Raw genomic sequence first — 144179 nt, 5'->3', positions numbered from 1 at the left:
CTGTGTGACAACATTTGCAGGGAGTGGTATTAAGCATCAAGCAGTGACAGTGGCCTGAGGGGTCAGGGAAGCTAGAAGTTGCCATAGATCTCTTCTCTGGGCTGAGCTGCCATTCCACGGGGCCTTCCCAGGATGGGCCTCTCTCAGGAGAGCATCTGTAACGCACTCTGATGCAAGTCTGAGGCTGTCTAACTTCCCTTGGCACATGGATATTGGTCTTCCCCTAAAGTACAGACTGTTCAAGGGAGATGATCCAGTTCCTTCTTTGGAATATGAAGGATGGGTGAGGTGGCAGCTAACAAGTAGGACTCTGCTGATTTCTTCCAGATCTATAGGAAGGGCTCATGGCTATAGGAGACAAGGAAAAGAGGAAGATGGAAGGAGACAGAAAGACATGAAGCCAGGGAGAGGGGGAGTGAAGGGATGGGGCAGCATGGGGAAGAATAAGGAAGGGGAAGTTGGCAGGAGGAGAGAACAAAGAGGAAAAGGTAGAGAAGAAAGAGAAGCAGAGTTAAAGGGAAGGAGACAGAAAGAAAGCAAGATGAGAGAAAGGCAGAGAAATAGTATAAGAAAATAGACAGAGGCCTGGGCACTCACTTTGGGAGGTGTCAGTTGCCAATGACAACCATGTCTGCACCTCTCCCTAGGGGCAGTGCCTGCCCACCAGCATATGACAGCAAACTCTTCTAGGAGGAGTGGAATGCAGTCTGTAACTTGTAGACTCATGACTCATAGCCTGAGAATCCAATCAAACTCATAAGGTCCCAAATAAGAGGACTTGACTGCATGTGACTAAGCCCTGGAGACTGGTTGTTGTTTAGTCACTAAGTTGTGTCCAACTCTTTTGTGACCCCATGGACTGTTGCTTGCTAGGCTCCTCTGTTCACGGGATTTCCAGGCAAGAATCCTGGAGTGGGTGATCTTCCCCAGGGGATCTTCCTGACCCAGGGATCAAACCCGTGTCTCCTGCATTTATAGGTAGATTCTTTACCACTGAGCCACCTGGGAAGCCCCCTGGAGGCTGGTAGAGCTATAATATTTGGGTCCATTGGAATAAGGCTGGATGGGGACAGTTTGGAGGATACTGCTTCAGTTGTAAGGCTGGCCCCTGGCAAGGCTTAGGGAAGGATCCAAAGCCCAAAGAAGGTGATGGTGGCATTTAAGTCATCCTGGTTTGCTTGGAGAGATAGAGCTCCAAGGGTCCTGGGAATTCTGGCTCAGAGAGGTAACAAGAGCCAAACAGGTGACCACCGAGTGAGGGGCAGGTCGAGAGTCCCAGAGAAAAAGGCTGTGCTCTACTCTGAGCGCTCTGGCTCAAAAGGCCACTTCCCTCCAGTCCTCAGCTCCCTACCCTGCTGTACTTTTCTTTTGAACAATTCTCTCTCCCAACCAATAAGTGAAAGATCTGTAGTTTGAACCCAGAGCTATCTGAGGCCAAAGTTCATAATCTATTTGTTGGACAGAGTGGTGCCCTGTGATGAGGAAATCAGGGAACAGAAAGGTAAACAATGGGGAGGATGAGATGAAGGGTCAGCACTGTGATTGTGCCTTGTGCCAGGTGGATGGAGAGAATGAATACTCAGCACTAAGGTTATGATGGTGAGATGGAGAAGTTCAGTGGGAACCAGATCCAACGTTTCAATGCACACAAATCCGTAAACTACAGTGAGAAGCCTGATTGCAAAGAAACCGGGGGAGCACACACTTGGCCTTTTTCCAGGATAGAGGCTCATCATTGTTGAGTTCAATTTATCCCCTCTTCAGTGTAGGATTCCTGCTCCTGACTCCACTGCATCCCAATGCCCATTTTCAGCTAGCTACCTGCCAGGAGCAACTCCCAGAAGCTTGCTTCTTTAGGCTTGGGGACTTCATCCTGCAGATCTGGTCAGAACTCACGTTGCCTTTTCAGAGAACCAATCTTCTGTTTCCATGGAAACATGTTCTCTAAGGGGTGGAGTTGGAGGACTAAGGGCCTGGTAGGTGCTGGAGGCCTGGAAAGAAACTTGTGGCTCTTCCTCGGTTTGTTCAGCGTGCTCCCCTGATTCCACAAGATAAATTAAACACCGCTTCACGCTAATGGTTCTAGTCTGGAGGCATTGTGAGTACTCCAGTAGCCTGGGACCTAGTCAAGACTGAGAGGTAATAAAAGCTGTCTTCTTCAGGAAGATTCTGTGAGTGAGCCAGCTTTACTTGACCTCTTCCATTAAGTGACACTGCAAGCTCTTCATGGAGAACCCAGGAACTGTCCTTGATGAGGCTGTCCTGTTAGCAGACTGTAGAAGTGGTTTGGGGAAAAAAGTCTAAGCTTCAAACAGACCTGCATTCTACTCTCATTCCAGCCATTGAGCATCTGAGTGCCTTCAAAAATGCCTTCTTAGGACATCAGTTTTCATATTTCTAAAGTGGGTGTGGTAGCAGCCCAACATACTCCATGACACTTACTACTGCTGATTATTCACAATTCTTTTAATATCTTGGTTTGCAGAAGTTCTCTGAGCATTTGTACAGGTTTGTTCTTAGAAAGGCACTGGGAAGTTCACCGTGACAGAATATTTTTGATCTTAAAGTGACAGAGACACAATTTGAATTAGCTTTCTTACTGAGCGTCTCCAGCAAAATCCTCTTTGGAAAATGGAAATCTCCTAAGAAAATGCCATTTTGTGTGAAAGCTTCTTTCTTTGGTCCCAATTTGTTCCTTAAAGTAATTGTATTCTGTAGGCATACGGTGACTACTCAAGTCTTAAATATGAACTGACATTTATTGAGGGATCATCAGGGTATTGTTTTTATAATTGTGGGAAGGGATAGGGTACAACTGGTCCCCAGGTCAACTGGAACCAGATATTTTCATGTTGCCAGGGTCCTCTCCTTGTTCCTTCACTTATTTCTTTATTTTCTCCTACTACAGACTGGCTTCTTCCCAATCATTAGAAATTCAGTTGGTTACTATCACCAAATTACCTGCCATTCTTTGGTGACCTGTATCTGTCAGTTTCAGTTTGAACATTTTGACCAATAACTACTAATGGTCAATGGCTCATCCATGGACCACTTAATTATGACCATGAAGTCAGGGTTATATATCTTGCATGGTTGAAAACACAGGGATCCTACCTCTGTATTTACAGGCTATTTCCACAGATAGAATGTGATTGACATTATCCCAACTGGTGTTAATTCTAGACCTTCACTAAATATTCCCACTCTGATATCCTTGCTAGCCCTGGATGTGAAAAGAATTCCATTTTACATTAAACAGAATGAAAAGGCAGGTCCTTAGAGAGGGAATCCAGGAACATTTAGAGAGACATGTCCTAAGGTTTACATATTTCAGGAGAACCTGATCCTTATCTTCTAACTTTTGGCCACTTTCACATCATCAAATGATTATTTCTTTTGGTCAGAAAAGAATTCAGTGGAACCTCTGGAATTTCCTCGTCATCCTTACATCCTCCTTGAAGAACTCTCCTTACTCATGACGAGGAAGGGGCAGCAGTACAGGTTATGTGATTTCATTATATTGCCAGTGGTGCTTGGTTCAGGGGTGATCTCTGCACTGGAGTTCAGCTAAACAGAATCTTGCTTCCAGTGTATTAGCTAAAGCTATATTGGTTCATAACAGAACCCAAGCAAGCTTAATTAACTGTCTCCTCTTACCTTTACACAAAAAGACTACTGAACAACAAAGGGCACCCAGATTTTGTGGACATTTCCTATCAAACAGGGTCTTTCTATCCTTTTGAACCATGAGCCATAGTAAGAACTACATTTTATGTTTTCCCTAGAAGGCATGCATATACAACTAAAACAAAGATTTTGTGAAACAGTATTTTTACTATCTGCAAAGGTACTACAACATTTTCTCATATCATTTACTTTATTCTGTTTAAATTGTTGTCAAAAGTGCTAGTCATCACTCACTAATTTTTCCCATGATCTAGTATCGGTTTGGAGAAGGCAATGGCACCCCACTCCAGTACTCTTGCCTGGAAAATCCCATGGGTGGAGGAGCCTGGTAGGCTGCAGACCCATGGGGTCGCTAGGAGTCGGACACGACTGAGCGACTTCACTTTCACTTTTCTCTTTCATGCACTGGAGAAGGAAATGGCAACCCACTCCGGTATTCTTGCCTGGAGAATCCCAGGGACGGCGGAGCCTGGTGGGCTGCCGTCTATGGGGTCGCACAGAGTCGGACACGACTGAAGTGACTCAGCAGCAGCAGCAGCAGTAATCAGTTATATTCCACAGTTTGAAAAACAATCCTAGTCTAGAGTATTTTGTTGGACATCATTCAGTGTGAGCTCTCAATTGTTGATCTTAATTTACATTCCAGAATTCTCCAGAAAGAATATGTGTTTAGCTTTTTGAGGGGCCTGGAGTCTTCCCTTTTCCTAATCAACAATAAGTGGATTGTAAACATGACTGTTGGTGCCTGTGTCTGTAGATCATGGGGCACGTTCAAATTCTGGAAGCTGGGCAAACACATCAGGTGGTGTCTACTACAAGTGCACACTGGGAACTGAGACAGATAGCATAACCAGTCAGATGGTGATGGGGACCTTAGCCTACAGGTACAGCTGGGACTGGAATTGAAACCATGGCAATACAAACAGACACATATGCAAGAGAACTTCATGAAAGAACAGAGATGTTCAACACATAGGAAGGGAAAAGAGGACAACCACAGGACTTTTCAGGCTTCGCTGGAGGTTAGGCTGTATTAACTGGAGTCGAACTCTGAGATTTTCCCAGAGAAGTTACCCAGGATGTTGTGTCCTGATCATCTCTCTGTATGCTTGTGGAATTTTGAATTATGCCATAGCCTGGAGCAGAGAAGGCAATGGCACCCCACTCCAGTACTCTTGCCTGGGAAATCCCGTGGATGGAGGAGCGGTAGGCTACAGTCCATGTGGTCGCTAAAAATAGGACACGACTGAGCGACTTCACTTTCACTTTTCCCTTTCATGCACTAGAGAAGGAAATGGCAACCCACTCCAGTATTCTTGCCTGGAGAATCCCAGGGACAGCAGAGCCTGGTGGGCTGCCATCTATGGGGTCGCACAGACATGACTGAAGCGACTTAGCAGCAGTAGCAGCATAGCCTGGAGTGTGTGTGTGTGCGTGCTAAGTGGCTTCAGTCATGTCTGACTCTTTGTGACCCTATGGACTGTAGCCCACCAGGCTCCTCTGTCCATGGGATTCTCCAGGCAAGAATACTGGAGTGGTTTGCCATGCCCTCCTCCAAGGGATCTTCCCAAATCAGGGATCAGACCTGTGTCTCTTACTTCTCCAGCATTCGCAGGCAGATTCTTTACCACTAGTGCCACCTGGGAAGCCCATAGACTGGAGAGGGGAGCTGAAATCATTCTTATTATTATGTTGGAAAATTTCTCTAATTTTAACCAAGTTTCCATTAAGTGGAAGTAAGGGACTCTGTGTCTATGAAGGACAGACTGTGGGATTGTGCAGTTGTTGTGACCTTGGCTTACTGATGTTCAGGGTCATTCTTCCAACAGCTACATCTGTACCCAGTAGTGGTGGCCAAGTATGGTCAGAAGACAGTTAGATACCATAGTATCATGATCCCTGGAATGAATAAACCAAAATGTTCCAAATATCTTTAGTGGTGGTGGTGAAGGCAGGGGTGGAAGACATTGTTGGCATGGTTTGGGACTGAAACTGGAGTGGCATATGCATACAATGGAGTTTATTCACCAATAAATGGAATAAACTGTCTTGCCATGCAAAAACATGGGTGGATCTTAAGTGCATATTGATTAAGTGGAAAGGTTACATACTGTATGAATCCATTAATGTGGCATTCTGAAAAAGGTAAAGCTATAGCAGAATTTTAGGGGAGAGTTGGTCAAAGTGTATGGTTCTCAATTTGGTGAACTTTTACAATGTGAGATCATTTAAAAAATATTAGTGACATACTCGTGCTTAACAAAGAAAAGCATGAGAACTAATATTGGGATTGGGTAAGGGTTTGCATTTCTCTTAAATTCGACACCAATCTATGATTTAGTTATCATTAACATCTCCATAGGCACTCAAGTTAAGAGAGGCTTTGAGGCTCAAGGTGCTTTCTAGTCACTGATGGCTGAGCATCTTCCAGAGAGCTCTCTTGTGCCAAGTGTAGAAGAGCAAGAAGCCCTTTGGTTCTCTGTTCCCCTGCTCTCTCTCCTCTGAGAGTATCTTACCACTTTGGTAGGGCAACTGCATGACATTTGATATTACCTTGAAAACCTTGATTTCTTTTAAATGATCGTGACATGCTTTTGATCTTCGTTGTTTTAGCCTAAAATGTTTAGCCAATTAGGAAATGCTTCTTTCTCTGTCTCTTAAATTGTTATTTATTTTCATTTTGTTTTAGCTTACTGTATTCCTTTCATCATTAAGTACCTTGCTTATGAATGTATAGTTGCCACTGTTACTATTTGTCTCTTACCACTTTGTATTAATTCCTTTATCCTAGGTTATTATGCAGTTATTTTTGCTGTCATTATTCAATGAAGTCCATATAGTACTGTCGATACCAGCTCATAGATACAATAGATGACAATTATCAAGCTGCTTTTGTTCCCAAACTCAGTCTCCAAATGAAGAATAATCAAAATGCTTACCTCAGCCCTCTCTCCTAAACTTTACCTAAATAGAACTGTAGTTATCTAGGAAGTGGTTCATGTGTCCTTGAAACTCACCCTTCTTGGTTCTACAATGGTTATTGATATTTACAACTTCTCTCTTTCGGTCTTTGGCTCATGAGTCCCACGAACCCCTAGGGAGATTTATTTGATGATACCTCTGGGTGCTCCAAGTAGGGAGCAATCAATCTTGGATTCATTTCCAACCATCACTTTTCTTAACTGGGACAAATATACTCAACCCTTGTACGGAGCAAGCTAGGAGTACAGTGCTTCTTTTCCCAATATTTGAAAGAGATTTGCACTTTTTAAATGATTTTTGTTGCTGTTGTTGTTCAATTGCTTAGTCATGTCTGACTCTTTGTGACCCCGTGTACTGCAGCATGCCAGACTTCCCTGTACTTCACTATCTCCCAAATTTTACTCAAATTCATGTCCATTGAGTGGGTGATGCTATCCAACCATCTCATCCTCTGTCACCCCCTTCTCTGATTGCCTTCGATCTTTCCCAGCATCAGGGTCTTTTCCAATGAGTTTGCTCTTTGCATCAGGTAGCCAAAGTATTGGAGCTTCAGCTTCAACATTAGTCCTTCCAATGAATATTCAGGGTTGATTTCCTTTAGGACTGACTGGTTTGATCTCCTTACAGACCAAGAGACTCTTATAAGTCTACTCTAGCATCACAATTCAGAAGCATCAATTCTTTAGCACTCATCCTTTATTTTTACTCATTTCAAATATAGCCTCTTCTCACTAGGTTTTGAGTATAAGTGTAAGAGAGGCTGAGTCAACAGAGAGCTGAAGAGCAGCTACTTTGTGGAACTCAGTATCTTACCTCCACTTTAGTATCGCTCAGGGTCTTGTAATCCTTATATATATCAGGCTCTCTAGGATTCTGAGAGGATCCCACACATAGGATTCCTGGTTGGATATGCCCTGATATTATTCTAATATATACTACACACATCTAGGATGTGCACACACACATCACAGATACACACACACGTAGATATACATATATGAAAACTTCTCTTTCCATTGACTTAAATCTGATTTTTAAAAATACAGATAAATGGGTGGATTTTATTCTCACACTATTAAAACTCTGCTGGAAGCATATTAGAAAGAGGTCAGCTGGAAGAGTAGTCCATACTTGAGCAAAGAAGCCCACACACCTGTGTCCTCAAATTGAGCTGGGTGTAGCTGTCACAAATATTCTGAATGGATCTTCAGTGCCATGGAGTGCTAACCAGAGGATGTATTTTACACACATGCATATATATTTATGTATATTGTATATAATATATTATTATACATTCAGATTTTATATGAATATATAATTATATATTCATATATTAATATATATCAGTTCAGTTCAGTTCAGCTGCTCAGTCGTGTCCAACTCTTTGCGACCCCATGAATTGCAGCACGCCAGGCCTCCCTGTCCATCACCAACTCCCGGAGTTTACCCAAACCCATGTCCATCGAGTCAGTGATGCCATCCAACCATCTCATCCTCTGTCGTCCCCTTCTCCTCCTGCCCTATATATAAAACATCTGAATTTATGAACAAGTGCTGTTGTTTCAGATTCTATATTATCCTATACTTTCATGAGAATGGTTTAATAAAAAATGTGTGATCCCTGTCTTACCCCATCAGTGCATTATTCATTGGCAAAGGTGGCTGCCTAACTAACTGGATGAGAGTGGGGTTCTGTTTAGGAAAGAACTTCCAAGATGATGCTCATGGCTTAAGTTTCTAAAGCACCCATGTGGCCTTAATATTCCTGATAATAGCTGCTGGAAGGTTTATGAAATATTTATACTTTCATAATTCACACTTCTGCTTCCAGAATTACCTTGGCATAAAGATTGTGCCAAATAAAAGAACCTTTTGTTAGTCCTATAGTTAATAAGAATTTGGTAAATTTACATTATATAACAGAAGTTTTTTTTAGATGAAACTTTTCTTTCTCTTTACCAAAGTTATGGATGCTCATTACAGGAAATGGGGAAACACAGAAAGAATCACATGTAAAATAATCATATCACCAAGAAATGGTATGATTATTATTTGGAAATATTTTTATTATTTTAAAGTGTGAAGACACTGTCACTGGACATCCTGGGTGATCCTAGGGAAGTTGCTTAACCTTTCTAAGTCTTAGTTTCCTCCGCTTAAAAATGGGAATAATTGTAACCTAATTGAAATAATAAAGTTGTTGTAAACCTTGAATGGATCAGTATATGTAAAACATAACAATGTTTGTCATGCAGCAAATGCTCAGTAAGTGTTAGTTGTTAACATTATTATCATTGTTGTTCTTATAATGGCTCTTATTATTTCTTTGTAGTTTTAATATTTTTTTCTATATATGCTTTCTTACACACTGGGTTTATGCTGTCAATATGATTTTGTATACTGCTTATTCAGAACCATTAAAACATAAACATTGCCCAAAGTTATTGCATATTCTTTGTAGACATAATTAAAAATAGTGAAATAACGTTCTACTTAGATGCAAAACCTTAATTTACTTAACTATCGTTGGATATTTATGTTGTTCATAATTTTTCAGTATTACAAATAATGAGACAAGACATCTGTGCATAAGTTTTTGTGCATGTGCTTAAGCTTATTTCTTTGAAGCAAAGTTACCAGTTCATATACATCATGTAAAATTATTTTCTAACAGGGTTGTGACAAGTTATATTCCCAAGAGCTGTGTGCAATTGGGCATATTTCACTGTACCCTTGTCAACATTTGAAATTCTTAAGTTTATTTCTATATTTTATAGATGAGACTATGCTAATTTACGTGATACATATTTTAAGGAGCCTACTATGTGCCAGCCAGTGTACTAGGTTCTGAGAAAAAGTGAGGACATGACAGAGTCCTCATTTCTCATAGAATTTATACTCTGGGACAAATGTATGCAGGAAGCAAGCTATAACTCTGTTACTTAAGCATGTGTATGATGTGTGCTGTAAAGGAGAAGTAAATGCCACTGTGAGGGTTAAGGAGGAAAACTGATGTAGTCTGGAGTAGTTAGGAAGGCCTTTCTGAAAGAGTTATACTTCATCTGATACACAAAAATAAGTAAGAGCACCCAGGCCAAGGGCAGGTGCAGGGAAGGACATTCCAGGCAGAGGGAATGAGATGTGAGAGGACAGGGAGCATGGCTTGCTGAGACATGCGAGGAGACGTCTGTTGTGCTGGGGTGGTGAGAGTTGAGAGGCAGCCAGGAAATAGCCTGGGATGAAGAGGCAATGACGGCTAAGGCCTTATTCTAAGAACTGTGGGAACAAGGTGGCTTAATTTTTAGCAGGGAAGTAACATTTTCACATTAGTGTTTCAAGGAGACCAGTTTAGCTAGACTATGTAGAGAATGGTTTGGAGAAGTGGCTTCCTGGGTAGTTCAAATGAAAAAAGAATGAGCCTGCAATGCAGGAGATCTGGGTTTGATCCTTGGATCAGGAAGATCCCCTGGAGAAGAGCATGGCAACTCACTCCAGTATTCTTGCCTGGAGAATCCCATGGACAGCGGAGCCTATTGGGCTACAGTCCATGGGGTCACAAAGAGTCGGACACAACTGAGTTTGGAGAGAGGAGAGAGAGAAGACTCTTGAGTTTTGTCAATGGAGGGACCATGATAGCTTGAGATAAAGTGGTTGCAGATACAGAGAGAAGTTTTGCCCAGAGTCTTGTTTGGAAGGAAAGAGAAGTTTGGGAGTTTAGAGGTTTTTAAAAGGAATGATGGACTACGGAATCTAAGTTGAATGTGGAGGAGGAAGGTAGAGAGTGAGAGGAGCAGGTGGAGAAGGTGAAGAGGTCAATGGATTGAATGCCATGATGGAGACAAAACAAAGGTCCCTGAGGACTGCTGAACAGTGGAAAGGAGATTCTAGACTTTTCATTAAAGACCTTGGAGGAGGGGTCGTTATAGGAAAACCAGGATATATCTGAGGATTTTGTGGATGGAAATGGATTGCTGAAGAGTGTTCTGAAGAAATAAGGAGGTTGAGGAAGAAAAAGCACAGTTTTTGATAAGCAGAACATTCTTGTGGAGCCTCAGGTGTGATAGATGTTAGGAACTGAGCTGGAGAAGGTGCAGAGGATCTGATGTCTTTGGGGTGAGCAAATGGAAGGAGATGATGATGAAAAAAAAGAGAGAGATGTTTCTGCTGCCAGATATGTGGAGCCTCATTATTTCCATTTGTACATTTTAAAAGGATAAAATATGTACATTTTGAAGGTTATCCTGGCTCCATGAGTTCACACTTCTTATCCGCATTTTGTTAGCTTCTTGTGACTACTGAGATTGACTTTTCCCCATCTACTGGAGTCTTAGTGTTTCTACTTACTCTTGAATAAGCAATTAATATGTTAGGATTATTAAACTTTTCTCTGCTATTTGTTACAGTTTTTTTTCTAAATTTACTTTTTAATTGTGGATACAGAGGAGTTTTATTAACACACAAATTAAAGTTAGATATAGAACTTGTAAGCTTTTAAGCAGCACATATATATTTTTTCCTTTGCTATTTCTTTCATTAATTTGAAATTTAAAGCATTCTCCCAGAGCGAAATATTTGATTAAAATTGATTATGTTAATTTTTATTATACATTTTAGGGCTACTGTGACATTTAGTATGTTACTTTTTTGTTACTCCAAAGTTTCTCTTATATTCAGTGGTAGGTGGTTTTCTGTAATTTTCTTTCTAAATAGCCACCCTTGAGGAATTAGCTTTCCTATTGATTCTAAGCTACAATATGACATCAATCAAATCACAAATTTAACAATATGGTCTCCTGAGCTGACACCCGTGGCTCCAACACACCACTGCCTCTTCTGATTCATTACTCCCTATTTAGAGAATTTCACCTTTGTTTAATTTGCCTTGGTGAACTTTGGAATTATTTCATCAAGTTACCCTCAAAACTAGTCAGGTTTATGATGAGAATAAAATTAAATTCATGAATTAATCAGATAATTTAAAATTAAGTAGTATATATTATGCTTCTCTATCCCAAGAATATTTAAAAATGTGTGCAATATTTTATAGTTTTTTCCCATATAATTTTCCACATTTCTCTTTCTATGGTATTTATAATGTCATTCCCTGCACTTTTATTGTTTATGTAGTTTCATGAAACTAGTTAGTCCTAGATACATGGAATATATAGATTTGTCTTGTGTAAAGTTACTTTGCAGGACCAGTGCTAACAATCTCATATGGAAGTTGCTAGTTGATCATAAAGCCAACTCAGCTTTCACAGCCTACATATTTAAAAAAACCTTTTTGTTAAATTATAGTTGATTTACAATGTTGTGTTAGTTTCAGTTGTAGAGCAAAGTGATTCAATTATACATATATATATATATATTCTTTTTCAGATTCTTTTCCATTATACATTACTACAAGGTATAGTAGGATCTTCTTTATCTATTTTGTATATAGTACTATGTATCTATTAATCTCAAGCTCCTAATTAATCTGTCTCCTCTCCTCTGTCCTTACCTTTCCCCTTTGGTAACCATAAGTTTTTTTTTATGTCTGAAATTGTTTCACTTTTAATACACTGCAACAGTACTTTCATAATTCAGTTTTTCTACTCGATGGATAATTCCACTGTAAAATTCTCAGATTTCTGCTTAACATTCTAAAAAAATATTCTGGAAAAATATATTCAATTTGATTATAAACCAATTGACTCCACATTTCAGGGTAAAGTCAATTATTTGTTTTTTTATCAAGTTTTTTATTGAAGTATGATTGATATACAATGTTGTGTTAATTCCTGTTGTACAGCAAAGAGATTCAGCTATGCATATATATATAAGTACAATCTTTTAAAATTATTTTCCATTATTTTTATCATAGGGTATTGAATATAGTAGTACTCTGTGCTATATAGTAAGACCTTGTTGTTTATGCATTATATATATAAAATCTTACATCTACTACCTCCCACTTCCTCCCTCCCCCAACCCACTCCCCCTTGGCAACCACCAGTCCATTTTCTATGACCATGTTTCTGTTTCATAGATAGGTTCATTTGTGTCATATTTTAGATTCCACATATAAGTGATGTCGTGTGTTATTTGTCTTTCTCTTTCTGACTTACTTCACTTAGTACAGTAGTATCTACTTGCATCCATGTTGTTGCAAATGGCATTATTTCATTCTTTTTTATGGCAGAGTAGTATTCCATTGTGTGTGTGTATATATATATATACAGATCTTCTTTAATCATTCATCTGCCAGTGGACATTTAGGTTGTATCCTTGTCTTGGCTATTGTGACTAGTCTGGATATATGCCCACAAGTGGGATAGCTGAATCATAACGTAATTCTATTTTTAGTTTTCTAAAGAACTCCATACTGTTTTCCACAGTAGATTCACCAGCTTACATTCCCACTAACAGTGTAGGAGGGTACCTTTTTCTCCACACCCAGCATGTGTTATTTGTAGACTTTTAATTATGACCATTCTGACTGGTATGGTGTCATACCTCATTGTAGGTTTTTTTTAATTATGAAATATTTTAATTAAAAACAAACATGAACTATATTAAATTGTATAATATTATACAATCTGTGCCAAAGTTTTAATTGAATTTTGACTTGCATTTCCCTAGTGATGTTCAGCATCTTTTCATTTACTTGTTGGCCATCTATATTTCTTCTTTGGAGAAATGTCCTTTTAAGTCTTCTGCCCATTTTTTGATTTGGTTGTTTGTCTTTTTGTTGAGTTGTATGAGCTGTTTATATGTTTTGAAAATTAAGCCCTTGTCAGTTGCCTCATTTGAAAATATTTTGTCCTATTCTGTAGGTTGTATTTTGTTTTGTTTATGGTTTATAAGTTTGATTAGGTCCCATTTGTTTTTGCTTTCATTTCTATTGCCTTGGAATAATAAGAAAGCATGGGTACAATTTGTGTCAGAGAATGTTTTGTCTATGATTCCTTCTAGGAGTTTTACAGGGTTGTGTCTTATGTTTAACTCTTTAAGCCATTTTGAATTTATTTTTGTGTATGGTAAGAGAGTGTATTTTAACTACATTGATTTACTTGTGGCTGTCCAACTTTCTCAACACCATTTGCTGAAGAGATTGCTTTTTTCCCATGTATATTCTTACTTTCTTTGTCAAAGATCAATTGGTTGTAGTTGTGTGGGTTCACAGAATGTATGTTTTTAAGTTGTTTTCAAAAACTCATTTAAGACAAATACCACATTGCAAAAGTATTACAGAGAATCCTTGTGTACCCTTCACTCAGGTACCCACAAAGATAATATCTATCATAACCATGGTACATTATCAAAATCAGGAAATTTGTATTGGTGCACCTCAACTATAATCTTTATTTGGGTTTACAACCAATATTTCTTTAAATCATTAAATAGAAGAGAAGAGAATGGGCTAAGAATATATGAGTACACCATGGGTAATAAGGGTATGTAACTTTATGAAAGTAAAATGTCAGGGCTATGATCAGAAAGTTTTTAAAAATATTTTGCTAGACTCTGTTATCAGGTATAATAATCTTTTTTGGTGTTTGAAAATATTTGCACATAGGCATCTCTGCTCTGTTTCAAAGGCACAACCCCTCAGGAGGAGAGTATGACCCTTCCTGGCTGCACGCCTCTGCATCATTTTCCATGCTTCACAATTTAGTTATTTAGATACCAGGTTTCAGTTGGACAATATCTTAAGTTCCAAATATTTTACACACTGGGTAACTAGGATAATTATTTCTGAACATATTAACTTCAGAATTGGAAGGTCTATGAGATAATTTGGATGGAGAGAGTTAGGTGACTGGCCAAAATCAGACAGGTCGTTCTGATTCTGACATGCATATTTTGGCATATAACAGTGTTTTGATTGAACAAACACTTCTGCTTACAGTGTGTGCAAACTTGAGGGTAAATCATCTTTAATTTTTCCCCCTGTGACTTCTAGTAGGGAAGCTATTTGTACATTTGAAACAATGACATTCTTTTATAAAGGTTATGATGGTGGAATTTACAGACGTTACAGGAGGTTTTCACAGTAGGGGGCCTGGACATCTGGACAGATCAGTGGTGGTCTCACAGGCAAGTGAATGACTCATGACCTGAGTCTTGCAGACTGTCCAGGAGTGCTCAGGTGGATCAGACATGGAAGGCATACAAACTGAAGTGAGAGCTCAGAGAAATGAGAGATGGTAGCCTTGGGGACATAAGAGGGTGCTGAGAATTTTCTTCTCTTTACCAATGCATTTTAGTGGGGGGGGGGGATTTATACAAATAGTGAAAAAAAAATAACAGTAAAATGTAAAAAGACGTCAGAAGAGAGAATGGGCTGAGATTGTAGTGCTGCCTTTTGGGCATTCCAAACAGAGCTCGTCATTTCCACTTGCCTAGAACAAAATCAAATTCACTGATGGAGAGGACTCATACACCTTGGAAATCTTACAAATGAATCGTCTAATTGTCATCAAATACTTAACTGGGAGCTTTCCAGGTAGAGCTCTAGTCCTCATGACAGAATATCCCAGCCCTGGCATTAGTACGCCACTGTACTTGCATTCACTCCACTGCCTCAGTCTGTTGTTTCACAGCCAGAATAAATGAGTAGTAATCACCCAGGGCACAGGGATTGTTGGAGATTCGGCATACAATGAAAGCAGAACAAACCCCATACCACAGGCATACCCACAGCTCAGACCCATAGGCATCTCTGAGGCCCGGGGAGACAGGGAGCTATTCCAGCCCTTGGCAAGGGCCATGAGTTAATAAATAAAGTTATTCACCATTTAATCCCACACCACCTGCATTCCCATGAACACTTCAGGTAGTAAAAGGAGCTTGCTTGGGGACTGTTGTGGGAGAAGTCCCGATGATGGCATATGCTTCTCCCAATTTGCACAGTGAGGTCCCCCAGCCCTCTTATAACTATGCCTCTGCATACCCCAGAGCTTATGGCATGTAGACCTAGTGATTTGGCTACTGACACAGCAGGTTGCAACCAGATACTTCCTGGGTGTGACTGATCACTCAGAGAGATCACTTTTCTTCACCTCCTCTTAGAAACCCTGTTCAAGCTTGTGATTTAGAATTTTTAAATACTGAGGACAATAATTCCAGTGAATATTGTCTTCCCAAAATCACTTGAGGAGAGGTTAAAAATCCACTCTACGCACACTATAACGTTCTTTTTTGGGACTATCTTTGAGGAATACTATAGAGTTTTCTTGCCGATGCTGGTGGTAGGTCAAGGATTTGGAAGAGGAGTACAGAGCTGGAGCTGAGCAACCACGCCCCCCACCATGCCCCTTGCACTGAAGATCTCTATCGCTGACCCTGAGTCACCAGAACTTAGCTCCTCACCCTCCTGGAGACTAGAGACCTTACCTCTTGTGCTCTTGATTCTTCTCCCTCTGCCTTATCCTATGCCAAAGTTCTGGTATGAAGGGGAAATTCCCCACCATAGGACCTGAGGCTGCAGAAGGGTACCTTGGAACATATAGGCTAGTACCAATAGGAATCTGACTATCCAGAGTCCGGGAGAAGGAATAATTGGCCCTAATCAGAGAAACTGAAGGGATCTGTGAGTCCCCTCATCTCTACTCACTAATTTGCTCTTGGATTTTGCCACCCAGTCTTAGGTTTCTATTGTATCATTTTCCTCTCCAAGGCTCAGCCACCTACTCAGGGCCAGGCTTGCTTCTTTTTTCCCTCCTGACTGCAGAATCTCTATCTAGTTTTAGGATCTCTCTGACAATGATCCAGACATCTTGTTTATGGTGTAAACATGGAAGCCTGAAATCTGCAAACCTCAGGCTTTTGAAATCCAAAAGCCTCTGAACTGCTTTTATGGCATGCTGATTTTCTCAAGAAAGCAATGCCACTGCTGACTGGAAGGGTTTGGGAAGTGCAAGGGGTACAAAAAACTGGGGAGATGATATCTCAGAATACCATCCCACAGCTCCTATACTATGGAAAGTAAACTTCTCTGTACTTGGACGCTACTGTTATCTTGAAGATTCTTATACTAACACATAAAAAGAGACATAAATATTGAAATAAAATAAAATAAACTGATTATTTGCTGGTCACATGAGTACCTAGAAAATCTAAAATAATCAATTTAGCAACTATTATTTTCATACTTCAAAATATAAAAGAGTGGCATTATAAAGAATTCACAAAACAGTAGTTTCCTTTTTTATTACTCCAACTACCATTGGTAAGAAGAAGTGAAATTAAACAAATTCTATTCCTAGTAATAGAAAATAAGATGGATCTATGTTGATGATTTCAGGGACTTTAATTCATTTTTTAAATGTTAATTACTATATGGCACATACAGTATTATCCATATTTTTCTAAGAGGAACCTTGAGTGTCAAAAGCCACTTTGCTGCTAAGTTGCTGTGCTACCAGATCTTGGAATCAGTAAAGCAGCAGAACCTGATAGATGCCTAGATTCTAAAAACAAATAAATGAACAACCCCCTCCCCCCACAACACATCTCTGTAAAATGGAACATAATAAAATTGAGAGAACAAAAGGACTAGGACTATCTGTTTAGAAAATGTCTATATCAAATCTGACAGGTTAAGGATAAAAGATAAAGAGTATAAAGAGCTTATTTTTCAAATGCATAAGCACTCTTAAGAACACTGTAGTTTAGTGTGTAAAGAACAAACAAAAGTGCATATGTGATTAAAGAGAAATGATTGAAAAGTGCACATCATTTTTAGTATTCCAAAAATTGCTAATGTACAAAGCCTGTAGAAATCATTTTGCAGCTATTAAAGAAGCAAAATGAAAATTTATGGTAATAGAACTTGAAGCTGGCCAGTGTATGATCCTGCTGGCACGATTATTCATTGCTGGTGGAGTTTGAAGTGGAAAGAACTCTTTTGAATGGCATTGCAGACATATTTAGTAAGGGCCATAAAAGTATTCATGTGTCTTGACCCAATAATTTCAGACCCTGTGCATTTATTCTAAGGACCTATTTGCCAGGAAAAGACTCCACATTTGCACAGATAGGTTTGTTGCAATGGAGAGAGGCATAGAAGTCCAGTATATACACTGAGAAACCGGATGCCCTTGCAGCCTTCCATTCAGCTACCTGGTGACCTTGGGCCAGTGATGTGATTTTCTTGTGCCTCAGTTTCTTCAGGCAGATAATAGTATGGCAGCCTAAATTGTGGGTTGTTGTGAGGATCAAATGAGTTAAATGTGGAGCACTTAGAAAATGTCTGGCATGTCACCGGCACTCTGTTGTATAAACTGTAATTATGGCAAAAATTTAACAAAAGAAATCAGCTTAACTACCCCACATTAGGAGAGTTGTTTAAAAACTATATTGCCCTTGCATGATGCCATTTTATATAACCACGAAGACGGTATTTTGAAGACTCTGAAACTGGAAAACAAGCTTATAATGGAATATTCAGTAAAATAAAGGATGAAAAATTCTTGAGTTCGCTGCAATCAAAACCACAAAGAATGTCTGAAGGAGGAAAGAAGAAAATTGTTTTGTAAGAGTGGTTGAATGATGGGTGGTTTGCAATGCATTTTAAAAAATCTTATATTGCCTTTCTTAATTAAAAAAATAAAGCAATATGTAACAAAATGGTTCCTTTAAACATTGCCTTTGGCTTTGACTGCTCTGGTGTGCAAAATCAAGCACACCTAGAATGAGGCTGTTCAGAAAACATCAGGAAGATGCAGGTGACAGGCTAAGTACTGGCAACAACAGCGGCAGCAAAAGCCATGTGCTGCCCTGCACCCTGGAAGTTCTGCATTTTTCACCATGGGAGGTCACATGACCCCTCTTGCCAGATCACCTCCCTTTTAGTCAAAGTGAAATTTTTTTTAATCTTTTTAAAAATTTATGGTTTTAATGTCTTTTTAAAAAAATAGGTTTATTGAAGTGTAATTGATATACAAAAAATTCCTCATATTTAATGTATATGAGTCCAGACATATGTGTACACCTCTGACACCACTGCCACAATCAAGGTTAAAACCATATCCATTGCCTGCAAGAGTTTCCTCCTGTACCCCTTACCCCCACTTTAAAATTATTGTGGTAAGAATGATAAGGGAGAATGGGGAATTGTTGTTCAACATGTATAAAGTTTCAGTTAGACAAGATCAACAAGTTCTAGAAATCTGCTCTATGACATACTGCTTACAGTTAACAACACTGGATTATACAGTATAAAGTTGTTAAGAGGGGAAACACTTTATTTTTCATTGAAAAGATCTTAAGGATCTTGGAAACTGCTGTTATTGAAGATTTACAGTCAAAAATCAAAATATTCCTTCTTGAGGAAGAGGTGGGCAATGAGGTGATTGAATTTTGGAGATCTGGCCTGACATTGTCTAGGCATGGGGGTAGGGGTGCAAGTGGTGAAATTGCACCAGAATGAAGGCTGAAACTGTAGGACTAGTTTATGAGAATAATTAAGGTGAAGATATTCTAGAATAGTTGTCAAAATGCTGGTATTTTAGATAGTAATGGTCTATTACTGATCTGTTACTTCCCTTATGTGTGGAATCAGGACAATAAAGGTGCCTTACTCTATGAGTTTTATGGGACGAGAAAAATAATGGAAATGATGTCAGTATCTGACATCTAGTAAATATTCAATAAATGTTCTCGCTTCTGATGTATGTGGACTGCAAGGAAGTTAGGTATGCAGGAGCATAATAGAAAGCAGGAAATTGCTCGCTGTCATCAGCAGTAAAATTAACCTTACAAAAGTGGCCATTTCTTCCCCAGCTCCTCCCTTTTGATGACATTCCTGTGGTTCTCAGCTCATCAGTTCATGCAGCATCACTAATTCTCAGAAAAGGATGTTTGTCACTGAGGCTAATGAGGTGACACACAGTGAAGGGGACTCAGTGGCTGGTTTCCCAGTTGGGGGCAGAACCTAGTGTGTCTCACTTCTCAGAGTGTCTTTTCTGACTCCAGATAAGGCTGTTGCCAGTAAGGCTAATGACCTTGGTGCTATTGAATGTCAGAATGTATCCTTCACAAGTCAGGAAGTCTCTTCCATTAAAATCACAGTATCCAGAATGCTGGGGTCCATTTGACCAGATTAAGATGGCTTTTGTTAATATTTCTTAGCACCGATAATAGTGGCAAATACACTCTAAGATGCTTGGCTGACAATGAAAAGATCTATGTAAAAGTACTACAATGTGGTTTCCAATCCTGGAGTTCCTCGGTCACAGATTGAAATTGGAAATCTACTGAATACTGAATAAAATTGATGAGGCAAAGAAAATATGTGAGAAATATGCAGAGTGGGAGCCCGTTGGTGAGACTTTGACCCTAGACGCAGAGAGCAAAGTGGGGCCAGGTTTCAGGTCACGCTAGTTTTTTCTTTCATCACTGAGATGACCCCCACCTCCCCACCACAAAGAAATATGCTGCAGAGGAGGGCCTTGTATTTATTGCTTGATATGTTAGGGACAAGATTTGTGGCCTCAATAAGATCGATTGAATTAGTTCCCTTACTCATTTAATAAATATGTGCATCAGCTATGAACCAGTGCTCCGGGGATATAGTAACAACAAAGACCAACCTGTGCTATCATAACAAAAGCATTTTATTTGGAGGGACAAATAATTAACAGGCCAACAAATTCATATATAATATCATTTTGGGTAGATAAGACTATAAGGGCAAAAGAAAGCTGGATAAGAGGGAGAGTGACAGGTCATAAGAAGGCTATTTCAGATGGAGTGTTTGGGGAACCCTCTGAGGTTATCACATTTTCACAAAGGGTTACATGAAAGCAGGAAGTGAGATATGAGATTGAGGTGAATCACAACAAAAAGTCAAGTTGGCTCTACCTTCCAAATATATCCAGAATCCAGACATTTTTTTGCCACCTAACTCTCTGGACCAAGTAACAATTATTGTCTTGTGAATTACCCACTGGCCGTCATACTGATCTCCCTTCTTGACCCTCCCCCTGGACTAACATAATCTATTCTCAACATAGTAGCCTGGGTATGTCTTTAAAACTCTAAGTCATATAATTTCATTTTGGTGCTGAAAATCCTAAATAGCTCTGCATTTCTTTCAATGTCAAATTCCAAATTCTTATTAAGGCCCACAAGACCTGACATGAGCTGTATTTGTTTCCTGTGGATCTGTAGACAGGAATGACTGCCCTGCATGATGCAGGAATGAGCACTTTCCTCCACTGTTGTCCTAAACCTGGAGAAACTGAGGTTTCTGTTAAGGCTTTCCAGTTGTCTGGGCTTGTTGTTGACTCTGGACTTGTTGTTGACTCTGGACAGGAGACTGACTTTGACTCTGACTTTGAGGAGGCTGGAAACAGTGGAGACTGTAACAAGAGCTTGGTCTAAGAGGGATACTTGTCTTTCAGTCTCCCTACTGGAAAATGATGAGAGAATTTGGTAAATGGCAAAGGGTGAAACCCAGTGTATTATTAAAAATATAACTACCATATGAGCTCATAATTTAACTTCTGGGTATTTATCCAAAGGAAACCAAAACACTAACTCAAAAAGGTATCTGCACCCTCATTTCATAAAAGCATTATTTACAATAGCCAAGACACAGCAATAAACTAAGTGTTCACCACCAGATGAGTAGATAAAGAAGTTGTGGAGACATATATAATGTGGATTATTGCATGAATGCTCAGTCGCTCAGTCATGTCTGATTCTTTGTGACCCCATAGATGATAGCCCACCAGGCTCCTCTGTCCATGGAATTTTCCAGGCAAGAATATTGGAGTGGGTTGCCATTTCCTACTCCAGGGGACCATCCTGACCCAGGGATTGAACCTCTGTCTCCTGCATTGGCAGGTGGATTCTTTACCACTGTGCCACCTGTAAAGCCCAATATGGATTATTACTCACCATAGAAAAGGGAAAGTACTACTATTTGTGGCAATGTGGATAGACTTTGATGGCATTATGCTAAGTAAAATAAGTGAGACAGAGAAAGACAACTATTGTATGATTGTTCTTCTATTGTGGAATCTGAAACAAAAACAAACCAAAAAACCTCCATCAAATTCATAGAAAAAAAGATCAGATTTGTGATTATCAGAGGTAGGGGTTGGGAGGAGGGCAAATCAGAGCAAGGTAATCAAAAGGTACAAACTTCCAATTATAAGGTACAGTCCTTGGAATATAATGTACAACACGATGACTGTACTTAAAAACTGCTCTATGATGTATAGGAAAATTAAGAGAGAAGATCCTAAGAGTTCTCATCACAAGAAGAGATTGTATTTTCTTTTTTAAAAATTGTATCTAAATGAGATAATGAATGTTAATTAAACTTGTGGTAGTAATCATTTCACAGTATATGTACATCAAACCATCATGCTGTACACCATAAATATACAGTGATGTATATCAGTATTTCTTAGTAAAACTGGGAAAAATCCTCAAAAGACCAACCCCCAAATCTAGTGATCTAGTCAGTGTAGCTAAAACACGCAGTCCTCAGTATTAATATTTTAAAACAATAGATGTTTATTTGGGGATCATGAAAAATCTAAGGACTGGTGATGTGTTCATTGTAGTCATCCTTTAGTATTTGTGGAGTGTTGGTTCCAGGACCTCCTGTGGATACCAAAATCATCTCTAGATTATTTATAGTGCTGAGTACAATGTAAATGTTACATAAATAGTTGCTGGGGTGTGGCACATTCAAATATTGCCTTTTGGAACTTCCTGTATTTTTTTTCCATTGTTTTCTATCTGCAGTTTGTTGAATCTGTGGATGTGGAACCCGCAGATATGGAGGGCCAGCTGTATGCTCGTCCTGACATCTGCTAGAGGCCAGAGATTCTCTCCATCTGTGGTGTGAGGAAGAAACAGGGAAAATGTAGAGGGTAGCAAAGAATAGTTTGGGGACTTGGCCTGAAAGGAACATACTTTACTCTCTATACATACCCCTGGCCAGAGCTGGTCATATGCTTCACCTAGATACAAAAGGGTATGGAAATGTGGTTTGCCTATATTCCTGGGAAGAGAAAGTTTCCATGAAGATCTGGTTATGTTCTACCATACCTGGGAGAGCTGGATCTTGAAACATGAGTTGGGTGTAATTCTAGGCAGAGAAAATGACCTAATAGGGCAGGGTTCATATAGGCACCAATGAAATCAAGGCATACTGGGGGATTTGAAAGGTATTCTTTTTGACTTGAGAATAGTGCTTTGTGGGAGAAAGTAGCAGGTTAGTATTTGAGAGGTGGCAGAGGTTACACCATCTGGGGCCTTCTGTGCCATGCTAGGCTGTTTGGAGTTTGTCCTATAATAAAAGAGGAGAGGCCATTGAACGACTTTAAATAAAGGATTGTCACATTTAGAGGGACATTTTGGAAAGTCATTCTGGAGTGGAGGACAAAACGTGAGGCAAGGACACTAGTCACGAGATGATTTTTTTCTAGTAATAATTCCCTACCTCAAGGATTCTCAAACTGAACTCATACCAGGGGCTGTATCCTACAACCTGACTCAGTATACATATACTTATGTACGCACATGTATATATATACATGCAAGAAGTTCATGACATTTTATATATTTGTCTGTTTCATTTAAACAAGTGGTGGCTGCCATCTATTGAATTGAATAGTCTGTCCTTTAATGGGTTACAATTGCATTTTGAAAACTACTGCTTTATTTCACTGAAAGACACCACTTTTCCAGGCTCAAATCTAGGTGTCATGGGAGACACTTCAGTCACCTGTACTACCCTCCACAGCCCATCAGTCACATTATTTCTGGTCTACTTCTAAATACCCCTCACCCAATTTCCACTGTTAGTATTGTTTAGATAAGTGATTTGCAACACAGGGCCAAGGGATCCCTGAGGCTCTCTAAGATCCTTTTATGGGGTCCACAGGGTCAAAAACACTTTCACATTTTTATAACAACACTCAGATGTTATTTTTCTTTCTCATTTTTAATCCTTTCACAGGTATACAGTGAAATTTTCCAGAGGTTACCTAATGAGTGTTGGCATCGATTGTTCTAATGCTTAATCTTTTCAGTTTTAATTTCCAGTATGTTAAACATTAATAGATGTGACCTTCCTAATTAAAAATTCAATAAGTTTTAAGATTGCAATGGGGTCTTGAGACCAAGGAGCTTAAGAATCCTTGGTTTAGATCTCTGATTCTGTATCTCATTACCATTATAAATTACAGGATACGGTGGCCTAGGGCATTCCTCAACAAACACTTTTCCTGGATTATTTGGTCTTCCACCTCAGCAGTAGAATTTCCTTTCTCACTATTCAGAGCAGTGTCTGAAATGTGGTTTCCAGAGCTCCAGTGTTAACTCTGCCCTTGATCCTCAGCCTCTTGGACCAACTTTAGAATATAGGCACTTTATTTTTTATGCCTCTGAACGTTGGAGTGCCCTACTGCTTAGCCACTGGACCCTGTGACATGATAGGAAATATATATTTGGTCTCTGCCCAGGCAATACAGAGCTCCTAAAATCATTTTAATTTCCTGAGTAATACAGATAATAAGAGCTTCTTACACAGCACGTCTGAATCCCATGCAATTTCCTGGTTGATGGGGGAATCTTTTGCTCCAGTCAGGAATCTTGGTAGGCTCCTGGATGGCTTCATGGTGGGGATGGGTCATTAGAAGTACCAAAACTTTCTAAAACTTTCAGCTCCACCTCCATCCTTTAAGGGAAGAGAGAGGCTAGAGATAGAGTTAGTCATTGATCGTGCCTGCAGGATGAAAACTCCATAAGTATTCTTGAACTCTGAGGTATAGAGAGCTTCTGTATTGGTGAATGCATTTATGTGTCAGCATGGTGGCACATCCCAACTCTAGGGGGACAGAAGCTTCTGTGCTCAAGATCCTTCCAAATCTCTTCATCTGGCTTTTCATTTGCATTCATTATAATAGTCTTTGTAATAAACAAGTAATGTAAGTAAAATGTTTCCCTGAGCTCTGTAAGCCATTATAGCAGATTATCAAGTCTGAGGAGATGGTTATAGGAACTCTTGATCTATAGCAAGTGAGACCGAAGTGTGGATACCACGGGCACCCAATGCTTGTGACCAGCATCTGCATTGCAGGCAGTCTTGGGGGACTGAGACCTTAACTTATGGGATTTGCACTAACTCTGGGTAGTCAGTCTTACATTTTAGGATATCCAGTTGATGTCTACAGAGAATTGGAGAATTGCTTGGTGTGAAAAATCCAAACATTTGGTGTCAGAAGAATGAGAAGAACAGGTTTTTTTTAGACATCTTCGCTATTCTATGTGTACTCATGACCTAGTCATCTTATCTCATCCTCTGGCTTTAAACACTATTTGTATGCATGCGTGCTCATTCATGTCTGACTGTTTGCAACCCCATGGACTGTAGCCAGCCAGGCTCGTCTATCCATGGAATTCCCCAGGCAAGAATACTAGAGTGGGTTGCCATTTCCTTCCCCAGGGGGAAACACTATTTACAGTCGGACAGTCAATACATTTTAGTCTTAAATTCTGATCCCTCTTCTGAACTCCAGATTTGAATGTTGTGTCTAGCTACCTATTGCTCATCTTTGATATCTAACATGTAACTCAAAATTAACATTTCCAAAATTTGGCTTCTGATCTCTTCCATAGCTTCTTCCTCCTCAAACTTCTTCATCTCAGTGAAAAACAATTCCATTCTTGAAGGTCCTCAGGCCCAAATCCTTGAATTTTGCATTGACTCATCTCCTTGCTATTATATCCAACTCATTGCCAAATTTTGCCGGCTTATTCCATCAATGCAACAACATTTCCCATGGCATTTACTTACCTCAACTAGTGCCACCTTCCTCTTTTGTCCGAGCTTTTTAAGAGTCAGCTGATGGATTTCCTAGTTTTTAACTTTGCTTCTTGACATTTGAATCTCCGTGCAGCTGATAGGTGTCTCTGTAGAATTTTCTGGGAAAACGTTATCCTATTTTTAGTGGTCTGTAATTCTGAAAAGACTTCTCCAGGGCCACCTCCACTTTCCTTTGGAAGCCTGGACCTCCAGGTTCTGTGCGGGATAAATTTACACTGAGCACTCATTTCCAGGTAGACTGGTTCCTGCTACTTCTTCAAGCACCTGATTTCAACCCTACCAAATATTTCTTATTAAAGCCACATTATAGGAATGATGCACATCTTGGAGGAGTCTAGGCACTTGGTGCTAGGTATCCTTATTTTTTATTTCAGGATAACCTTGGCAGGATCAGTCAGTCGTGCCTAGTAAGTCAACTTCATAGTGAAAGGGTTCGGATCTCTGGAATGGAGATTGGCTCCAAAACTCAAAAGAATTCATGTGATTCTAGTACAGGGACCTCTAGTCTACCTAGAAATTAGCCATGTGCTCCATCACCTGAACTTCTTCATCTGATTTGGAGCCAAGAGGCCTCTCCAGTTTTGTTTGTCTATGAGGCTAAATGAGTGGTTCTCAATATATGGGGATATGTCTAATTAGACTAAGAGGCAGATGAGGCAGTAAATCAGAACTCATTAGTGAGGCCACATAAATAAGACTCATCTTAAAAATGGTGAGAAAGAAAAGGAGAAAGGCATGTCAGTAATTCTGTAAGAGATGGGTGACCAAGTAGAACACTGAGATGGGATGTCAAACACAGGGAGAAGGGTGGGATAAGACAGGGACCTAGATGAACAAGAAAGAAATGAAGGCACAAGCCTCAAAATAATAGCCCAGGTACAAATTAGGATGGTGTCAGCATCCAGAGTGACTTAAATGTAAAACCCTCAAACTCTTTAATAATCTATCTAATTACAATTTCAGAGTACAGGTAGATGGGAACCAGGGCTTGCAGCTGCCAGCTTCCTTGTTTTAGATGTCAGTCTAAAGCAGGCAGCCTGGAGAACAGGAGCCAAGAAAGAAAATGCCTCTTATTCTCTTGCTCCATGTCAGGTCCGATGTTCAGTGCTGCACAAGCATTTTCTTATTGATTCTTTAAAAGCCTGTTAGGGAGGAATTATTATCCCTATTTTAAAGGTGGGGAAATTGAGATTCAGTGACATCAATCAAATCATTTAGAGCCTGTGAACCGTAGATTCAGGGTTTACACCACCCATTTCTGACTCCACAGTCCATGCTCCTCATGGTAGTACTCCAGTCTCAAGCTCCAGTCTTGAGGCTAGAGGAGCAATCCATATCTAAGTAATCAGACAGTGATCAGCTTGAGGGTAGAGATGAGCTGCTTTCATCTGTGTGCCATTAGCATCTGGCACACTACCTTGCAGATGTTAAGTGCAAATGCATAAAACTAAACTGGACTAATCTCAAGTTATCTTTCAAATAATTAATGAAACACACATGAGAGTAATTTGAGCTTCTGATGACTTTAGAATGGTTAATAGAGGTTGTTATACACATTTTTATCAGTGAAATTTTTTTTCAATGAACCTTGACTTTCCACTATTATCCTGCATCTGATGCTTCATATATCTTAAACCTTCAGCCCCTTAGCAATACAACTCAAATAGACAGGCTTACTTTCTGATCTTGGAAAATCACCAGCCTTGTTTTCACTATAACTAATATTTCCTTAAGCATCAAAGTCCATTGTCATGGCAACTACTCCATAGAAACATGCCCTTCCTGCCAGGCTCTGTGTCCTTAAAGGCACAGCAGGACTTGAAGACAGGCCGTGGTTGGATGTGGGAAAGCTCCATCTTTGTTACATGAGCCAGAGTTCATTGGTGCCAGAGCCTATACCTGCATTTTAATGTTGGAAGGTCATCCACAAGGCATTCCTCCCCTATCTTAGAGGAAAAGAAGCAGTCCAATGGAATCTCAGCGTTAAAGACGATGCTTCATGTTGTTAAAAAGCACATAAGTGATCCACACAAAATATAGTGTTTGAGCCTCAACTCAAGGGTAAATGGAAACCACATAACTATGTATTTCATTGGGTTTCTGTGGGGATGTGTAGTCCCATGCCCTGTGCCATCTGTGAGAAACTATTGAATTGTGATTTCTGCTTTGGGCTCTGAAGATAGCCAAGGACTTTGTACTAATGTCTGAGTGCCCAGGACATCTGGGATGCCCTCTGGAATGGCAAAAGTGAGGAGGCCTTCAGACCATCTTCCCCACCACAGTCATATTCATCCATGGAAGACTGATATCTCTTTCTTCCCCAGAAGAATTTGAGGGTAACTTGGTTTCTTTCCTTGAGGTCTCTACATTGTTTTCCTAACCCACAGACTATCCTTTATGCAAAAACAAGGTCTTTTTCTCCAAAAGCCAAGTCTCTATACTTGTGGTTCTCAAAGTATGGCCCCTGGATCAACAGCATCAACAGTATGTGGAAATTTGTTAGACATTGAGATTTTCAGTTCCCATCCCAGATCTACTGAATCAGTGAGCTGTGTGTTACCAAGTGTGTGCTCAGTTGCTCAGTTGTGTCCAACTCTTTGTGATCGTTAGTGGACTGTAGCCCACCAGGCTCCTCTGTCTGTGGGATTTCCCAGGCAAAGACAGTGGAGTGGTTTGCCATTTCCTTCTCCGGGGCAATCTTCATGACCGAGGGATTAAACCTGCATCTCCTGCATTGGCAGGCAGATTCTTTACCACTGTGCCTGTGTTTTACCAAGCCCTCCAGGTAATTCTGGAGAGGGAAATGGCAAACCACTCCAGTATTATTGCCTGGAGAATCCCATGGACAAAGGAGCCTGGCAGGCTACAGTCCATGGGGTCGCAAAGAGTCAGACACGACTGAGCGACTTCCACTCACTCCAGGTAATTCTAATGCACCTTAAGATTTGAAAACCACTATTTTGAGCTCTGAAAGAAGCTTAGTTTGATGTATAGGGGACTTGACAATAAAGAGGGAGGCTGACAGTTTATTTTTGCATCAAATATCTTTTCACCCAGTTTCATCAGATCTAGGGTTCAAACTTTCTTCAGTGGTCCAGAGTGTGCAGACTGACCGTCGCCCTTGATACTCCGTCATTTTTATGATTCTTTGAGAAATATCTTCTTATCACTATAGATGAACTCTGATATCTCCCTGCTTTATTGACAGGCCCTTGATGGAAGCTAAAGATAAGGAACCAGTCTTTGATACAGGATGTGGAAAATTAGTCTAGACATGGGGGCAGGAGTCAAAGCAACCACATAGAGCTGAGGAGGAAAAATGGTCCAGTTTGGGTTGGAGTGAATTTCTTTGCTGGAAGACAGAGGGTGAATGCACATTTTGGGTCAGTGTAAGGTTGGCTCTGAAGTAGGTAGCTGCTCCCACCCAGGATCGGGAGAAGTAATGCTGCTAGTGCTGAGTGGTCTGGGCTCCTGAAGCAGAGAGATCCATGGCCAATGGGCATGGGAAGAAGCATTCCCAACAATGCAGACTCAGGGAGGGCAGCAAGGAAGTTGGACAGAAGTGGCTGTCACAGGAGGTTGTAGGCAGCAACTGCAGGGGTGAAAGTGATGAGGCGGGCAGTGAGTAGTGGCACTTATAATCAGGTAGGACTGAGTTTGCCTTGGCTGCTTCTGCTGAAGGCTGTCTCAAGGAGCATCCACCAAGCCTCTTGCCTCCTTAATTGCTCTGTTAGGGGTAGGAGTGGGATGAGTGGGGTCAGGGGAATGGGATGTCTCTCTGTGGAGGAAAGAAAGGAGATATCAGTATCCCAGCAGACACAATGGATGCACTAGTACTCAAGTGAGGCAGATGAACTATTCATTCCATCAACATGAATTCCATACTGACATGTCCTCAGCAGTATGTCTTTCCAGGGCCCGGGAACCAAGGGTTTAGAATTTCTCTTTGTCATTCTAATGTGCCTTTCTCTTTCCCCCACTCTCTCCTGACTCACGAGTCAGGTCTTGTTAGTGTTTGTAGATTGTTGTACTATGAGCTACTGCATGTTGAGCTGAGGTTTCCGTAGAAACGAATAGAGACCTTGCTTTCTGAGGCTTGCTGAGAGTATTTCTGGCAATTTATCAGGAGTGGCAGTATGTTCTTTTGGGCAAGGTATTTGCACTCCTTGGAGGAAAAACATAATAAACAAAACATTATCCTAGAACAGAACTGTTCCATTTTAGTTTCCTGTCTTTTGTTTTTTTCCCCTCTCTATTATGTGTGGCTCTGCCAACTCACCTCCAAGTGCTTCTTGGGCATCTCCAGCTGAAATTCTTTAGATTCTAGTTTTTCTCCATCCAATTCTGGTGCTGTCTAACCTCCTCTGACCACCATCCAGAGGGTGTGTAAGAAGGAAGAGGTGGGATGAAGTGTATCATTGAGGGCATTCATTACAACCAAGCCAGGGAATGGAAGGCCGTGGGATCAAATAAGGCAGTTGTGCTTTTGAAAATGTATTAGTTTGAGGTCAAAGTTGCAAATGCGATGCATGCTACAAAACCTTGGGGGAAGTCTGAATTCTGCTCAGAATATCTAGGCGGTGGTCATGATTGCGATGTGAAAATAACTGGATTTGAGAAGCAAAGGGGAGCTCAAAAGGTAATCAAAATTCCATAATGACTGTGTTGAAAGGACTTAAAGAGGGGAAACTAAATTAGAATTGGGATCAGCAATAGCATTATAAGCATGAGTTAATAGGGACAGGTCTGAAGTCAGCAGATATTCCAAACTGCTTTGGCCTTTACGCACAACCCCTTTGTCTCTATGGATAGACTTTGAACAGCGGACATTTTATTATGCACGGATGGTGCCATGTGATGATAATCCATAACCTCTTTCATTTTTAGATTCATTTATGGTTTCTATTGTGACACAAGCAGAGCTAGATAGAGCTGAGATTCTTTCCCATCCCTTTATTTAACGTGTGGGGTTTATGCAAGCTTACTGTTTGTTTAAATCTCTAATGTGTGGATGCTGGGTGTTGTGAAGGATATGTCTAGATCTGAGTACTACCCTTGGCAGGAGCACCCAGATACATGAAGAATTCATCATGTGAATTTTTTTTCTAGAATGGATGGGCTGCTTCCTTAGGTTACAAGGGACTCCAGGAGGTTATTATCATTTCACAAAACCCCTCCTCAGGACCCCATTTCACAATCAGAGGTGAGTGTTGCTTTTTTTTTTCCTTTCTCCATTCATCTCATCTGATTATGACCCTGCTCCATATTGTGAAATGTGTATCATTTTGGGGGTGTAAGGAAGTAAGCCATGATGAGATTTTAAAAAAGATCATACAATGTGAAGATGCAACTTAATTATAATTCGTGAAAACAGTTTTTCATGTAGGCTTGAAATGTCTCCATTGCCTCATTGACTCTAGCTGTGTTTTCAGAGGTACCATACGATCAGTGAAACTATCCACAAATATGGGAACCAATAAATTTGGTGTCCTCCTTAGGTTATCCTAGGGACTCCTGGACCCACAGCTAATTCAGAGTCTGCATGTTAGTGATGCTGCAACAAAGATGACAATAAAGAGAGGCTAACTTTATATGCATTCCATTTTCCCAAGACAATGGTGAGCATGGTGATTTTAATACCAGGATACATCTTCTTTGTCTAACCATAGAGGTGGGTATATGTCCTGTGCCCTTAAATCTGAACGGCTTGTGACTGCTTCAACCAAGAGGGTATGGCAGAAGGCATTCTGTGTGACTTCCAAGGTTAGTTCATGAAGGCCATTCAGCTTCTGCCTTATTTTCTGTAATATTCACTCTTGGGATTCTGAGCTCCAGGTAATAATTCCAACTACCTAACTACAGGGAGGCCTGGCGTGCTGCAGTCCATGGGGTTGCAAGGAGTGAGACATGACTGGGCAAGTGAACAACAATCCTTAGACTGCTGTGAGGGAGGGCTTACATGTAGGTGCTCTATTTGAACCAACTTTCCAGACTGATGAGTGAAGAGTCTCTAGGTGATACCAGCTCAGCTGTTTGAATCAGCCTCACCCAGTAGAGTCTTTGAGCTGGGGCCCCAGACCTTGTGGAGCAGAGACAAGCAGGCCATCCCTGCTCTGCCTGATCCAGATATCTGACCCATAGAATCTGAGGGCATAACAAGATCATTTTTGTCTCAGGCCACTAAGTTTTAGGGTAGGCTGTTGTGCAGTAGTAGGTCATTAGAACGGTGGATTTTGCTGAAGTTTGTACAACATGAATAGTTGTACGGTGTTATTAATAATATACAGTACAATTCTTGTTCCATATTTGGGAGAGTATCTCAGAGTAAGTTACTTGGAGTGGATGTTGACTAATAAATGATTTAATCATGGGTAACCATGTCTTCACTGAGAGGCAAGCACACATTGCTGAGGGATTATATTCCCAAGGAATTATCAGGTAGGGAACCAGTCACCAGAATAGTAACTAGCCATCTGGTCTGTCCCTGGGAGAACCATGTACCTACTAACATTAATAACCTTCTTGGAGATCATCAAGTCCCACTGTGCCCCTCATGTTGACAGGATTACTTGGTATATTAGTGTCCCTTAGGAGAAGACAGAAGACTGCACGTTATTAAGGAGGTTTAAATTAGTTATGTAAGTTGTAACAGTGTCTATGACTACTGTAGGGCTAGAAAACCTGGTCCCAAATATTTGGTGACTTAATGCAAAAGCATACATTTAGCTCACATGTCTAGGTCTAGGGACATTAAAGAGAAGTAGTGAGGACTCCAGAACTGCACTAGTAGCTTGAAGAGGAGCTCCAGCAGGGCTGGAATTTAGGTGTACGGGAGGTTGCCATGCTTCCAGTGTTCAGACTTATGGTGGGAGACCTTGTGTCAGTGCTCCAACCACCAAGACAGAGCAGTACAGCTGCTGGATGGCACCACTGAGAGTGGCCAGAGCCAGGAGTGCAAAACGATGCTGGAAGGTGGAGCCATAGCTGTCTGCTCCTGTAATCAGAAATGGAAGCTGGAAGAGTCTTTTCTTCCCTCTACCTACTTTCTAATCTCCTGCCACTGCCTCCCATTGGCCAAAGCTAAGAGGAAGATAATTTGCAAAGGATTTAGGGGAATGTAGTCTGCAGGTTCCCAGTTCTAGACTCACAGAATAGGTGAGGGATACTATTAGAGCTGAGGAACAATAGGTACCTAATTGATACAGCTGGAAATCTTGATCCCTAGAATCTTCAAGAAAAGCCTTCAAAATACTGTCCATGTACCACAGTAAATTAGGACCCCTCTTTTGGTTGAAAATGAAAAGAATCTGAACCCAAACTAACTTAAGCAGGAAGTAAAATCTTGGCTTATAAACAAAGAATCAAAAAATAGCTAGATTTAGGTATAGGATTAAATGATGTCATCAGGATCTGTCCTCTATCTTTTACTGCTTTTCTTTGATTTCCATTCTTAGGCAGTATCTCCTGGTATGGTGCCAAGATTTCTCCCAACAGTTTTAGAAGAGTAACTTTATTTTTGTATTGGCAATTTAGTTGATTTACAATATTGTGTTAGTTTTAGGTGTGCAGCAAAGTGATTCAGATATAAATTTCAGATTATTTTCCATTATAGGTTGTTACAAGATATTAAATATAGTTCCTTGTGCTATATAGTATGCCCTTGTTACTTATCTATTTTATGTATAATAGTTTGTATCTGTTAATCCCATACTCCTAATTATCCCTCCTCTGTTCCCTTTCCCCTATTATAGTAATTTTATAGCTGTAAAAATAACAAAATAGGGGTTCCTCCTCTTCCTTTCAGCTACTTCTCTCAACGTCCATGGGTCACCTCTGATTGGTTCTAGTATAATCAGGTTCTTCTAGGTTCAGCTACAAAACCTGGCTAGAGTTCATGGCAATAAATCCAATTTGGACTCAATTCAAATGTACCTTATTTGCTTTACCTCCAAAGCATCCTGTAAGTGAGGCAAAAATCATATATGATGAGAATGAGGATGCAAGGGTGTGGATACGGCTCGCTGGTGACCTTGTTTTGCTTATAGGCAAACTTAAAGTTTTAGCAACCTCTATGGAAGAGATGTTCACAAGGTCAGAAGACCACATGTCTTTTACTCATCCAGCCACTTCAACACCCAGAAAAGACTTTTACTATGATCCAAGGCAATAACTATGTTATTCAGCAAGCAATGATCCAAGCATAATTTTAAAATCCTCAAATTCTTGCTATACTAGCACTAAGCAACCCTTCTCTGTAGTAAACGACAGAGCTTAGGGAGTTTCTATTTATATCTACTTACGGTCTTTCCATGGTTACCTCTGGCGGTGGTTAATCACACCATCTCCACCTCTGACTCTGGTATCCTAATTGTATGGATTAGGGCCACATACCCATCCTTGGACCTGAAGTGAGGTGAGCCTAAGCCAATATATATTCAAAGACAAGGGGAAGGATGATTTCACAAAGGAAAATTCTAGGCACTCCTCAGAAGAAGAGAAGCTGGGTGCTTGAGAAGCAGAAGCAATATATGGCTATTAGAATGGTTTCCTTTTATTCAGGGTGCAGGAGATCTTGAGCATAAGTCTCCGTCCACCTTCAACAACTCAGGTTCTAGGAAAGGACAGGCCCTCAATACTCTCTCACTCTGGCTTTTGTTTCTCAACAGCCAGCACCGCCCATTCTTTTTCAGCTGCCATATACTTTTTAAGGATCATTGTCAATACACCTGTGAATGCCATGCCTACATCTCTGGTTATTGTTCCTCCAAACTTGGCAGCTGTTCACTCTTCTTAAGCATGTACTGTCTTAGTGATGCTGTTCTGACTGTAAGGAGGTTGATTTCTTTTCTAGCAGGGTTCTGAATTCCTTCCAAATCCTATGTTTTCCAAGGTGCAATTCATTCTGTTTGTCTGCAGTTGGGGAGTTCCCTCTAGCCAAGAATTACTTTTTGTTTAATCATCGTTTCCAAATGTTTTTTCTACAACTGCTATAATGAACTGACAGATGGGTGCCTGATCTTCAGGAGATATAATGAAGATTTATTTTCTAAACTGTCAGAACAAGCCAAGGTTATCATACAAAAAAACAAACACACTGCAGATTGCACTCAATTCCACCAAAAATGTCAATTTCACTGGATATGACTTTTCCCTCTGAATCATGTTGATAATACAGATATACTTTCAGAGCTTATATCATCATGTTGATTACCTTGCTGATAAACACTAATTTTTGAGAAGACCAGAGCTTTCATGAATTCCATAAATCTTATCACATCAAGGATAACATTTTAAAAATCTTGACTCAGAATGGATGATGATTCTGGTCATTTGATTATTCTGTGTCCTTCAGAGAAGTGATCTTGGGCAACTTGAAGAAGAATGCCCACATGTACAAATCATCAATGAACACTGACTAAGCTTAGGTACAGTTTATACTTGCCCACAGGCAATGAACTTTGGGGAACAGAAATATTACTAAGCAATATCACACTAAGATGAACAAATAGAACTGCCACAAAGAATTTCCAGTTTTCTAAAATCCAACACAACCTGTTACCCTTGCTAGTAAATAACATCTGAACCACTTGACTTGCTAAAGGGGTTCATTCTCTTACTCATATTTCAGTTTCCACCCCTGGTCCTCTGTTGAAGGATTGTTGCTTAGGAATTTGCTCATAAGTTGAATCCACCTATATTCCTATATTTTGATTCTTTCTCCTTTTAAAAAGCAGTAACAGGCAAATATAATGCAAATTAGTATCACAAAATAATTGGCCTCTCTTTTTCTGAAATCTACACAGAAGCTGCAATGTCACAACTTGGTGGCCAGCAATTCACACTGAATGCTCTAGTGGGTGAATTGGCTCTGTACCCAGAATGAACGATGCAAGCAAACCATAAAAAAATAAAATGTACTAAACCACCAACTGACATTATGGAAATAAGACAGTGGCTGGCCAAAACCCACAGTGTATCAATTAGTGGATCTTAGTATTTGGCAGTAAGAACTCTTGGTTCTGGAAACAGAATGCTACATGTTTTATACAGTTACATAATAAATATTTCCCTTGTATTCAAAGAAGGCAAACACCTGCAGTATGTATTGGAAAACTCAGATTATGGTATTAAAGTTGGCTTCAACTCAGTTTGAAGCTTCCATCAGTTATGCTTAGTCAACGCAATGACTGCAATAATCACCTAATGGGTTGGCCCATTTCCTTTTCTCTCAGTTCTCCCTAGAAATTTCAAGAGCATAGTTTTTTCCCCCATCTTGTGGAAGGAAAGATAAGTAATCTTAATTGCCTGATAATTTCAAATGAGATTTTGCAAGATGGTTGAATTTCGGTGTGGTCCTCAGGAAGATGTGGGCAAAAGCTTTTGAATCTGTCAGTTCTCCCAGAATTGAGAGCTTCAGAGAAGGAAGTTCACACGAGCTAGGCTCAGAAGCTAGACCCTGTGGAATCCTGGAGATAATATGTGCTTGGATCAGCCAGATAAGGATCAAAATTCTGGCTTTGCTGTTTATTAGTTCATTGACTTTGGGAATATACCTTGTCCTTTGTGAATTTCAGTTTCCTCTTTTGGAAAATTAAGAGATTACTTGAAGAAGAAAAATTATTGTAAGAATAAAGAATAACAGATGTAAGTAACCTAGTCTTCTGCTTGGCATACAAAGTGTATGTGCTCAGTCGTGTCTGACTCTTTTTTGATCCCATGGACAGTAGCTCACCAGGCTCCTCTGTCCATGGGATTTTCTTGGCAAGAATACTGAAGTGATTTGTCATTTCTTTCTCCAGGAGATCTTCCCGACCCAGGGATTGAACCAGGGTCTCCTGCATTACAGGCAGATTTTTTACCACTGTTGTACAGTAGGTGACCTTAAATAGTGTTCACTCACAGTAGTGGTAAACTTGTGTTTACCAGTGGCTGGTTGTCTGCTCAGCAAGTAAACATGGTACTCCAGAGAGGCATTTTTTTGTCCATAAATTGAGGATAAAGATTCTGGATACTCCTTGATATGCATCAGGGAGAGTTTTGTTTTATTATTATTTTTAAATTGAATACACCATGACTTTCATCCTTGACTACTTTGAAAACAGGCAGATTATCTTATTCTCCATTTGGCCTTTAGGAAATTACTGTATCTTCCTGAGTCTCATTTCCTCTGTTGTAGAATGAACATGGTCTTCCTTGTTTTCTATGAGTGCTGTATAGATTAAAGATGATAATATGCATAAGACACTTTGCATAGTACCTGGACCTTTGTAAAATAAGTCTGATGACTCACAAATAAATCAATATTTGCTCCTTCTCTTCCTTCACTTTCAAGGGTGAGTTTTCTTGATATTTGCTCCAAACCCCAGGGAAAACCCTATGTGGGCATACACACTCTCTCCTAAGTGACCAGGTCACTGTCTTTTCACAGAACTGCCCACTTGCCCTGCTAATACGTTTCAAGGAAGAGAAATAAGACTGAAAATTAAGTCAGGGATGTTTTTACCACCCAAATTTCCAACATCCGTTGGATCATAGAAAAAGCAAGAGAGTTCCAGGAAAACATCTACTTCTGCTTTATTGACTATGCCAAAGCCTTTGACTGTGTAGCTCACAACAAACTGTGGAAAATTCTTCAAGAGATGGGCATACCAGATGACCTTACCTGCCTTCTGAGAAATCTGTATGCAGATCAAGAAGCAACAGTTAGAACCAGATATGGAACAACAGAATGGTTCCAAATTGGGAAAGGAGTATGTCAAGGCTGTATATTGTCACCTTGCTTATTTAACTTATATGCAGAGTATATCATGAAAAATGCTGGACTGGATGAAATACAAGCTGGAATCAAGATTGCCAGGAGAAATATCAATAACCTCAGACATACAGATGATACCACCCTTATGGCAGAAAGCGAAGAACTAAAGAGCCTCTTGATGAAAGTAAAAGAGGAGAGTGAAAAAGTTGGCTTAAAGCTCAGCATTCAAAAAACTAAGATCATGGCATCTGGTCCCATCACTTCATGGCAAATAGATGGGGAAACAATGAAAACAGTGAGAGACTTTATTTTCTTGGGTTCCAAAATCACTGCAGATGGTGACTGCAGCCATGAAATCAAAAGACACTTGCTCCTTGGAAGAAAAGCTATGACCAACCTAGACAGCTTATTATAAAGCAGAGACATGACTTTGCTGACAAAGGTCAGTCTTGTCATATCTATGGTTTTTCCAGTAGTCATGTATCAATGTGAGAGTTGGACTATAAAGAAAGCTGAGTGCCGAAGAATTGATGCTTTTGAACTGTGGTTTTGGATAAGAGTCTTGAGAATTGCTGGGACTGCAAGGAGATCAAACCAGCCAATCCTAAAGGAAATCAGTCCTGAATATTCATTGGAAAGACTGATGCTGAAGCTGAAACTGCAATACTTTGGCCACCTGATGTGAAGAATGGACTCATTAGAAAAGACCCTGATGCTGGGAAAAGTTGAAGGCAGGAGGAGAAGGGGATGACAGAGGATGAGATGGTTGGATGGCATCACCGACTTGATAGACATGAGTCTGAGCAAGCTCTGGGAGTTGGTGATGGACAGGGAAGCCTGGTGTGCTGCAGTCCATGGGGGTCGCAAAGAGTCGGACATGACTGAGCAACTGAAGTGAACTAGCATTTTTAGTTGATGATACATTCCTTGACTTGGTTTTGATAAGAGCCAGAGAATTTTATTAATTTTTTTAGCCAGAGAAAACACTCTACATCCTTAAGGGTAAGAAATGGGGGAGATGGGAAAAAAAAGTAGAATTCAGTGTTAACTCTGGTGTATCAGTTGTAGGCTTTGTAGTCCATGCTACAAATTTGCAAGGCACCTTAGAGTTCACTCTTGTATTCATTTTCTATTGCTACTGTAACATATTGCCACAAATTTGTAACAGTTAGTTGAGTTAGTTTCTGGAGACTGTAGGGAAGAATCTGTGTCCTTGTGGGTCTTTGTCTATGGCTCAGTGGGTAAAGAATCTGCCTTCAATCCAGGAGACACAGGAGATGTGAGTTCCATCACTGGGCTGAAAGATCCCCTGGAGAAGGAAATAGCAACCCACTCCAGTATTCTTGTTTGATAAATCCCACGAAAGAGGATCCTGGTGGGCTATAGTCCAAAGGATCGCAAAGCATCAGACATGACTCACCACACTAACACACACACACAGTGTGTCCTCCTTCATTTGGGTTGTTGGCAGAATTCAGTACTTTGCAGTTGCAGGATCCAAGCCCTATTTTCTTACTGCTTGTAAACTGAGGGCCATCCTCACCCAGAGGGTACTGTACTCCTTGCCTGTGGCCTGCTTCCTCCTTCTCAAAAGTCAGCACCTCTTTCTCACATAGCTACTTTCTGACTCTCCCTCTTTCTTCCTTCCTTTAACATCTCTGAGGTCTTGGGAGATTAGATTTGGCACACCCAGATCAGACAGGATAATCTTTTTTTTATATCAAGTTCCTTTCCATAATCATAGACAAAGTCCCTTTGCCCTGTAAGGTGACATATTCACAGGTTCCAGGCATTAGGGCATGGATGTCTTTGAGGCTCCATGATTCTACTGAGCACATATCTGGACAGACCTGGACAGGTAGGAGGAAAAAATGAAAATAAATCTGAGATTTATTGATTTCACTACAAGTGACTTGAGTGTTCATGGCAAAAGAAACCACAACTAATGAATCAGTACATGTAACAGATTAAGATTTTTAAAACAGAAAAGAAAAAAAACAAAACAAAACAGATTTTCTAGGTTGTAGTTACAGGTCCTGCTAACTGCAGTTTAAATTGCACTTTAACGAATTCTTGACAGATTGGTAAATTACAACCTACACATCCTTAATTAATTTTGTCATATCTCCAATTCTTTCAGATTGCCTTAGTTCTTTTCCTTACATATTTTGCTAGTGGCTCTGGGTTTGGTTGGTCTCCCAAGAAAACTGAGGCAAATCAGAAAGAAAGTCAGACACACACACATGTGTGTGTGTGTGTGTGTGTGTGTGTGCGTGTGTGCGTGTGACAGAGAGAGAGATTTATGCTCTGCTCTTTGGCTAAATTTATAAATGCACAGAAGATAGAATGGATTATGTTAACATAGAAGAATTACATGGGGCAGTAATTTGGGCTAATATCCAAATAATAATGAGTAACAATAAGAAAGAATACTAAGGGGCTATAGGTTAAGTGGCAATTAGAATCCAAAATTCAAAAACTTACTCTTATGAGCATTTGTCAAGTGAAAATGGGCTTAACAAAGGCTTCTATGGGACAGGCTAGGAGACCAAAACAGGCTGACTGGGAGAGGTTAACACTCAAAGAGCTTTTCCCATGCACATTAGTAGCTTTATAAAAATATTGGTACTGGGGTCCCCACGGCAGAGATTCCAATTTAATTGATCTGAGGGGTTTTGTTGTTGTTGTTTGTTTTTACAACTTCACAGGTGATTCTGATATTCAATCAGGGTTGAGAATCATTGCATCCAATTAACAGCCATGACACTGGTGACACATGACACGATTCTAAAAATCCTCATGACTGGGCATCACAACAGAGGGCTGTCTGTACATATATAGGTATAATCTGAATCACTTTGCTGTATACCTGGAACAACACAGCACTGTTAATCAACTATAACATAAAATAAAAAGTTAAAAAAAAAACCCAAAACACAGAGGGCTCTCAAGGGCAGGGATACAGCATCAGAGGTAACTGAGACTGGGGTTCCAGGGTGCAGCTATCTCCAGACTGAGTCCTTCTGTATTCCCACATCTCTTCTTTCTTGCCTGTCCAGTCAGATGGAGATGGAAGTTCATGACTTTGGCCAAAGGATCAGTGTTGGTTTCTCCACCCAAGGAGCCTGGTACTGGAGTTCCCCTCATTCATTTCTAGAAGGAAAAATGCTCCCCTTCCTTCTTTCTCACTGCAATTCAGACTACTCTAAGTGTATCATTATATGAATAAGTATAAATGGGGAGAAAAACTCTAAATATGGTAGTGGTAAAGGTGATTCCCAAGTGCCTTGCTTCTTTCCCTTTCAGGGATCCAATTTGGCTTCCCACTGGGAAGTCGTCCCATTTAAGTCATGTAGTCCCTCCAGGGTCTGAAGCTCTTTCATCCCTTTTCTTTACCACATGGTCACTCTGTGGCACTGTTTCTTCTTGCTCCAGTTGTAGGTGCTAACCCTTGCCCCCAGATTTGGAGAGAAATTGGTTTCTCATGATTTACTAATGTGACCATCAGTGATGTTGCACATCTCTTCTAGAGCTGCTGCCGGGGCAGATGGTAATGAGACCCTTTTAAAAAAACAACAGTCTTCATATTGTAATTCTCTTGTTTCTTTTCTTATTTCAGGTGTTTCATCTTTCTTCCTTGTTATCTATAGAACTTGGTCACAAGTTCTGTTGGCTTTAAGAGCAGAGTAGACATGGAACCCTGTATATCCAACATGCAGGTTCAGCTCCTCTGCTTGAGCTAGGTGGGATGTTTCTATTCTGATACCCTTTCTCTTCTGTAGGTTACACAGTAGGAGATAACCTTTGAGATGGAAAAACTTTTGTTCCCTGTGGTGCTCCCAACAGTCTACAGTCTACACCCCATAGCCTTAACAGGTGAAAGACAAATTCCATGCATTTCATCACTCAAGGAGTTAAGGGGAGGGCCTACCAGAGGTGCATTCAAGCTGGGAAGTGTGGATATCACAAGTAGGCAATGCTCTGTTTCCAGCAGCAGAGTCTGAAAAAAGTTAGGTGACAGTGATCCTGGAAATTAGAACATTTCCATATAATTCATTGTCTTCTGAGTGTCTCTCAAGTGACACTTAATAGTAACAAACTTTGGATGATGAGTACCCTGAATCCCCATCTTAGATCTATGGCCAGGATGAGATTCAGATACCCATGACAGTATTTGCATCTGGCATTTCTTTTCTTTACTGAATGAATTCATTTTTCCAAGCTTCAGTGCCATGTGCAAGGAGGCAATGAAGACTACAGTCTCAATAATCTCTGATTACAGTATCTTTTGAATTTCAGCCCTTATTGACAACACTTCACTTATAGGCACCACATTTCTGCAAAGCACTGGCAATATCAGCTTACTTTAGCTATAGTTTTGCTTCACTATTTTCTTAGAATAGGCATTTTTACCTCAATATTAAAAATACCTGTCTGGGTGAAGAAAAATTGGATCAGTGTTCAGTCTGTTTTACAGAGCACCATTTTCTGGTGGAAAAAGTTGATTTGTTTCCCAGTTTTTGGCTGTACTCAGGTCTCTGACTCAAACAACAAGTGGTGGAGAAGGCACTCCTTTTCTTTCTTCAGTTTTTTTTAAAATGCAGTATTGTCTTACTTTTTTTTAAAAATTAGTTTATTTTCTATTTTTTAACTTTACAATGTTGTATTTGTTTTGCCATACATTGACATGAATCCACCATGGGAGTACATGTTTTCCCCTTCCAGAACCCCCCTTCCACCTCCCTCCCCATCCCATCCCTCCGGGTCATCCCAGTGCACCAGCCCCGAGCACCCTGTATCATGCATTGAACCTGGACTAGTGATTCGTTTCACATATGATAATTTACATGCTTCCATGCCATCAAATGCCATAAAATACAATATTGTCTTACTTTTATTTATTTATTTTTAAAAATTTTACTGGAGTATCATTACTTTACAGTATTACTGTTAGTTTCTGCTGTACAATGAAATGAATTAGCCATACATATACATATATCCCCTCTTTTTTGGACTTCCTTCCCATTTAGGTCACCATAGAGCACTGAGTAGAGTTCCCCATGCTATACAGCAGGTTCTCATTCAGTTCAGTCTCTCAGTCATGTCCGACTCTTTGCGACCCCATGAACTGCAGGACGCCAGGCCTCCCTGTCCATCACCAACTCCCGGAGTCCATCCAAACCCATGTCCATCGAGTCGGTGATGCCATCCAACCATCTCATCGTCTTCGTCCCCTTCTCCTCCTGCCCCCAATCCTACCCAGCATTAGGGTCTTTTCTAATGAGTCAACTCTTCGCATGAGGTGGCCAAAGTATTGGAGTTTCAGCTTCAACATCAGTCCTTCCAATGAACACACAGGACTGATCTCCTTTAGGATGGATTGATTGGATCTCCTTGCAGTCCAAGGGACTCTCAAGAGTCTTCTCCAATACCACAGTTCAAAAGCATCAATTCTGCGGCGCTCAGCTTTCTTCACCGTCCAACTCTCACATCCATACATGACTACTGGAAAAACCATAGTCTTGACTAGATGGACCTTTGTTGGCAAAGTAATGTCTCTGCTTTTAAATATGCTGTCTAGGTTGGCCATAACCTTCCTTCCAAGGAGTAAGCGTCTTTTAATTTTATGGCTGCAATCACCATCAGCAGTGATTTTGGAGCCCCCCAAAATAAAGTGTGACACTGTTTCCACTGTTTCCCCATCTATTTCCCATGGAGTGATGGGACCAGATGCCATGATCTTAGTTTTCTGAATGATGAGCTTTAAGCCAACTTTTTCACTCTCCTCTTTCACTTTCATCAAGAGGCTCTTTAGTTCTTCTTCACTTTCTGCCATAAGGGTGGTGTCATCCGCATATCTGAGGTTATTGATATTTCTCCCCGCAACTTGATTCCAGCTTGTGTTTCTTCCAGCCCAGCGTTTCTCATGATGTACTCTGCATATAAGTTAAATAAGCAGGGTGACAATATATAACCTTGATGTACTCCTTTTTCTATTTGGAAGCAGTCTGTTGTTCCATGTCCAGTTCTAACTGTTGCTTCCTGACCTGCATACAGGTTTCTCAAGAGACAGGTCAGATGGTCTGGTAGTCCTATCTCTTTCAGAATTTTCCACAGTTTATTGTGATCCACACAGTCAAAGGCTTTCGGCATAGTCAATAAAGCAGAAATAGATGTTTTTCTGGAACTCTCTTGCTTTTTCGATGATCCAGCGGATATTGGCAATTTGATCTCTGGTTCCTCTGCCATTTCAAAAACCAGCTTGAACATCTGGAAGTTCACGGTTCATGTATTGCTGAAGCCTGGCTTGGAGAATTTTGAGCATTACTTTACTTGCATGTGAGATGAGTGCAATTGTGCAATAGTTTGAGCATTCTTTGGCATTGCCTTTCTTTGGGATTGGAACGAAAACTGACCTTTTCCAGTCCTGTGGCCACTGTTGAGGTTCTCATTAGTGATCTATTTTATTCACAGTGGTGTATATATGTCACTCCCAATCCATCCCACCCTCTCCCCCTCCCTCTTTTGTATTTAATAACATTAAAGTGGAGCTTCTTTTGATGAAAACCTTAGTAGGATTTTCCTAAGTCAGCTTTATCTACATCAAAATTAAAGACTAGTTTTCTCTAAGTGTGCCTGACTTCATTCACCATGTTATATTTTCATGTTTTCCCTGTATCCTCATCTGTATGTTAGTGAGAGGTTGGAAGAAATTGTATCTGGAGTTGCTGTCAGCCATCATTTTTAACCAAAAGTCTTCAAAACTTCTTATCATTTCTCCTTATTTTAAGCCACCTGGCTTAGATTTTTCTCACCCATACCCTTCCTCTTGCTTCTGACTTTTGCATGGTGGAAATATTGTAATTCTTGTGCTTTGTGTGAACATGATTATTGCTGTCTGGAATGCTTCCCTGCTTAGGAAGGTGCCTGTGTGTGCCAAGTCACTTCAGTCGTGTCTGACCTTTGTGACCCCATGTGACCGCCAGGCTCCTCTGTACATGGGATTCTCCAGGCATGAATACTGGAGTGAGTTGCGTTGCCCTCCTCCAAGGGATCTTCCCAACTCAGAGGTCAGACCCACGTCTCTTAAGTCTCCTGCATTAGGCAGGTGGGTTCTTTACAACTAGAGCTACCTGGGAAGCTTAGGAAGGTAATCATGGCAAACAGTCAATTTCTCTCAAAAACGAAATAAAACAAAGAATCCTCAGGATGTTCTTTTACCACAAAAATTCATTCTTCATCCTTCAGCTATTCTGAGGACTGTAATGATACTGAAGGATGACATATGCATCTTTATCTGCCTCCCATGTGTCCCAGGGATCACCTGGAAAGATGGTCTTTAGGAGGGCAAAAATTGTCCAGGATCTTCCCACATCCCTCACAGATAGAGATGTTACTTGTTTCCTTACATAGCTACTGATGAAAGGGTAGGACCCAGTTTACAAGCTTTAGACATTTAGGTAGAGAAAACTCTGGGTAGAATGGGACTGAAGAGTAGCTACCTCTATCTGTTAAAAAAAAAAAATTAGTCTTTATTAAATTTGTAACAATACTGCTCCTGTTTTATGTTTTGATTTTTGGCCCTGGGGCATGTGGGATCTTAGGTTTCCCCCGACTAGGTATTAAACCTGCACCACCTGCAATGGAAGGTAGGGTCTTAATCACTGGACCACCAGGGAAGTCCCCTTATCTCTATTTAGACAATGAAGAATAAAAGCATTCCAGGTGAGGTGACATGATAGGATCTATATGGATGGAGATTGCTTCGCACAAGACACATGGGAGGATGAGGAAGAAAGTATGAGGAGGGAGGGGGGAGGGGAAAGGGCTACCATGAGGAAGAGAGTAGGGTGTAAGGCTAGGACAGGGCAGAGTGGTGGGGAGGGTGAAGTGAGTGTGTGAAGAAGACTGGGGATGAGAAGAGAATGTGTGTGGAGGGAGAAGGAGGATGTGACAGTAGTACAGAAGAGGTAAGGATGGGGCAGTGGAGACAGGAGTGCTGGGGACAGACAGAGAGCAGCTGGTATGGATGAGGGATGGATGCGAGACCTGAAATGGGCTTTCAGGTTAGAGAGGTGGAGGTGTAAGAACAGTGAGCCTGGGGAGAAAGTGACTTGTGAATGGAACAGACCGTTCACATGGCTTCGAAAATAAAGCTTCCTAAATGAAGGACTTAATCAACGTTCAAACAACACTGGTGGGGGAGGGGGGGAGAGATATTGATAGCTTAAAAAAATGAAATTTTAATTATACTGCTAGTAACAAACTATGGTGAAAAATAGATGGTTTCCTCCCTGAACCTTGGCACAGCTAACTCCCAGTTTGGAAATTCTGAGGGTAAAGTAGGCTTCTAGGGAAGATTGTTGCCTCTGTGCCAGTAGAGGTAGTCCAGGCAGAGGTGAGCAGCTGTCTGGCCAGGATGCCCTAGGAATAGTGAGTGATTATCCCTCTGAGAGCCCTTTGTGAGATGTTATAGAATAGACTCACAAGACCTCGAGGGTCAGGACTGAGTGGGGCAGTTATCTTCAGGGGCATTCTGCTCTCTGCAGTCCATCTAGACCAAAGTGGAGCCCCTTTTCAGGTAACTCACAGTCAAAAGATAAGCTACTTTCCCACCCCAACCTGACATTCAGAGAAGATCAGATTGGCCCTGACCCCTGGGATACCCTGGAGAATTCCTTGGACAGAGGAGCCTGAGGGGCTACAGTCCATGGGGTCACAAAGAGTCAGACATGACTGAGTGACTAACAGTTTCATTTTCATGGGATACTTCTTTCTCTAATCTGAAGATAACCCAGTTGAAGACTTCTGTCTGGGACCTGAGGCAAGTTCTTTGCTCCTACCAGGGCCTTCATGGTTGCCCAAACAGATGGCTAAATCCTTCAGAATTGAAGAGTCATTCACTCTTGCACTGAGAAAGACGGATAACCCAAATGCTAGGTGCTGTTCTCAGAAAGGCTACCCTTTATTATGCTACTATCCACGCCTAAGCCCAAACCTGCCCCACCCTACCAATCTGTCATGCTTAGAACACAGCAGGCTACAAAAGAATCTACATAAGATCCACTTCTGTCTCTGCTTGCTAAAACAAAAATAAGTCTTGAGAAAGGCTCAGAGTCATATTTCACATAAGTCTCTTAGTAAATTAATTATAGGCAGCTATAATTCATCATATTTTCAATTAACAATTAATTATGTGCAAGAAAGACAAATGTTTCATTGAGACCAAGAAACAACATGTATCATTCGTAGTGTGGCATTTTCTCCCCGCACCATAGGGACGGGATTTGTGGGCTACAGATGACATGAACCAGTCTTGCTCTGAAAAATGCAAATTCACCTGGACCTGCTATGAAAATAATTTCCTTAAGTTGGAAAGGCTTGAAGTCTGACACTCAGAGAATTTAGTACTTGGGCAAGCTCCTTCTTCACCCTAGGGAAGGCCCTACATGGAGGATATGTGTGGATGTGTGTGAGAGAGAGCTCAGAATGAAAGGACCCCTCCCTCAGTCTATGAAGGTCTGGGAAGAAGCCAGTGAGAGGGCGGTAGAAGCAACAGACTCCCTTGCTTCCCCATCAATGTCCCATCTCTGCTAAAGTGGGCTTATTACCAAATTTGGGCACTCTCTGCTTGCTGCACAATAGGCCAGTGATCCAAGAGATGAAGTGTTAAGGCAGGGAATACAACTTTATTCAGAAAGCCAGCTGATTGAGAAGATAGCAGACTAACATCTCAAAATAACCATCTTGTTGGGGTCTGGATGTCAGGTTCCTTTATGGATCAGAGATGAGAGGAGTGAGGAAGCAAAGTAAAAAGGCTATATAATCTTGCAAGTATCTCCTAAAATGGCGAGCCTCAGGCAGGTGAATGTGTTAATTTCTTCTTCCTGCCATCTACAGGTGGAGTGAGTTCTGAACAAAGGCACTTGAGCTTAGCAGTCAGCCAGAGAGGATTCCCTGAGACAGGCCATTATGTGTGATTATAATAACAACAGTGGCTAAAGAAACTGATCTAGCATGGAAGAGTCAGAAATTGACTCTTCCCTATTACAGGCTCTGCAATATGGCAGTGACGCCTGAGTACTGACAGTTTCTCTTCATTGCGGATGTCTCCTGGATCCCTGAAATCCATGACCCCTTTTCTCATTACTGGCAGAGGTCCTCTTTCCCAGCCTTGTAGGACTTACCCCATCCTTGCTCCAAGTATCAGTTTGAGCACCTTGAGTCAATAGATATCTCCCACCTTTGAGGGATGGGTTCAGGAAACTCAAAGGGGGCCAGTAAACCTCATGGGACACTTGCTGGAAAATAAACTCTTTCCTCTCTACTGCATTTGTATGTTGATAAAGAATGTTACTAATGCTACTACTACTGCTACAAGTATTAATAGTATTATTAATAACAATAATAATAGCACTAATTCTTTTTGGGCTCTTACTCAATGGTGAACACAGTTTTAAGTGCTTTATGTATATTCACTCATTTAATACTTAAAACTCTAAGAGGATATATTATGATTATTGTCTCCATTTACAGAAGAAAAAGTTAAAGCCAGAGCTTTTTACCTGCCAAGGTCACAGGTTAGTAGAAACTAGGGCTAGGATTTAAATTGAGTCCTTGTAATTATGTGAAACTTGTAACTGCTAAAGCCATGAGGGGAAGTGTAAACTACTGAGAGCTTTAGACTTGAAGATAAGGACTTGAAGGGGACATAGATCCTGAGGAAGCAGAGGGAATATGTTGGGAGACGTCCTGGAGCCAGAAAAATGTCTGGCCTTTTAAATCATGTAAATCAATACATTTTCTCTGTACTTAAGCCCTTTTGGAATGAATCTTCTCTTCCGTTCAATTGAAAAAATCAAATGTGGAGTTTGGCACCAGGAAGCCGGAGTTGAAAGTGTCAAGCACTGATGTGGAGTTGGCTGAATTGACATATTGAGAAGGGCAGTGGGTGGAAAACTTTCTATTTCTGGCAGAGGGATTAGCACATCTTGTTTTGCAGTAATGAATTAACTGGTTGAATTGTCCTGTATTGGCTTTTGAGATTCAGACCACTCATCTTTCAAAAGTATAGCAGTAGGGATCTTGGGGAAAAAAATCAAGATGTTGAGGTTGACCACTTCTCCCTGCCTTTAATAAGATCTGTTCTGATTGTCTAATATATGTTACAAACAACTCCAAAACTCAGTGGCTTAAAACATATTTATAATGATCTGTTATTGTTCTGTTATAGCTCAGCTGGTAAAGAATCTACCTGCAATATGGGAGACCTGGGTTCAATCCCTGGGTTGGGAAGATCCCCTGGAGGAGGGCATGGCAACCCACTTCAGTATTCCTGCCTGGAGAATCCCCATGGACAGAGGAGCCTAGCAGGCAACAGTCCAAGGGGTCACAAAGAGTTGGACACAACTGAGCGACTAAGCATAGCATAGTCATGGTTCTGTAGGTTGTCTACAGAACCCAGGGCCCAGCTTGGTGGTTCTTACTTAGAGTTAGTCATGCTGCATTTTGATGGTGGTTGAATCGGCAATCATCTGAGGGCTCTGTGGGTTATACATTTAGTCAGCTCACACACAGGGGAGAGATCACAACTCTAGGGGAGAGGACTATGTGAGGATGAGAATATGTGGACGTATGGCTTACAGACAGGCCAATTTAGAGACTAGTTAGCTACCACAGACACTCCAAGGAAGTGAGCTGCTTCCTTTGATCTAAATCAAGGAGAAGGAGAGAGGCCTCAGTCAGAAAGACTGTCTGAAGCCTGTACTCTAAATCAAGTGGGGGTAAAATAACCTGCAGGCTTGCAGTTGAAAAAGATGATCCCCTCTCTACACAGAGACTAGGCTAGGATGTGGGAAAGAGGGTAATACTGAGGTGCAGGACCATCCTGACCACCTTCTCCACACCCTATACATACAACTCCATCCACGTTTTTTTCAAATGGCTCTAATTCCACATTCTCTGCCTGGTATAATGATGATGTCCTGCAGCACTGCCTTGCAAGAGTCGTTTTGAGGTGTCTCTAGCTCCTAGGCTTGTGCTTGTGACTTACTGAGACAGTGTGTGTGTGTGTGTGTGTGTGTGTGTGGTGAGGGGAAGCCTGAATAACTGTGGTGGAGAGCAATGGACACCTGTACCTGCCACCAGGGGGCCTGTTTCGCCAGACCTTGTCCCTTGCATAATATGACCTGACAAGATCTCTGGCTGAAGCTGCTGCTTCGTGAACTGGCTGGAAGCAAATAGACCAGAAAACCCATGCATGTGTGCATGCTCAGTAGCTCAGTCATGTCTGACTCTTTGTGACCCCATGGCCTGCAGCCCGCCAGGCTCCTCTGTCCATGGAATTTTCCCAGCAAGAATACTGGAGTGGGTTGCCATTTCCTTCTGCAGGGGATCTTTCCCGCCCAGGGATCAAACCCTCATCTCCTGCATCACTGGCAGGTTCTCTACCCTTGAGCCACCAGGAAAGCTCCCAGAGAGTCTTTAAAAGAGCTCTCCTGATGTGCAATGTGCGTGATAAGTCGCTTCAGTTGTGTCTGACTCTATGTGACCCCCATGGACTGTAGCCCACCAGGCTCCTCTGTCCATGGGAGTCTCCAGGCAAGAATACTGGAGTGGGGTGCCCTTCTTTCTCCAGGTGATCTTCCTGACCCTGGGATGAAACCTGGGTCTCCTGCACTGCAGGCAGATTCTTTACCATCTGAGCCACTAGGGAAGCCCAGATACCTCAGTTTGATCATACTTGACCTATGATTGCTCAGGTCTAGATAAACATAGAGAAAGATTATTTTATCTTGCAGTTTTTTTATTCCTAGTGAGGTCAAGTATCTCAACATATTTGTTTGCATTTTTCCTTCTATGAATTTCTTCTTTATGTCTTTTATTCATGTTTCTATTGGACAGTTATCTTTCTGTTGTAAGTTTGGACCAGGTTTCATCATATACAATTGTCATATATTTATGCTACAAATATTTCCTCAATCTATCTTTTATTTTTGGACTTTAATAACCATGTAATTTTCTATTAAGACATATAGTAATTAAATATACCTATATTTCTATCATTTTTTAAGGTAACTTTTGGAATTCTTACCTTTCTTTTCAAGGTATCGCTATACTTCCTAGATATTCTCCTATTGCTCAAGCTGGGGGCTCCTAAAGGGTTTTTCATAAACTTGGAATCCCTCAGAACCCAGTTCTACATTAAGTCCAAAGTTGCTGCTACTCAGTAAATGCTAGTGAAAAATTTTTAAAAAGAATGACAAAGGGTGTTGGTTTCAACCAAATCAGTGTTCTAACTGGAATTGCAATTATTTGTTTATTTTTTACTTATGCAACTGGAATCAAAGGGAGAATCCCAAGTGGTAGGCATGACTCAAAAGGGAGTAGCAGGTATCACTGTGTGTCATCTTGTAACTATGGCTCAGCTTGGCAAAATACACACAGTGAGTCTTGGGGCTAAAGAGAAACGTCTGAGCCATGAGGAGCTCAGCACTTGGTTGTCTTCTTCCTGAACCCAGTCACTGCCGTTCCTCTGAGCCTGTCCTTCCATCTCAGTCTTCACTCTTTTTCCCTTGTCCTCCTGTCTCATCTCCTGTTGTTCTTGCTTCATTCTTCTGTTTCCTTCTTTGAGTTGAGGTCTTATGAGCACTAGACTCAGTCTCATTTTGGAACCTCCCCAGAATAGAGCCCAGCCCCCTGTTGTGTCTCTCAAAGACCCTGCCCCTTCTGCAGGCAGCATTGCTTCTTTCTCTTGTGAACAAGGATATTGGGTGTCATCCTTTTCCTCTGAGAAAGGCGTTCCTTCTAGGAATAGTTAAAGCTTCCCTCAGAAAACAAAATTTTGACACCATCTCGCTAACTCCTTCTCCCCTCAGTACCTCAGTCCCCCCAATTATAGTTTGACCTTGATCTTGGAAACCTGGAAGACAGAATTATGTTCATAACAGTGATCTGGAGATGAAATGATTTCTATTTATTATAATTTCCAAGCATATTTTCCTAAGGTGGGTAAAGTTAGTCATTACCTAACCATACCATCAATTTAGCTTATCATTCATTAAGTTACTATGTGGATTAAGACCTGTGCTAGATGCTGAAGAACTTAATATGTATTGTCTTTAGGCAAAGTCAGTGTTTAAAGTCTAATGTGAGAGAAGACAATTTAAGAAAGCAAAATAGCTTAAGGTGGAAAATAACTAATATGCAAATAGAAGCACTAAGTACTATCAGAACAGAGGTAAGGAGAGATTAATCATAACTAAGGAAATGATACTGCTATGCATAATAGTAGCAGTGATATTTCTACTTGATGATTCTTTGTATCTTCTATTTATTTGCCAAGACTGTCTGTTTCCTTCATTTTTATTTTTATTTTTTTTTGAAGCTTGTTCATAATTGCTCACTGAAGTATTTTTATGATGGCTGGTTACAACCCTTGTCTGATAAGTCAGTCTCTGCCATCTTGATGTTACTGCGTATTTTCATTCAGTTTGGGATTTTCTTGGTTCTTGGTATGACAAGTGACTTCAGTTGAAATCTGGATGTTTGGGGTGCTATGAGATTTTTTGGTCTTAGTTAAACCTCTGTTTTCAGTTGACTTTGCCTGACACTGCTGTAGTGGGGGCAGGGAGTGCATGATTTAGTAGCTGCCAAGTTGAGGTAGAAGTCTAGGTGCTCCACTCAACTTCTGTTAATACCAGGTGTGGGGTGGGGTGAGGCTGAGCATTACTAATATGAGACTAGGAAATCTGGTGCCTCATTAGACCTTTAGTTCAGTTCAGTTCAGTCACTCAGGCGTGTCCGACTCCTTGTGACCCCATGGACTACAGCATGCCAGGCTTCCCTGTCCATCACCAACTCCCCGAGTTTACTCAAACTCATGTCCATTGAGTCAGTGATGCCATCCAAAAATCTCATCCTCTGTTGTCCCCTTCTCCTCCCACCCTCAATCTTCCCCAGCATCAGGGGCTTTTTGAATGAGTCAGTTTTTCGCATGAGGTGGCCAAAATATTGGAGTTTCAGCTTCAAAATCAGTCCTTCCAATGAATATTCAGGACTGATTTCCTTTAGGATGGAATTCTTGGATCTCCATGTTGTCCAAGGGACTCTCAAGAGTCTTCTTCAACACCACAGCTCAAAAGCATCAATTCTTCTGTGATCAGCTTTCTTTACAGTTCAACTCTCACATCCACACATGACTACTGGAAGAACCATAGCTTTGACTAGACGGACCTTTGTTGGCAAAGTAATGTCTCTGCTTTTTAATATGCTGTCTCGAGTGATTAGAGCTCTCCTTCCAAGGAGTAAGCGTCTTTTAATTTCTTGACTACAGTCACCATCTGCAGTCCTTTTGGAGCCCCCCAAAATAAAGTCTGTCACTGTTTCCATTGTTTCCCCATCTATCTACCATGAAGTGATGGGACCAGATGCCATGATCTTAGTTTTCTGAATGTTGAGTTTTAGGCCACCTTTTTCACTCTCCTCTTTCACTTTCACCAAGAGGCTCTTTAGTTCTTCTTCGCTTTCTGCCATAAGGGTGGTATCATCTGCATATCTGAGGTTATTGATATTATTTCCAACAATCTTGATTCCAGCTTGTGCTTCTTCCAGCCCAGCGTTTCTCATGATGTACTCTGCATATAAGTTAAATAAGCAGGGTGACAATATATAGCCTTGACGTACTCCTTTCCCAATTTGGAACCAGTCTGTTGTTCCATGTCCAGTTCTACCTGTTGCTTATTGACCCGCATACAGGTTTCTCAGGAGGCAAGTAAGGTGGTCTGGTATTCCCATCTCTTTAAGAGATTTTCTACAGTTTATTGAAATCCACAAAGTCAAAGGCTTTGGCATAGTCAATAGGCAGAAGATGTTTTTTCTGGAATTCTCTCACTTTTTTGATGATGCAACTGATGTTGGTAATTTCATCTCTGGTTCCTCTGCCTTTTCTAAATCCAGCTTGAACATCTGGAAGTTCACGGTTCACATACTGTTGAAGCCTGGCTTGGAGAATTTTGAGCGTTACTTTGCTAGCATGTGAGATGAGTGCAATTGTGCAATAGCTTGAGCATTCTTTGGCATTGCCTTTCTTTGGGATTGGAATGAAAACTGACCTTTTCCAGTCCTGTGGCCACTGCTGAGTTTTCCAAATTTGCTGGCCTGTTGAGTAAAGCAGTTTAACAGCATCATCTTTTAGGATCTGAATTAGCTCACCTGGAATTCCATCACTTCTATAAGCTTTGTTCGTAGTGATGCTTCCTAAGGCCCACTTGACTTCACATTCCAGGATGTCTGGCTCTAGGTGAGTGATCACACCATCGTGATTATCTGGGTCATGAAGATCTTTTTTGTACAGTTCTTCTGTGTATTCTTGCCACCTCTTCTTAATATCTTCTACTTCTGTTAGGTCCATACCATTTCTGTCCTTTATTGTGCTTGTCTTTGCATGAAATGTTCCATTATTATGTCTAATTTTCTTGAGGAGATCTCTGGTCTTTCACATTCTATTGTTTTCCTCTATTTCTTTGCACTGATCACTGAGGAAGGCTTTCTTATCTCTCCTTGCTATTCTCTGGAACTCTGCATTCAAATGGGAATATCTTTCCTTTTCTCCATTGCCTTTGGCTTCTTTTCTTTTACAGGCTTTCTTATCTCTCCTTGCTATTCTCTGGAACTCTGCATTCAAACGGGAATATCTTTCCTTTTCTCCATTTGCCTTTGGCTTCTCTTCTTTTACAGCTATTTGTAAGGCCTCCTCAGACAACCATTTTGCCTTTTGCATTTCTTTTTCTTGAAGATGATCTTGATCCCTGCCTCTTGTACAATGTCACGAACCTCTGTCCATAGTTCTTCACGCACTCTGTCTATCAGATCTAATCCTTTGAATCTATTTGTCACTTCCGCTGTACAGTCATAGGGATTTGCTTTAGATCATACCTGAATGGTCTAATGGTTTTCCATACTTTCTTCAATAAGTCTGAATTGGCAATAACGGAGTTCATGATCTGAGCCACAGTCAGTTCCCAGTCTTGTTTTTGCTGACTATATAGATATAGAGCTTCTCTATCTTTGGCTGCAAAGAATATAATCAATCTGATTTTGGTATTGACCATCTAGTGATGTCCATGTGTAGATTCTTCTCTTGTGTTGTTGGAAGAGGTTTGTTGCTATGATCAGTGTGTTGTCTTGGCAAAACTCTATTAACCTTTGCTCTGCTTTATCCTGTACTCCAAGGCCAAGTTTGCCTGTTAATCCAGGTATTTCTTGACGCCCCACTTTTGCATTCCAGTCCCCTATAATGAAAGGACATCTTTTTTGGGTGTTAGTTCTAGAAGGTCTTGTAGGTCTTCACAGAACCGTTCAACTTCAGCTTCTTCAGCATTACTGGTTGAGGCATAGACTTCGATTGCTGTGATATTGAATGATTTGCCTTGGAAAAGAAGAGATAATTTTGTCGTTTTTGAGACTGCATCCAAGTACTGCATTTCAAACTCTTTTGTTGACTATGAGGGCTACTCCATTTCTTCTAAGGGATTCTTGCCCACAGTAGTACATATAATGGTCATCTGAGTTAAATTCACCCATTCCAGTCCATTTTAGTTTGCTGATTCCTAAAATGTCAATGTTCATTCTTGCTATCTCTTGTTTGACCACTTCCAATTTGCCTTGATTCATGGACCTAACATTCCAGGTTCCTATGCAACATTGTTCTTTACTGCATTGGACTTTACTTCCATCACCAGTCACATCCATAACTGGGTGTTGTTTTTGCTTTGGCTCCATCTCTTCATTCTTTCTGGACTTATTTCTCCACTGATCTCCAGTACCATATTGGGCACCTACCGACCTAGGGAGTTCATCTTTCAGTGTCCTGTCTTTTTGCTTTTTCATATTGTTCATGGGGTTCTCAATGCAAGAACACTGAAGTAGTTTGCCATTCCCTTCTCCAGTGGACCACATTTTGTCAGAACTCTCCACCATGACCTGTCCATCACCCTACACAGCATGGCTCATAGTTTCATTGAGTTAGACAAGACTATGGTCCATGTGATCAGATTGGTTAGTTTTCTGTGATTGTGATTTTCAGTCTGTCTGCCCTCTGATGGAGAAGATAGAGGCTTATATGGAAGCTTCCTGATGGGAGAGACTGACTGAGGGTTAAACTGGGTCTTGTTCTGATGGGCGGGACCATGCTCAGTAAATGGTTAATCCAATTTTCTGTTGATGGGTGGGGCTGTGTTCCCTCCCTGTTATTTGACGTGAGGCCAAACTACAGTGAAGGTAGTGAAGATGATGGTGACCTCCTTCAAAAGGTCCCACGCACGCACTGGGAGACTCAGTGCCCCCAACCCTGCGACAGCCCACCGCCGACCCATGCCTCCACCGGAGACTCCTGGACACTCACAGGCGGTTCTAGGTCAGTCTCTTGTGGGGTTACGGATCCTTTCTCCTGGGTCTTGGTGTGCACAAGGTTTTGTTTGTGCCCTCCGAGAATCTGTTTCCCAGTCCTATGTAAGTTCTGGTGGTTCTATGGTAGGGTTAATGGCAACCTTGTCCAAGAGGGCTTATGTCCTACCCAGGTCTAGTGCATTAGATCTTGGGTCACATTATCCTGGCTGAGAGGCATAAGAGTGTCTCCTTAATGTTCTCTATATATCCTCCACTGACACCACAGAAGGGTCACCTCATTATCACTCAGCAGTTTTAAAATTCCTGACTCTCTACTAGGCCTCCTGTGGGAAGTGGGAGGATGTCTCTTTACTGCCAATTGTGCATGGAAGTCCAGGCTGACACCACAGGTGGTGTGTGGGGTCATTGCTGGCAGCAGAGATGAAAATCCAGGCTTCCTACTCAGCCTTTTCTGATAAACATCATGGTGGTGGTGGTTGTGGTGGGGGATAGGGCACCTCCTTTCCAGCCTGGCAAGTGTGACACCAAGGCTCTCTACTCTACTCTGCCTTTCTTGGCAAAGGTTGGGGTGACATGATAGTTTTTTCTATGGTGTTGGTGGGAATAGAGCAGTTATGGTCTAATCCTTTTTGATTTTCCAGACTTTGCTCTTTTGGTTGGAAAGAACAGAGTTTTGTTGGGACCTTTTTAATCTGTCCTTCTTGGGATTTCTGGGTTATTGGCTCCTTCAGCTCCAAGTCTAGGGTATATGAAGAAAAAAAAATGCTGATAACTTACCCTGTGTTATTCTTTGGGTGCTGAGGTCTCTTAACCATCTGTCTTCTTTTCTCTGACTTTCAGAGTCCTCTAGGTTGGATTTATAGATAATGTTCACAATTTCTAGCAGTATTTAAGAGGATTAGGGAAAATCCATCAATATTATCCTGTTTTGTGTAGAGAAACTTTACTGTATACAGTTTGATCCCTCTCATTAGTTTTCTTTATAAATTTCCTGAGTACTATCAGATGTTTTTTAATATTTTCTCAAACATTATTTTATCTCGTTTCAAGAGAACAACTGCAAAGTTGGAATTTAATTGTAATTGAATAAAATATATTAATATTTATACATTTAATATTATGGGAGAAATCATGTTTTAATGATATTGTCTTATATTAAAAAATATTAATACAATGTTCCATGTATTCTTATTTTATTTTATGTTCTTTAAGATATAATAGTTTTTTAATCATAGGTAGAATGCTTTTAATTATCGAATTTTATCCCAAAGAAATCTTTTACATTTAATTGGTACTGTGAATTGATTATTTCACCTCCATTTGAGTTTAGCATAGAAAGACACCATTGATTTTGTATACCTGTCTTGGGTCTAGTCACCTTATCAAATATCCTTACTCATTTCATTTGTTTTTTTTACTAGACTCTCTTGGGTTTTCCAGATATGCAGTCTTATCAGCAAAATAATTTTATCATTTTTTTTCCCATTTTCATAGCAATGTTTATTGCTTCATTAATCTAATGACTGAAGAACCACTACAAAAAAAGTGCCTATCTATATGGGAATGGTTGCATAAATGTTGGCTTGTCCACAAAATTGAATGCTCACTGACTGTGGAAATAAGTTAACTTGGATAGATTTCAACTATGAAGGGTGAAGTGAGCAAAGCAAAATGCAGTCATATGATCCCAGTTTTCTGAAACAGCAGAAAAAGCATATGTATGTATTTGTATAGGGAATATATATGTACATTGATATTGTACAGGAGACAAAGAGACAGGGATCAAGACCAGCCCCATGGAAAAGAAATGCAAAAAAGCAAAATGGCTGTCTGAGGAGGTCTTACAAATAGCTGTGAAAAGAAGAGAAGCGAAAAGCAAAGGAGAAAACGAAAGATATTCCCATTTGAATGCAGAGTTCCAGAGAATAGCAAGGAGAGATAAGAAAGCCTTCCTCAGTGATCAGTGCAACAAAATGGAGGAAAACAACAGAATGGGAAAGACTAGAGATCTCTTCAAGAAAATTAGAGATACCAAGGGAACATTTCATGCAAAGACAAGCACAATAAAGGACAGAAATGGTATGGACCTAACAGAAGCAGAAGATATTAAGAAGAGGTGGCAAGAATACACAGAAGAACTGTACAAAAAAGATCTTCATGACCCAGATAATCACGATGGTGTGATCACTCACCTAGAGCCAGACATCTTGGAATGTGAAGTCAAGTGGGCCTTAGGAAGCATCATTACGAACAAAGCTAATGGAGATGATGGAATTCCAGTTGAGCTATTTCAAATCCTGAAAGATGATGCTATGAAAGTGCTGCACTCAATATGCCAAAATTGGAAAACTCAGCAATGGCCACAGGACTGGAAAAGGTCAGTTTTCATTCCAATCCCAAAGAAAGGCAATGCCAAAGAATGCTCAAACTACCACACAATTGCACTCATCTCACATGCTAGCAAAGTAATGCTCAAAATTCTCCAACCCAGGCTTCAACAGTATGTGAACCATGAACTTCCAGATGTTCAAGCTGGTTTTAGAAAAGGCAAGGAACCAGAGATCAAATTGCCAACATCTGCTGAATCATCAAAAAAGCAAGAGAGATCCAGAAAAGCATCTACTTCTGCTTTATTGATTATGCCAAAGCCTTTGACTGTGTGGATCACAATAAACTGTGGAAAATTCTGAAAGAGATGGGAATACCAGACCATCTGACCTGTCTCTTGAGAAACCTGTATGCAGGTCAGGAAGCAACAGTTAGAACTGGACGTGGAACAACAGACTGGTTCCAAATTGGGAAAGGAGTACATCAAGGCTGTATATTGTCACCCTGCTTATTTAACTTATATGCAGAGTACATCATGAGAAACGCTGGGCTGGAAGAAACACAAGCTGGAATCAAGATTGCCAGGAGAAATATGAATAACCTCAGATATGCAGATGACATCACCCTTATGGCAGAAAGTGAAGAGGAACTAAAAAGCCTCTTGATGAAAGTGAAAGAGAAAAGTGAAAATGTTGGCTTACAGTTCAACATTCAGAAAACAAAGATCATGGCATCTGGTCCCATCACTTCATGGCAAATAGATGGGGAAACAGTGTCAGACTTTATTTGTTTGGGCTCCAAAATCACTGCAGATGGTGACTGCAGCCATGAAATTAAAAGATGCTTACTCCTTGGAAGGAAAGTTATGACCAACCTAGATAGCATATTAAAAAGCAGAGACATTACTTTACCAACAAAGGTCCATCTAGTCAAGGCTATGGTTTTTCCAGTAGTCATGTATGGATGTGAGAGTTGAACTGTGAAGAAAGCTGAGCACCAAAGAATTGATGCTTTTGAACTGTGGTGTTGAAGAAGACTCTTGAGAGTCCCTTGGACTGCAAGGAGATCCAACCAGTCCATCCTAAAGGAGATCAGTCCTGGTTGTTCATTGGAAAGACTGATGTTGAAGCTGAAACTCCAATATTTTGGCCACCTCATGCGAAGAGTTGACTCGTTAGAAAAGACTCTGATGCTGGGAAGGCTTGGGGGCAGGAGGAGAAGGGAAAGACAGTGGATGAGATGGCTGGATGGCATTACCGACTCGATGGACATGGGTTTGGGTAAACTCTGGGAGTTGGTGATGGACAGGGAGGCCTGGCGTGCTGCTATTCATGGGGTTGCAAAGAGTCGGACATGACTGAGCGACTGAACTGAACTTAATATGTACATAATTATCTAAATAGAAGGAAACCTATGAAAAGGTATCAATTGGGTTATACTGGCAGTGGGAGATGAGCAGACAAGGAGAGAAAAGCAAAAACAAAGATTGCCTGAAGAGGTTATTCACCATAGAAACAGCATGCACTATACAATCTCATTCATGTTAAATTACACAGAGCTGTGCAAAGAGACACATGAAGAGATGGTCAGAGCAATGTTAGTGGTGCTCATGATCTCAGATAGGATTTCAGGATATTTCATTTTCATGTTTGCTTTTTATGAATTATTCAAAATGCTCTCTATAAGAGTAGATCATATGATCATTAAAATGTAAGGTGACTTTTTTTGTGGCAGAAATATTTTTAAAAAGTCAAAATGCAATAAGGGCAATTCCAACTTGATATTAACCCATGTCTTTTCCAAATCTGTGCTATAATGGTTTGATTTCTTTGGTGGCAAACTCATTGAAAAAGTCCCTGATGCTTGGAAAGATTGAGGGCAGAAGGTGAAGAGGGCTACAGAGGATGAGACTGCTGGTTGGCATCACCGATGCAATGGATGTGAACTTGGGCAAACTTTGGGAGATGGTGAGGGACAAGGAGGCCTGGTATGCTGCAGTCCCTGGGGTTACGAAGAGTCAGACACAACAGTTGTGTCAGACTGAACAACAATCCCTAGGGATTCAGCCTGCTTTCCTTTTCCTAAGTACATTCATGGGGTTTCTTTTAACTTCATGTCTCTCACTCTATCACTATTTTTCCTTCACTTCATTCTTGCCTATTGGAGTTCAGGTTCATGTCTTCAAATGGACATAGCTAGACAGCAATAAATCAAAACAGAATGAAAAGATGAAGATGCATTATAAACTGTCTCAGTAGAAGTGATAAATGACCTGACGAAAGTCAGGTTAAAAAAGTTACTACTATGACAAATTAAGGGATTCTCTGTTGAATCAGTGGTAAAGAATCCGCCTGCCAACGTAGGAGATGTGGGTTTAATCCCTGGATTGGGAAGATCCCCTGGAGAAGAAAATGGCAATCCACCCCAGTATTCTTGCCTGGAGAATCCCATGGACAGAAAAGCCTGGCAGGCTACAATTCACAGGGTTACAGAGTCAGACAGAACTTAGCAACTAAACAACAACAACAACGACAAATTAAACCTTTATTGGACCACCTATGATGCCCCAGGGAAAATAGCAGAATATGATTGGTGGAAAAAATTCAAAATAAGTCAGAGACTTTAAGAAAGGAAAATCTCCTCCTTGACAAGAAGAGGCCAGTCAGTGGGTACCATGTTTAGCACCTGCAATGGGGACTCTGCCTTGAGGCACCTTCCTATGTGTGGTCTCTGAATGCCAGTGCTCAATGGCTTAAAGAAACCATCTTTTTTTTTTTTTTTTTTAATTTTATTATTATTATTATTTTTTAGTTGGGGGCTAATTACTTTACAATATTGTAATAGTTTTTGCCATACATTGACATGAATCAGCCATGGGTTTGCATGAGTTCCCCTTCCTGGACCCCCCACCCACCTCCCTCCCCATCCCATCCCTCTGGGTCATCCCATTGCCCTGGCCCTGAGCCCTTGTCTCATGCATCGAACATGGAATGGTGTTCTGTTTCACATATGATAATATACATGTTTCAATGCTATTCTCCCAGAACGTCCCACCCTCACCTTCTCCCTCACAGTCCATAAAATTGTTCTATGCATCTGTGTCTCTTATTCTGTCTCGCATAAAGGGTTATCGTTACCATCTTTCAAATTCCATATATATGCATTAGTATACTGTATTGTTGTTTTTCTTTCTGGCTTACTTCACTCTGTATAATGGGCTCCAGTTTCATCCATCTCAGTAGAACCGATTCAAATGTATTTTTTTTAATGGCTGAGTAATATTCCATTGTGTATATGTACCACAGAAACCATCATTTATTCTTTCACTCAGGTGCTGGTCTGCTGGGGTGAATCTGCTCCTTGTCTTCAGGTATACAGGTACCTGGAAGCATCTCTGCTCTACTCTGGGCCCCTGGCAGAAGGAGCAGCAGTCACTGGAGGGAAACTTTTCTCATGCAAATCATACAAGTGGGAGAGGACAACTCCTCATTCACTTACATTTCAAGCTTTTGTTTGTATCAATAAAACATCTCATTGGTGAAAGCAGATCTCTTGCTAATCTGGACGTCCAGGGGCTGAAAGTTCCTACTCCCTTGGAGGTTGTGGTTGGGGCCGGGGCCAAGTTGGAACTGTCTCTGAACAGCAATTGAAACCACTTCAGTCCTTATAAGACCTTGCCTGAATGTGCCATGGGCAAGTCCGAGAGGTCAAGTCTGGGCAGATGTGTTAGGAAATGGCTACTTTTTCAGTGGCCTAACAAAGATTGATTTCAAAAGTTATTGGAAAAAAAGAGGAAAGGAGAAAGAGAGAAGGGAAAAATCTGGAACTATAAGTTAACTATCATTGTTTTGTAGTGACAATATAATATATGCATAAGAGGTTCCATATCAAGGACCTCTGTTCAGTCCTGGATAGTGGATTTTTCTTCCAATTCCAGAGCTTGTTCCTATGCTTGTGCTCCTAAGTATGTAGCTACACCTCCCCTTAGATTGTTTAGTTAGTGAATATATTGTGCAGTGTTAAATACATTACACACTTAAAGCTGTTTGTTCATCTTTATTTCAAAAATCTGAACATAAGGCTAGCATATACTTAAACTCTTTATTTAGTTGCTAGGTCATGTCTGACTCATTGCAGCCCCATGGACTGTAGCCCACCACGCTCCTCTTGCATGAGATTTCCCAGGCAAAAATACTGGAGTGGATTGCCATTTCCTTTTCCAGGGGATCTTCCTGACCCAGGGATCGAACCTGTGTGTCCTTGAATTCTTGGCAGAATTTAAATGTTAACAAAATAGTATGCTCCCCCTAAAATAGATTTTCTATATTGCTTTCAGCATTTCCCACATTTTCTACAATGGATGTCTAATGTTTTCATAGTTAGAGATAACACAGACACACACAAACACACATGTATGCTCGCATGCACGCATGCATGCACATGCACACTTTCAAAAGAATGGCAATGTCCTTCAAGGAGTCTTTTTCTTCTCAGCTAAATGGAAGCAAGAGCAACACTTGCTTTGATGGATGGGAGGGGACAGAATTTGGTTTTTGTTTTTAAACCTCTGTAGCTTTCAAAGCGAAAATGAAGGCTACAAAACACTTCTCCTATGCTAGTTAAATTCTGTACTCAGGGAAGAGGCTAAAGATCATATTTTTAATTTTGATTTTTTTGAAGGATAAGAAATAAAAAAAAAACAATTAAGGAATTAATGTCTATTCTCAATTTTGTTAAGAGGGTGATGACTTACTGGGCCAAGGTTGCTGACTTTCTTCTGTTCTTCTCTAAGTTTCCCCATTTGCAGAATGAAGGGGTTGATTCAATGATCTCTAAGGCGCTTTTAAGATCTCATTTACATCAATTCTAACATTCTTCCTACAGCTCAGTTATTTACCATTTGAAAAATGCATGCTCCAAAGTGAAAGGTCTCACTCTTTACTTTATACTGACATTTTTCTAGTAATATGCACCGAAGCCCATGTGGGCAGTTCTTTTAATACTGTTTTCTAGTTGTACAAATATTAATGTGTATAATAGAAGTATAGAGAAAAGAAAATAAAAATCACCTGCAATCCCAACAGCATAACACATCCCAGCCTTTCACAGTATTTTTTAAAAAATTGATATAATTTTTTATCATCTATTGTGATGTATCCTTATGTGATTAAGTTATCTTCTATGTAAGCAGTTATCTGAAATGGCTAGATGAGGTTTAATAATTTAGAACTTTTGTTCATTAGCTATATTTTCAACAACTTATTTTTTGCCTTTTATGCTCTTTCCATGTGAATTAGGGATTAAATTCATGGGCTTTGAGATTGGACAACTTGAGTTTGAAATCCTGAGTCTATTACTTACAGATTGTAACTCTAGACCTGGGTCTTAATGTGGTTGTGTTTTTCAGGTCTACAAAATGAAAATTTTTATATATTGTCTATATTTTTTATATTATTTATAGGTAGACCTATAAAACTATATACTTCTCCTATACTACTGTGTATAGAAGGTTGCTTGTGAGGATTAAATGAAAGAATGGTTGTGCTGTGGGGTAAACAACTCAGGTCATACATCATACCCTGGGTCCTGCCCTGTGTCTTCATTGACTGTCTGCCTGTTCATTCTCATTGGCCCCGCCCACCTTAGAGTGATTGACACACCTCGCTCACTTTGGAACCAGCAAACGAAGATTTCAAATACTTGAGAAAGTTTAGTATTCTAGGTCTGAGTAGAAGAAAGGCAAATCTGTATGTACACCTATAAAGTAATTGCTTCTGTGTCCAAACCAGGTAAATTATAACGTGTGCTGAAAAAGAAAAGGAGGGGAGGGGCCATCTGAGTCTCCGTTGCATCTCCAGCAGTCGCGGAGTTGCCTCAGGAACCGTCGGTCCTCTGCATTGCTGTAGGTGGGAATAAGAACTAGGTGGTGTGCAGCAAAGCACCAAGGCCATTCCTCTGGTGGTGATTCCATGGTCTGGAGACTGCTCAGCAACACCTCACATAATCCATTCAATAGGAATAACAATCTGCTCAGCAGCCCAGTGGCCCTGATTTCTCAGGCCATGGATTGCTAGACGGCTGGTGGTAACACAAAGGACAGGCTCTCACATGGAAAGGAAATAGGATTATATAGGAACAGTCTTGCTCTCATACTGATTAGGGTAATAACACTGCCCAGCTGCACACAGAAGAGCCTAGCACAGCCCCTCCTTCTGTAAGAGCTCAAAGCACTTGAGTTATTCCCAGTATTTCCAATTTATACTGAATAAATATTGAACATCCTTGATGTGCATTTTTTTAAATATCCTTTATTATTTCTTTAAGACATTTCTTAGAGGTGCAATTGTCTTTTTGAGTGTGGACATTTTAAAGACTTTTAATAAATATAGATGATCTTGCCTTTAGAATAGTTTAACAAATTTATACTTTAATGAGAGGATATGCCTTTCTATGTTTTTGCCAAAATTTGTTGGTATAAATAAATAGCTAAGTTCTGGTTTTCTGATTTAAAAGTAATATATACATGCTTATTGCAAAATCATCTGGAAATTCTGAAAAAGCAAGTATGTTTTTCGCCAAAATTAGCTCTGCACCATTACATTTAAGGCAAGCTACTATTCCATGACATGACAGAATCTTATTTAACCAGTCCTTTATTGACAGGCTTTTAGGCTGAATAGATGATTTTTCTACTTCCTGACTTGTACAATGAGTCTCTTGAACATACATTTTTGTGAATTTGTCCAAATATGTCCTTAATATACTCATCCATTCCAATACATCTCACTCTGATATTTTTAGTTTCTTCTAGGTAAGCAGTCTTATTATTTGAAAATAATGATGATTTTGACCTTCCCATTTTATTATTATATTTTTTTCTTGTGGCATTTACTAGAAGTTTTAGAAAAATACAAAATAATTACAGTGATGCTAGGCTTTCTCTTTTCTTCCTGACTTTAATGGAAATCTTTCACAATATGGACAGTATTTTCTATTGCTTTCAGATACCTAATTTTAAGTCAACTAAATAAATAGCTTTCTATTTTAATTTTTTCTAGTTTGTTTTCCATTAGAAGAGAACGTTGAAATTTATCAAATGTTTTCAGCATTTTCTGAAATGTTTCATACATTTTTTTCTCCTTTTACCTATAATGTGGTAAATTAAGTAAATATATTGATATTTCTAATGTTGAACTCTTTCAGCATTTCCAGAATAAACTATAACTCCTTTGAATATATGTTAAAATATTGCAAACGCAGTGCCCACTACCTAGAAGGGTGGGATAGGGTAGGAGTGGGAGGGAGGTTCAAGAGAAAGAGGATATATATATGCCTATAGCTGATTCATGTTGATGTATGGCAGAAGCCAACACAATATTGTAAAGCAATTTTCCTCCAAAAAAATAAATAAATAAATAAAATTGGGTTGGCCTAAAGGTTTGTTTAGATTTTTCCATAAGATGTTATGGAAAACCCAAATGAACCTTTTGGCCAACCCAATACACTCCAGGATTCAATTTGCTGAAATTTTGTTTTTGAGGTTGCAGCAATTCCATCACCACCACCACCACCACAAATACCACCACCATCATCATAAACAGCAGCAGCAGCAGCATCCTTTAGCAGCATTATCAGTCATAAGCTGAGTGCATATAATATTTTAGAACTTATTTAATCACTTTTTAATCATTCTGGTTATTTTTTAAAGCATAATTTTTTCAGGTTTATTGAGGTATAAATGACAAATAAAATTGAAAGACATTAAAGTGTGCAATCCTGGCAGTTGTTCTGAAAGTAGGCATTATAATCTCACTTTAGAGAAAGGATTTAGAATAGCTAAGTATCCAAGTCACAAAATATTTCTGTAAAATACAAGTATTTAAGTACAGATGTATTTAACTCCCAAACCTATAATTTTAATCATTTTATATGTCTCTGTATTTAGCAGAAAGATTGGTTGGTAAATTATTTCTTAGTGCTCTATTTGACAAATTTTATCATCAGGGTTATTTTAGTCCAGTAAAACAAATTAAAATGCTTTAAAATAATAAATATTTCTAAAAGCATAGAATTAAATTTTTTTCTGTATCTGAGAATATAGCTATTTTATGATTCCAAAAAATGTGCATTTCTGTTTATTTTCATTTTTCCTTGATCAGAATTGCTTGACTTTACTTATTTTGTTGGTCTTTTCAAAGGAAAAAAACAGTTTTATGTATCAATTGTAATGTTTTTCTCCTATTCTCTTTGTTTCACTTTGAGAACTTTAATTTTCTTTTTAACTTCTTGGATTGATTTCTTCTTTTATTGATTCTCTAAGATGATGGTCAATAATGTGACCACAGCTCACACTTTTGTCTCCTTCCTACTTTCAATGTCCTACTGAAATGACTCTATCAATGTAACAAGGAAAATTCTATTCAGTCAATAAAACAAAAAGAGTGACACATAACACAGTAAAATTGTGTAAGAAATTCAGCAATAAATTGAATATGTGACAGTAGAGGGATTTTTTTTTTTTATTGGCGGATGCGTGGGGAGAAAAGTTAGCCAGGATAGTAAGGAAAAGGATTCTACTCTGTCCTACCATATTTCCACTAATATGTGTCTTGAGTGAAAGAATTAAACCATGACATAAATCTTTTCTGAGTGAGTCAATTTTTGCTACCAAAAGGGCACATCAACTATAAGTTTGTGCAATGAATAAGCAACCAAAAAAAATGAACCACAGGAAAACAAAATTTGTTTTACAAGTGGTATTATTAGAAAGTTTTAAAGAACAGAGTACCATTAAAAAATCTGATTAGAAGAAAAAAATTGCATAGGTTAAAAAAAGCACTGATCTAAAATTTCAGCAGAGATAGTAGATATGGCATAAGAAAAAAGAGACATAAACATGGATAATTTCAAGTCTAATGTAATATATTAGTGCTATTCAGCTAAATGTTCCCCTTCCCCTCTGTGTGGATTCCGCTCTAGATTATAACTCCTGCAACAGATGATGCCTCACCCCTCTGTCAATAGGTTTGTGTATCTGATTTGCTTTGAGAAGTGAAATGCAAGCGCAAATGGTATGTGTCACAACTGAACCAGGACTTCAAGAGTCTAAAATAGCCTGCCAGCCTCTCTTTCCCTCTGCTTTGGGAGGTTCCTGTTGTAAATGAGGGCTGTTCCATCACCCCTGGTCCTTTTCTTCTGTTTTTTTTTTTTGGTCGTGTGGCAAATGGGATCTTAGTTTCCTGCTGCTGCTGCTGCTGCTGATAAGTCGCTTCAGTCCTGTTCGACTCTGTGCGACCCCAGAGAAGGCAGCCCACCAGGCTCCGCCATCCCTGGGATTCTCCAGGCAAGAACACTGGAGTGGGTTGCCATTTCCTTCTCCAATGCTTGAAAGTGAAAAGTGAAAGTGAAGTCGCTCAGTCGTGTCCGACTCTTAGCGACCCCGTGGACTGTAGCCCACCAGGCTCCTCCGTCCATGGGATTTTCCAGGCAAGAGTACTGGAGTAGGGTGCCATTGCCTTCTCCCTTAGTTTCCTAACGAGGGATCAAATCTAGGCCCTCTTCACTGAGAGTGCAGAGTATTAACTACTGAATCACAAGGGAAGTCCCACCCTGGTCCTTTTCTTTTTGTTATTTAAAACATTTTATTGTTGATTTACAATATTATGTTAGTTTTAGGTATACAATATAGTGAACCAGTATTTTTAGAGATTATACTCCATTAAAAATTTTTTAAAATAATGATTATAGTTCCCTGTGCTGTACAACATATCCTTGGTGCTTATCTCCTTTATGCTAGTAGTTTGTCTCTCTTGATTTCACACCCGTATCTTTCTCCTCTCCATTTCCCTCTCCCCATTGGTAACCATTAGTTTGTTTTCTATATCTGTGAGTCTGCTTCTATTTTACAATATAAGTGCATTTGTTTATTTTTTATATTCCACATATAAGTGATATCATATAGTATTTGTCTTTCTCAGTCTGATTTATTTCACTAAGCATAATATTCTCTAGGTCCAGCCACACTGTGGCAAATGGCAAAACTTCACTATTTTTTGTCTAATATTCCATTTTATATATACATATAAAACTTCTTTATTCATTCATCTGTTGATAAATACCTAAGTAATATTCCACTATATATATATGTGTGTGTATATATATATATATATATATAACTTCTTTATTCATTCATCTGTTGATAAACACTTAAATTGCTTACTATAAGTAAATAGTGCTGTTATGAACATTGGGGTGCATGAATCTTTTCAAATTAGTGTTTTTGAATATATATCTCGGAGTGAAATAGTGAAATTACTGGATCATATGATAATTCTAGTTTTAGGTTTTTGAGCAACCTTCATACTGTTTTCCATAGTGCCTGAACCAATTTACATTCCCACCAATGGTGTACAAGGGTTCCCTTCTCTCCACATCCTCAGCAACATTTGTTATTTGTGGTCATTTTGATGATAGCCATTCTGACAGAAGTGAGGTGACATTTCATCATTGTTTTGATTTGTATATCTGTAATAATTAACCATGTTGGAGCATCTTTTTATGTGCCAGCTGGTCATCTGTATGTATTCTTTGGGAAAAAAAAAATGTCTTAATGTCTATTAGTGTCTTCTGACCATTTTTTGCTTAGGTTGTTTGTCTTGTTGATATGGAGCTGTTTATATATTTTGGAATATTAAGTCCTTGTCAGTCATATCATTTGCAAATAGTTTCTCCCACTAAGCAGACTGTCTTTTCATTTTGTCCATTGGTTTCCTTTGCTGTGCAAAGCTTTTAAGTCCCATTGTATATTTTTACTTTTATTTCTTTCCCCTGAGGAAGTATACCCACAAATATTGCTAATTTATATCAAAGTGTATCCTAGGTTGCAGGTTTTTCCTTTCCAGAACTTTGAATACATCCTTTCTGGCCTGCAAAGTTTCTGCAGGGAAATCAGCTGATAGCCTTATGGGGATTTTCTTATATATGACTTTTTTCTCCCTTTGCTGCCTTTAGTATTCTCTTGAACTTGCCATTTAAATTATAATATGTCTTGGTGTGGGTCTGTCTGGGTTCAACTGGTTTTGGATTTTTTGTGCTTCTTTTACCTGTATATCTGTTTCCTTCTTCAGGTTTTGGAAGTTTTCATCCCTAATTTCCTCAAATATATCTTTGATCCCCTTCTTTCTTCTCCTTTGGGACCTCTATAATGCAAATATTGGTATGCTTGATGTTATCTTGATGAAAGTGAAAGAGAAGAGTGAAAAAGTTGGCTTAAAGTTGAACGTTCAGAAAACTAAGATCATGGCATCTGGTCCCATCACTTCATGGGAAGTAGATGGGGAAACAGTGGAAACAGTGTCAGACTTTATTTTTTGGGCTCCAAAATCACTGCTGATGGTGATTGCAGCCATGAAATTAAAAGACGCTTACTCCTTGGAAGGAAGGTTATGGCCAACCTAGATAGCATATTTAAAAGCAGAAACATTACTTTGCCAACAAAGGTCCGTCTAGTCAAGGCTATGGTTTTTCCAGTGGTCATGTATGGATGTGAGAGTTGGACGGTGAAGAAAGCTGAGCACCGCAGAATTGATGCTTTTGAACTGTGGTGTTGGAGAAGACTCTTGAGAGTCCCTTGGGCTGCAAGAAGTTCCAACCAGTCCATCCTAAAGGAGATCAGTCCTGGGTGTTCATTGGAAGGACTGATGTTGAAGCTGAAACTCCAATACTTTGGCCACCTCATGAGAAGAGTTGACTCATTGGAAAAGATCCTAATGCTGGGAAGGATTGGGGACAGGAGGAGAAGGGGACAACAGAGGATGAGATGGTTGGATGGCATCACCGACTCGATGGACATGGGTTTGGGTAAACTCCGAGAGTTGGTGATGGACAGGGAGGCCTGGCGTGCTGTGATTCATGGGGTCGCAAACAGTCGGACACGAGGGAGGGACTGAACTGAACTGAACTGATGTTATCTCAGAGATTTCTTAAATAATTTTCAGTTTTTATTTTACTTTTTTCCAAGCTTTAAACGTTCTCTTTTTTGTTTGTTTGTTTAGTTTTTAAATTGAAGGATAATTGATTTATAGAATTTTGTGGTTTTCTGTCATACATCAGTAAGAATCATCCGTAGGTATAGCCATGTCCCCTCCCTTCCGTACCTCCCTCCCATCTGCCTCCCCATCCTACCCTTCAGGGAAACTTTCTCTTTTGAATTGGGGTGTAGCCAATTAGGCTTCCCAGGTGGCACTAGTGGTAAAGAACCCACCTGCTAATGCAGAAGATGTAAGACACGTGGGTTCGATCCCTGGCCTGGGAAGATCCCCTGGAGGAGGGCATGGAAAACTACTCCAGTATTCTTGCCTGGGAAATCCCATAGACCGAGGAGCCTCATGGGATCTAGTCCATAGCGTCGCAAAGAGTCGAACACAAATGAAGCGACTTAGCACACAGGCATGCATAGCCGATTAACAATGTTATGGTAGTTTCAAGTGAACAGTGAAGGTACTCAGCCATACATATACATGTATCCACTCTTCCCCAAACTCTGCTCCCATCCAGGCTGGCACATAATATTGAGCAAAGTTACATGTGCTATATGATAGGTCCTTGTTGGTTATCCATTTTAAATATAGCAGTGTGTACACGACCTTCCAAAAGTCTCTTACTATCCTTTCCCTTCAGCCACCATAAATTTGTTTTCTAAGTCTGTGAGTCTCTTTCTATTTTTAAGTAAGTTCATTTGTATCATTTCTTTTCAGATTCTACATAACAAGGGTTGTCTTACAATATTTCTCCTTCTCTGTATATATGTACCACTCTTCTTTATCCATTCCTCTGTCAATGGACATTTAGGTTGCTTCCATGTCTTAGCTATTGTAAACAGTGCTGCAATGAATATTGGAGCGCATGTATATTTTTGGGTCATGGTTTTCTCCAGATATATGCCCAGGAGTGAGATTGCAGGGTCATATGGTAGCACTATTTTTAGTTTTTTAAGGAATCTCCATACTGTTCTCCATAGTTGGCTGTACCAGCTTACATTCCCACCAACAGTGTAGGAGGATTCCCTTCTCTCTGTACCCTCTCCAGGATTTGTTGTTTATGGATTTTTTAAAATGATAGCCATTCTGGCTGATGTAATGTTGTATCTTATTGTAGTCTTGATTTGCATTTCTCTAATAACTATTGCTCTTTACAGCATCGGACTTTGCGTCTATCACCAGTCACATCCACAGTTGGGTATCGTTTTTGCTTTGGCTTCATCCTATCATTCTTTCTGGAGTTATTTCTCCACTGATCTCCATTAGCATATTGGGCACTTACTGACCTGGGGAGTTCATCTTTCAGTGTCCTATCCTTTTGCCTTTTCATACTCTTCATGGGGTTCTCAAGGCAAGAATACTGAAGTGGTTTGCCATTCCCTTCTCCAGTGGACCACAATCTGTCAGACCTCTCCACCATGACCCATCCATCTTGGGTGGCCCCACACGGCATGGCTTAGTTTCATTGAGATAGACAAGGCTGTGGTCCGTGTGATCAGATTAGCTAGTTTTCTGTAGTTTTAGTTTTAGTGTGTCTGCCCTCTGATGCCCTCTCGCAACACTTACCGTCTTACTTGGGTTTCTCTTACCTTGGGCCTTGGGTAATTCCTCTTGCCGCCGCCACCGCCGCCGCCGGCCCCAGCCCCCGGCCTGGCCTAGCCCCTCTCGGCTGCCGCCCGCAGCCCCCGGCCCCCGGCCCCCGGCCCGGCCTAGGCCCTGTCAGCCGCTGCCCCCGGCCCCCGACCCGCCCTAGCCCCTGTCGGCCTCCGCCCCCGGGCCCTGGCCCGGCCTAGGCCCTCTCGGCCGCCGCCCCCAGCTCCCAGCCCCAGGTGGCAAGAATACACAGAAGAACTGTACAAAAAAGATCTTCACGACCCAGATAATCACGATGGTGTGATCACTCACCTAGAGCCAGACATCCTGGAATGTGAAGTCAAGTGGGCCTTAGAAAGCATCACTACGAACAAAGCTAGTGGAGGTGATGTAATTCCAGTTGAGCTATTTCAAATCCTCAAAGGTGATGCTGTGAAAGTGCTGCACTCGATATGCCAGCAAATTTGGAAAACTCAGCAGTGGCCACAGGACTGGAAAAGGTCAGTTTTCATTCCAATCCCAAAGAAAGGCAATGCCAAAGAATGCTCAAACTACCGCACAATTGCACTCATCTCACATGCTAGTAAAGTAATGCTCAAAATTCTCCAACCCAGGCTTCAGCAATACGTGAACCGTGAACTTCCAGATGTTCAAGCTGGTTTTAGAAAAGGCAGAGGAACCAGAGATCAAATTGCCAATATCCACTGGATCATCGAAAAAGCAAGAGAGTTCCAGAAAAACATCTATTTCTGCTTTATTGACTATGCCAAAGCCTTTGACTGTGTGGATCACAATAAACTGTGGAAAATTCTGAAAGAGATGGGAATACCAGACCATCTGACCTGTCTCTTGAGAAACGTGTATGCAGGTCAGGAAGCAACAGTTTGAACTGGACATGGAACAACAGACTGGTTCCAAATAGGAAAAGGAGTACGTCAAGGCTGTATATTGTCACCCTGCTTATTTAACTTATATGCAGAGTACATCATGAGAAACGCTGGGCTGGAAGAAACACAAGCTGGAATCAAGATTGCCGGGAGAAATATCAATAACCTCAGATATGCGGATGACACCACCCTTATGGCAGAAAGTGAAGAGGAACTAAAGAGCCTCTTGATGAAGGTGAAGGAGGAGAGTGAAAAAGTTGCCTTAAAGCTCAACGTTCAGAAAACTAAGATCATGGCATCTGGTCCCATCACTCCATGGGAAATAGATGGGAAAACAGTGGAAACAGTGTCAGACTTTATTTTTTTGGGCTCTAGAATCACTGCTGATGGTGACTGCAGCCATGAAATTAAAAGACACTTACTCCTTGGAAGGAAGGTTATGGCCAACCTAGATAGCATATTTAAAAGCAGAGACATTACTTTGCCAACAAAAGTCCGTCTAGTCAAGGCTATGGTTTTTCCAGTGGTCATGTATGGATGTGAGAGTTGGATGGTGAAGAAAGCTGAGCACCAAAGAATTGATGCTTTTGAACTGTGGTGTTGGAGAAGACTCTTGAGAGTCCCTTGGACTGCAAGGAGATCCAATCAATCCATCCTAAAAGAGATCAATCCTGGGTGTTCATTGGAAGGTCTGATGTTGAAGCTGAAGCTCCAATACTTTGGCCACCTCATGCGAAGGGTTGACTCATTGGAAAAGACCCTGATGCTGGGTGGGATTGGGGGCGGGAGGAGAAGGGGACGACAGAGGATGAGATAGTTGGATGGCATCACCGACTTGATGAACATGGGTTTGGGTAGACTCCAGGAGTTGGTGATGGACACAGAGGCCTGGCGTGCTGCAATTCATGGGGTCGCAGAGAGTCGGACACGACTGAGCGACTGAACTGAACTGAATAACTATTGAACATCTTTTCATGTGCCTGTTGGATATCTGTGTGTCCTCTTTGGAAAAGTGTCTATTCAGGTCTTCTGCCCATTTTTTGAATGGGTTGTTTGTTTTGATGCTGTTAAATGTCATAAACTGTTAGACAATTTTCAATTTTTGAACTTTTGTTTTTCTTTTTCTCCTGATTGAGTGATTTCCATTATTCTATCTTCCAGATCATATATGCATTTTTCTGTATCACTTAGTTTACTAGTCATTCCTTCAAGTGTGATTTTTATTTCAGCTATTGAATTTTTCATGTCTGATTGAGTCTTTTTTAATTTTCTGATTCCTTGCTAAAATTCTTGGTGTGTTCATCTATTCTTTTACCTAATTCATTTTCCCCTAGTTAGCATATTTGTTTACAATGTGTTGAATTGTTTATCAGATAAATTTTATTTCTGTTTCATTATTTGTTTTTGTCATTGTTTGGTATTTCCTTGTTCTTTCTATTGAGAACAGTTCCTCTGCCTTTTCATTTTAATTTTCTCTGCCTCTATGAATTTAGATGAATTTATGTTAAGAATGAAAATTCCTGGTCTCTACTCCCCTGAGATTCTAATCTATTAATATTTGACCTGGGTAGAGACTAGACATCTACAGTTTTAATAAAATTTCAGAAAATTTTGATTTAAAGTAAATGATTACCCAGATGTAGAGAAAGTTTTCTTTTATGTGGTTTCCAATGCTCTTAGGTCATGAATTTTTTTTTTTTTTTGGTCATTCAATTGGGAAAAAATAATTCAACAATATTCAAATCAGAATTTCTCTCTCCTCTCATCTTTCAAAAAGGCAACTTTTGCTTTTAGCTTTTAATTCACTAAAAAAAAAAAGCTTTACATGAGCAGGAATCCTAATTTCTTGTTTACCTCTGATCTACCTGTTTAAAATAATGTGCGGTACCTCTCAGTTATTGCTAAATGAATGCATATATGCCTAGTAAATGCAAGTTATTATTGTGAAAGGTATTTTTGGAAAGTTATGGCTTCATATAATTCATTTTCTTTTTCCCTTAAAGGTCCCTTGCCCCAAGATATGCAGAAAGCATCAGCCCCTCCTTTTCTGAATTTGAGAAACACATGGTACAACAGCTTCATGGCATTGATCTTCTCCATAAAAGTAAGTGTTGGTTTTTCTAAATAAGGGCTTCTAAGTAAGAAAAGGGAAAACTCACATTTGATCATGATTGAAAAATCATCTCATTTACCTTTGTAGGTATATTATAATAAATGTTAAAAAATTAGTTATTTAAAAATAAAAGCCAGATCATAGCACAGTTTGTGAGGATAGTGTCTCTGAAGCCTTTATTTCTATTATTTGCAAATTAATTGTACATCATCATCTTTCAGCTGAGCAGGAAAAAATAAACCAGCTGAGTTTCTGAAATGAAAACACAATATTCCCAGCTAACTAGAGTATTGTAGAGAAAGAAATTGAAACTTAACCTTGTCTATCCACTCGTAATAGTATACATCACAGACAGATACTGCTCCTTTCTGATTATCATAATTTAAAATTTGATCCATGGTTCAGTTTCTTAAACGAACATCTGGGTTTCTTTTTTCAAGGACAAATATTGTTACTATGTGTTTTAGATACATCATAAACATAACATAGAATCAGTTCAGTTTAGTTCAGGGGCTTAGTTGTGTCTGACTCTTTGCAACCCCATGGACTACAGCAGGCCAGGCCTCCCTGTCCATCATCAACTCCTGGAGTTTACTCAAACTCATGTCTATTGAGTTGGTGATGCCACCAGCCATCTCATCCTCTGTCATCCCCTTCTCTTCCCACCTTCAATCTTTCCCAGCATCAGGGTCTTTTCAAATGAATCAGTCCTTCACATCAGGTGGTCAAAGTATTAGAGTTTCAGCTTCAACATAGGTCCTTCCAATGAATATTCAAGACTGATTTCCTTTAGGATGGAATGGTTGGATCTCCTTGCAGTCCAAGAGACTCTCAAGATTCTTCCTCAATACCACAGTTCAAAAGCATCAATTCTTTCGTGCTCAGCTTTCTTTATAATCCAACTCTCATATCCACATGACTACTGGAAAAACCATAGCTTTCACTAGACAGACCTTTGTTGGTGGTCTTCCCTTATAGCGCAGTTGGTAAAGAATCCACCTGCAATGCACAAGACCCCGGTTCGATTCCTGAGTTGGGAAGATCCACTGGAGAAGAGACAGGCTACCCACTCCAACATTCTTGGGTTTCCCTTGTAGCTCAGCTGGTAAAGAAGCCACCTGCAATGTGGGAGACCTGGATTCAATCCTTGGTTTGGGAAGACCCCCTGGAGAAGGGAAAGGCTACCCACTCCAGTATTCTGGCCTGGAGAATTCCATGGACTGTATAATCCATGGGGTCACAAAGAGTCAGACACGACTGAGCGACTTTCACTTTCACTTTTGTTGGCAAAGTTATGTCTATGCTTTTTAATGTGCTGTCTAGGTTGATCATAGCTTTCCTTCCAAGGAGCAAGCATCTTTTAATTTCATGGCTGCAGTCACCATCTGCAATGACTTTGGAGCCCCCAAAAATAAAGTCTGTCATTATTTCCATTGTTTTCCCATCTATTTGCCATGAAATGATGGGACCAGATGCCATGATCTTAGTTTTCTGAATGTTGAGTTTTAAGCCAAATTTTTCACTCTCTTCTTTTACTTTCATCGAGAGGTTCTTTAGTTCTTCTTCGCTTTCTGCCATAAGGGTAGTGTCATCTGCGGATCTGAGGTTACTGATATGTCTCCCGGCAATCTTGATCCCAGCTTGTGCCTCATCCAGCCCAGTGTTTCTCATGATGTATTCTGCATATAAGTTAAATAAGCAGGGTGACAATACACAGCCTTGACGTACTCCTTTTCCTATTTGGAACCAGTCTGTTGTTCCATGTCCAGTTCTAACTATTGCTTCCTGACCTGCATACAGATTTCAAAAGAAGCAGGTCAGGTGGTCTGGTATTCCCATGTCTTGAAGAATTTTCCACAGTTTATTGTGATCCACACAGTCAAAGGCTTTGGCATAGTCAATAAAGCAAAAGTAGATGTTTTTCTGGAACTCTCTTGCTTTTTTGATGATTCAGCAGATGTTGGCAATTTGATCTCTGGTTCCTCTGCCTTTTCTAAATCCAGCTTGAACATCTGGAAGTTCACGGTTCATGTACTGGTGAAGTCTGGCTTGGAAAATTTTGAGCACTACTTTACTAGCATGTGTGATGAGTGCAATTGTGCAATATCTTGAGCATTCTTTGGCATTGCTTTTCTTTGGGATTGAAATGAAAACTGACCTATCCCAGTCCTGTGGCCACTGCTTAGTTTTCCATATTTGCTGGCATATTGAGTGCAGCACTTTCACAGCATCATCTTTTAGGATTTGAAATAGCTCAACTGGAATTCCATCACCTCCACTAGCTTTGTTCATAGTGATGCTTCCTAAGGCCCACTTGACTTCACATTCCAGGGTGTCTGGCTCTAGGTGAGTGATCACACCATCGTGATTTCTGGGTCATGAAGATCTTTTTTGTATTGTTCTGTGTATTCTTGCTACCTCTTTTTGTATCTTCTGCTTCTGTTAGGTCCATACCATTTCTGTCCTTTATTGTGTCCATCTTTGCATGAAATGTTCTGTTGTTATCTCTAATTTTCTTGAGGAGATCTCTGGTCTTTCCCATTCTATTGTTTTCCTCTATTTGAGGAAGGCTTTCTTATCTCTCCTTGGTATTCTTTGGAACTCTGCATTCAAATGGAAATATCTTTCCTTTTCTCCTTTGCCTTTGGCTTCTCTTCTTTTCTCAGCTATTTATAAGGCCTCCTCATGACAACTATTTTGCCTTTTTGCATTTCTTTTTCTTGGGGGTGGCCTTGATCACTGCCTCCTGTACAATGTCACGAACCTCTGTCCATAGTTCTTCAGGCACTCTGTCTATCAGATCTAATCCCTCGAATCTATTTCTCACTTCCACTGTATAATCCTAAGGGATTTGCTTTAGGTCAAACCTGAGTAGTCTAATGGTTTTCCATACTTTCTTCAATTTAAGTCTGATTTGGCCTTAATGAGTTCATGAGCTGAGCCACTGTCTGCTGCTGGTCTTGTTTTTGCTGACTATATAGAGCTTCTCCATCTTTGGCTGCAAAGAATATAATCAATTTGATTTCGGTATTGACCATCCAGTGATGTCCATGTGTAGAGTCTTCTCTTGTGTTTGGGTGTTTGGTATGACCAGTGCATTGTCTTGGCAAAACTCTAATATAGAGTAATATGTAGTAAGTAGTGAAATTCTGTAGTTTGAATCACAATCAGTGAACAACAAAGTTCTCAGATAATAAATAAATTACCACAAATAATTTACTATAATATTTTCCATGAATTTTTTTTTTTTACCTGCTAAAGGCTTTGGTCAGGTGTATTTTGACTTATTTTACTCATATACTGATTTTTTAAGTTTTTTTTAATTCATTTATATTTTTATTGAAGGATAATTGCTTTACAGAATTTTGTTGCTTTCTGTCAGACCTCAACATGATAGCCACAGGTATCCATATAGCTCCTCCCTTTTGAACCTCCCTCCCATCTCCCTCCCCACCCCACCCCTCTAGGTTGGTACAGAGCCCCTGTTTGAGTTTCCTGAGCCATACAGCAAACTCCCGTTGGCTATCTAATTTACATATGGTAATGTAAGTTTCCCTGTTACTCTTTCCATACAACTCACCCTCTCCTCCCTTCTCCCACGTCCATAAGTCTAATCTCTATGTTTGTTTCTCCATTACTGCCCTGTAAATAAATTCTTCAGTACCACTTTTCTAGATTCCATATATATGCATTAGAATACAGTATTTATCTTTCTCTTTCTGACTTACTTCACTCTGTGTAATAGGTTCTAAGTTCATCCACCTCATTAGAACTGACTCAAACACATTCCTTCTTATGGCTGAGTAATATTCCATTGTGTATATGTACCACAACTTCTTTATCCGTTCATCTGTCGATGGACATCTAGGTTGCTTCCATATTATAGCTATTGTAAATAGTGCTGCAATGAACAATGAGATATGTATGTCTTTTTCAGTTTTGGTTTCCTCAGGGTATATGCCTAGGAGTGGGATTGCTGGGTCATATGGTGGTTTTATTCCTAGTTTTTAAAGAAATCTCCATACCTTCTTCCCTAGTGGTTGTATCAATTTACATTCCCACTAACAGTGCAAGAGTGTTCCCTTTCCTCCACACCCCTTCCAGCATTTATGGTTTGTAGACTTTCTGATGAGGGCTATTCTGATCAGTGTGAGGTGATATCTCATTGTAATTTTGATTTGCATTTCTCTAATAATGAGTGATGTTGAGCATCTTTTCATGTGTTTGTTAGCCATATGTATGTCTTTGGAGAAATGTCTGTTTAGGTCTTTTTCCCACTTTTTGATTGGGTTGTTTGTTTTTCTGGCATTGAATTGTATGTGCTGCTTGTATATTTTGGAAATTAATCCTCTGTCAGTTGTTTCATTTGCTATTATTTTCTCCCATTCTGAGGGTTGTCTTTTCACCTTGCTTATAGTTTCCTTTGCTGTGCAAAAACTTTTATGTTTAATCAGGTCCCACATGTTTACTTTTGTTTTGATTTCCATTGCTCTAGGAGGTGGGCCATAGAGGATCTTGCTTTGATTTATGTCATTGAGTGTTCTGCCTATACGTTCTTCTAAGAGTTTTAGTTTCTGCTCCTACATGTAGGTCTTTAATCCATTTTAATTTTCTCTTTGTGTATGGTGTTAGGAAGTGTTCTAATTTCATTCTTTTACATGTAGCTGTCCAGTTTTCCCAGCACCATTTATTGAAGAGGTTGTCTTTGCCCCATTGTATATTCTTGCCTCCTTTTTCAAAAATAAGGTACCTGTAGGTGCATGGGTTTATTTCTGGGCTTTCTATCTTACAGTACCATTGGTCTATATTTCTGTTTTTGTGCCAGTGCCATACTGTCTTGGTGACTGTAGCTTTGTAGTATAATCTGAAGTTAGGAAGGTTGATTCCTCCAGTTCCATTCTTCTTTCTCAAGAATTCTTTGGCTATTCAGGGTCTTTTGTGTTTCCATATGAATTGTGAAATTTTTTGTTCTAGCTCTCTGAAAAATGCCTTTGGTAATTTGATAAGGATCACATTGAATCTGTAGATTGCATTTGGTAGTATAGTCATTTTCACAATATTGATTCTTTTTACCCAGGAACATGGAATATCCCTCCATCTGTTTATGTTATCTTTGATTTCTTTCATTAGTGTCTTAAAATTTTCTGTAAATAGTCCCTTTGTCTCCTTAGGAAAGTTTATTCCTAGATATTTAATTCTTTTTGTTGCAATGGTGAATGTGATCGATTCCTTAATTTCTCTTTCTGATTTTTCATTGTCAGTATATAGAAATGCAAGTGATTTCTGTGCATTGATTTTGTATCCTGCAACTTTGGTAAATTCACTAATTAGCTTTAGTAATTTTCTGATACTATCATTAGGGTTTTCTATGTACAGTTTCATGTCATCTGCAAACAGTGAGAGCTTACTTCTTCTATTCCAATCTGGATTACTTTTATTTCTTTTTCTTTTCTGATTGATGTAGTTAGACTTCCAGAACTATGTTAAATAACAGTGGTGAAAGTGCACACCCTTGTCTTGTTCCTGATTTTAGGGGGAATGCTTTCAGTTTTTCACCATTGAGAATAATATTTGCTGTAGGCTTATCATATATGGCCTTTACTATGTTGAGGTAAGTTCCTTCTATCCCAATTTTTTGAAGAGTTTTATTCATAAATGGGTGCTGAATTTTGTCAAAGGCTTTTTCTGCATCTATTGAGATGATCATATGGTTTTTATCTTTCAATTTCTTAATATGGTGTATCACATTGATTGATTTGCGTATATTGAAGAATCCTTCATCCCTGGAATAAACCCTACTTGATCATGGTGTATGAGCTTTTTGATTGAAAAAGAACCTGAATTTTTGTTTCAAATTCAGTTAGAAAAACACTGAATTTTTGGTTTGGTGTTGCTGAATTCTGTTTGCAAAAATTTTGTTGAGGATTTTTCATCTATGTTCATCAGTGATATTGGCCTGCAGTTTTCTTTTTTGTTGTTGTTGTCTTTTTCTGGTGTTGGTATCAGGGTGATGGTGGCCTGTAGAATGAAAAATTCCTCTGCAATTTTTTGAAGGAGTTTTAGAAGGATAGGCATTAGTTCTTCTCTGAATGTTTGATAGAATTCTCCTGTGAAGGTATCTGGTCCTTGGCCTTTGTTTTTTGGGAGATTTTTGATCACAGCTTCAATTTCAGTGCTTGTAACTGAGTTGTTTATAATTTCTATTTCTTCCTGGTCCAATCCAAGATTGAACTTTTCTAGAATCTGTCCATTTCTTCCAGGTTATCCACTTTAATGCCATATAGTTGTTTATAATAGTCTCTTATAATCCTTTGTATTTCTGCATTGTCTGTTGTAACCTCTCCTTTTTCATTTCAAATTTGTTGATTTGATTCTTCTCTCTTTTTTTCTTGATGAGTCTGACTAAAGGTTTGTCAATTTTGTTTTTATCAAAGAACCAGCTTTTAGTTTTATTGATCTTTCTATTGTTTCTTTCATTTCTTTTTCATTTATTTCTGCTTGGATCTTCATGATTTCTTTCCTTCTACTGACTTTGGGGTTTTTTATTCATCTTTTTCCAGTTGTTTTAGGTGTAATGCTAGGTTGTCTGTTTGATGTTTTTTTTTTTTGTTTCTTGAGGTAGGATTGTACTGCTATATAATTCCCTCTTAGAACTGCTTTTGCCGCATCCCATAGGTTTTGAGTTGTTGTGTTTTTATTGTTATTTGTTTCTAGAAATTTTCTTATGTCCCTTTTGATTTCTTCAGTAACCTGTTGGTTATTTAGAAATGTGTTGTTTAATCTCCATGTGTTTGTGTTTCTTGTAGTTTTTTTCTTGTAATTGATATCTATTCTCATAGCATTGTGGTCGGAGAAGATGCTTATACGATTTCAAATTTCTTAAATTTACTGTGTTTTGATTTGTGACCCAAGATGTGGTCTATCCTGGAGAATGTTCCATGTGTACTTGAGAAGAAAGTGTATTCTTCTGCATTTGGATGGAATGTCCTGAAGATATCAATGAAATCCATTTCATCTAATGTATCATTTAAGATATGTGTTTCCTTATTAATTTTCTGTTTTGATGATCGGTCCATTGATGTGAGTGGGGTGTTAAAGTCTCCTACTATTTGTGTTGCTGTCAGTTTCTCCTTTTATGTCTGTTAGTGTTTGTCTTATGTATTGAGGTGCTCCTATGTTGGGTGCATAGTTATTTACAATTGTTATGTCTTCCTCTTGGATTGACCCCTTGATCATTATGTAGTGTCCTTCCTTATCTCTTGTAATCTTCATTTTAAGGTCTATTTTGTCTGACATGAGGATTGCTACTCCAGCTTTCTTTTGCTTCCCATTTGCATGGAATATATTTCTCCATCCTCTCACTTTCAGTCTATATGTGTCTTTAGGTCTGAAGTGGGTTTCTTGTAGACAGCATATATATGGGTCTTGTTCTGGTGTCCATTCAGCTCTCTGTGTCTTTTGGTTGGGACATTTAATCCATTTTCATTTAAAGTAATTATTGATATGTATGTTTCTATTGCCATTTTTAAAAATTATTTGAGGTTGATTTTGTAGATATTTTTTCTTCTCTTATATTTCTTGACCATGTATTTCCATTTAACATTTGTTGTAAAACTGGTTTGGTGGTACTGAATTCTCTTAACTTTTGCTTGTCTGAAAAGCTTTTTATTTCTCCTTCAATTTTGAATGAGGTCCTTGCTGTGTAGAGTAATCTTGGTTGTAGATTTTTCCTTTTCAGTACTTTAAATATATCCTGCCATTCCCTTCTGGCCTGCAGAGTTTCTGCTGAAAGCATATGGGGTTTCCCATGTATGTTACTTGTTGCTTCTCCCTTGCCGCTTTTAATATCCTTTCTTTGTGTTTAGTCTTTGTTAGTTTGATTAGTATGTGTGTTTCTCCTTGGGTTTTCCTGTGTGGGACTCTTTGTGCCTCTTAGACTTGATTGACTATTTACTTTTCCCTGTTGGGGAAATTTTCAACTATAATCTCTTCAAAATTTTTCTCATATCCTTTCTTTTTCTCTTCTTCTGGGACCCCTATAATTCAAATGTTGGTGCATTTGATATTGTTCCAGAGATCTCTGAGACTATTCTCAGTTCTTTTCTTTCTTTTTCACTTTATTCTGCTCTTCAGAAGTTATTTTCACTATTTTATGTTCCAGCTCACTGATTCATTCTTCTACTTCAGATATTCTGCTATTGATTCTTTCTAGAGTATTTTTAATTTCAGTAATTGTGTTGTTTGTCTCTGTGAGTTTATTCTTTAATTCTAGGTCTTTGTTTATTAATTCTTGCATTTTCTTCATTTTGTTTTCAAGGTTTTTGATCATCTTTAATATCATTATTCTGAATTCTTTTTCAGGTAGTTTGCCTATTTCCTCTTCAGTTATTTGGACTTCTGTGTTTCTAGTTTGTTCCTTAATTTTGTAGTATTTCTCTGCCTTTTCATTATTATTTTTTTTAACTTATTGTGTTTGAGGTTTCCTTTTCCCAGGCTTCAGGGTTGAGTTCTTTCTTCCTTTTGGTTTCTGCCCTCCTAAGCTTGGTCCAGTGGTTTGTGTAAGCTTTGAATAGGGTGAGATTTGTGCTGAGTTTTTTGTTTGTTTGTTTGCTTTTCCTCTGATGGGCAAGGGTGAGTGAGGTGGTAATCCTGTCTGCTGTTGATCGGGTTTGTATTTTTGTTTTGTTTGTTGTTTAGATGAGGCATCCTACACAGGGTGCTACTGGTGGTTGGGTGGTGCCGGGTCTTGTATTCAAGTGGTTTCCTTCCTGTGAGTTCTCACTATTTGGTACTCCTTAGGGTTAGTTCTCTGGTAGTCTGGGGTCTCAGAGTCAGTACTCCCACTCCAAAGGCTCAGGGCTTTATCCCTGCTTCTTGTAGAAATGAGATGACCGGGAAGCTGGAAAGAGAACCCTTCAGTCTAGGCTGAACACCTGAAACCTCATCTCCCAGCAGGCTGGTGATTATCCTTATTTTTTATCTGTCACAGGCACGTACTCATATGTGTATGGTTTTACCAAGTGCACCTTGGAACTCTTGGGCTTTTATCCTCTAGCACAGTTTCCCCATGGCTGAGAACCCTTCCTCAGGGTAAACTGCTTTCCATGAATTTTTTACATAGCTGAGATTATATTATATATATAATTTCACATCCTGCTATTTTCCTGACAGCTTAATTTAAGAATAACTCATATTAATAAAAATTGTAAACATAACTTAAGAAATAATAAATATTGTACAAATTGATATTAAAGTGAACGGTTTTGATGTTATATGTCTCATGCATACATTAATTAAAATGAAATGTCAAGGTCAATTGGTTTTTGGAGGTACTCTTGGTTTATACTAATTAAAAATAGTGACCATGTTTATCTACCATTACTGTAAAATGTTGTGTAATCATGTACTCAGTAGCTTGCAACAAGAAGTATTTAAAAATTTAATCTCAGAAGTGATACACTGTTAATTCCAACTCATATCTATACTGAAAAAAGGCCACAGGGTAAGTTCAACATCAATGGGAACAAAGTAGAATTTCTCCATAGAGGTTGAGACGAGCAAAGTAAGAGAGAATGCTTTCTGAACAGTAATCTTATTTCTACAATGGCAAATGTATTCTTTTATTCACTTTGACAGGAACATACTCTGAGTTCATGTAACAGTGGGTTGAAATTATTAAGGAATCAATTTGATAGAAGAGGTGCTAAACATCTCTAATTTATAAAACTTGAAATTATTTGATTTGCCAAAAGGATTTTGCTCCATTCCCAGAATCATGCAAAAAACATTCTGTAAAAATGATAACGCATAAGAAATTATGTTATGTCTGCAACATTGAAGGGCAGTAATATTGCAAATATTCTAATAGTTCAGATCTATCCAGGTACTGATCAATGGGAATTACTGTTATTGAAGTCAGACTTTTCTTTGATAAGATTTTGAAAGAGGACCCTATATCTGAAAAGAAAACTGGATGTTTGAGGAAATATTTAGCAAACTAATGCTCTTTTAAGGTAAAGTTTTTCCTTTGTGAAAATGAGGTGGACTGTCGTTTGAGTTGATCTAGGGTGGATGATGGAGAAGGCAATGGCACCCCACTCCAGTACTCTTGCCTGGAAAATCCCATGGACAGAGGAGCCTGGTAGGCTGCAGTCCATGGGGTCGCTAAGAGTCGGACATGACTGAGCGATTTCACTTTCACTTTTCACTTTCATGCATTGGAGAAGGAAATGGCAACCCACTCCACTGTTCTTGCCTGGAGAATCCCAGGAACGAGGGAGCCTGGTGGGCTGCTGTCTATGGGGTCACACAGAGTCAGACACGACTGAAGCAGCTTAGCAGCAGCAGCAGCAGCAGGGTGGATGATGTGGTAGGCTGAACAACATTCCCCATAGATACCCAGGTCCTACTCTGGAACCTGTGAATGTCACTGTATATGGTGAAAAGGACTTTACAAATGTGATTACGGATTTCGAGATAGGAAGACTGTCATAGATTATCTGGGTCAATCCTAAGTGTAATCTCAAGTGTCCTTATAAAAGGAAGGCAGAAGTGAATATATGATTACTGCCTAGAGAAGAAAAGGCAGTTTGATTATGACAGCAGAGATTGGAGAGATACACTTTGAAGGTAGAGGAAGGTATCACAAGCCGAGGAATACAGGTGACCACTAGAAGCTTTAAAAGCAAAGGAAATGGATCCTCCTCTAGACCCTCTAGAGGGAACACTGCCCTGCTAGTACCCTGATTTCAGCCCAGTGAAACCCATTTCAGACTTTTGGTATTCAGAACTGTAAGGGAATACATTTATATTGTTTAAACCACAAAATTTGTGATGATCTGTTACTTTGAGACAATACATTTATGCTGTTTAAGCCACCCATTTGGTGGTTTTGTTTTAGCGGCCCTGAAAAATGGACACACAGATATCAATGAGAATTTATTCATCACAGCTTTTTACCAAACTGTATCATGGACAGTTTCACACTCTCAGGGTCCTCTTAATTATTCATCCTAAAAGCTAATACCACAAATTCCCTCTGGAATTAGTTTTAATCAAGTTTTGTTTTGATTTTTGTTTGTATTTAAATTTTAAATGCATGAATTCCTAAGTAGCTAATTCTGTGTTTAATTTGGCAAGCTGCATTGCTAACGGATCTAACCAAATTTTTCTATATCTATGTCTCTTTCTGTTTGTCTGTCTCTGTGTCTGTCTGTCTGTGCCTATCTGTCTTTCTCCCTGTCATTATCTCTCTCTTTCCTACTATAACAGTAAAGTCCAGATTTTGTGGAATATGGCATAGACTGGATTGCTTTTTTACAGATGTTGATTGGAATGGGCTATGAGTGAAGCTTCTCACATGACCCAATGAGAGCACAGCCCATCAGATAATCAGATACAACAGTTTAGTTACAGAGTTAGAAAGCTCTTCATTCCAACTCTTCATTTCCCATTCACCTCTATGTTCCCCCCAAAGCTGAAACTGAAGTATTTATATCCTCTCTAAGTAGTTGAGTGGGCTCCTTTGGTATGTGTTGAGTCTACTGGGTGTTATTTCTGTTAAGAGGGCTTGAACACAGCTGATTGCACAGGGGCTGAGGGATCTGCATCCTCAAGGACTGCTATAAGGGAGTTCTGTGGGTTGTGCGTCTTCCACTTGCATCTATTTGTTCACAGTTCTCTTTCTTTTCAGAGAGCCACCTCCCAGCCTAAGGTTTGGAGGTTGGGGGCTGCCCTCTAAGGACCTTCTGAGGTCTGGACAGTGAGATCTGAGAGGAGGCACTCAGAGCAGCTTTCTCCTGGTAGTGCGGGGAACGAGAGAGGGTCCCTGGCCCACTTACTCCATCTGCCTGTCAGAACATGTGGGACTGCAAAGGAGGCTGTGGAGAGAGCTGGCTTTTCTTTCAGTCTCTTGCTCCTAGAGAATTTATTACTGAAACAGGAGCTGGTGAGGTGATGCTGGCTGGAGTTAGAGGTGGGTTAGTGAATGATGGAGAGATGCTTATTAGTTTGGTTTCTCTGAAACATGTAAAATTATTGTCACCAGTTTTTAGTTACATCTACTGCTGAGAAATGACATTTTTTGGAAGGTGTAAAGAATAATTTGATGGGATTTAGAGTGGAGAAAGGTTCATGTCATCTTATTCACTCTACCATTGTTCAGAAGTCAGATAATCACAATAGCTAACAGAATTTACCATGTGCCAGATACTGTTCCATGTATTTTTCCTGAAATAATTCACTTAATCCTCATAAGAACCTCTTAAGGAGGGTGTTATTATTATAACTACTTGTATAGGTGAGAAAACTGAGTGAGAGAAGGTCTGAGCAACCATTGAACCTGCAAATTAGAGGCAAATGTGGCTTAAAAATTTAGCCAATACAATAATGGCTTTAATGCACTTTTAAAATTCTGGTACCCTGTTTACAACTCTTGCGAATAAGCTGAAAAAGAAAGAGGCTGAGCAACAGTATCCCTATCAGACTAAAAACACATTGCCCACCCCTTTCTTCCATATCTAGAACATCACTGTGTTTCCTGCACCTAGAACTGGTGTGTGTGTGTGATGTGTGTGTGTATTTGATGAAATCTATTACTGATTAACATTGTAATAATGAGGTTGTTTTCTTTTTGTATTGAAACTGTTCCCCCAGGACTAATCTATTTATTTGCTTACTTTTTCAGCATATACTGATTAAATACATGCCTACTATGCACAGAGTTGTGCTAGTTGTTGACACATCAGAAAACGAGACACACTCGTACTTTGCCATCATGATCTTTCCAGTATAGCTGTATTTTTGACTTTACCTGCTGCAGTACTAAGTAAAATTCAGTATTTAAGCACCAGGGAAAGATTAAAAAAGACAAGGAGGAAAGTGATAGGCAGTCCTGTGGGGAGCCATCCCCAATGCTCCAGAAACCAGGACAGGGGATGGACTGAGTCCAGTGCTTGCCTAAATTGTTCTTTGTCCTATTTCCTTCTCTTCTTAAGCCAGGTGAACAGACACAAGTTGCGCCCAGTTAGCTCAGTCAAAGGGATTCCCTAAAAGCTGTGAGGGGCAGAACTTGGGTGTCTGCTGGGCTCTAAAGATCACTGGCCTCTTTAGGTAGCTGGCGGAGGGTCCTGACCCTTTGTTGGTCACAGACTTTGCCCTGAGCTGTAGCCACTGGCTGGTATGAATGCAGATGGGAGGCTTTTTATTTTTTCTCTCCATCCTCCGCTGAAACACAATTAAAAGGTCAACCAAGGATCCTGAACAAATTGTGTTGGGGTTGAAGGGAAAGGAAGCAGAGGGAGCACTTTGTCTGTGGATTAGCTTGTTTACGACAGAGCAAACAAACATTTTGTTTCAAGCAGAGTTGTATGCCTTTGTCAATAAAACCAGGCTTGGAAAGGATAAAAATCAGCCTGTTTGTCACAGAGTCCCCACATGCTTAAGAATCCAGCCACAGCAGAGGGGCTTGCAAATGTTGGTTTGCGCACACTAAGTCACTTCAGTGGTGTCTGACTCTTTGCAATCCCATGGACTGTAGCCTGCCAAGCTTCTCTGTCCATGGAATTCTCCAGGCAAGAATACTACAGTAGGTAGCTATTCCCTTCTGCAGGACTGAACCCACATGTCTTATGTCTCCACCATTGTCAGGTGGCTTCTTTACCACTGGTACCTCCTGGGAAGCCCTGTGAATGTGTGTACCCAGCCCTGGTAGCTCAGTTCATAAAGAATCTGCCTGCAATGCAGGAGACCTGGGTTTGATCCCTGGGTTGGGAAGATCCCCTGGAGAAGGAAATGGCAACCTACTCCAGAATTCTTGCCTGGGAAATCTTATGGACAGAGGAGCCTGGCGAGCTGAAGTCCATGGGGTCGCAAGAGTCAGACACAACTTAGCGACTAAACCACCACCAGCCTAATAACATTGCTGCTCTGGCCACTCAACAAGAGGGAGCATAGGATGCTTGTTACAGGGGACTCTGGAAAAAGAAACTTAAGTTCAAGTATTTGTGCCAGGATGCAATTCATGGGGTTGCAAAGAGTCGGACACAACTGAGCTACTGAACTGAACTGAACACCAGTAAAGGCCAGAGGTCAATATTTGGCTCAGATAGTAAAGAATCTGCCTGTAATGTGGGAGACCCGGGTTCAATCCCTGGATTGGGAAGATCCCCTGGAGAAAGAAATGGCAACCCACTCTGGTATTCTTGCCTGGAGAATTCCATGGACAGAGGAACCTGGTGGGATATATAGTCCATGGGGTCACAAAGAGTTGGACACGACTGAGCGACTAACACACACACAATGAATGAGTTATTACTGTTGGCAGTAGGGGCTCAGTCTGGCTAGGAGTCTCTGGGAGATAGTGTGGAAGTTGCTTCAGAGTTCTCTTATCCAAGAAGTGATAGAGCTGCATGCAGTACCTAGGCACCAGCTCACTTTGTCATTGACAAAGGACTGTTCCCAGGGCTTCGGATTCTGCAGTCTTCTAGCAGAGCCCTATTTTGCATGCAGGGAAAGCTTTATGACAGAAAACTGCAGTGCTTGCAGTAGGAAGTGGTATGTGCAGAGGGTGTATATAGGAAGACTACCAACCTTATTGCTACAAGCTCTAATCCTGATGGGAGGAGGGGAGCAAAGATCTGGTGATCTCATCAATCATCTTGTCCGAGTTATGAGGACCACGGTCCAGGAATGAGTCAATAGTTACCCTCGGACGATGACTGATGGGAAAAGGGGGATGACCTGAGAGGGCCTGAGAATCCAGCTTCTGAATCGGATCTCCCTAAAAGCAGGGTATGCGGAACATCTGTATTAGAGGTTGGAGCCAGCAGCCCATGGGCCTCAAGTTACATTTTGTTTTGCCTGCAATGTGTGTGATTTGTGTGCTTAAATAAATTGCTTGCCAAATTATACAAATCTAGAGAGTTCACATAAAATTTTGTATTTCTAGCTTTTGTTAAAAAAAAAAAAGAAAAACCTGGAAGATCTGACAATACTGGGATTGCTTTTGTATATGGCCACAATACCTGGGAAATAAACAGCAACTTCCCTCTATGGATGGAAGCACCCAGTCTCAATCAAGCTGTCCCCGGACCATTGAGACCAAGAGTCAGTCGCATTTACTAGACAGTTTGTGCTTTTGCTTTCTTATGTGTTGCTTCACTCATTTGTATTCGCTACCTAGATGCTCTAAACATTTTAGTGGGTAACCCATGATTTTTATAACCTACTCCCTTCACAACCACATTCTAAGGGCCACTAATGGACACTGGTTTCCAAGCATTTTACTGGCCCTCTGTGACCCCATCCTCACAGTCAGAAAAGTGTTCAAACTCTTAACTCTGTTATTTAAGACATTCAAGAACCTTCTATTATCTTGACCCAAACTCACTTGATTCACGTCGCACCAGTTTCAGGCCGAAAACACATTTTTAAGGCAACTGACCAAACTGTGATATTTAGATTGCATGACAGGAATTATACTTTCCTATCCCGAACCAAATTTCTTATTTTCTCACCCAAACCTTATTGTCCCTTCTTGTAAGTGGCAAATTGTGAAACAATAGACTCACTCTTACTCCTCTTCTTATGTGACAGAGCACATTCAATCTCTTAGCAGATTTTTTTCAGCATTACCTTCAAAATCTACCTTTGTTCCAAGTGCTGTATTCCATATTAAGCTCCAAAGCCATTGTCATTTCTCTTTTAGATTATGCTGCAGCTAAGTCACTTCAGTCGTGCCTGACTCTGTGCAACCCCATAGACGGCAGCCCATCAGGCTCCACCGTCCCTGGGATTCTCCAGGCAACAACACTGGAGTGGGTTGCCATTTCCTTCTCAATGCATGAAAGTGAAAAGTGAAAGTGAAGTTGCTCAGTCGTGTCTGACTCTTCGCGACCCGATAGACTACAGCCTTCGTCCATGGGATTCTCCAAGCGAGAGTACTGGAGTGGGTTGCCATTGCTATGACCTCCTAATGGGGCTCTCTGCTTCCACCATTGCTTCCAATAGTCTGTGCTCCATACAGAAGCCAGTGTGATTCTTCTGAAACCTAGCTCCTATCACGCCATCCTGTGTGCAAAGCCCCACTGCCATTTTGTCTTTCATCATCTTCTACTATGCTCAGTTCTCCCACTCCGATCAACCTGCCCCAGCTGCACTTACTTCCTTACTTGTCTTAGAAAACCCTAGACGGCTAATTCCTTGGGCCCCATGCACGTGCTGTTTCCTCTTCCTGGCATGTTGTTCGCTGTATATCTGCAAAACTTATAATCTTCTCTTCTTTCAGGACACAGATCAAATGTCATCTTCTGAATGAGGCCTTCTCTGACCATCTTTCATTTTCTTTTTTTTTTTTTTAACATTGCAAACCCACTCTCCAACCCCCAGAAATCCCAGTTTTAGTTTATTTCCAGCTCTTACCACCTTCTGACAATATTTTACTTTTTCACTCATTCCCTGTTCCCTTGAAGGAATTCTGTCTGTTTTGTTCACAGATGTATCCTCATTTTGCAGAATGGGACCTGACCCTGAGTAGCTAGCTGCTCAATCATATTTGTTGGATGAATCAATCAGTGTTTTTCCTTGCCCTGAACAGGAAATTTCCTCTTAATATCTAACTAAGTCTAACCCCTTTTTAGAAGTTGCGTACTTTCTTACATCTTTCAAGAAGCCTTTCTTGTTCAGCCTTACTACTATATTTCCTGAAGCTAAAATTATGGATGGGAAAAAGAAAAACATTAGAAATGATTGTGTTTATCAAGAAAATTGAGGAGAGAATTATGTGGTCTTCATGGCAGCTTCAACAAGTATATGGAGACAGAGAGGGTGACCATAAAAAAAAAAAAAGTCTGCATTATCCTTCCATCTGTGCTACAAAGCTGTTCTATCTGGGTTTGCTGAGTCTTTCTCACAGACTCCACTAGGCTGGAGTTAACACACTCAGGAGTTCATTGAATAGTGAAGGCAGACCAAGATGCAGAAGAAATGAAAAGATGAAATAACCTTAGCTTTTAGTGCATTGGTTATCTGTGACTGCATAACAAACCACCCTGGCACTTAGTGGCTTAAAACACTAAGTGCTTATGATTGATCATAGATTTAAGAATGAGCAATTCTTTTGATCTGGGCTGCGTTTACCTGATATCTGCTGGGTTTGCTCAGGTGTTGTCATCAGCTGGTGGGCTGGCAGAGGGCTTGTTAGGGTGGCCTCACTCTCGTTTCTGGTGGTTGGCTGGAGCATGGGGAAGATTGGGTCATGTGTTTTCTAGCGTGGGATTGTCCACTTGGGGGCACCAGTGTTCCCAGAGAGTGCTTGGAAACACTTGGTGGTGGGGAAGCTTTCAGTTGGGCCATGTTAGCATATATATTGCCCTAAGAGTTTGCATTTTAATATTTCAATTCTCATAGAAAAGTTTGAGACAGAAGATTAATTGTAATATGAGCCTTTGCATTTTACAGATGTATTAGCTACAACCTTCAACTGTAGAACAAAAGAACTTTAAAGAACAATATCTGCTTTCTTTAGGAAGAGCTTGGAATGCATTTAGCTACCTTCAAACTCAAGAAAGGAAACCATGAGCATGCACAGCAGTCTGTTTCCTTCATTAGTCAGAGCCCAGAGGGGTCTCCAGGTTCTCTAGATTCCAGGCTTTGGGTAAAGAAAAGGCTATGTTTTGTCTTTTGTGCAGTAAGGCAAAAGGAAGGGACTGGGATGAGCATAGGAAAAGATGACATGAACAGAGGACTGCTAATGGACTTGAGGACATTTTGGAATGAAGAAATTCAGTGCAGGTCAGCTGCGTGAGGGAGGGAGAAAGATTGAGCCCCAGTATGTTCAGAGCTTTATGGTATTGATGTTACTTGGTCTTGCTCTGTGAAGATATTGCTGAAACACTGCTTATTCTACATCAGTAGTCTTCAGTCTTTTTGGCACAAGAGACTGGTTCCATGGAAGACAGTTTGTCCACGGACTGGGGCTGAAGGATGGTTTTGGAATGACTTAGGTGTATTATGTATTTTCTGCACATTATTATTATTATTATATGATGACATATACTGAAATAATTACATAACTCACCATAATGCAGAATCAGTGGGAGCCCTGGGCTTGTTTTCTTGCAACTAGGTGGTTCCCTCTGGGAGTGGTGGGAGACCGTGGCAGCCACTCCCCACTGCTAGAATTACTGCCTCAGCTCTACCTCCGATCATCAGGCATTAGATTCTTATAAGGAGCACACAACCTGGATCCCTCACACGCACAGCTCACAGTAGGGTTCATGCTCCTGTGAGAATGTAATACCATGCCAATACTGCTATGACAGGGGGCGGAGCTCAGGCGGTAATGTGAGCCATGGGGAGAAGGTGTAAATATGGATGAAACTTCATTTGTTCACTGTGGTTCATCTGCGGTGCAGTCCAGTTCCTAACAGGCCAGGGACCACTACTGGTCTATGTCCTGGAGTTTGGGGACCACTGTCCCCAAACTTTGTCACATGGGGCTGAATCCTAGGTGGTACAGTAGGATCCTAACAGGGAGAATTTGGGAAATGGTTTTCCCTCTCTTTCCCATACATGAATGAGTGTTTTACCAAATTGCTTGCTATCAGTAGTTTCATTTTCTTCAAAATTAGCATGTTTCACTTTATTTTCTTTACTCACTGTTTTGGAGCCAGCGTGGTTAAAACCTTCCCACTCACTAAATTGCTAGTCAAAATATTTTAGGAAAGAGGCTCGAACATTCATTGTTTGCCTTATTAAAAATTAACTCAGCCAGATGGAGAAGAAGACAATGTGTGTTCTTGTCTGAGACCTGCTTGTTATCTTCCTCAATGTTCATCCGCACACCAGGTCTCACACCATGTGGCCCATGAGGCCAGGCACAGGAGCGCTCTTATCTGCATTTTTATAGGACGAGGCTGAGGTTAAATGTCTTGCTCATGTACGTGTGAAAAGAGGAATGAAATTAGAGCTAGAATGGAGGTTATTTGGGCAAGACCAGTGTTGTTCCCCAGGTTATAGAAGGGCCTCATAGTTTCTTTTGCAAAACATGCCAAAAAAGCCTTTCTACTGTAAACCCTAATCAGCACTCTAGAAACATGGGGAAAAGAGATCAGAAACTGTATCTTGCCTTTCTTGTAACTCTGCCCTCCATTTCTAAAAACACTGCAAGTGTTTTGTATATTGTCAACACAGTGATTTGATATATATATATATAGTGAAATAATCACCATGATAAGTTCAGTTGGCATATTCACTGCCTCACATAGTTTCATCATGTGTGTATGTATGTGTGATGAGAACTTTTAAGATCTACTATCTTAGCCACTTTCGCATATATGATATAGTATTGCTAACTACAGTCACCATGCTATATATTACATGCTCAGGTCTTATTTATAACTGCAAGTTTATTCCCTTTGACTCTCTTCCCTCACCTCTCCCAGCCCCCTCCCTTTGTTTCTGACAGCTACCATCTTCCATCTGTTTCTATGAATTTGTTTTTTTAGATTCCACATATAAATGATTTCTTAGAGTAGTTGTTGTCTCTGACTTATTTTATTTAGCATAATGCCCTCAAGATACAACCACGTTGTCATCAATGGCAAGATTTCTTTCCTTTTTATGGCTAAATGATATTCCATTGTTTACATGTAGCACATCTTCTTGATCCTCTCATCCATTGATGGACACTTAGGTCACTTCTCCATTTGTTTTTGGGTCTCTGGACTATGGAGTCCCTTGGCCCTTTTGCTTTAACTCAGTCATGCATTCATTTCTACAAAGGTTCATTGTGCCAAACTTTCTCCTGGGTGGTACAACAGGGAAAATTACGTGTCTCCTACCCTCAGAAGTCACAGTCTTACAGGGCTGTGGATTGTAAGAACCTACTGTAGCAATAGGTTTATTGTGGCAAAACAAGTCCTGTGATGAAGCAGTGCAAGGTGTCGTGGGAGGAGATAGAAGGGCCACCTCACACGGCCTAAATTATTAAGATACTGATGTTTGGAACATAACTCTCATTCTTACCTTTAGAAATTTTTTCACTTCAGAAATTGGGAGCACCTGGAAGGGTGAAAGATGATTGGAAAAGAGACCATCACCCTCCGGTCAGAGTTGGGTGAACCACTGAGCTGGCTCAGACTACCGCAGACAGTAGTTTCTAAAATGGGACGCAGCCTAGAATCTTGAAGCTGAATATTTTGCAGGGAGATCAATCTTGAAAAGAAAAAAAAAAGGCCTCATATTTTCCACTCTCATCCACACATTCTCATCTCCTCCCCAGAAGTGCCGATCTCTACTTTATTCCTCATGATCTTAGAATAGCCAGGATTATGTCAGCCACTGTGTTCAGGAATTGCAAAGACTTGATATAATTTAATCCTCCTGACAGTGCTCTGAAGGAGTAATATCTTCACTTACAGATAAAGAAACTGAGATAGGTAGCAGTTTGTTAACTTACCTAAGGCCACACTACTTAAAAATGACTGTACATTCTTTTAAAAAAGCCTAGAAACCATTTGGGCTAGCATGGGTTAGTGTTTGTGAGCAAGGGGTTTCCCCTAATAGGTATGGGAAAAACACCAGGACCCCTGGGGTATGGTGGTAATAGGCAGGAAGGTGTAGTGACATGGCTGTGCTAAATCTATTTCTATCAGGGACAAATGGAACCAGACCTGCCATGCACATGAGAGGAAAGAGGGGTGGAAAGGACAGTGAAAACCAAGAAGATGAGGGGGCTTGGAGACATGTTCATGGCAGGAGTCCAGACTCAACTAATACCTGCTTACAACCAGACTTGGACACAGCTGGGGTGTCTGGTTGGAAGGCTGTCCTTCTATCTGTTGAGGTCCACTGAAGACCCATTCTAGGCTCACCTGCCTGGTAAGGAGTCTCTGAACAGACAACCAAGCCTTCCTAGAAATTTGTTAGAAAAGTTAGATATGACACTCAGCTTGATCTTTTTATCCTGGCATTGGCACAGGCTGTAGTCAATAGACTATAAGTTGCCAGTGCCCAACCTTTGTGAGACAGAATCCAGTGTCTCCTTACAGGCGATGCTCCTGGTTGATCACTGCCCTGATAATTGTACTCTCTTTCTGCAAAATGTTATCCCATGGTCAAGATTCTCTCTTTCTGAGCAAGAGGAGAATCAGCCCCCTCTGCTTTGCCAGAGACACTGCTTTTGGGGTCCTCTGTTGGTTCCTTGATGTGACCCTGAAGACAGATTTCTTGAGCAACTAGATACTTTAAACTCTGACATGTTTCCCAATAATCCCATCCTAAATCTTTAATCTGGATGCTTAGCCAAAGAATCACATCACAGATGAAAGCAGTTGCCTGGAAAAGACTCACACTAGGGCTTTGGGTCTATGCCTCACCTAGTGGCATAAGGATACAAAGATCAGAGTGAGACAAGGAGAAACAGACTCATCATTCTTACTCTTAAATGGGTGAACACGCCTGCTGAACTCCCAGGCTATTGATCCTCTGCATGGGCACCAGAGAAGTTTCTTAAAGTACTTTTCTAGGGAATTTCTGAGATTCCCTGTTATGCAAAGAATATAGTCCTAAGCCAAGAATACTGTCCAGGCTACTTAGAATTCAAGCCTCTCTATTATCAGCTAATGTTGTTTTCAAATTCAAAACTATTTCTTCAGCTCTTCTCCTGTCTCCTTCTGCTTCCTCTTATGCAGTGTCCCCCAAATACTTGCTTGTTCCTGACTGTGTCCTTCAGGCTTCGAGCCTCTTATCATTGTTCATATGGTTCTCACTGCTTGAAAGGTCCTATGTATTTCTTGAAATTGCTTGAAACTTTCTTCCATTTCTTGAAACTGCTGTTCCTTCAGAGAGCAGGTTTTACAATAAAACTGTCTTTTATGCCTCCCAGGAGAATAAAAGACTTGATGTCTTTTATTCTCATAAATCTCTGCAACAAGCCTTTATTATCCCTCTTCTCATGGTTTGCTTTTGACTCTACTGAGCCTTTCTCAGTAGATCAGGAGCTTCTGGAGGGCAGGGGCAATATGTAATTTTGTATCCTGCAATGCAGATCACAGTGTCAGCCCTGAACATAATAATTCAATACATGTCTTGGGGTGGTAACCACAACCTACTTCCTGGCTGTTGTCCGACATCTTCCTAGACTGAAGCTGAGGGGTTGGTGAGAAAGATAATGGACTTTAGATTCAGAAAGACTCCGCAATCCTGGTGCAATCTCTTACTGGTTTCATGTTACTTATCTCTCAGAGTCCTCAATTTCCTCCTGTGTGGAGCAGGATTATAAATACGTGATGAGAGAGAATGCCAGAATCTAGATGTCTGAATACTGAATCCCTGTCCTGATGTGTCCCTCCACATGGGGGAAGGATGTATGCATGGAGCATTGCGGGAGACGCAGTCTTGGTTTAGAAGCTCTAGCTCCAGATGCACACGTGGTTCCTACTCCCCTGACCTGATTGGCCCTTATGATGACTAAACAGGGTAGCTGTTATCTCATTCCAAGATCAGCACGTGAAGGCATTCTTCAGAGGCTCACTGCATAGACATCTTTCTCTAAATCTCCCTACTGGTGACCCTTCACTCTCTCAAGAAAGGGGCAGAGGGTAGCCATGGGTCCCATCATAGATACTGGATGCAGAAGATAAGACCCCTCACCCCTAACAAAAAAAGGAGAGTTTTCTGCAGTCAGATTCTGTTTAGGATCTTCTCAGTTTTCCCAGAAAAGTTCCTATCCCCTGCCCAGACCAGCCTGTTTGACTAACTATGTGCCATTTTTTTTTCTACCAGTTTCAAAGCTTCCCTTTGTTAGTGAGGTAATAGGTGTCTATGTGTTTTGGGGATAAATCAGTTGTTTAAACAATAACATCATAACCTAGATTAGGCAGATGTAGAGTGGAAAACAAAACAAAATAAAAAGAAAGAATGTACTGAAATTGGTGTCAGGTTTTGCCTCTTATCAACTGTAACACATTGTAGGTTCAACTCTAAAATAGAGACAAACCTATCTACCACCTAGGAAAGGTATAAGCATCAAGTAAGACAATGTGTGTGAAGCTTCTGTCATAATAATTGGTAGGAAATAGGTGTTTGCTAAACATTGGCACCTTTCTTTTCTTCTTTGAAAGTTAACCCAACAAAACATTTCCTTTATGGCCACAAGTTGTCAGTTGCTTACAAGGGAAGCCTAGGAAGTCAGGACCAGAGGCTCATGCTAATTTTTTTTTTAAATCACTTTTTGTAATCAAAAGGAAGAATACTATCAAGAGCGAATTCAAAATTTTCTATAGAAGTGATTTTTTTTTTATAACCCCACAGAGACTTCTTAGCCTTCTTAGTACCTGCCTGTTTGAAAGCTCAAGTCTTGCAGATTAAACCTGGTAGTACCTGCTCTGAGTTGGTCAGGTCATAACAGCTGATTTTTGCCTTATGGAAATTTGCGAACATTGTCGATCCAGAAGGAATGAGCTTCAGCAGTTTGTCACTAATTGTCATGACCTGACTTAGCTATCATCAGACCCAATGTACTGTTATTTGGAATCATGGAACCCAAGTGACCTGCTCCTGGTGGCTGTCCCCCAGACCCCTTCCAGCCATTGTTACTGGAGCAGGGTATCTCCTCCTCTGGTAGCTGGTCTTAAAGCAGAGTTGAAGAAAGCATTCTGCCCAAGGAGAGTACCTTCTCTTAGTTTTAAAAATATGTATTAGGTAACCACAAGCTTCCCTGGTGGCTCAGTGATAAAGAATCCTCCTGCCAATACAGGAGACATGGATTTGATCCCTGGGTTGGGAAGATCCCCTGAAGAAGGGAATGGCAACTCACTCCAGTATTCTTGCCTGGGAAATTCCATGGACAGAGGAGCCTGGTGGGCTGCAATCCATGGGTCACAAACGAGACACGACTTAGCGACTATGCAACAATTAGGTAACCACAGTTTTTCTCAACATGCTCTTGGGAAACAGGAATAATGGGGCAAAGTCAGCAGATTTTTCATTAAATTCAGGAAACCAAACTAAAATCCTTTCATGCCCACGTTCTGACCCCAAGAAAAAGAAATGATGGGAGGCAATCTTGGGCAATTCTCCTTATAAGAGAACCAGTGTGGTATCCTTATCAGAAGCATAGGTTTGAGGCTCTATCCACTATAGCTGTAAATCTGAAATCACAGATGTGTGTTCATGGCCCAGGTCCTGAACTTCTCTGTACCTCACTTGACCATCTGTGAAATGGAAATAACAATATCACCTAATTTAGCTGTGATGAAGATTAAAACTGTGCATGTAAAATGTGAGTGGAAGTTTGAGACTAACTCAATAAATGCTTCAAATTACTTAAGAGTGAGGACCTCCTTGAGTTGGGAAATTACTGAATCACAGGAACCCAAATGAATTTGAATGGGATTGATTTATCAAAGATCAAAGGAGTAATAGTTTACCTGGGGCAAATGTTAATTAAGTAGGGAGAAAATTGAAAATTTTCCCTTCCTCTTTAAGCTACAGAAAAGCTTTGTTTGTTATAGTTCTCAACTTTCTATCTCAAATGAGATGTTGGACCAGTCATAGTCAGGAGTGGATTGATTTTGCTGATCTGATTCCCAGGTTCATATTTCATTATCATTTCATTCCTTTTTGCTGTCTCTGACCTTCCTCAGCATGATGGGTGATGAACTCACCAAGACAGGGAGCCAGTTCACTCGCCCCCAGACAGAGGCAGAACTTTCCCTCAGTGGAGCCACTTAAATGGTGTACTGACCTCACGAAACTGCTGCATACCAATGGCCCCTCTCTTTTTCCTCTGGCTATGTTTTATTCCTGTCACACTGTATTATGCCCTGCAGGTGCACAGAGAGCCATGGATCATTATCAGTCACATACTGTCTCAGCCATATTTATCTGTGTGCATGTTTGCCTCCACACGTAAAACCACATGAATACACAAACAAAATGCATATATAGACATCCACACAAACATACATAGACTAAGTCAGAAACACTTGGATAAACATAAATACATGCAAGGAGCCACATTTAATCTCTGTGAGAAACAGTACTTGAAAAACCCTTACCCATGCCTGTTCTCACATATATGCACACAAGCATCACATCCACACCCTTTGATCATGTGACTAGTCTCTGAAAGTATAGGGTATAGAGAGTACAGCTCTTCTTCCTCTAGTCACATTCTTTTTATTAAGAGCTTTCTATTCTATAGATCCCTCGATCAGCAGGACAATTCCATATCCTATTACAATCTGCCAAGAAGAAATAGATAAATCTATTAGCCTGCTCTTTGCTTGTTTCATCATTGTGACAGCCTCTCATGGATCCACATCCATCAGGCTCTCACATCACCTGACAGCCAAGTCTCTACCACCAAGCTGCAGGTTAATAGCTCTTTAGTCTCTATTTAATTGCTCATTAATAATTCCAATACTGCTTTCTTCTGTTAATTGATTAAAAACCAGTTTCAGTGGAAGTGCATAATGAAATTTGGTTGCAACCAACTATGGAAGGAGTTTTCTTGTCATCAAGATAATCAAGAAGAAATAGTGACCAAAATACTCCCTGCTTCATTTGCAGATTTTTAGAATGTTAGAGCTGGCAGGGCCTTTGGGATTCAGCTACATCAGTGTTTCCCAAACTGTGGCCTATGAGTGACTAGACAGTTTTCTAGGGAAAACAATGATTAAATACGTCTGGCAGACAAGGTATACAAATCTCTCTCACACTTTGGAGTTTTAAAGCAGTGTTAGCACATTAGAAGCTCTGACAGTCCAGTTTGAGAAACCTACTCATACTGCTTACTTGATCTTCATCCCTCTTATTTGATAATAAAATCATATTGATATTTAACACCATTTCAGTTTTATATTGGTGTATAATAAATCACCCCCAAATGTAGTGGCTTAAAAAACAATGATGGATTAATTTTTGCAATTCTGTGGATTTCCTGTGTTGGGAACTATAAGACAATCTGGCAATTGGTGCTACCTGAAGTACCTCACTTCAACTCTTCCTCCCAAAAATCTCCCTTCCAAGATGGTTTCAGGACAAACAACAGAAACTATAAGACTTCTTAAGCCTTGAAAGTCAAATAACATTATTTCTTCTGTATCATGTTAAAGCAATAACAAGGCTGGGCTAGATTCAAGGGACACATAAAGTAATGTCCACTATTGATGGAAGAAGGCTTCCCTGGTGGCTGTGATAAAGAATCCTCCTGCCAGTGTGGGAGACATGGATTCAATTACCATAAGCCACTGAACAGTTTTTTGAAGACAGTTTAGGAAATGCTAATGTAGAACACATTCTACATTTTCTGATACTGAGACTCACATATGTGGCATGAATTGCCCAAAAGCACATACTTAGTAATCACAGAGATGAGATTAGAATCTAGACCCCAAACTGAGTTTTCTATCTTCACCATTGTGTTTCTAAAAGATTCTCAGCTGATATGAATGACTTGAGTGACACCCAGATGCTTACCCCCTGAATTTTAGGAGTCCTGAGACCTGGGTTCAATTTGTGGGTCGGAAAGATCCCCTGGAGAAGGGAATGGCTACCCACTCCAGTATTCTTCCCTGTAGAATTCCATGGACAAAGAAGCCTGGCAAGTTACAGTCCATAGGGTCGCAAAGAGTTGGACATGACTGAGTGACAAACACTGTCTTATTTTTAGACCTTGATCCTGGTCTTCTGTGCAAGGTCACCCAGGCTCGCCAGCTCATGAAAGTGGAAGTCGCTCAGTTATGTCCGTCTCTTTGCAACCTCATGGACTATATAGTCCATGGAATTTTCCAGGCTAGAGTACTGGAGTAGCCTTTCCCTTCTCCAGGGGATCTTCCCAACCCAGGGATCAAACCCAGGTCTCCTGCCTTGCAGGTGGATTCTTTACCAGCTGAGCCACAAGGGAAGCCCGCCAGATCATGCATAACTCAGTAAACCAGAGACTAAGTACCCTATTTCTTTGTTCCAGGAATGATGGGCTCTGGAAATAGCCAAACTTGGAGATTCTGGTATGAGCTAAATGAACTATGTCTCAAACGCTTCTTATTTGATAAATAAACCCCTCCTCCTTTTTATGGACCTAATTTTTAACCGTATTATCTAGATATCCATTGAGTCCTGTACATTTATAATGCACACACAGATCTTCACCTAATCTCCCATGTCTCTTAAGCCACAAGTCAGTCCAACCCTTTGACATCTCATATATGAATTTACATAACGCTCCTCTGACTTGGCAACTTAGCCCAAAGAAGCTTAGCCTTAATGTTATTACAACGCTTACAAGCAAATCCTGAAATAATTCTTGCACAGAATCTTACTGAACTGGTCAAGATAAGTGTGAAAACTTACCCCAATTTTTATGTCTGCAAATTCAGCTCAAGCCTTCTCTATTTATTTATCAGTATGGCCCCTTAACTTTGCATACTCTGCAAGATTTTATTGAGTCTGCTGGCAATTTATCTGTTACTTGAATGTATAATGCCTAAGTTCAGTCTATCTATCTATCTACCTATCTCTCTCACCTTTTTATTTATTTGCCACACATTTCCATTTACTCAATTTTATTTTATTATAATGCCAGTACTATAACTCTTGGATTTTAAGCTATCTGATGAAGGGACCACTTTTTGCAAATGCCCAAGATAAAATCTGCTACCTCAGTGCCTGGGGAATACTTGATGGTGATAACTTGTTCAATATTCAGTATCTCTAGGACACTAGCTTCTAGTAACATTGCTTAAACATTTTGCATTAACTTAGCTTTAAATACTTCAACTTTCTTTGCTCAGGAAAGCTAATGAAAGAGAAACATTAAAATGTGGGCTCATGACTGAAGAGAAAATTTATGTAGCGCACTTCACAGACAATACGTGAGACTTTAGCTTCATCTTCTTTCTGTAACACATTTATTATGATCAGAACACAACCTTTTCCAGGATGTCATTTTCAGTTGATGTGTCACAGCATGAAAGAGTCTGAAGATTACATCTACTTCCCATTCTTAGCTCATCACAAGACAGGAGGAACAGAAGGCCAAGGGATATTGTTACTGTGATTTATACATGAGGAGCAGGGGTGGTGTTAAGTTCCTAGGCCAACCCTTAAACCTAAAACTACCTGGAAACTAAACAGGAGAAGGAAATAAGAAAGCCAGGCTATATTATAAACACAGCCAGTCAAATAAACTCTGAAAGATTTATCTGGCAGTGCTGTTGAAATGCAGCTCAAGCCTTTATTTGTTTACCTGTTTTTCGCTAAGGCTGAGGCTGGAAGAAGCAGAAAAGCAAATACCCCATGTGGTGTCTGTATTCGAGAACTATAGTGAGGCTGGTTAACTGATGAAGTTCATGTGTCAAGGAGAAAATCTCCTTTCAGCCACTTCAGATCTTGGGAGGTGCCAATCTTCCTGAGCCCTGATATGAAAGTCCTCTGAGTGTGAAACTAGGTCTAGTTGGCAGGAGAGAGCAGCAAATGACATTTTGGAGACTGGCCTAATCTGATGAACAATTAAATCACATTGCCCTGAAATTTGCCTTTCCAAATATTGTTTATGCACGAATCCAGATGAAAAGTCAAACTGTGAAAATGTATTGGTTGAGAAATGACATGACCTCTAACATGAGTTAAAGGAACCCCTCTGTTCACTGTGTAACCTTTCTAGAATTCTGCTGGTGTCACTCAAAGCCTTTTTTCCTCTGAACTACCTGCCCTCATATTCACCCACTCTACTTCCTACCTGGCTTTCTATTTATTGACTTATTGGTGTTAGTTACACATTTGGTGCTATTTCTGTTTCAGGGCTAGCCAGGTTAATAAGTAAAGCACTGTGATCTACTTGTAGTCCTCTTGTGTTCGATAAGTCAGAGGCAAATGTGGAAGAAAACAGGTGAGGAGACCCTAAAGGAGACAGCAAAGTTACTGCAACCTCATAACAAGGATACGTTCATTTCGTGGGAGATTGGAACCAGTGAAATTCTGTGAAAATGCCAGGTTTTATGGAATCAGATGTGAATTGCACCAGAATTGCGTGTGAATCTACAATCATTTCAAAATAAAATGTTTAATTAGGATATCCAGAAGAAAAAAGAATTTTTATATAAAGCAGTCTATATTTAGAACACATTAGAAAAATGCACAAAAAGTAAGAGTAACTTTAAAATAAAAATTTTATTATACTGTTATGCTTTGAATGTATAACTTTCCAGACATTTTTCTATACAAACGTAAATATGAACATATGCATTTCTTTCAAATGGGATCGTGCCATGTACAGTCTTTTATAAACAATTTTGCAAATTAAATGTATGTGGTAAATATATATTTTATGCCTCTAAATATACTTGTCTAATGTTTATTTTTATGATTGCATAATTTCATCCTATGGCTATACCATCAGTTACCTAATAAATGTTCTTTTTTTAGAAATTGGGCTATTTTCAATTTTTATGTATAATCTTATATTAAACATCCTTTTCCATGAGTCAGTTCAGTTGCTCAGTCGTGTTCGACTCTTTATGACCCCATGAATCACAGCATGCCAGGCCTCCCTGTCCATCACCACCTCCCAGAGACTACCCAAACTTATGTCCATTGAGTCGGTGATGCCATCCAGCCATCTCATCCTCTGTCGTCCCCTTCTCCTCCTGCCCACAATGCTTCCCAGCATTAGGGTCTTTTCCAATGAGTCAACTCTTCGCATGAGGTAGCCAAAGTACTGGAGTTTCAGCTTCAACATCAGTCCTTCCAATGAACACCCAGGACTGATCTCCTTTAGGATGGACTGGTTGGATCTCCTTGCAGTCCAAGGGACTCTCAAGAGTCTTCTCCAATACCACAGTTCAAAAGCATCAATTCTGTGGCGCTCAGCTTTCTTCACCGTCCAACTCTCACATCCATACATGACTACTGAAAAAACATAGCCTTGACTAGACGGACCTTTGTTGGCAGAGTAATGTCTCTGCTTTTAAATATGCTATCTAGGTTGGCCATAACCTTCCTTCCAAGGAGCAAGCATCTTTTAATTTCATGGCTGCAATCACCATCGGCAGTGACTTTGGAGCCCCCCAAAATAAAGTCTGTCACTGTTGTTGTGCGGTAGTTTGAACATTCTTTGGCATTGCCTTGCTTTGGGATTGGAATGAAAACTGACCTTTTCCAGTCCTGTGGCCACTGCTGAGTTTTCCAGATTTGCTGGCATATCTAGTGCCGCACTTTCACAGCATCATCTTTAAGGATTTGAAATAGCTCAACTGGAATTCCATCACCTCCACTAGTTTTGTTCGTAGTGATGCTTTCTAAGGCCCACTTGACTTTACATTCTAGGATGTCTGTCTCTAGGTGAGTGATCACACCACTGTGACTACCTGGGTCCTGAAGATCTTTTTTGCACAGTTCCTCTGTGTATTCTTGCCACCTCTTCTTAATATCTTCTGCTTCTGTTAGGTCCATACCATCTCTGTCCTTTATCGAGCCCATCTTTTCATGAAATATTCCCTTGCTATCTCTAATTTTCTTGAAGAGATCTCTGGTCTTTCCCATTCTGTTGTTTTCCTCTATTTCTTTGCATTGATCGCTGAGGAAGGCTTTCTTATCTCTCCTTGCTATTCTTTGGAACTCTGCATTCAGATGGGAATATCTTTCCTTTTCTCCTTTGCTTTTTGCTTTTACCTTCTCTTCTTTTCACAGCTATTTGTAGGCCTCCTCAGACAGCTATTTTGCCTTTTTGCATTTCTTTTCCGTGGGGATGGTGTTGATTCCTGTCTCCTGTACAATGTCACGAACCTCTGTCCATAGTTCATCAGGCACTCTGTTTATCAGGTCTAGTCCCTTAAATCTATTTGTCACTTCCACTGTATAATCATAAGGGATTTGATTTTGGTCATACCTGAATGGTTTAGTGGTTTTCCCTACTTTCTTCAATTTAAGTCTGAATTTGGCAATAAGGAGTTCATGATCTGAGCCACAGCCAGCTCCCAGTCTTGTTTTTGCTGACTGTATAGAGCTTCTCCATCTTTGGCTGCAAAGAATATAATCAATCTGATTTCGGTGTTGACCATCTGGTGATGTCCATGTGTAGAGTCTTCTCTTGTGTTGTTGGAAGCGGGTGTTTGCTATGACCAGTGCGTTCTCTTGGCAAAACTATATTAGCCTTGGCCTTGCTTCATTCTGTTCTCCAAGGCCAAATTTGCCTGTTATGCCAGGTGTTTCCTGACTTCCTACTTTTGCATCCCAGAGGAGAGGAGTTACTCCACATTCAAGGTCAGGAGGGGCTGCCGTGTGTAGATACCCCTTGTCCGAGGTAAAGAGCAGTAGCTGCACTTTGCTGGAGCAGCCGTGAAGAGATACCCCACGTCCAGGGTAAGAGAAACCCAAGTAAGACGGTAGGTTTTGCCAGAGGGCATCAGAGGGCGGACACACTGAAACTATAATCACAGAAAACTAGCCAATCTGATCACACGGACCACAGCCTTGTCTATCTCAATGAAACTAAGCCATGCCGTGTGGGGCCGCCCAAGACGGACGGGTCATGGTGGAGAGGTCTGACAGAATGTGGTCCACTGGAGAAGGGCATGGCAAACCAGTTCATTATTCTTGCCTTGAGAACCCCATGAACAGTATGAAAAGGCAAAAAGATAGGACACTGAAAGATGAACTTCCCAGGTCAGTAGGTGCCCAATATGCTACTGGAGATCAGTGGATAAATAACTCCAGAAAGAATGATGGGATAGAGCCAAAGCAAAAACAATACCCAGCTTTGGATGTGCCTGGTGATAGAAGCCAAGTCTGATGCTGTAAAGAGCAATATTGCATAGAAATCTGGAATGTTAGGTCCATAAATCAAGGCAAATTGGAAGTGGTCAAACAGGAGATGGCAAGAGTGAATGTCGACATTCTAGGAATCCGTGAACTAAGATGGACTGGAATGGGTGAATTTAACTCAGATGACCATTATATCTACTACTGTGGGCAGGAATCCCTTAGAATAAATGGAGTAACCATCATGGTCAACAAACGAGTCCGAAATGCAGTACTTGGATACAATCTCACAAACGACAGAATGATCTCTGTTCATTTCCAAGGCAAACCATTCAATATGACAGTAATCCAAGTCTATGCCCTGACCAGTAACGCTGAAGAAGCTGAACTTGAACGGTTCTATGAAGACCTACAAGACCTTTTAGAACTACCCCCCCCACAAAAAAAAGATGTCCTTTTCCATAATGATTGTTTAATTTCTGTGTTAATAAATATAATATTTTAAGGTGTTTAAGAAATATTACTTACTTTGTGATTCTAGTGAATGCCTCAGGTCAGGCTTGGTATTTAATAATTACATGTTTAATGAATTAATAAGTAAGATGTTGCCAAATTGTTCTCCAAAATGGTCATATTAATTTAAAATTCTTGTTTTCCTAAATTTGGGAAATATCATTTGAAAGATTCTAGCTTATTTAGGGAAATCATTTCATTACTAAAATCTATCTATTTTTTTTTTTAACTAATTAGCTGGAATACTTTTTCAAATATTGAGTGCCCATATGTGTTTTCTATTTTATGAGTGTAGAGTTTTTGAATTTTGCTACTGTTTCCCTTGGGTAGTCTGCATCTTTTATTCAGTAGCTCTTTATGTAATAATACCATTATACCTTTTAAATCAATATTATAAATATTTCCCAGTTTATATTTTGCTTTTTAATGTTTTCTACTCACAAGCATTGTATATATTGAACAATACTTACCGAGTAGCATACTTAAGAAATAATACTTAGTAGTATGCCTTTACCTTGTTTTGACTACTTATTTGTGTATATTCCTTAAATCCAAAACGTTTTTGTAGCATCTTCCACAATGATAAATATCTTTCTCTTTGAATGCAACTAGATGGAGTATTAAACACAAAACTTTCTTTGTAAATTGTAATATTACTGTTTTTTAAAATCAGAATTTAGGATTATAGATAATACACTCCTTAATGTTCTAATGTTCTACAGATAATAGTCCTTAAAAATGCAACTAGTAGCAGAAAGATTGAGGTGTCCACTGGGATTTTGTTTACTCTCTGGGGGACTGTCATCAAATTCAGTTGATAGTCAAAATCTGAATCTTTATAAAAAGGGATGCAGATTGCCTTCAAAAATATATTCACAGCATTCAAGGTCCTGTAAGGATCTGCCTTTCTTCTACAATGGGTAGATGAGTGTTTATGTAGGAGAATGTCCTCCTCTTAAGAATTTTCTGTGTTTCTCTCTCTCTCCATATATATATATACATATATATATAATTGTTGTTGTTGTTGTTGTTTAGTTGCTAAGTCATGTTCACCTCTTTGCAACCCCATGGACTTCAGGCTTCTAGGCTCCTCTGTCCACGGAATTTTCCAGGCAAGAATAGTGGAATGGGTTGCCATTTCCTTTTCCAGGGGATCTTCCCAATCCAGGGATTGAACCCATGTCTCCTGCATTGGCAGACATATTCTTTGCCACTGAACCACCAGGGAAGCCATATATATAATTCTAAATTTCTCCAACAATTATAATGCTATTCTCCATGAATTCCTATAAGTTAACACTTGAATAATTATTATATATATTATATAAAAAACATAGATTATTGCATAGCTCTATTATGAAATAGATGACTAGTATGACTAGTAGATAGAAGGTTGGAAGCCAGGGGCTTCACAAAATTAAGCCATTTTTATTAGGTTGCACATCTCAGTCAAGTAGAAACATGGAGCAGATCCCAGATCTTCTGGCTCTAAGGGACTGCATCCAACAGACATGACAATTCTATTTGCATGGTGTCTGGTACATTGTAGGTGCTTAAAATATATTGTTGAGTAAATTAATAAATGTCTTGAAGTCTTTGGGCTGTGACCTGATTATCTCATTCTTTCCTCCTTTGTTTTGATCTACTGTGTCAGCCTAGGTACTCAATTTTTCTCGTGACAAAATCCCTCAGTCACCTTTTACCCCCTTGGGGACTTTCTGTAGTTTCTCCATCAAGCTCTTTACTAGACTTGCCAGGGAGCAAATGTTTTTATTGGAACGGCATGAAGTGTGACATTACTCATAGATTCTGGCAGAAAATTAGCGATAGTGAAAACCAGCTCAGCACAGCTGGGCAAGATTGCAGCTCCTCCCTGGGAGCAGTAAGCTGAGGGACTGCAGGGAGCCATAATGGTCTAATGATGGCTAATGGTGAGGAAAAGAGCGACCTGAGACCCATAAATCAATCTGAACACCAGGATGGCTACTGAAATGCTCAGGAGACGCTTGAGCTCATCTGAGCATTGTTCATGGGTGTTTGTCGCTTGCTGGATCATACTCTTTTGTTACATAAGGAAAAAGTCTAACAATCTGTAATGTATGGAAAGCCTCAGAAAACTGAGATATTTACAAATCAGAAAATAAATGAGGAATTATGAGGCCCACCTTCACTTCCAGAGTTCCAACTCCATGATTCTTTGATTGCTTAGGGTTTATTCCCCATTTTAAGTACTGTCAAAATCAAGGATGGCTCCAGCTTTTAGCTTTGCTTGTTTTGGGTTTATATACAATGAACAAGGAGGCAGAAGGTTTAAGATAACAAGAGACTAGAATTTAATCAAAGGCTTATGTGATTGCCTTTTCATTCTCCAGTCCAATCAGTGGTATTGACCCTTCTGATATCACAACATTGGTTTCAGTCCTCCCAATTCTTGGAAGGTTCTTTTGTTTCAAATATTCACCTTTTAGGAAGGATCAAAATGGAAAGTTTGACTATAACCGCAGAAATCTACAAAGGTGGAATTTGTCCAACCCTTTTAATAGTTTCCTGTGAAGCAGAAATGTATGGCAACAGTGATACACAATAAAAACTCCATGACTCACTTGAGGCAGCTTCAGAGGCAGCCCCTTCTTTCTGTTCTTTCATAGAAGTATTCAACAAGGAGTTGGCACAGCTTGTACGCAGACCTTTCTAATGTGAACTTTACAAGCATGACATGTTATGTTTGCAGAAATGATATAGAACATCTTCTGGAAAAATGAAGCACACATATCTTAAGATGACTTACTTAAAGATAATGCTAAACTGTGTCAATGTATTATTTCTATTTTTTTCCAAAAGAAGATTTTTTTTCTCTTTTGGGGAGAAATGTATGGTGAGAATCAGAAAGCTTTGGACAGCTGACACATTTTCCCAAGGGACTCCTGGAAGATGCCCACGTGTGACATTATAACAACTACCTTTTTAGGAATGAAGATGGTGCTGAGATGTGCATGAAAGACTCCACTAAAGCCTTCCCTGTGATCTCTGTGCTGATACAAGTCTTTTATGCAGTGTGGTTCCCTGTGTCTTAGAGGAAGGTACCAAATGCATGAGCTATTCCAGATATTGGAATAGAAACTGAAAACTGGGACAATTCTATGCCTCTTCCAATTGCTAGAGTAATCTGGTTTTCAGACAGAGGCATTTGATATCATTTCTCTGTCTTCAACACATGCCCAAACACCCATTCTTTCATAATTCACTTCATGGGAGTGTGGAAATAAGTTGCAGCCATCAGTGTTATGACTAGAGGAAGAACAGGGTCATGATCCACAGAAAAGGGCCATGATTTATTTACCATAGAAACAAAGCAGAGAAGAAAAGCAAAGTCATAGCAGAAAGGAAAATAAGGCATTTGTTTTGACAAAACTCCATTCTTGCAGCCATAATAAGTCAGGGGACTGTCCCTGATGTTTCTAGCAAAGTTGCTCCAGAGATGACCTTTTCATCCCTCCCAACCCTGGCTTCTGCACTTCAACTCAGAATCATATTCTGTTACATCAGCTGGATTTACCCTTTTTCTTGCCAAACCATTCAGCCTCAAGCCTACCAAGAATATAATACTAGTCTGACTGACCATGCATTTTCCTTCAAACCAGATGAAGCAGTGGTTTATCCTCATCCCAAGTTTTTCTTTATTTTCTGTCTTACTACTTATAGATCCACTCCCTTATTACCAGAGATAAAAGTAGAAGAGAACTGAAAAAGAAAGGAGCCGAGATTTTTCATTCTAGATCTCCAACTTTTGACTCTACAGTGTCTCAGGAAGAGAGCCTCTGACCAAGCTATTCTGAAAACATTGCTTTGGCCCAGATCAGGGGAGAGGACTTTCAAGGGCAAATTACTCCTCTGTTGGTTAGGACTGAAATGAGTGTTTCCCATCTTTTCCTCCAGTCTGTGTCTACCTGGAAAGTCCAATAGATATTTGGCCTTCTTGCTTGTCATTCACTCATCGAAGGGTCAGAGTTAGAAAACATATTGTGATTTGCACCATGATATAAATAAAGATGCTGATTACTTAAGATATTTGAGTATAACATATATGTGGGAGGACTGGCCTACCGTGCTGAGATTGAAATGGAGTATGGATCTCGAGAGATGCTTGCTGAATCTATTGATGTGTACATTTCCCCTCACAGAGTGCTAGGGTTTTACCAGTAGGAACTATTACCCAAAGACTTTCTCTGAAACTTGGATGCAATCAAAGAGTGAGAACTGAATAGGCAAATTAAAAAAAAAAAAAAAAGTCTTACCTTTGGTATTTACTTTAGGTTTCTGGTTACTTATCCATATTCAAATGACCAAATAGAAGGTGTCAAGAGTAATAAGCTTGCCTTCTTCCAAGTGATAAGTTCCTTCTTTGTGTTATCTACTTACAAAGAAATAACTACATAATATTTCTATCAAGGTAAGGTTGTCATGTTCTAACAAGTGCCAGGACCATAAGCCAAATATAGTCAGAATCTTTTATCCTACCTAAAGTTCCACTCCTAGGTGACCTGGGCCTTGCTCTGAGAAATGTGTGACAAAACTAACTAATCTCAGGAGGTCATAAATAAGGACACTGCCACTTGCTGAGGCACATAGCTCCTTCCTGGAGTAGCTGGGAATTGGTGATAACAAACCACAATGACCCTGAGCTTAGAAAAGGATTTGAATTATTTTATGATTATATATTTTGCAATTTTGGCAGTTTTGAAAGTAAGAATGTGTCAAAGGGTAATATGCTCAAGGACAGTCAGTGTTAGATCAATATTAATTAAATAGGCTTATTCTTATTTAACAAAGCATTGAAGTGTGGAGGAAGGGATCTGCTGTGACCATTTTCTTTAATTTTCTTTTGCCATCTGTCAAGTAAAGTAAGACCTCCAAATCCCATACATCAGCATTTTTAAAATATAGCCAATTTTCAGCTTAGGTTACTTACCTAATGATGTGTTTACTATGTCTCAGTTATGATTTACTAGAGATAAAGCTGTATTATTAAGCAGAAAGGAGGAGCACCTATAAAGACAATAGAAGTTTTGAAGCAAGAAAAAAAGTGAGGTTATTTTTAATTAAATCAGAAACCCCAAAGGATGTGACAGCACATAGAACTGAGATAACAAGTACTGTCTTACCAAGAAACATATAGGAGAAATCATTTTTCATTTATTATAATATTATGGAAATATGACTGAATTATGGAAATATGGTTGAATAGTCTTTGTCTATCCATTTCATTATCTATTAAAGACCATGGTCATCACTCCATACTTATCATATAAAGCACATAAAGGAGAAAGAAAGTTCCATGAAAAGTAAAAAACCCACTTTGTCAATTAGCTGTATTAGTTCAAAAGTGTAGATATCCTAATGGAATGGTTGGTAGGACCTGCACGTCACTTCATTTTTTAAATTAATTTTTGTTGGAGTACAGTTGCTTTACAATGTTGTGTTAGTTTCTACTGTACAGCAAAATGAATCAGCCACACCCTTTCAGATGTCCTTTCCATTTAGGTCACCACAGTGCATTAGGTAGAGCTCCCTGTGCTATACAGGAGGTTCTCATTAGTGATCTGTTTTATACATAGTATCAGTAGTGTGTATGCGTCAATCCCAATCTCCCCATTCTTCTAACCCCTCTCCTTTCCCCTTTGGTATCCGTGCATTTTGTTCTCTCTATCTGTGTCTCTATTCCTGCCCTGCAAATAGGATCATCCATACCATTTTCCTAGATTCCACATATATGGAATATGCAATATTTGTTTATCTCTTTCTGACTTACTTCACTCTATATGAGACTGTCTAGGTCCTCCAGGTCTCTACAAATGACCCAGTTTTGTTCCTTTTTATAGCTGAGTAACAGTCCATTGAATGGCACTTCTGATGAAGATGTTACTAAAAGCTGGGAAGAGTGGTGAGGACAAATCTTAAGAGCGCTAAGAGCAAAACTCAACTTTAAAATATTATTCTGAACTTTTTACAGATAAAGTGTATCAGATTAGAACTATCCCTGTGGTACTATCCAGGGATTAGACCCTCTCATCTCAGTTGAAAATGTTGGAGTCTGTTATTTCAGGGCCTGACTTCCTGTCTCCTTTAACGTTGTGCTCCCAGGATCAAATGCCTGCCGATTTTGAACTCCACTATACAACTTTAGAAAACTACCCATGTTGGGACTAGTCCAGGAACTGTTTTTTTATGTCCCAGCTCCTATAACCATGGCAAGGAGCAATATGATATAATTCTTACTATCAATGACATTGTAATCTGACAGGAGGTATCTAAAACTTAAGCAAATAACTATATACACTTTGAGGTGGGTAGAATGTATTGTGACCTCAAAGGGAAGACTGTTCTACCTAGGCATGGAAAGAAGAAGGAAATAGTGTCTTAAACATTCTTTCCAGTTACAGGGTTTAAGTCACTACTGAGTTAGTCTTAAAATTGAATTAATACTGAGATAAAGGTGTCCTTGTCAAAGCATTAATTTCTACACCTGAGAAATGTTTCTATAGATATGTCAACTTTTGACATGGACCCCACCAATGACTTCCTGAGAGTGGGTGTTTAGCAACAAAAGACATGGTACATTTCTTTGAGAAAGGTTCAAATATGTACATTTATACCACAACCACCCTATCCTTACCCTAAGCTACAAAGAGTTTCTAGCACAGAGTGAGGTATTTAGATTCTGATGAATGTATTCTTTCATTTACAGAGATTATTTTCTCTTATTTTTACCTAAAATAACTCACTTCACTGATCAAGGATAGTGGTCTGTTTTGGAGGACGCCAACACCTGATGCTAAATTTTATCATTTCTCGATTTAGAACCAACATTTACTGATCTTATTGAAACCAATATACGTGATAAGAGAGCATAATGTCTACCATATGCATGTTTAGTTCTAGTACTGCTTTTGAAGCAGCTCTAATTGTAAAGGAATTTTGCTTCAGGACAGTGAATGAACCACAGGATAAGAGTCTATGGGATTTCCTGCCTAAAATTTTTGGAAAATTGAAAGGCTTTATCTTCCCCTTTTTGAAAATAAGACAGGAAAATAACTTTAGAATGCTTATAAAAACTTTGTTCTTATGTCATGCCTTCAACATGAAATGCTTTACAGCTAGAAACAGATAAGAGAGCCAAGAAGCTGACGATTTTCTGGCTACTTGAGTATCTCATTGGCATTTTTACTGCCATTAAGAAAGAATTTCAGATTTAGCAAGAACCCAGAGAAATACACTTACTTGTATTATGGAATGGTATGATCATGAGAAACTATATTTTGCACCAACACAACCTCCACTGGTTGGATAGTATCATATATGTTCTCATTAAAGGGCCTGAAGATACTGAAGAGACACAGATTTTCAAGCCATGATGGGAATTCCTTTTATCATATGACCTTGTGCTATGGACTTACTTGTGTTTCCTCAAAATTAGTATCTTAAAATTCTAACCCCCAATATGACTGTATTTTGAAAAAAAGCTTTTAGGATGTAATTACAGTTAAGTGAGGTCATAAATTGGGATCTTAATCTGATAGGATTGGTGGCTCTATAAGAAGAGCAGGAGATCAGTCTTTCTCTTTCCATGTGAACACACTGAGAAGAGGTAATGTGAGCACACAGCAGGAAGGTGGTATCTGCAAGCCAAGAAGAGAACCTTCTCCAGAGCCCTACTATGCTGGCACCCAATCTAGGACTTCCAATCTGCAGAATTGTGAGGAAATAGATTTCTGTTGTTTACACCACCCAGTCTGTAGTATTTTGTGATGCCAGCCTGATCTGGCTAACATACCTTGCCTTAAAAAGCATAAATCCCTTTTGAGGAAATACATTTATACCTGTATTTGATCATTTGAGTAATCACTAATCCAATTTCATGGCATAAAATTGCCCTTTTTGAAGCAGTACACACCTATAACGCTACAGTAGCCCTGGCAGATTTGTTTCTCCTTCATTTAATTTACAATAGCTCAAGTGTGTTAGGAGAAGGCAATGGCACCCCACTCCAGTACTCTTTTGGCTGGAAAATCCCATGGACAGAGGAGCCTGGCAGGCTTCAGTCCATGGGGTCGCTACGAGTCAGACACGACTGAGCGACTTCACTTTCACTTTTCACTGTAGTGCATCGGAGAAGGAAATGGCAACCCACTCCAGTGTTCTTGCCTGGAGAATCCCAGGGACGGGGGAGGCTGGTGGGCTGGGGTCGCACAGAGTCGGACACAACAGAAGCGACTTAGCAGTAGCAGCAGCGAGTGTGTTAAACTTATGACTGACTACTTACTGTCCATGAATAACCATTGAGAGACCAACAAAAGCTTCAGATAGTCTAGCATCCTATTTACAAATCTCAGGTAATTGATAAATAGTGTAAAAGTGAGCAATAGGAAAGCATCTTTGGTTGATGTTTGGCAGCTTTTCATGTAAAATATTGGATGGAAAAACCTCTCTTTCTAGAAAATAGTTTGCATCAGGTTGTGAGAACATATCACACCACCTGACAAATATGTGATTTTAGCGGGTAGAAGAATCCATTTGGGAAAATATGGCATCACTTTGAAACTTTTTAGAATGTAGCATATATTAATAGTAAGTAAAAGCAAATAGTTTCACAAGGATTACAGCAACTTAAATCCTGAAAGACTTTTAAATCACAGTGGAAGTTAACCCTTTATCAAATACATGATTTGCAAATATTTTCTCCCATTTTATAGTTTGTTTTTTCATTTTATTGATTGTTTCCTATGCTGTGCAGAACCCTTTTAGTTTGATGGAGTCCAATTTGCTTATTTTTTTTTTTTATCATTGCTTTTGGTGTCAGGTTAAAAATATCATTACCAAGACTGATGTCAAAGATCTTACCCTTATGGTTTTTGGTAGAAGTCTTATGGTTTCAGGTCTTATGTTCAAGTTTTTAATCCATTTTAAGTTGGTTATTGTGTATGGTATAAGATAGGGGTCCAATATCATTCTTTTGCATGTGGCTGTCTAATTTTCTCAACACCAGTTATTGAAAAACCAAACACACTATTGTAAAGTTAAAAAATAGATAAATAAACTAATTAAAGGAAAAAAAAGAAAGAAACTATCCTTTTCTTACTGTATATTCTTGATATTGTATGATTGGGATTGTTTCTGGGCTCTCTATTCTGTTCCACTGATCTGTCTATTATGCCAATACCATACTGCCTTGATATAAGGGGTTGATACATAAAATATATAAAGAACTCATACAACTCAATAGCAAAAAAAAAAACAACTTCTGATCAAAAAATAGGCAAAGGAACTGCATTGATATTGACATCTCCCGAAGAAGACATACAAATGGCAACAGGTGCATGAAAAGGTGGTCAACATCATTAATAATCATAGAAATGCAAATCAAAGCCACAATGAAATATCACTGTTAGAATGGCTGTTATTAAAAAGATAAGTGAGATAAGTGTTGGCACAGATATGAAGAAAAAGGACTCTTGGTATATAGGTACGTTTGTTCAGCTTCTATGAAAAACAGTATGAACATTCCTCAAAACATTAAAAATAGAACTACCATATGATCCAGCAATACCAATGTTGTGTATATACCTGAAGGAAATGAAAATAAGATATTAGAGAAATATCTGCACTCCCATGTTTATTGCAATATTATTCACAATAGCCAAGATATGGAAACCTAACTGTCTATTAATGAATGAATGGATAAAGAAGATGTGATGTGTGCTTATATATATGTATAGATCTAAATATTGTTTAACCATGAGAAAGAAGGAAATTGAGGGCATTATGCCAAATGAGATAAGCCAGACAGAGAAAGAACAGTTTAGTAAGATTTATATGTGGAACCTGAAAAAATTTTAAATGTCAAACTCATAGAAACAGATAATTTAAAAGTGGTTTCCAGGGGTTGGGGTTGGGGGTAATAGAGGATGGGAAAAGTTTATGAGATTTTAACTATAAAATGACATGAGGTCTGAGGGTCTGATATAAAACATGGTGATTATAGTTGATAACACTGTATTGCAAAATTGAAATTTGCTACGAGAGTAGAACTTTAATGTTTTCACACACAGAAAAGTTAAATATGTGAGGTGTAGATGTGCTAATTTCAATGAACTAGATGAGGAGAATCCTTTCACAATTGACACATAAATCAAATCACCACAATTTGCACATAAAATATCTTACAATTTTGTCAATTATACCTCAATAAAACAAAAATAAAATAAATTAATTCTTAAAAATGGCAATGAAGGAAGAAGATAGTCCAAGGTTATTTGATTTAAAGTATTTGATCTGATGATTTATGGTTGAAGAAGTTTCTGGCTTATAAACTGAGGGTAAAACTCAATTTATAAAACAGAGATTTTAGTTTAATCTAAAGCTCTGAGATAAATATACCTATCTAGTACTACTAAGAATCTTAAACATAAACCATACAAATTGTCTCTAAATTTATACGTTTAGTTTTAATTATATCCAGGAGATGCCCTGGATATGAAAAGAACTCAGTTAAGGAGATGTCAGTGGCACAGATTCAGATGATGATGCCAGATGAGAGGAGTGGAAAATTTAGATGGAATTTGATCTCAGTTTATGGATGTGAGAGTTGGACGCTGAAGAAAGCTGAGCACCCAAGAATTAATGCTTTTGAACTGTGGTGTTGGAGAAGACTCTTGAGAGTCCCTTGGACTGCAAGAAGGTCCAACCAGTCCATCCTAAAGGAGATCAGTCCTGAGTGCTCATTGGAAGGACTGATGTTGAAGCTGAAACTCCAATACTTTGGCCACCTGATGCAAAGAGCTGACTCATTTGAGAAGACCCTGATGCCAGGAAAGATTGAGGGCAGGAGGAGAAGGGGATGACAGAGGATGAGATGGCTGGATGGTATCACCGACTCGATGGACATGGGTTTGGGTAAACTCCGGGAGTTGGTGATGGACAGGGAGGCCTGGCTTGCTGCGGTTCACGGGGTCGCAAAGAGTCGGACACGATTGAGCGACTGAACTGAACTTACCTAGGATAAGGTTTTAAACTGAATGGATGAGTTTTTCCTCTGGTGCTGATTTTCCTTCTTCTGAGTTTCTGTTCTCCATAAATTACCTACCTAAAGAAAGTGAAAGCAAAAGTGAAGTTGCTCAGTTGTGTCTGACTCTTTGCGACCCCATGGACTCCTCCGTCCATGGGGTTTTCCAGGCAGGAATACTGGAGCGGGCTGCCATTTCCTTCTCCAGGGGATCTTTCCGACCCAGGGATCGAACCCGGGTCTCCTGCATTGCAGGCAGACGCTTTACCTTCTGAGCCACCAGGGAAGCCCTACCTACCTGTGTGTTCATCTATTTTATCTAGTTACTTTTCTTGAAAGATAAAGGAATCTTCATTTTATCCCAGGGATGACTAAGTTCTCTATTTAATCAAATAATTAAATATATCTTTTCTCTAATAATTTATTTAAAAAGCTAGGGTAGGAGATGCCACTGACACACTTTGGAAGATGCGTTCTTTTTAAGTTCAAAGTCTGTTTTTTTGAGTTTATATTTACTTTTTTAAATTGATGTATAGTTGATTTATTATATAGTGTTAGTTTCAGGAGTATATATATTCTTTTCAGATTTTTTTACTTATGTGTGTGTGTGTTGTGCTCAGTCATATCCAGCTCTTTGTGATACCATGGACTGTAGCCCACTAGACTCCTCTGTTCATGGAATTCTCCAGGCAAGAATATTGGAGTGGGTAGCCATTTCCTTCTCCTTTTCACTTATAGGTTATTATAAAATACTGAGTATAGCTTCTTGTGCTATACAGTAGATCATTTGTTGGTTATCTATTTTATATTAATGTATAGTTGTGTATATATGTTAATACCAAATTCCTAATTTATTCCCCTCTTTGGTAACCATGTTTGTTTTCTATACCCGTGGGTCTATATCTTTCTTTATCTAGTTATTTAAATAAGAAACTTGCAATCTTAAAATCTCAATCCCCACAGACATCAGTCCCTACATCTTTTCGATTCCACATTTCAAATAGTTTTTTTTTTTTTTGCTATCAATAGGCATTTTATTTTATTTTTAACTTTAGAATATTGTATTTGTTTTGCCATACATTGACATGAATCCACCATGGGTGTACATGTTTTCCCCTTCCAGAACCCCCCTCCCCCTCCCTCCCCATCCCATCCCTCTGGGTCATCCTGGTGCACCAGCCCCAAGCACCCTGTATCATGCATCGAACCTGGACTGGCGATTCGTTTCACATCTGATAATTTACATGCTTCAGTGCCATTCTCCCATATTATCCTGCCCTCACCCTCTCCCACAGAGTCCATAATACTGTTCTATTTATCTGTGTCTCTTTTGATGTCTCGCATACAGGGTTATCTTTACCAATTCACTAAATACCATATATATGTGTTAGTATACTGTATTGGTGTTTTTCTTTCTGGCTTACTTCACTCTGTATAATAGGCTCCAGTTTCATCCACCTCATTAGAACTGATTTGAATGTATTCTTTTTAATGGCTGCGTAATATTCCATTGTGTATATGTACCACAGCTTCCTTATCCATTCATCTGCTGATGGGCATCTAGGCTGCTTCCATGTCCTGGCTATTATAAATAGTGCTGCGATGAACATTCTGAGGAAACCAGAATTGAAAGAGACACATGTACCCCAATGTTCATCAAATAGTTTTAAGATCACTCTCTACTTTTCATCTACCACTTACGACCTAACTCCAGACTACCATGATCTCTTGTCCTACATTCATCTCCTTACTACTTCTATCCATCTCCTTACTATCTATGTCTGCTCTTGCCTCTCCACTCCAATCTTTAAATCTGAACCATAAAGGTAGTTTAACTGATTAGATTGCTCCCATGCTGAAGACCTTTCAATCTACTCTCAGGATGCAATTCAAAATTCTTGACATAAGTTACTAGGCTCAGAATACTTCACTAGCATCATTCTAAGTCACTTAATTTTTTTGCTGAGATTCAGTCACACTGGCCTTGATAATGAGGGACTTGAAAGGGCTTCAAAAGTATAGTTAGATTATTAGATTAATTAAAACCAATTATTAGATGAATTAAAATGAAAGAATGCAGAAACTGTTTCAGGAAAAGCATAGCGAGCATTGATTCAAAGAGTCCAGGCCTGGCTTTCTATAATGAGACTCATTAGAGAGAGACAAGAAGAAAGTAGATCTTAAATATTCTCACCACATAAACACATGAAGATAACTTCGAAGTGACATTAATTAGCTTGATTGTGATGATATTTACAATGCATATGTGTATCAAATCTTCAGCTTGTAAATCTTATATAAACATGTGCAGATTTTCTTTGTCAATTATACCTCACTAAACCTGGAACAAAAACAAAAGTAGTTAAAACAGTTAGAAAATAAGATTAATAATTAGTGCATGGAACTTGGGAAGATTTTCAGAAAAAGTATAGGGGACCTAATTTCCTTATCTTTGATAGCAGGGAAACAAAAGCTACTGTCACAAACTTAAATATTAACAAATGACTAATGACTTCAGCTTCATTTTTTTTCAAAATATTATTTCTTAAACCAAAAAGAAGATTTTTATAAAATCATACTCTCTTAGTGAAGAAGTAGTTGTTTGAAGTTTGGCAAGCTCTTTGATTTCACACTAGCATATTTTTTCCTATTAAGTTCAAGTAAAAAAGAAAGTCTTTGTCTATATCTACATTAATGCAAATAGACATCTGGAATGATAAGAAACTAATATTGATAATGGTTTTATGAAATGTAAGTGTGGTCAGCTCTTACAGGAGGGATGGAAATGGATAGAAGACAACTTTTTCTTTTCATTCTCTAGTTTCTATACTCTTTGAATGTTTTTATATTTGTACTCTGTGAATATTTGTCAACAAGGGTTTTCTGAGCAGGAGCTCATAGCCAACTTTTTGTTTTTATCCTTGTATGATTTGCGATATTTGTGTACATTAATCAGTCATATTTAAATTTGAATACTTTTTAAAAGAAATGTAAATATAGGATATAATTAAAAATAAAAGTAATAAATCAAAAATTAAATAATACAATAAATATCCAAAGGTTTAAAATAAAAGGTTGACACAGTAACATAGGTTTTATGTGGTTAGAGAGAATGAGTGAAGGAACATTCAATATATTTTAGGAATGTAGGAATTCAAAATCTCTTTTAAGTTACTCATATACAAATGAATGAAATGATCAAAGTAAATAAATATATAATGTCAAAATAACATGTGAATGCAGATGTATAATTAAAATATATTAAAATTCAAATGGAATAAGGGCAAAGAAAACAAAACAAGACCAAAACCCTAAGGATTAGAAGCATTATTAAACAAAAAGTTAAGGTAAGCTAAAACAAGTAAAAGGAAAAATGTTTACACAAAGAGTACATTACATGTTTACACAAAAAGAAAAATAAATTTCCTTAAAATAGAAGTGTTAAGAAATGAAAAATTACTATTAAATGTAAAGAAAAGACTAGGTCAATAGGGAACATACTAATAAAATATGATAAGAGTACTAAAATTATGAAATGGCATGGAAGAGAATGATTAGATAAAATCTAAAAAAAGCAAATATAAAGAAATAGTCCAAGATTACATTTTTACTGATTGCTAAAGTTAGCTAAATGGGAACAAGATCCCCAAATTCCCAAAATGTTTGGATAAACATATACTAGCTGTTTGCTTTTCATACTGATAATAAATGAAAGCAAATTCAATTTGAACACTTTCTTCTGTGCCACAGTTATTCCAAAATACATAGAAACAGAAAGTATGTATAAGGGAGAAAATTTTAAAGCAAAAACACAAACAACAACAAAAATCAATGATTATTTCTATGCTAATTCTGGAAGTCCTGATTCAGGTTATAACAATACTCTCAGCAGAGCAGAAAAAAAGGAAACATGCATAAAAAAAATAAAACAATAGTTTAAAAATCAGTAATATGGTGAAGTGTTTTAAAATGCAAAAAAATTCAATCACAAAGGAAATGAGATAATGACAGAAACATGAAAAATAAGTTAAATTACTAGAAATCAAATAATGGTAAACAATAAGCACTTAAAATTAAACAGGCGACAGGTGGTTGAAAGCAGAACATTAAATGAGGCAGCTGGACAATGTCCAAATTCTAACAGTTTCCTAGTATGAAAATAACAAGACAAAGAAAGTGTTATTTTATTTTCCCTTTATTTCTGTTAAGGTTAATGGAAACCATGGATATGGACTCTAGGGATTAGGGGAGCTAGGAGAGAGCTGAGTTTCTCGCAATAAGAAAGGGGTTTGGAAGAACAGAGATCAGAGCCTGAGGCCCAAAGCTGCGTGGGAATTCTAGTTGCTAGGTTGGGTGTTCTAATAACAGGCATCTTAACACTAGCAGCCAAAGAAATATTTGGGGGAAGAACAGATGTATCTACTGTTAGGTGTTATTAAATTGCGTATTTTGTGGTGTGAAGTAAAAGCCACTTGTCTTCATCTCGAGCAGACACATGCACGCTCATACACAGACACACATGCAGACACTAACAATTTGGATAATGCATTTGTCTGGGAATACTCACTGAGCACCCAGTGCTCCTTTAACCTTCACTGTAGCCCTGAGGATAGTGATCATTACTCTGCCCATTCCACAGATCAAGAACACTGAGTCACAGGGAGGTTAAGTAATGTGCCCAGGATTATAGAGTTGGAGTGGCAGAACCATACTGCAAAACCACGCAATTTGTGTCACACTCTCTACTCTGCCAAAATAGTCCGTGATTGGGGATGCTTAAAACTAGGGGCTTCCTGTGGGAAACCACTCATATCAAGCTTATAATTAAGAATTTGAAGCTCCCTCTGTCTTCCCTTGGGCTTCCCACGTGGCTCAGTGGTGAAGAATCTGCCTACCAAGCAGGAGATGTAGGTTCGATCCCTGAATTGGGACGATCCCATGGAGAAGGAAATGGCAACCCACTCCAGTATTCTTGCCTGCAGAGGAACCTGGCAGGTTGCAGTCCATGGGGTTGCCAAGAGCACGCATGCATAGCATAGCATAGCATTGAGAAATTTATCACATTTCTTTCTGACAGAGCAGTAAGATATTTGCCCTGGAAGCTGAAATTTCTGATATAATCATTAACAGAAGAATTGGAAAGATGAGAAGGATTGGGAACTGAGGTCCCTGGTGTGCTAAGGACTAAATAGTGATGCTGTTTATGTTAGAACAGACAAGAGTCAAGAGCCCATGAGACATACAATGATGAATCATGAAATGACTTTGTTTCAATAAATAAGTCTTTCCCACCATGGTCTAAGTAGAGTTGTCTGAGTTAGATAATTTTGTAAAACATATAATAGAGAACTAAAAAATATTTGGGGCTAAGAGGAGGAAGAAATAGAATGGTTTAATTACATGCAAAGATTTTTTTTTTTAATTTATTTTAATGGTCCTGTGATGTAACTATATCTGCAGGATACGTGCACAGGCACCAGAGAGAAGGCACCATTCTCTTGTCCATTTTCTTAGTCCTTTCACTTCTGTGTTACTTTTGGATTGATATTTAGAAAAGAAATCAGAAGTACTTTGCCAGAAAATCTGTGTCAATAAACACATGAAGAAGCTGGAAGGTGGGTGATTAAGGAGGAAAGTGAAAAGGGATAAACAGCCATGGGGTGAGTTCAGGGAGGGCTCTTGGGAGCATGATATGGTTGCTCCTCTGGAGCAGCTCTGGGATTTCTGGGATAGAGGACTCTGGGTTCATCAGAGGCACTGTTATGAAGTATTAATATCACTTGCTTTCCTTTTTGTGTTCTTTTGTGAGATGCAAAGGAAAATTTGGAATCACTTTTGTAATGACTTTGATTATTCATGACTTCAGAAAAGGGAAGACCTTCTAGAAGTCTGACATTTGTTAGGATTACATAACTATTCTAAAGTCATACCACCCAGGACCCCAAAATAATACCGTCTTGCTCTTGAAACCTGGACTCTAAAGTGAGACTTCCCATCAAAGGGTGATTGTAGGCATATTAATGTTGAATTTGTGTACTTTCCAATTTCAGGCACAGTCTCATATCTTGGAATGCACTGGAATTTAATTTAAAAAAACCTCCAGGGTTTTCCTTCTTACCTATTACTGTATGGGATGACTTTAATCTCTTTGAAGATGTCTTTGCCTATATAATATTATACTAACTACCCTCTCCCTGTCAACCTGATAGGGTTTTCGTAAAGATCAACAATGCAAACCTGAAATATATACAGCAATATCACAGTGTTGGGCTAGTAATTTGTTACATAATTAATCATCTTGGAGAGGTGATTGGCTGTGCCTTGTGACCTATGGATTTTGCTGCATGAGAGAGTAAATGTATACCACTAACTCACAACTACTCCATCTCCAAAACAGATACTGTACAAAAAAAATCAGACTACAGGAAAATTTGCAAAAGCAAAACCATCTATGTATATGACTATTTTGTGCCCTGGATTGGGGAGTTTATTGCAGGATAGTATTCTGTGCACATTTATTAGAAGACTTGGTAAAAAACTTCACCCTCCCATCTAGACACTTATTGTACCCAAAGAAATGCTGTAAATTACTCAGGGTGACAAAGGGACCAGTGTGAAGCATGAACTCAAGCAGCTGCCCCACGGTGGTCATCTTCTCCCTGGCAGCAAATATCTTCCAGAGGACGAGGGGCACGCAAGCCAGGGAAGACAAACCATCCTGTCAGGGAGGGATATGACAAGTGTGAGATTGCTTTATTTAAGAAGAAAACCTTCCTTGTTGGAGGCGTCTTATGTTCGTGGGACCCAGACGAGATAAGCATACAAACTCTATGGCTGTTAATACTCTTGGAATGAGAAATGAAATGTTTCTTTTGAGTGATAATTCAGGCCAGCAGGTGTGTTTGCACATAGATAAATGGAAAGCCTGGAGGGAGGGCATGGGAAGTAAGGAAAAAGAATTCAAGTAGAGCAAAAGAAAGACCAAAAAAATGTCAGGGCTTCCTAACTTCTGAGGACAGAGACAACTGGGAACCACATAATGGTTCTACCAAATAATGGAACTACCAAATAATGATGCACTAAAATGTTCAAATGAGCTTATGAGATGTGAACTACCTCTATTCTCCTGGTTGCTAACTATTTTGTGTTTTAAAACACTTTAAGGAATTGATAAAAAAAAAAATAAACTATGGAAATTTTTATTCATGGAAAAAAATGCAGATATTTATACGTGCAAAACATTTTGTATAATTTCCATAGTATTGATGATTCTGTGATCCTTCAGTGTACCTCTCCCAGAGCTCCATGCTGACTTTCTTCCTTATCTATAGGATGTGCTTTGATGTGATGTGTTGTGATAAGATGTGTTTTCATAGGGTATGATGTGATATGGTATGATGTGATAGGGTATGATATGGTATGATGTGATAGGATGTGATGTGATGTGCTAGGATGTGCTATTATATTAAAACAAGGAGAGAGTGGTTTGGTTAAAAGCAGAACTCTAAAGTACATGGGTGCAGGGAAATGAGGCCTTTTTAGGGAGATCTTGCTCTGGCTCAGTTGTCTTTGCTTAGTCCAGACTCCTGATTCATGTTCACAGTTGGGGGAGTATATTTTAGAGGACACAAGGATATCTATTGCTCAGTGGTATCCAAATATGAGATATCAGTGTATATCCTGGATCTCAAATACACAGCAGCCACAGGCAACTCTCTGAGGGTCAGAATTCCAGGGGCACCATTAATACCAAATGGTGTTAATGTGAATGGTAGCCCCTGGGGTAGTTCCAAATGGTGGCCTCTAAAAGTAGTCCACCATTTGGAGCTCCAGGATGCTCTTCTCACCATTACAGGTGGACAGAAGGGCTATGAAGAACACAGGGGTGGTTTGTCTAGTCCTCAGTTATAGGCTGGGACAGAGCAGCATGGCCTCACACAGAGATATCCAACCAGAGGGTGGCTTCTCCTGCCAAACAGGAGTCACAAACAGATCTTCTGAACACTCACAGAGAAGGAAAATATCTTTGTGCTGAAGCCAGAAGAGTAGCCAGGGTGAAGGTGCACATGGCTTGGGGGCTTCTATTCCCATAGCTGTGGTTATTGGATGAGGAAAGGCATATGGAACACTTGACATTAGTATAAGCTGTGGGGCAGTCAGTACTGGCCCCTCTCCCTTCCTCTAATGTCCTTTGCAGAGGGTGGACAGGACACACATGGGCTCTGTGCCAGGACATCTGAGTGAGAGAATGTCTACAGTTCTGGCCTGAAGTCCAGTGTCCATCCATCCAAACCTACCAGGAAGCAGTTCTTTTAGGGTTCTCGTCTTTCTGACAAGGGATTGCTTCCATCTGTGGAAGTATTCATGGTGCAGCCTGCCAGAAATCATAAGGTTAATGACATTGAATTTTCCTTTTTCTTTAACACCTGGATCACTTTGGGCTAATTTCATGACTCTGGAGTAATAACACTCCTCTCCAGAGCATCTTGCAGATTCCTGGAGTGCCTAAGATTCCATCCACAGCTTTTTGCTGTCACCAGGATAATTGCATCAATATCTATTAAACCAGTCAAGGTTGGATTCTATAATACTATTGAGGAACTCTTTGGAACAAGAGAAGACAAATGAGAATGTATTGACCACCTGCAGTGTAAAGTTTCTACCTCCTCCCCCTGCTTTCCCATAGTTGTTAGAACATCATTTGTCTAAAGGGTAACTCTCCATCACTTCTTAAATTAATTGCTCTCAATATCACTAGCCTCTCTCCACTTAGGGGCATTTTTTTGGCATTCAAACCTACATGCCAGCTTCATTGTGTAGAACAATTTAGAATAGCCAGAGTTTTAAAGAGAAGTGAGCAGTTTGAGTGTTGGTGACAGTGACATAGCTGTGCACAATGTCAGATTTATGTCAAAGATCTGAGGTACTGGACCCTCAAGGTGCCACAAAATGGATTTTATGTCCATTTTCCATTGCTACCAGAGAATAATAACAGAGAGCTAGATGTTACCCCAGCAATAGCCTGGGTTACCAAGCACAAGCCTTCCTCAGAGAGTATTCGAAAGCACAAGACCCTCGGCTTCTCTTTTGCCTACATGGGTCTATCTTTTCTGCCAAGTTACCAGTGGCTCCTTTCACTTTTCCATTCCCTTGAACATTGAGACAATATTTACTGAGTCCTGTGACAATATGATGAGCACCCTGCCCTCTAGAGCTTACAGTTCATGGGTATAAACATAAAGAATCACTGTACAAAGGGACAAAGAAGTGAGAAGACAAACTCTGAGTACTGTGTAGCCCACAGTAACCACACTAACTGCACTGTGGGGTGAAGGGGGTCTTCCAGGGGAGGTCACGTCTGAGCTCTCATGATTGCAGAGGGAGAGTTTTCCTTGTGAACACAGTGAGGTAAGGGATCTCAGAGGGCTGGAGCATCATGAGAAGAGGCTAGAAATGTAAGGGCTGTCAGGGAGCTCCATGCAGGTGGAGTCAGGGTTTGTGCACAGATTTCTGGAGCCCCTAAGATTTCATCTACTGCTTTTTGAGAGAGAACAGAAGGTAATTCAGATCAGGTATGAGAGATAGTGTATCAGAAAGTCTTCTGCCTTCAGCTTTGGTTACTTTGTCCTTTTCCTTTGGGTCAAAACACACCTCTTACCATGAAAGAAAGGAATGGGGAATAAAGTATATTCCTAGGGAGCTTGATGTAGCTGAAGAAACTTCCAGAGTAGGAAACCTTGTTTTGTTTGAGAGAGCTGCAGTTTTCTGAATGATAACATTATATGAATTGAGATATATTTTGTGGTAGACAACGGAAAGAGCTTCTAAGGCAAAAAGAGAGCTTTTCTATGAAGACCAAAAAGGAAATGGAATTTTACCTTTCTGGATTATATTACAGTGAGACTTGTATGGAGTCATAATTCCAACAGAACCAACTCTGCTTCTTCGCTTTTGATTAATATGATCACATTTATCTAAAATTGGTAAGATATGAATATTGACTTCACTGGGCTATTGTACAGAATAAGTGAATCACCTATGAGAAATTGCCTATCACAGGGTCTGGCACTTCATATAGAATCAGAAAATACGTTTCTCTTTTTTCCTCTTCTCTCCTTCCTTTCAGATTTCTCTTTCCTTGATTATTTTGATGGCGAAGGAAAAAATCAGTCTAGCTATAGTTTTTCACAAGCAAGCTGTTGAATTTTATCTACCAAAACCCATGCATTGAAATAACAGTGACAGGCTCTTTCCAATTTTTCCAGGTCATTTTCACCCTTGTGATTGTTGACAGTAAACCCATGGAACTGAAATTTGTTTCCTGACCACATTTCCCCTCCTTTTCACACATGGAAGCCTTTATTTGCTGGGAGAACCTCTTCCTAAGTCCATTACTGAGAGGGCTGATGCCCATGTTGGAGGAAAACAGAAACAAGCTCTTTCATTTGAAAATGAAAGAAGGCATGTGGTAGTGAAGTCTCCAGGGACCTGGGAACTCAGTACATAGTCTCAAAGTCTTTTTTTTTTTTTCAATTTTTAAATTTATGTTTTATTTTTGTTTGCTGTGTCTTTGTCACTGTACAGGGCTACTCTCTAGTTGTAGTGTGCAGGCTCCTCATTGTGATGGCTTCTCTTGTTGCGGAACACAGGCTCAGTAGTTGTGCACAGGCTTAGTTGCCCCATGGCATGTGAAGTCTTGCCCATCTGGGGATTGAACTCGTGCCCTCTTCATTGGCAAGCATATTCTTAATCATTGGACAACTGGGGAAGTCCAGTCATGGAGTCTTGACTTGAACTCTTGTTTTCCTCTGGGTCTCTGTGAGGTAGATTCCTCCAGGCCTGGCAATGAGCAACAAGATAGAATCAGATGCTCTACAGAGAACTGAAATTGCTGACCAAAGAGCTTGCGCTTTCAAAGGAGCACTTGATTAAAATACAAGGATACCAGAAACTCAGAAAATACGGTTGTTTCAAGAGAATGAAGTCTAACCACTTGGCATTCTCCCAAGCAAGCTGCTGCCAGAATTGTTTCTAAAACATAGGTTTGATTATGTCATGCCTATATGCGCAAACCTTCTTTAACAGCCCATTGATTTCAATATAAAGTTTTAAATCTCTTTTCATGGATTAGTGAAATTCATGCATTTCAAGTTACTTCTGAGCACCTAAGACTTCAATTTTGACTTCCCCTTAGCCTTCTCTGGGTCTGAGATCTCCGTGTACTGCTGCAGCCAAAATGGAACAACTGATAACTCTAGAAGAAAGATTTCTGAAGAGGAGTGTTATTCATCTGTCATCATGAGTGTTGTCCTCATGCTTGACTTATAAGGGGGACCTGTGAGGAGGTTCAGGTACCCTGCAGCAGTTACTCTGAGGTTCTCAGAGCCCTGGGAACTAGGATTCAGGCCCGTGCATTCCCCACTTGGGCTCCGCTCTGAGAACAAGGCTGGCCAGCCGTCTTCTGTCCAGGTCTTTGTTTCCTAATTACTGGTTAGCTGACTCCAAAGGTATATTTTTACCTCTTCTTTCTCACACCCTGCTCAGCTTCAGGGTAATAAACTGTGAGTAGAAAAAGTCAAAAAAGTCCTCTTGGTCTTGGTTTTCCAAAATTACCACCTAGAAGAAAAGATACAATTTCTAGACAGAATCCTGGTTCCTACTTGAGCAACAAATACATTTTTTCAGCCCCCAAAACATTTCATAATGGATATCATGGAGAAGTAGAGAAAGCACAGCCATTGTTTAAAAGCCAGAAGTGGGCAGTAGACCAAGTCAGGAGCTGGTGGAATACAAACCAATATTGTCTTCTTGGCCCACGAACCACCTGGTGGGAAGCAGTGTTCTTGACCAGTGGTTGCTAATATGGGTTTTCACACTCTAAGAGTGCTCAAGATCATCCAATGCAATATGGGTTTCAAAAAAACAAGGGCTTCTATTTTAATAGTTTATCAAAAATAACAAGAATGAAGTTCTACTACTATTTTGCGGATCGACACCAGTGTCTTTACTTGATCCATGTGTCACATGGTCCCATCTCAAGTTTAGTTGATGAAATATCAAGGTTCTAAAACAAGGAGGACTTGACAGTGGAGCTTCATACTTCATTTACTTTTCATATAGGGTAATGATTTCTAGTTTCTGTGTGTCTGGTTACGTGGACTTATTTCATTTTAACTAGATCTGTTTTCCTTCTGTGTTGAGTATTTCTTGTGGTATATAAGAACCTCCATGAGATGGGCCAGTTGGACAATTCCATACATACCCTGGGGGAAAGAGGACTTGATGAAGCTGTGAAGTTTTCAGGGCTGCTGTGGCTGGGAGGAGAGGGAATGATGAGCTTCATTGTGGATGAGTAGAAGGTTTTATGTCTAATAACACTTCACATTAAGTTACATTAAACAGTGAGCTCAGAGCTATTGGTTTCAATCATGAGCTGAGACACAAAACTCAGAGTAATGGTGTTTTGTGGCAACCTTAGTTTGATATGCTATAAAGACCAATAAAGCATGAGGTTTTGTTAAGAGGGAGATTGAAAACAAGTTCTGCCTTTAAATCTTGATTCAGCAAATCATTGATTGAATACTTGTTATGTGTCTTCATGTTAGAAAGATACACATCTGCCTATTACAATTTACAATAGACTCAGAGAGTTGAAAAACTCCAGAAAGAAGCAACTAGAATTATCATTGTAAACACTCAAGTGGAGATAGAATAGAACTAATTATAATTCCTTAGAAAGGTGACGTGGAAGGAGGGGCAGAGACTTGAGTGTAAAATAATAAAGAACAACAGATCTTTTGTTAGAACCATTTTCTGGTCTCTTTGCTTTGTTAATAAGATAAAGAAACAAGGCAAGGGATTGGGTTGTGGGGAGGGAGAAGAGTTCTAAATCAGTTGAACCAATTATGTTTACCTGAGTGATAATTTCTATAGATAAATAGCCTAGTCATATTGTTGGAAATGTAGGATGTTGACAGAAATACTCCATCCATCTCTATGTCCCCAGAAGGGTTGATGAAATCTTCACATGTCTTATCCTCCCCCAGCAGCTGCTTCTTCCTAAACCACCTTACTCACCCTCATCCCAGTACTATCCTTTTGCCAGTTGGGACTGGGTCAGCAAAGCAGAAAGCACTGTAAGATTCCAAGCAGGAAACTGTTTCATACAGAAAACTCAATACCAACTGACTGACTGAGGGAATGGTAGGCAGAGCTTCTAATGGCTTCTAGGAAATCAGTATGTGAGAGAAGAATCAGAAACCACCACCTTCAGGAGACACCTCGCCTGCATGTAGCACCAGAGTGAGTGATTCACTCAAAGATGCTCCAGGCCCCTGGCACACCTCTGCCATCTGATGAAACCCATGCATCTGTGTGTACCTGCCACAAAAACAGTATGACTTCACCTTCTTATCCATCTTCCGTCTCTAAGTTGTATCCAACTCTTTTGCGACCCCGTGAAAAACTGTAGCCTGCCAGGCTCCTCTGTCCATGTGATTTCCCAGGCAAGAATTCTAGAGTAGATTGCCGTTTCCTCCTCCAGGGGATCTTCCTGACAAAAGGATTGAGCTTGCATCTTCTGCGAGCAGATTCTTTACCACTGAGCCACCAGGGAAGCCCCTTCGATAGATACTATATCACTAATAAAATAACGTGAGCTGATAGGTTTTTAATGGAGTTTAAAGTCTAAGAAGAAAAGGCCTCCTCTCTTCCTTTAGGTGGGGCTTCCACACTCTCTGTGCTGATGTCATATAACCATCCCAGAGAGATCTTTGTTATTCCTCTCTTGCAAGGGACTATCCACAAGTTCCCCTGCTCTCACTTTCAGCATTGTTTTGCTCCCATTACCAAGGCTTTTTCTGCCATTCTTCTGAGATGGCCAGTGAAGAATATACCTCTGTCACTCAGCCACAAAGCAGGCTTTGCATGCAGACTTTTAGAGTAAAAAACTAAGAATTATACCACTGAATTTGATTCAGTCTTTCATTTTATCCCTGGATAAAATGAACATCTTCCTTTAAGACTGAAGATACTATGAAAGAAAATGCCCTGGGTAAAGCCCTAAATTACTGGTAAAGGACAAAACTGGTTTTCAAGGGCTTACTCCCTAGGTGGTGTGTGTGTATGTGTGTGTGTGTGTGTGTACGTGTGTGTACGTGTGTGTGTGTGTGTGTACGTGTGTGTGTGTGTGTCTTGTGGGGGTTGGGAGTGGGAGTTGGGAAGGACACAGCTTCTTATCTACTTTAGCGTCTAGAATTAAAAGAACGATATTTATTATCCTCATTCCCTTTGTCCTAGACTCAGGACAGGTCTTCAATTGTGATCTTACAGTAGGGTGAAATAGATACTATGACATGAGCCAGGGCTAACAACATGAGGAGACATGTGCAGGCATACCTGAATTTAGGCAACGGGCATGTAGCTTTGCTCTCTTTTGGTGACATCTATTGCATCTCAAACTGCATTAATGCTTTCAAAATGGAGATTAAAAAATAGAAACCTAAAGATATTTATTTAAGCCTCAAAGTTAGAGAAGTTGTACATTAAGACTCCTCAGTCAAGCCTGAAATTATAACCTGAGGCATGGAACAGTGGTGATCAACTCTGTCTGCTTTTTCCCCATTCCCTGGTAGTCCTAAAGGCTGGCAAGACCCTGCTAAGTGGGTACTCTCCTTACGGCAACATCATGAACTTTTCCTGATTAGCCATTGCAGACCATCAACACCAAAGACCCACAGGCAAGAATAAGGAGACTTTGTGGGTTGTCATACTTTGCCTTTACATTTCTTCACAGAGCACTGAAGTCTAATATTGATCCAGGAGACAGTGGTCACAACTGGCATTTCTTTCCACCAAATTAAAAGAATAAGAGAGAATTCTGATGAATTGAACAAAGCCTAGATGCTTTATCTTGCACTGACATTTTGATATTTTAAGGAAATGTATTTCCTAGCTGTATCCTGCAGATAGATAACTCCATTATTCCACTTTGTTGGAATTGCAGAAAAAATAATCAAACTTGCCAGCATGCTCATATCTTAGACTTTTCAGTGTGTCATAATTCATGCAGACTCTGCTGCAAGACCTGCTGGGATGGCAAGAAGGGGAGCCTAGAGAGAGGAGAACAAGCCAGAAGTGGACAAAGCTAAACCCCAGGCATTCATCTATTTGTTAGAACTACATCTCAGAGACAGTGGCCAGTAGGCCAAACTGAAGTGTCCAAGTTGATGAACAGAAAGCCATAACATAATATCCCAAGACACTGGCCTAGAGGTTGCATTATAATATCCAAGGGGGATGGTAACAAAACCATTTAATCATGTCCAAAGTGGCAGTCGGAAGGCCATTTTCTAGTTTATAATGTCCTGATAGGGTGTTCGTTTCCAAGGCAAACCATTCAATATCACAGTAATCCAAGTCTATGCCCTGACCAGTAATGCTGAAGAAGCTGAAGTTGAATGGTTCTGTGAAGACCTACAAGACCTTTTAGAACTAACCCAAAAAGATGTCCTTTTCGTTATAGGGGACTGGAGTGCAAAAGTAGGAAGTCAAGAAACACCTGGAGTAACAGGAAAATTTGGCATTGGAGTACAGAATGAAGCAGGGCAAAGGCTAATAGAGTTTTGCCAAGAGAATGCACTGGTCATAGCAAACACCCTCTTCCAACAACATAAGAGAAGACTCTACACGTGGACATCACCAGATGGTCAACACCAAAATCAGATTGATTATATTCTTTGCAGCCAAAGATGGAGAAGCTCTATACAGTCAGCAAAAACAAGACTGGGAGCAGACTGTGGCTCAGATCATGAACTCCTTATTGCCAAATTCAGACTTAAATTGAAGAAAGCGGGAAAACCACTAGACCATTCAGGTATGACCTAAATCAAATCCCTTATGATTATACAGTGGAAGTGAGAAATAGATTTAAGGGACTAGATCTGATAAACAGAGTGCCTGATGAACTATGGACGGAGGTTCATGACATTGTACAGGAGACAGGGATCAAGACCATCCCCAAGAGAAAGAAATGCAAAAAGCAAAATGGCTGTCTGAGGAGGCCTTACAAATAGCTGTGAATAGAAGAGAAGCGAAAAACAAAGGAGAAAAGGAAAGATATTCCCATTTGAATGCAGAGTTCCAGAAAATAGCAAGGAGAGATAAGAAAGCCTTCCTCAGTGATCAGTGCAAAGAAATAGGGGAAAACAATAGAATGGGAAAGACTAGAGATCTCTTCAAGAAAATTAGAGATACCAAAGGAACATTTCATGCAAAGATGGGCACAACAAATGACAGAAATGGTATGGACTTGACAGAAGCAGAAGATATTAAGAAGAAGTAGCAAGAATACACAGGAGAACTGTACAAAAAAGATCTTCACAACCCAGATAATCACAATGGTGTGATCACTTGCCTAGAGCCAGACATCTTGGAATGTGAAGTCAAGTGGGCCTTAGGAAACATCACTATGAACAAAGCTAGTGGAGGTGATGGAATTCCAGTTGAGCTATTTCAAATCCTAAAAGATGATGCTGAGAAAGTGGTACACTCAGTATGTCAGCAAATTTGGAAAACTCAGCAGTGGCCACAGGACTGGAATAGGTTAGTTTTCATTCCGATCCCAAAGAAAGGCAATGCCAAAGAATGCTCAAACTATCACAGAATTGCATGCATCTCACACGCTAGTAAAGTAATGCTCAAAATTCTCCAAGCCAGGCTTCAGCAATACGTGAACTGTGAACTTCCAGATGTTCAAGCTGGTTATAGAAAAGGCAGACGAACCAGAGATCAAATTGCCAACATCAGTTGGATTATCAAAAAAGCAAGAGAGTTCCAGAAAAACATCTACTTCTGTTTTATTGACTATGCCAAAGCCTTTGACTGTGTGGATCACAATAAACTGGAAAATTCTGAAAGAGATGGGAATACCAAACCACCTGATCTGCCTCTGGAGAAACCTGTATGCACGTCAGGAAGCAACAGTTAGAACTGGACATGGAAAAACAGACTGGTTCCAAGTAGGAAAAGGAGTACGTCAAGGCTGTATATTGTCACCCTGCTTATTTAACTTATATGCAGGGTACATCATGAGAAATGTTGGGCTGGATGAAGCACAAGCTGGAATCAAGATTGCCAGGAGAAATATCAATAACCTCAGACATGCAGATGACACACAACACCCTTATGGCAGAAAGTGAAGAAGAACTAAAGAGCCTCTTGATGAAAGTGAAAGAGGAGAGTGAAAAAGTTGGCTTAAAGCTCAACATTCAGAAAAGTAAGATCATGGCATCTGATCCTATCACTTCATGGTAAATAGATGGGAAAACAGTGGATACAGTGTCAGACTTTATTTTTTGGGGCTCCAAAATTGTTGCAGATGATGATTGCAGCCATGAAATTAAAAGACACTTGCTTCTTGGAAGGAAAGTTATGACCAACCTAGACAGCATATTAAAAAGCAGAGACATTACTTTGTCAACAAAAGTCCATCTAGTCAAAGCTATGGTTTTTCCAGTAGTCACGTATGGATGTAAGATTTGGACCACAAAGAAAGCTGAGCGCCGAAGAATTGATGCTTTTGAACTGTGGTGTTGAAGAAGACTCTTGAGAGTCCCTTGGACTGCAAGGAGATCCAACCAGTCCATCCTTAAGGAGATCAGTTCTGTGTGTTCATTGGAAGGACTGTTGGACATTGGATGTTGAAGCTGACACTCCAATACTTTGGCCCCTGATGCGAAGAGCTGACTCTTTTGAAAAGACCCTGATGCTGGGAAAGATTGAGGGCAAGTGGAGAAGGGACGACAGAGGATGAGATGGTTGGATGGCATCACCGACTCAATGGAAATTATTTTGGGTAAACTCCGGGAGTTGGTGATGAACAGGGAGGCCTGGCATGCTGTGGTTCATAGGGTCTCAAAGAGATGGATGCAACTGAGTGAATGATCTGAACTGATAGGGTAAGAAGAGTGGATCCTAAGACTACATTATAAAGTTCAAAATTGCAATCTTAATACTTTTATAATCTATGAGGTATGTTTATGGGAGTCAAATGAAAATTTCAAAGAGTAGAAGCCAAAAGAGCATATTGTGATGATCAAGAAGATACTCAGAGGTCATACATTATAATGGCTTGGATTTTGACCAACAAAACCCATTTTTCAGATGGCCAGTAGGTTGTCTAGCTGGTTACAGTGTACTGCTCAAGGATTGGGAAGTATTACCTTCTTAGTTCTCTGGTTTGTGGACAAAGATAGAGAAACACAAATCTGTGAGCATCAGGGGTGAAATTACTTTCTATTTCAAAGGAGGATTTGTTTGGGTTGAAGTAATCATCTTTATAATTCATTTAGAGAATCTTATAGAGCTGGGCTGGGTGGAACAGGCAAGGGCCAACAGAAAGTCTGCTGATAAATCTCAGAAGCCATGTGTTTTAGTCTTCTTGGGCTGCTGATACAAAATACCATAGGTTGGGTGGCTTACACAACAGATACTTTGCCTTTTTTCAGAGTTCTGGAGGCTGGAAGTCCAAGATCATGGTGTCATAGATTTGGTTTCTAGTGAGATATTTCTTGCTGACTTGATGGTCACATTCTTGCTGTGTCCTTCTGTGGCCTTTCCTCTGTGCTGTCATGGAGAAAGAGTTATCTTTGGTGTTCCTTCCTCTTCTTATTAGGACACCAGTCAGATCAGATTAGGGTCCCACCCTAATGCACTGACTTAATCATAATGACTTACTAAAGACCCTATCTCTAAATGTAGTCACATTGAGGCTTAGGGCTTCTACATTTAAATTTGGGAGGGGACACAACTCAGTTCATAGCAGTGTATCACTCAGTCTTTGGTTGACCATGTTGGAAACTAGTCTTATTAACCCTCCTGCACTGAAGAAACACTAGTGCTCTCCGAAGAATATATTCTAAGAAGGGTTTGAATAAAGCTTCTGCTCTGATTCATAGCACTTTATTCAAACCTCTTATAATGCTTCTTATAAGTCTTCATAAACTAGGTAGTTGTGATGTACAATTATGTTCATAACTGTTTTTATATGTATTTTTTATTGCTTTCTGTTACTTTACAGATCTACTTTTGTCTCTTCTCCATCTGATTTTCTGCCTTGGAAAGTGATCATGTACAATTCTCTTGCTGCTCTATGAGTTTGGGAGCTGTAGCTGGAAGTAAGAAGGTAGAAGAAGAGTAAGACCTGGATATTAATTCTTGTAGCTTTCTCCCTATAAGGTTTACTAAGGCTGCTTGTATTTTCCAATGGAAAGTCTCTGCTCCTCTCAAGGAAGCCCTCTCTACATGATTCTCTCCACTTTGAGTCTAGTAATTACTTTCTTCCCTCATTCTTTTGGGCTTAGAGGTGGGTAACAGAGTCCCCGATGCTAAGCCCCAAACATTTACTACCACTTGTAGTTCCTTTAAACTCAGCTGATGCATTTCTGAATAGTTCATTTGTTAATAAACCTTGAAAATATCCTAGATATCCTGTGTGTGTCATAGAAAGGCACATGTGATAGACAATGTATTATGAAGCCACCTCTCCTTTTTCACTTATTCTTCTTGGGACTCAACTTACATGCACATAATTTCCCAGGAAAATCACTTGTATTGACTGGAATGATTTAGAGAGGCTTAGTCACAAAGCATTCTAGGAACTCAGTACTATGCAGGGAAGCTGGGATGACTGGGGGCACTGGGCTCCACTGGAGTGTGGTGTGTGAAGTCCAGTCACAGCGTCTAGAAGTACGAGTAGAACCTGAGCCCTATCCACGCTGGGGCTGGGATCAAAGGAATTGAGAACTGCTTTCAGATCCCATCCAATTTCAGGACAACAGATTGGAAACAAGCCTCTTGTATTAAGGCAAAATGTTTTCATGATGCTAAATATTTGAATTTCCCCTATGGGATTCAATGCAGTTTTCTTTATTTTGAATTAATAAGTAATACTTCCCTCAATCCCCTATTAACCTCCCCCTCCCCAAATTACTCTTTTGCTAAAAAGCTGCCTACCCCAATTCTAAGCAGTTATGTTAATCTAGAATAGTTACTGCACGGTGGTCTAAACCTCAGACTTTAGAGCCAGGAAGAGCTATGCTTAGTCTCCATCATGTTGTTGTTGTTCAGCCACTAAGTCGTATCTGACTCTCTGTGACCCCATGGACTGCAGCATGCCAAGCTTCCCTGTCCTTCACTATCTCCTGGAGTTGCTCAAACTCTTGTCCATTGAATCAGCGATGCCATCCAACCATCTCATCCTTTGTTGCCCCCTTCTCCTCTTGCCTTCAGTCTTTCCCGGAATCAGGGTCTTTTCCAATGAGTCAGTTCTTTGCATCAGGTGGCCAAAGTATTGGAGCTTCCACTTCAGCATCAGTCCTTCCAATGAATACTCAGGATTGATTTCATTTAGGATTGACTGGTTTGATCTCCTTGGTGACAATATATAGCCTTGACATTCTCCTTTCCCAATTTTGAATCAGTCTCTTGTTCCATGTCTGCTTCTAACTGTTGCTTCTTGTCCTGCATACAGGTTTCTCGGGAGACAGGTAACGTGGTCTGAAAGAAAGTGAAAGTGAAAGTTGCTCAGTTGTGTTCTACTCTTTGTGACCCCATGGGCTACGTGGTCCATGGAATTCTCCAGGCCAGAATACTGGAGTGGGTAGCTGTTCCATTCTCCAGGGGATCTTCCTAACCCTGAGATTGAATCCAGGTCTCCTGCATTGCAAGCACATTCTTTACCAGCAGAGCCACCAGGGAAGCCCAGGTAGTCTAGTATTCCCATCTCTTTAAGAATTTTCCACAGTTTGTTGTGATCCACGCAGTCAAAGGCTTTAGTGTAGTCAATAAAGCAGAAGTAGATGTTTTTTGGAATTCCCTTGTTTTTTCTTCGATCCAGCTGATGTTGACAGTTTGATCTCTGGTTCCTCTGCCTTTTCTAAATCTGACTTGTACATCTGGCAGTTCTTGGTTCACGTACTATTGAAGACTAACTTGAATGATTTTGAGCATTATCTTGCTAGCATGTGAGATGAGTGCAATTGTGCGGTAGTTTGAGCATTCTTTGGCATTGCCTTTCTTTGGGATTGGAATGAAAACTGACCTTTTCCAGTCCTGTGGCCACTGCTGAGTTTACCAAATTGGCTGGCATCTTTAGTGCAACCCTTTCACAGCATCATCTTTCAGGATTTGAAATAGCTCAACTGGAATTTCATCACCTCCACTAGCTTTGTTTATAGTAGTGCTTCCTAAGGCCCACTTGACTTTGGACTCCAGGATGTCTGGCTCTAGGTGAGTGATCACACCATCATGGTTATCTGGGTCATGAAGATCTTTTTTGTACAGTTCTTCTGTGTATTCTTGCCACCTTTTCTTAATCTCTTCTTCTTCTGTTAGGTCCTTTCCGTTTCTGTCCTTTGTTGTGCCCATCTGTGCATGAAATGTTCCCTTGGTATCTCCAATTTTCTTGAAGAGGTCTCTAATCTTTCCCATTCTATTGTTTTCCTCTATTTCTTTGCACTGTTCACATAAGAAGGCTTTCTTATCTCTCCTTGCTATTCTCTAGACCTCTGCATTCAGTTGGGTATATCTTTCCCTTTCTACTTTGCCTTTCACTTCTCTTCTTTCTCAGCTATTTCTAAGGCCTCCTCAGACAACCACTTTGCATTCTAGCATTTCTTTTTCTTGGGGATGATTTTGTTTACCACCTCCTACTATGTCATGAACCTCCCTCATGTAGTAGCTGTCATTGATAACTGGGGGTACTATTAGTATTCATCGTGAAGTGTTGTTATGAGACATGAATAAGATTCCTTTTGTAAACTTCTTAGCTTAGTTCTTCACAGACTATAAGCATGGAATAAATGCTGGCCACATTCCTCCTCCCCTGACTCTCCTCGGCCCCTCAACATCATGCAGGGGTTTCTTTATGGTCCTGAATGGCCAATCTGCATTAGGAGCCTTCTCAGTTCATTTTGACCATCATAGAGGATGAGTTTCAACCACATGGAAAGGGCAGCTTTGCAAAATAATACGACTTCTTCAAATGTGGAACCCAGACCTAGCCCAGTTCCAGAAAGGTGGATGGATGGGAAAGCTGAGGATAATAGGAACCTCAGCAAGCCCACAGGGTAATGGAATTTAAGAGCATGATTTGAGTGGGATGGGTGCCCATCCTGGTCAGGATTGGTTCTGCAGCTAGGGCAGGGAGTATCAAGGCCAGCCCTGGAGCTCAAATGGGGAAGCATAGAATTAACAGCCAAGACATTGGGGCGAATTCTCCCAGGTCTAATATCCTTTGTCACTGAGTAGTGGTTGAGTGAATAGAATGCTTTCCACAGGGTCCCAGAGTCACAAAAATTTTGATCAAACAGGGTGGGTGATGATCTGTGATTAGGTGTTTTCTCTTTGGTATCATGTGTTCAGATGTATCAGAAAAAATTCTCTTTTCTTAGTTACAATTGATACTATGAAGATGAGCTGAAATTTGTTGAATGTGTACCATGTACCATAGTGCTTTTTTGTTTTTGAAACTTAATTACAAGATAAGTATGACTATTATTCTAGGTTAGAGATGAAGACACAGGTACAGAAACAATAAATAAATTGATGAAGTTCTCATAACTAGACAATATCAGGACCAACATTATATCTGAGTCAACTTTTAATAATTACAAGGTTTCTGGTTTTTGATCATATTCTCTTTTGTATCTACTAACCAGGGAATGGTTTCATTCATGGGGGTTGCTATGTTTACCTGTTTGATCCAGGGATTAGTCAAGTTTTTATTACATTTCCGTAGCCTGAGATAAAGAGTCATCTTAAATGCCTTGCCAAGACAGGTGCTGTTGGTGAGAGTTCTTAGTGGGATTTCTTCTGAATCTAATCTAGATGATCATGTATAGATCAGAATGTTTGATGACAAATCCAGCAACCTGAAATGTTACTCTCCTTAGCAATGGCCTTGGAGATATGTATATGTCTTTCTAGGCCAATACCAAAGTAAAGGGAAGAAAGAAAAGAGGGTTTCATGTTTAACTGAAGGAGGAAGTCTTGGTCTGGCATCTTGGGTAGAAGCAATCTCCCTTGATATCAGCTACTTCTCTTCCTTGTTAATTTGATTCGGAGGTCTCCAGGGTTTGTACAGGACCAGATGACAGGTGGAATTTTCCTTAGCTGTGAGATATTTGTATACCCAAGCCTCAGTACCTTCTAGTTTTGCATCAGTGGCAATGGTCAGGATGATTAAGTAGGCAGCATAGTTATTGACAACTAGACTACCTCCTTATTTACTGACTCTATATCAAAAGCAGATATTTTGGAAAGAAACATGAAGCTGGATTTCTACTTCTGGCTTTTCACTTTCTAGCCATGTAACTTTAGACAAGTGACTTCATTTCTCTGAGCCTCAGTGTTCTCATCTATAAACTGGGCAAGTATATCTACCTCATGGATGCAGATGTTAAGTGATACATGAAAAGTCCTGGCATAAAATAGATAGATGCTAATTTATGACCATTCCTAGTTTTCTCTCTTTTTTTAAATTAACATTCCACTCTAAAAGGTCATACATCAGTTTAGATACCTCCAGTGACAGGAACCTGACCACTTCCCTGGGACTCTTATTCTGATCCAATACAGAACAACCATGATTATTCGAAAGTTAGCTTGTCTTAATGAAATGCTTTCCTGAAGTCAGTTCTCTGAGTTGACATAGGCTAAATTGAATCTCTATTTCATATCACTGACCTTTTTATATTACAGAGCTAATCATCATGACCTCCTTTTTTCTTCTCCAAAGTAAACACATACAGTTTCTTCAAACATCTCTCAAGTGGAAAGCCTATGAATTATTTCACTAGACTTGTGTCTTTGATAGTGACATTTATCATTTTTTTCATTTTTAAAAAATTTGACAAGAAGCAAATGTTCCCTGTATAAAAAGGAAAAACATACAGATTTAATAAAATGAACATAATGATTTCTCAGGCAATTTTTGCTCTCTCACAGTCCACCCTAGGGATCTTCATTCCTTTGCTGTCATGAGTTTTCTGGCAGTGCTGCGGGTACCATCTTGATAGAATAGCTCTCCTGGCCTGAAATTGGGTGACAAAATATATATCGTATTAAATTCCTTATTAGAGATAATTGAGAAATGGATGAAAAGAGTAATGCTGAACCCTTTACAAGATGTAGATCCTTCATTAATCTACCTCATTTGGTGCTACCACTATCTCAAATTACAAATTCACTGTACTTTCATCATATTTTTACAGAAGGAGAGGGCCTGCCCAGAGAATTTGAGGAATTAGAAGGGAATTGTATAAAAGTGAAAGTGTTAATTGCTCAGTCATGTCCGACTCTTTGTGACCTCATGGACTGTAGCCAGCCAGGCTCCTCTGTCCATGGAATTCTCCAGGCAGCAATACTATAGTGTGTTTCCATTTTCTCCTCCAGGAGATCTTCCTGACCCAGGAATTGAACCCAAGTCTGTGGCAGTGCAGGCGGATTCTTTATCGTCTAAGCTACCAGGGAAGCCCTGATGGCTCATACTTGTATAATGCAGTCAAAAAGAACATCCATTCCTCAGGTCTTTGTTCACAGAAATCATCACCTGTCTTGTAAGGTCAGGTAATTAGTCAGTTCATCCAGTTGTTATTTCCCATGACAGTCTTTTGTCTAGAACTTCTTATTGGTATCCTTGGGGTTGTTTTGTTGACGTGTTTACTGAAAACATTACTTCTTGACTTGTCCAGTGTGTTAAATTTCAGGTTCAATCACCATCTCCCAAATTCCGGTCCTGAGGGTTTTGAATACCTAGAATATATTGGATGTTTAGGAAAGAAGCTTATGTAGGCAGTATGGTCAGGGAAAATAGACACACCAAATGCAGAAGTGGTTTGCCAGATTCCATCCACTAGACATAGTTTATACGGTCCTAAATGTATTTGCTATAATGTCAGTCCACTAGATGTAATAGCAAAACATTTGTGGTCTCTATCAGAGTCTTGAGAGACAGCTCAGGAAGGAGTGATTGTGAGGTCTAACTTTGCTTGTTTCCCTCAAGGCTTCATTATCTCTTTTTCTTTCCAACCTCAAATCCTCCTTTTTACAAAACTGAGTGTTTCCTTTACTACTGCTAGTGACCTAATTCTAGGTGTTCATTGAGTTGAAAAAGTTCCAGATTTGTAGCTGACATGTGGAATATACTCCCACCTCCAGAAGGTATAAAGCTCTGCAGTTCACAGTGAAAAGTATTGAGGACAAAGTGAGGACCATAGAGGAAGATTGGAGTCAGAAGCTCTTGAGTATCTAGGCTTAGATTGCAAGTCATGGGATAGCATTTTCTTCCTGGATTGTTTATTGGTTTTTCTTGGGAAAGACTATGAAAGTAAAGAGGAATTTGCCTTCCCAGAATTTAAGAGCTCCACAAATCTCTGCAGTATAAACCCAAACTGCTCGTAGACTGTAAGTTCCACAAAGGCAGGAGTTTCTGTACTGTTCATCATTGTGTCCTGGCATTTAATGAGTGCTCAATAAATGCCTCTTGGATAAATAAAGGATTGAATAATGTGTAAAAGTTAAATGGCATTGTTTGGTTTGTATCTTCTTATGTTTAATTTGTTTTTCCTTCTTCCTACTTAGTTTTTGCCAAGTCTTTTTGAAAATTCTGTGCTCTCTCATATGCATAGGGGTTAAGTTTTAGAAAAATTTTGTCAATAGTTGGGCCAGACGTTGAAAGTGATGTATGGACATGACATATCCTTGGAGCCATTAAGGAAATGGAGTTGGGTGGAAGTGTGACTGGAAGAAAGAGAAGGAGGCACCATGAGGTCAGTTCCACCAATCTAGGTTCATCCATGCTGGGATTTTTTTTAACTTTAAGTTTATTTATTTTTAATTGGAGGATAATTACTTTACAATATTGTGTTGGTTTCTCCCATACATAAACATGCATTAGCCATAGGTAATACTTATGTGTCCCACCCACCCTCCGCCTCGGCTCCTTGAACCACCCTCCCACCTCCCAGACCATTCCCTGCCCTCTAGGTTATCACAGAGCACCAGTGTGAATTCCTTGCATCATACAGCATATTCCCACTGGCTATCTATTTTACATATGGTAATGTATATGTTTCAGTATTACTCTTGCAATTCATCCCTCCCTCTCCTTCTCCCACTGTGTTCACAAGTCTGTTCTCTATGTCTGTGTCTCCA

General features: G+C 39.8%; 1 long non-coding RNA gene across 1 annotated transcript; it reads left to right on the top strand.

Moving 5' to 3' along the window:
* The first annotated feature begins 27294 nt into the window (after window positions 1–27294).
* LOC145534964 (uncharacterized) lies at window positions 27295–137447 on the top strand. Its single transcript, XR_014075137.1, has 4 exons — window positions 27295–27843; window positions 30617–30710; window positions 74520–74620; window positions 137044–137447. It is a non-coding gene; the product is annotated as an uncharacterized LOC145534964 (long non-coding RNA).
* Window positions 137448–144179: the final 6732 nt, after the last annotated feature.

Source organism: Giraffa tippelskirchi, chromosome 2 (assembly GCF_054371585.1).
Source record: "Giraffa tippelskirchi isolate mGirTip1 chromosome 2, T2T-mGirTip1v1.2.pri, whole genome shotgun sequence".
NCBI lineage: Eukaryota > Metazoa > Chordata > Mammalia > Artiodactyla > Giraffidae > Giraffa > Giraffa tippelskirchi.
The sequence above is the reverse complement of the archived record's forward strand: the minus strand, read 5'-3'. Positions and strand labels throughout refer to the sequence as shown.